The sequence below is a fragment of the Callospermophilus lateralis genome, chromosome 14 (genome assembly GCF_048772815.1).
Source record: "Callospermophilus lateralis isolate mCalLat2 chromosome 14, mCalLat2.hap1, whole genome shotgun sequence".
Classification (NCBI taxonomy): Eukaryota; Metazoa; Chordata; class Mammalia; order Rodentia; family Sciuridae; genus Callospermophilus; species Callospermophilus lateralis.
The window spans coordinates 61,642,181-61,769,665 of NC_135318.1; the positions used below are offsets into that span (position 1 = coordinate 61,642,181).

General features: G+C 39.2%; 3 protein-coding genes across 6 annotated transcripts; all 3 read left to right on the top strand.

The window, feature by feature from the left end:
- Positions 1 to 698: 698 nt before the first annotated feature.
- Stambp (STAM binding protein) lies at positions 699 to 33,092 on the top strand. 2 transcript variants are annotated; one of them, XM_076832937.2, is made up of 10 exons: positions 699 to 746; positions 2,988 to 3,205; positions 14,729 to 14,804; positions 15,088 to 15,183; positions 16,668 to 17,034; positions 20,112 to 20,236; positions 21,138 to 21,275; positions 28,852 to 28,964; positions 29,840 to 29,939; positions 32,455 to 33,092. In XM_076832937.2, exons 2-10 carry the CDS (start codon positions 3,003 to 3,005, stop codon positions 32,509 to 32,511), a joined length of 1,275 nt encoding a protein of 424 aa, XP_076689052.2. In that variant the 5' UTR covers positions 699 to 746; positions 2,988 to 3,002; the 3' UTR covers positions 32,512 to 33,092. The 2 variants fall into 2 exon arrangements, with proteins under 2 accessions (XP_076689052.2, XP_076689053.2); XM_076832938.2 differs by lacking the exon at positions 699 to 746 and adding an exon at positions 753 to 1,057.
- Positions 33,093 to 57,100: 24,008 nt separating this feature from the next.
- On the top strand, positions 57,101 to 78,946 carry Actg2 (actin gamma 2, smooth muscle). Its single transcript, XM_076832649.1, has 9 exons — positions 57,101 to 57,147; positions 64,913 to 65,074; positions 66,258 to 66,386; positions 71,788 to 71,898; positions 72,154 to 72,238; positions 74,150 to 74,311; positions 75,329 to 75,520; positions 76,840 to 77,021; positions 78,723 to 78,946. The coding sequence occupies exons 2-9, from the start codon at positions 64,949 to 64,951 to the stop codon at positions 78,864 to 78,866; spliced, it is 1,131 nt and encodes a 376-aa protein (XP_076688764.1). The 5' UTR covers positions 57,101 to 57,147; positions 64,913 to 64,948; the 3' UTR covers positions 78,867 to 78,946.
- Positions 78,947 to 85,577: 6,631 nt separating this feature from the next.
- On the top strand, positions 85,578 to 121,135 carry Dguok (deoxyguanosine kinase). Of its 3 annotated transcripts, XM_076832650.1 has the most exons (7): positions 85,578 to 85,763; positions 96,181 to 96,293; positions 109,032 to 109,219; positions 112,786 to 112,933; positions 119,320 to 119,435; positions 120,156 to 120,255; positions 120,885 to 121,135. In XM_076832650.1, the coding sequence occupies exons 1-7, from the start codon at positions 85,622 to 85,624 to the stop codon at positions 120,909 to 120,911; spliced, it is 834 nt and encodes a 277-aa protein (XP_076688765.1). In that variant the 5' UTR covers positions 85,578 to 85,621; the 3' UTR covers positions 120,912 to 121,135. The 3 variants fall into 3 exon arrangements, with proteins under 3 accessions (XP_076688765.1, XP_076688766.1, XP_076688767.1); XM_076832652.1 differs by lacking the exon at positions 96,181 to 96,293 and having other exon boundaries at positions 85,684 to 85,763; XM_076832651.1 differs by lacking the exons at positions 112,786 to 112,933; positions 119,320 to 119,435.
- The last annotated feature ends 6,350 nt before the right edge of the window (positions 121,136 to 127,485 follow it).

Genomic DNA, 127,485 nt, shown 5'->3' on the forward strand with positions numbered 1-127,485 from the left:
ATAAAGTCCCGTAAGACAGAATAGGTAGCAAGCCTGCAGAACTTTATTGGAAAGAAGGTGTATATGCATACCTACATGCAGAATTTGCCTCTCTATTTGCACTTGAGTATTTAACCAGCTTGTCCTGTTTTCAGACAGATATTTTATCATACATATCATACAGGTCTTTGCGAACTCATTGCTTTTGCACCATAACTTCTAGAGATTAAACACTTTCAACACATTTTATAGGTATTCTTACGTAGTCCTACTTTCTCTTTCGAGCAACAAAATTTATTTCCTAATATCTCAGGCAACAAATCTTGCGTAGAAAATAACACAAAAAAACTGAGAAATAAATTCAAAAATTTTCCCGTCCTGGGTTTCAATCCCTGGTCAATTCAACAAGTCTGCAGTTTTTCTTGAATCAGCAATCCCTCCTTGAATATGAGGTTTATGTGAGGGTATCGGAAGGACTATCTGTTGGGAAACCCCTATTCAAAACCAAAATGATTTTAAAAACAAGAGTCAGCTTGGCCATAGGTCTCTTTAACTTGGATCCGCTTTCTTCCGGGTTTATTTTCCTTTACCAAGATGGATCTCGCTCCTCATAGGTCAGATTTTACGCAGGAACGTTATAGCCCCACCCACCAACTTCCCACCTCCGGTCCTAAGTCCTTAGGAGTATAATTGCCTGACCGGCCCCTAGTGGGCGTGACGCCGGATGTGACGTTTCCGGAAGCGCCGGGTGTCATCCTGGAGGAAAGGTGGGGAAGGGTCCTGGATGTGGTGGGTAGGCTCTCTGAGCATTGTCGAACTCTGAAAGGAGCGGCCGCCGTGAGTGTGGGCCCTGAAGCCTTCTCCTTCCTCGTGTCCTCTGCCCGGCCCGCGTCGCGCGAGGCCACTGAAGGCTCCGGTCCCCGCGGACTGGAGCCTGACCAGCAAGGCCCAGCGCTTTCCTGTCGACTACATTTGAAAGACCCGTCAACCTTGGATGATTTTGCCTGGGAATGGCAATTGGGCTTGAGTGCCTTCAAGAAGGGCACCCCAAGCAGTTGTGGATGCATCCCTCTCTACTGTAAACGCCCCCTCTGCTCATTCCTGCTATTTCCTTTCGCCGCCTCCGTAATTTCTCCCTCCGGTTCTTCCCGCCACCTCCCCCCTTATTTGTGGATGCTATATTTCCTCTATGAAGTGTTGCTCAACCCTGGCTGGCCAGTGCCGCTTGGTGGCCTCGGCAAGCGGGGGGTCCTTACCTCACCCACAATTACCTCTTCGTAGAGGTACTGAGATGCAGTGAGCATCCTGTTTCGGTTAGCTCTGATAGACTGGATACTGAGTTTACCAGTGAAGCAACTTGGGGAGGTTTTAGATTTGCAAGAGGCTTTGTGGGAGATGCAGTGCCTCGGCATTACTAGCAGTTCCCCAGCGTTTCATGGTCATGAAGGGTTTTAGAGGGGACGTTTAATGAAGGAAATGTGACCTGAATATTAAGGAAACCTCGAAATAGAATTGGCCTGGAGATGATAAACTCTGAGGGAAGGGTTGGCGTAGAAAACAGAAAAACTGCCCAGACAAATGAAGCAGAAATGTGCAGGTTCCTGGATGCATTGCAATCAGGAGGAGTAAGATACAATTATGGAAAAAACAAGGGACAGTTGACACTGGCTGTGAATTACAAGATGAATTGTATAGCTTGAACATTCTAGGGCATGTTGCTTAGGGTATACTACAATTCAATGCATATCAAATACCCAGTTTACTTTTGGAGATTATGGAAAATACTCTCAAGGAAATCTAGAATCTAACAGCAATAATACCTGGAAAGATTGTAGAATTATTGGAGTTTGGGACACAGGGAAGGAAAACTTCCAGACTGGGAACCATGCTTATTCACATTACTAAAATACCTTTGTGCCCTTTTGTTATTAAAAGAGTGCTTAGTTTTTGAAGATGAATAAATTGTTGTCTTAAGATCCAAATATCAAGCTGACAGGATGGCACATGCCTATAATCCCAGCCTCCCCCCACCTTGAAAAAATAGCATTTGATGACTGGGATATGGGGTCATAACAATCAATGGCAGAATAAATAAGAATGGGTTCCACTTATAATTAGAACTAAGGGTGATATTTCTCCAGTTGCGGGGAAAAAAAAGTAAAATTCAGCTAGGCATGTTGCTTGTAATCCCAAGGACCCAGGAGGCTCAGACAGGAGGATCACAAGTTTAAGGCCAGCCTCAACAATTTAGCAAGGTCCAAAGCATCTTAGTGAGACCCTGTCTCAAAACAAAAACTAAAAAGACTGGGGATGTAGCTCAGTGGTAAAGCACCCCTGGGTTCAATCCCCAGTGCAAAAAAAAAAAGTAAATACCTTGCCATGAAAATGAGGCACAATGTTTTAGACTAAAAGGAATAGTGTTTAGTGAGCAGAATTATAATTATGAATATTCATCCTCAAACAAGTTTCCCTAACTAAGTTTGTACACAAATATGAAAAAGTATAGCAGAGAAAATGTCAGATACTCCGTAAATTAAAATGACCATACATGAAGTCACTTAACAATCCTCCTTAAAGTTCACTGAATGTGCTCTTTCAGGTACTGGGGTAAATGCAAGTAGGTAGCTGGAAGGAGAAATGATGGAAGAAATACAAGGTGCTGTACCTACTTTTATGATGCTCTAGGCAGGACTACCTAATAACAGGGAATGACTGATGTGAAAGGTAGAACTGAACCCCCTTGGCCTGTTCTTGTTATATTCATCATAATGCCTAGTTGTGGCACAAGGATTTTTGAATCTGCCAATCTTCTCATCATGATTTGAGCTTCCTGGAGGGTTTCAGCCTTCTTGTAGGAGAGAGACTTTATTTGATTAAAACCACAGTATATTTTTTTCTTTATATGTTTTCTTAAAGTGGAGGTTTGTGAGTAAACACACTTTGTGGACTGTGCTAGCATGATGGGGTCCTTGTTTTTGATGCCATCTGTTTTCACTTTTCTGTTTCAGAATATCTTGATCCTGATGTCTGACCATGGAGATGTGAGCCTCCCACCCGAAGACCGGGTGAGGGCCTTGTCCCAGTTGGGAAGTACTGTGGAAGTGAATGAAGACATTCCACCCCGTCGATACTTCCGCTCTGGAGTTGAGATGATCCGAATGGCATCCATTTACTCTGAGGAAGGCAACATTGAACATGCCTTCATCCTCTATAACAAGTACATCACGTAAGACACCTACAGTTTCCTTTTTCTTTTCTGGTGACTGATGCCTCACTTATTCTGCCCTTGTACTCATTTTTTTTGTTCACAATTGCTAAAATGAGAGAACTTTATAGCATCATCAGTATTAATCATTTTTTGCTAGCAGCTCCTACATATTGCTTGTCTTTGCCATTCAAAGACATGAGTATTGAAGGTGTTGTTTTCATGACTCAGTGATTTCATGAGTAAGAAACTTAGTCCTTCAGGCTATGCCTACATGGCCCAGCTGTTAGACAAAAGATTTGGTAGTTAAACTAGATGTGTTATGTGTTGATAAATGTTTTTACTGTTCTTTTTCTCTTAAAGCAGCTGATAATGGTATTATTGTTAGGGTCTAGCAGACCCAAAATTCTTTGCCTCTACTTATTTTGTAGCAAATTGAGTAATATAGGAAGAAGCTGTTCTTAACCTGATCACAATCCTGAAAATCTTCAAATAATTATCAACCACCTACAATTTGCATGGCTCATCATAATAAGACCTTTCCCTTGAGTTGTTTATCATCTTTGGGTAGGCAGTATGGATAGAAGATTTCTGTACTACTGACAGGGAACAACTTCTAAAGCCCCAGTGACAAAGAAGTGACATGTGGGGGCTGGGGATGTGGCTCAAGCGGTAGCGCGCTCGCCTGGCATGCGTGCGGCCGGCCCGGGTTCGATCCTCAACACCACATACAAACAAAGATGTATCTGCCGATAACTAAAAAATAAATATTAAAAAATTCTCTCTCTCTCTCTCCCCTCTCTCACTCTCTCTTTAAAAAAAAAAAAAAAAGAAGTGACATGTAATTTATAAAGGGGATAATGTTATTGAAGGTCTTATTGATCATTTCAAGTCTTGTTCTTTCATAATAACAGAACCTTTAAAAATAACTATATGAATCTGTACATCTCTCTGTACTTCATAGGTCATTTCACCTACATAATTTCACTTTGGTCTTCATAGTTCAGTGAGCACTGAGTAGAGGACATCATCCTCCCATTTTACATAGGAGGTAATCAGAGTTTAGTGATATATCTGTGTTCCCCAGGTTAGAGTGACAAAACCTATGTTTTGTAATTCCCAATTTAGTATTCACTCTATAACATAAGTTTTTTGTTTTCCATATAGTAATATTCTGTCAGTTGAAGCTACTCTTTTGAGATCATTGTCATGAGCCACTATATTTTTTGGTTATTGTTTTTTGAAAAGATAATATATACCTATGATATAGAACTCAGATGTCAAAAAGAATATATATATATACATATATATACATATATATATATGTGTATATATATATATATATTTATTTATTTATTTTAAAAGTAAATATCCTTAACCATTTCATTTTTCCTTCCAATCTTCAGTTCCTCTCCCCAGAGAAAGTTGCTCTAATTAGTTCCTTATATTTCCTCCCAAAGAGATCTATGTGTATCAATTATGTCACATTAATTTTCTGATTACATACTCATCTGAAGCAAGATTTCTGACCTTGGAAGTGAATAATTCTTTGTTATGGGCTGTCCTGTACTGCTGTCTAGCAGCATCCCTGTTCTCTACCCTTTAGGTGCCAGTAGCAACACGTGCCTCCAAGCTGTGATAGCCAAAAAAGTCTTCTAGACATTACATAATACAAAATTATCCTGGTTGAGAACAAATGCTCTGAAGAAAAGTATGTGGCCAGGGGACTGCCTAGGACTCATAATTTTAGAGTGGAGAAAAGGGATTGCTGTTGTCTAAGTACAAAAGTATTGCCCATTTCCTCAGAGTAATGCTATCATACCCTCTCATGTGGTCTTAGTGTTAATAAAGTTTCATAAAATTATCATTATACTCTGCTTCCCTTTGCTAGTAGGAATTTATCATTCCTAGACACAGTACTTATTTTCCTGAGAAGTTTCGGTGGTGACTCTTCTCTTTACATACTTGACTGCTGGAAGAAATACTATTCTTGTCTATTTCCAGTTATCTTGTAGATTGTTTTCTCAAAATGAAACCCAGGGGCACAATTTCTTTAGAGAATCACTAATTGAAAAAGTTCAGTAGAATCACAGAATTACTCTATCATATATGCCCTGAAAGGTCTTCCAGGTCCTACTGCCCTATATAGAGAGTGCTTTCAGAGCAAGGACCTTACTTATTCTGCAAATATATAGAGTATGCCTATAGTCTACTTGGTACTGCACTATATCCTGGACACCATAAGGGGTAAAATGGCTTTATTGATATTCTTTTATAGGTATGGGAGAAGACAGCAAATAGATAAGCACATATATATAGTTACAAAATAAGATCCTGTGATCTTATTTCTGTCACAGAGTGCTGTGACAGAATAACCATGGTATCTAATTAAATATGTTCAGGGTACGGTCTCTCTGACAAGGTGAGCTTTAAACTGAGACTTGAAGGATGCAATCAAGTTAGTCATTCCAGGAGCATAGGATTCCAGAGCATTTAAAACAGAGGTAATTGTGTTCAGAAAGTCTTAGTAGGAAAGACTTTTGTGTGTTCTGAGGACTGAATGATCATTGTATTTGGAGTGTGGCAAGTGAAGAGGGAGAAAGATTGCAGGTGAGTTGGAGAGACAAGCAGGGCTGTATCCTGCAGGACTTTATAGAAAATAAACAGAAAGCCATTGAAAATTTAAGTGAGATTGTGTCCTAAACTTGTATTTTTAAAATATGAGTTTTAGCTATTGTGTGGTAAATGGTGGAGGGGTACTCAGAGAAGGCAGGAAAACCAGCTAGGATACTCTTTCAGCAATTGAGGAAAAAGCTAGTGGTTTGGAGTATTGTGGCATGTCAGCATGGGAAGAGGCAGATGGATTTGGTAAATGGAGGTAGATTCCAGAGGATTAACTTATACTCAAAAAACAAAACAAAACAAAAAAAGATGGTTACAAGGTTGACCTTAGGTTTATGCCTTGAGCAGCTTGGTAGTCTGTTTCCTGAGTGTATCAAAAAGAGTTGAGGTGCTGTGTCACTTGTAAAACTAGCTACTCAAGGAGGCTGAAACAGGAGGATTCTAAGTTTGAGGCCAGCCTTAACAATTTACTGAGACCCTGTCTTCAAAATATATAAATAAATAGTATTTATAAATAAAATGGAGATGTAGTTCAGTGGTAGTACCCTTGGATCAATCTCTCTGTACCAAGAAGAAAAGAAAAGAAAAGGCAGGGGAAGGGATTAGGTTGGGATGAGATCTAAGAGTTCAGGTATGATTTTTTTTTTTGACATGTTAAATTTGGGATGCCTATGAGATGTTCATGTAGAAATGTCAATAGGAGGTTGAATGTACAGTCTGAGAGATCTGGGCTGGAAATATAAATAAAGGTGACCTCAACATGCAGATGCTTCTGAAGCCATTAGAATGGGTGAGACCTTCCAGTGTAGAGGTTCTTAACCCAGGGTCCAGGAGCCTCTCAGGGATTCATGGATAGAATTCAGGGGATTCATGAAGTTGGATGAGGAAAATGGTTCTTGATTTTTCAGCCATTGACTGAAATTGAGCATTTCTTTCCATTTTGAATGTAGTCATATTGAAAATATTTATAACCTTGTCACCAATAGAAATAAAGATATTTTCATGTCACTTTACAGTTATTCTGATATCATAGAATAGCATCTAAATTTACCTCAATTTCAGAATCATGGTACAGAATTATTAAACCCATGACTTGATCCTGTTATGTAATATAATAACTACATTAATAAAGCAGCACATATCACTTTTCTTTTGTGTTTTGACAATTGTATTCTTTTGTACTTTTTTGCACTTTATACCTTATAAATATCATTCTGTGAAGGGGTCCATAGGTTTTATTAGATGCCAGAAGGATCCATGACACATAGAAGGATCAAAAATTCTTGATAAGAAGAGAAGGAGGGCTGGAGATGTGGCTCAAGCGGTAGCGCGCTTGCCTGGCATGCATGCGGCCTGGATTCGATCCTCAGCACCACATACAAAAAAAAAAAAAAAAAAAACAAAGATATTGTGTCTGCCAAGAACTAAAAAATAAATATTAAAATATCTCTTTCTCTCTCTCTCTCTCTCTCTCTCTCTCTCTCTCTCTCTCTTAAAAAAATAAAAAGGTTTTTAAAAAAAAAAAAAAAGAAAGAGAAGGATCCTAGGACAGAAGCATGAGGTTGGTTGTTGGTGGGAGAGCCAACAGAGGAGATTTTGAAGAAAAGTTTGAGAGGCAGAAAGAAATCCAGAAAGGAGTGGGATCCTATCATGGGATCCTAAAGAGTTCATTATTTGAAGGAGAATATTAGGTGAATGAGTAGAGAAGTATGGCCTTTCTGGTAACATGTCACTGGTGATCTTGGTAAGCACTTTCACTAGAAGGATTAAGGAGACACTAGAGTAGAGTGAGGGGAAAGGTGAATGGAGGATAAGAAAGTGGAGGTAGTGAGTATACACTAGAAGTTAGCAAACTTTTTCTTAAAAGGGTCAGATAGTAGTGCTGGGGTTGTAGCTCAGTTAGTAGAGCACTTTCCTTGCACATCTGAGGAACTGAGTTCAATCCTCAGTGCCACATAAAGATAAAGAAATAAAATAAAGGTATTGTGTCCACATCTATAACTAAAAATATATTTTTCAAAAGGGTCAGATCGTAAAAATTTGGAACTTGGTGAAGCCATTTAATCTCTGTCACAACCTCTGCTTTGTAATATGAAAGCAGCCATAGGTAATAACTTAAACGAATAAGTGTAGCTGCTTCATTGATATTTTATTTACAAAAACAGATGGTTAACTGGATTTGGCCCACTAACTGTACTTAGCCAAGCCCTGGTGCAGACAACTCTTTGGGGAAGTTTGGATAGGAAGGAAAACAGAAAAAGGAGAAGTCTCTGAAAGGAGACAAGGAGTATGTGAATATGTATGTGTGTGTTTTAAGATGGGAGATTCTAGAGTATGTTTGTTTTTTTTCCATCAGTAAAGGGTGCAGTGGTGAAGGAGAGGGTGATTGATGGTCCAGAAGAGAATTTAATGTAGCAGTGAATTCCTCAAAAGGCAAGTTTAAGAGTGGTTTTGAATGTGACCTGGTGTTACTTTGGTAACACAAATTATCAGTGTTAATAGTGAGACTTATGTGGGGAGTTGACCCTACATAAGGGGTTCCACTTATAAGACTATTTAATATAATGAACTAGGTCTGTAGGAGAGCTGGCAGGGTGGAATTTGGTAATTCATTGACTTGATTTGTTGGATTTGGGGTTTAATGTGGGACTTCATTGGGTTGATTTGGTGGAAGCAATAAGTGTAGTAACCTCCATTTTCTTGTAGCTGCTTTCAAGACCCTGATTCTGATTCTGTGAAATGACAAATGCAGAGTTGCAAAGATGTTCTAGCTCGGTGATTCTATTTTTCTTTCTTGATTTACTTAGTATATTCCAGCAACAGCGTCTCACTTTTCTAGTTACTACAACTGAGAAGAGATGAGAGAGTAGGGAAGGAATCTACCTTACCATTCCTCTGCCTCCCCCACTATTGAGAATCATTGTTGTAGACCTTTTGTGGATACTTTCAGGATTTAAAAGGCATTTCTGCCATTTTTCCTGGAGCAGTTCAGGCGTCTTAATGATCTCAGACATATTTTCCTGCTCCGTAGTTTCTCTGTGTAGGAATGCTTTGCCTTTTGCAGACCCCAGCATAGAAGAAAGATCTTCAGCATATTAAATCAGTACATATTTTCATGATGAGCACAGACAATAAACCAGGCTGTGGATTCTTTCACAGCTTTTTATGGTCATCGACTAGGCTACACAGATAGGACTGAGAGTATTCAGGCAGTTCTTGTTTGCTCTGTTCCTTTAATGCAAATCCTCTTTCAGAATATGAACTGTGTTGAAAACGTTTACTGGGATTGGGGTTTATAGACTGAAGAAGGGTTCATCTATGCTACTACTTACTTCACTGAATAACTTTTAAGAATGGAAGAAATGAAAATTTAGAGAAGAAAAAAGGAAAAAACAAGATGAAGGTTCTTAATACATTTATGTTATAGAAGTTCTGTTTGATTTTTTAAAAAATTTTTTGTTTTTAGTTGTAGATAGACACAATACCTTTATTTATTTTTTGTGGGGCTGAGGATCAAACTCAGTGCCTCTCACATTCTAGGTCAGTGCTCTACCACTGAACCACAACCCCAGCTGACTTTTTAAATTAGTTGTTTTCATACAAAATTAACATTTGTTCATGATAAAAATTGTTTTCAAATGCTACAAGTGAGATACTAAAATGAAAAGAGAAGTTCCATTCACCAGAGGTGACCACTGTGATGTCTCTTACACAGGACAATGTTTATGCATGTTCAAGCACAAAGAGGCTCTCGTGTATATCCTTTTTCCTTGGGGCATGAATAGGATCACATTCTGTGTTCTTATCTACAATTTGCTTTTTTAACAGTAGCATTTTTCCTTATGAGGACATACTAAACCATCTAGTTCAGAACTATTTCTTCTTTCATGAGTCTCATTCCAGATCTCTTCATGGCTTATCCTCTTCCAGTCCTTACTCAAATGCCACCTTCTTATTGAGGCCTTCCTTACCTGCTCTATCTAAAATTTCACCTCTCGAGCTGGGGCTGGGACTCAGCAGTAGAGCGCTCACCTCTCACGTGTGAGACCCTGGGTTCAATCCTCAGCACCATATAAAAATAAATAAATAAACAAAATAAAAATATATAAATAAATAAATAAACAAACAAACAAATAAGTAAATAAAATTTCACCTCTCCCTTATTACTCTCTGTTCCCCTTTCCTTTTTTTCAGTACTGGGGGATCCAACCAGAGCTCTACATTGCATGCTAGTCAAGCACTCTATCACTAAGCTACATACCCAGCCCTTCCTCTTTCCTATTAATAATGACCTTTCTAATGCTGATTCTCTAAACTACTTTGTTTATTATATTGACCGTTCCCCTACCGTAATGTACATACTATTCTGGAAAAAAAAATTTTTTTTTGGTACTGGATATTTAACCCAGGCACACTTTACCACTGAGCTGCATCCTCAGTCCTTTTTGCTTTTTTATTTTGAGTCTGGGTCTCACTAAATTGCTTAGGGCCTCACTAAGTTGCTGAGACTGGCCTCAAATTTGCAATCCTCCTGCCTCAGCCTCCCTAGTTGCTGGGATTACAGGCATATGCCACTGTGCCTGGTGGAAAGAAATTTCTTTCTGGGTCATTCACTGCTTTTAGAATAATGTTTGACCCTATAGTTGATGCTCTGTAAATAATTTTTAATGGGTGAGTAAATTATTACATTGTTTTCATATTTGGGTATACTTTAGTTTTTAAACTGCCCCTATTGATGAACATTTTCTTTCAATTTTGTTTTCCCTACTTTTCTGAACAATTCAATTGAATAGTTTTATATGTATATCTTTGTACTACTGTATCATGATCTCTAGAATAAGTTCCTGGGGGTAGAATTGTTTACTCACATTTTAAATTTTGAATAATTGTCTCCCATCTTTTTCCTCCCTTAAGGGAAAAAAATATCAATTTACAATCCTGCTAACAAGGTATTAGAACACCCATTTCCCTACACACCTACCTATACCAGGTATAACCAACTGTTAAGGCTTTGCCAATCTGAAGTATAAAAATGATATCTTAATTTAATTTCTTTCATTATGAGTGAAGCTGGGCACCATTTCACATATTTATTCACCTTCTATATTTACTTTTACATTTGTCTCGTATTTTTCCATGATTCTTTTAGTTTGTTCTGCCTGTGTTTTTTGCTAGTGTACCATTGTTTGCTTTAGTACATTTCCTCTCTCTAGGCTGCAACCAGACATAACCCCAGAGAACAGTATACATCTGGGCCACCACTCTATGCCTGGAAAGTTTCTAACTCTGATGTGCACATCTTCATGCTCATTCTTGTTAATATTTTTGTTTTTTTCCCTAAAAAATAATCATATAATCACATATCCAGTGAGTTTTTATGCTTCATGCTAGGCATTATGCTTGGCAGCACTTTACTTTTATTTTCTCTTTGTTGTCGTTGTTGATTGTTATGTGTTGTATATATAGGTTTTGTTTTGTACTGGGAATTGTACCCAGGGCCTTTCACATGCTAGGCAAATGCTCTACTCCGTGACCTACACCCCCAACCCCTTATTTTTATTATCTCTTTATGTCATAGCAACACTATTAGGGATTTGTAGTTTATCTCCATATCTATAATTTATATGTATAAAGAAACTGAGAGATGATGAGAGTAAGTGACTTACCTAAGTTCATACATCTAGTACATGATGAGGCAAGGATCTGAACCCAGGCAGAGTGGCTCCAGAGCCTGTCCACCTGTCTGTTAAGCTCTGTTACATCAGGTAATTGTAATGGGATATGCTGTCCATTCTATAGGCATTTTTGCCCATATGTCCCCATTCAGAAAGTTGACTACAGTGACTGAAACAAGGGAAAGTTATTCACATGCAAGCCTGGAAGTTTTATCTTATAAAACTTGCTTCCATTTACATGGTTAAAGTCAAACTGATATAAAAAGGGATATGTGAAAAGTTTCACACCCACTCTGATCTCATCTACTCTGTTTCCCCTGCCTTCCAAACATATTTTCTGTTTCTTTACAAACTTACAAAATAAATACCTACATACATAAAATATCTACCACTCTTACACATAAAGTAGCATACTTTGTATACTTCTAATTGTTTTCACTCAATTAATCCAGAGGTTATAAAACACTTTCATTCATCTTTATTGAGTATCCCTTTACCCAAGGCACTGGGCTGGTTTTAGAAGATTTTTATAAAAAAACATGAAAGACAGAAATCTCTGGCCTCAAGAAGTTTACATCTAGTTCTGTAATGGTAGCACAAAGTATGCTATTTCTATGACATGGTGCTTTCATGGCTATTCATGGCCTCAATCTCAAGCAGATTCCCAAGCAGATTCAGCTATCTGAAGGTAGTAAATATGTACCTTGGTCTTTGGGGTCAAGGTGGGAGAGCTACTGAATTATAAATCTCTAGAATATAAGAACTAGTGTTATTTACCAAATCTTTAGCATTTTGCAGTTTGAACAAATGAATCTTCCAGAAACCTGCCGTGTGTGTGTGTGTGTGTGTGTGTGTGTGTGTGTGTGTGTGTATAAGATTTTTAGAGCCATTATGATTTTAGAATTCATCCTTGTGTGAGGAGTCTGGTCAAGTTGTATTAAAATGAAATTTTCATGTGTCTAATGTAGAACTGAAGAGAACTGAAGGAGGAAGACTTTTCTACAAAGGGTTTGTTTAGATGTGGTCTTCTCACTGAGGCTTCTTCCTCCATGTACTCATTCCTTGGGCAGAAGGTTGAAAAAGTTTATCTCAACTGCAGTATAGTATTTAGAGCCATGGACAAGCCACCCTCGAATTATTTGTTTGGTAACTCAGTTTATACATATCACATCCTTATTCTATTATGACATGTTTGTTCCAGATACTCCAAGAGCCTTATGGAGGCAATATGGAATAGTTCAAATTCTGAGTCTGCCACTTTCTTGCTGTGACAAGTTGCTGGACTTCTAATTGTTTTCACTGTCCCAAAGTAGATACCATGAATCTCTGTGAATTGATTCAATTTATGTTCCCCACTGAGCTTTCTAGCCAACAAAATAACTAAAAGAGAACATGTAGAACTGATGTTTATCTAATCAGCTTTAATCAAAGATCACAATGCATGCTATATGTATAGTATATGCATAACACATATATTATCTAAGCATTTTCATGCTTAGTATGATGTAAAGGAATATTCTTTGAAGGAATATGAATTCCAAAGAAAAAATGTCAGAGTTAAATGTCACAACTCACTCTAGTCAGAATGGCAGCTATTATGAAGACAAACAACAATAAGTATTGGCAAGGATGTGGGGGGAAAAGGTACACTCATACATTGCTGGTGGGACTGCAAATTGGTGCAGCCAATATGAAAAGCGGTATGAAGATTCCTTGGAAAACTGGGAATGGAACCACCATTTGACCCAGCTATCCCTCTCTTCTGTCTATACTCAAAGGACTTAAAACAGCATACTACAGGGACACAGCCACATCAATGTTTATAGCAGCACAATTCACAATAACTTAATGTGGAACCAACCTAGATGCCCTTCAGTAGATGAATGGATAAAAAAAAAGTGGCATATATACACAATGGAATATTACTCAGCAATAAAAGAGAAAAAATCATGGCATTTGCAGGTAAATGGATGGCATTGGAGAAGATAGTGCTAAGTGAAGTTAGCCAATCCCAAAAACTCAAATGCCGAATGTTTTCTCTAATATAAGGAGGCTGATTCATAGTGGGATAGAGAAGGGGAGCATGGGAGGAATAGACGAACTCCAGATAGGGCAGAGGTGTTGGAGGGGAAGGGAGGGGGCAGTGGGTTAAAAAGGATGGTGGAATGTGATGGACATCATTATCCAAAGTACATATATGAAGACACAAATTGGTGTGAATATACTTTGTATATAACCAGAAATATGAAAAATTGTGCTGCATATGTGTAATAAGAATTGTAATGCATTCCGCTGTCATTTATTTTTAAAAATCAATTTAAAAAGATGACCAAAAAAGAATAGTAATGAACATGGTTTTCTCTTAACTTTCTGCTCATGACTGCCAAACTTTTGCCCTCTGAAGAATGTTTTGTGACAAAGGTCCTTTGCTTTGAAAGTCTGACATGTCACAACATGAAAAGGATCTCTTTCTTTGGAGGTACTTTTTTGGGTACAGGATAGGCTTTGTTTGGTTTGATTTGAAAACCAAAAATTTTGGGTTTTGTTTCGGTTTTTTTGCCATCCTTTGTATTATAGGAGTCTGATTTAGTTACCTTTTTCATCACTGTGACCAAAAGACTTAACAAGAATTTAGAGGAGAAAAGTTTATTTTGGCTCACAGTTTCAGAGGATCAGTCCATGGTCAGCCAATTCCATAGCTTTGCACCCAAGTTGAGGCAGAACATCATGGCAGAAGGGTGTGATAGAGAAAGCAATTCAGGACATGGCATCAAGAAAGTAGAGATCTCCACTCACCAGGACAAAATATAAACACCAAGACATGCTTCAAGTAACCTATTTCCTCCAGCACACCCTACCTCCTGTAGTTAGCATCCACTTACTTCATATAAGTGAATTAATTCACTGATTAGGTTACAACACTCATAATCATTTCACCACTGAACCTTCTTATATTGACTCACACATGAGCTTTTGGGGGACACCTAATATCTAAATTGTAACAGAATCTGATGCTTGCTGCCCATACCTGGTTTGAAAGAAGAGGGAAAGGCTTTTTGTGCTTTCCAAGCATGGAGATGGGTAGGGCACTTACCCTGTCTGGGTACGTATGCCTGTTCTCTATACCCTGTGCCTTTGGAAACTTCTCATTCAGTGTCTGCAAGTTAGAGGAAATGCATTACTTTGGGGACTTATGGATATTTGGAAATTATTCTTGAATCATGATAATTCTGATCTGTTTCCTTAGGCTCTTTATTGAGAAACTACCTAAGCATCGAGATTATAAATCGGCTGTCATTCCTGAAAAGAAAGATACAGTAAAGGTGGGTCTTCATTTTCATAGTTGCCCATCAAAAAACTTCAAAGCAGCACAGACTAACTTTAAGACAAAAGTAGTAGTCTCTGCATCTTAGCATCAAACCCGGCTGATAGGTGCTAAGGCCATCTCATCACAACAGTTATGAGGTAGAAGGTATGATATATTAGCAGGTATTTAAATCACTTTTTTGAACATTGTTGCCACACAAGTTTGACCTAAATCTTTTTCTCTACTTACTGGCCGGCATTAGAATTGTTCTAATTCTTAGTTTCTGTTTTATATCTCAGAAATTAAAGGAGATTGCATTTCCCAAAGCAGAAGAGCTGAAGGCAGAGCTGTTAAAACGATATACCAAAGAATATACACAGTATAATGAAGAAAAGGTCAGTATATAAAAGTATAGAAAAAGAAAAGAAAATTATTTTGGTTCCTTAGGCTATACCCTGATATTGTGATTTTAATGTGATAGTTCATTTTGGGGGTGCAGAGGTCAGTAACAAAAAAGAAATGATTAGACAGAGTATTCTAGCATAGATTTAGTTTATTTTTCCAAGAGGGTAACTTGAGGGATATTAAAATCTATTGCCTGTCTGCTATATCTCGGGCACAAATATCAAAAACAATGAAAACTCTTACCAAAACAGGTTTTAAAGATCATAGAATTTGGAGGTTTGATTCACCTTTGGTTAAACATAAAGCTGTTTGTAATCATTGATTATTCAAGCTGCCTTCAAATGATTCCTGTTAAGAATTAATCCCAGCTACTCAGGAGGTGAGGCAGGAAGATTTCAAGTTGGAGGCCAACCTTGGCAACCTAGCAGACCCTGTCTCAAAATAAAAAGGGATGGGGATGTAGCTCAGTGGTGGAGTACCCCTGGGTTCCAACCCCAACACAAAAAAGAAAAAAAAAGTTCAACCTCTGGGAAAATGCCAGGGATCTACAGTGATGTCATTTCAGATGTGAATACGAACTGCAAGCGTTTCCATGTTATTGTGTAGTTGTCTGCCAGGCTCTGTTCTGGACTCTAGTGTTGAAAATTAGCAGAGGTTTGAACAGCTATGAGGTACGTATTTCTAAGGCACTGAGTAACTTAAAACTTTAATGAAGGAGGTTATTACTTATTATTTCTTTTTTTTTTTTAATTTGGTACTGGACATTGTACTCAGGGACACTCGACCACTGAGCCACATCCCCAGCCCCCTTTTGTATTTTATTTAGAGACAGGGTCTCACTGAGTTCCTTAGCACCTCACCATTACTGAGGCTGGCTTTGAACTCGCAACCCTCCTGTCTCAGCTTCCTGAGCTGCTGGTATTACAGGCATGCGCCACTGAACCTGGCTTACTTATTATTTCTTAATAGTTTTAATTGTTACTCTACATGGAACTGATCACCAGAAAAACTTCATTTGGGTTGAAATTCAGTGGAGACCCCTGATATAGCAGGTATAAGTTTGGATTTGTTTCTATTTTATAGCCTTTAGGATATTTACATGGTACAGTTAAAGAACAGAACTGTACATGATACAAGTTATTGGGTACAGACAATTAGGAACATCAAAATTTCAGTACAGAAGAAAATAGGTAGAATCATTAAGGGAGGATGAATGTGGAGGTTTGTTTCACATTTGGTTACACCTAAAACTGAAAGGATTGGAACTTTAACTGTATTTGAAAATAGGTATATGGTGTCTGGGTAGAAAGGGGTGGGGACTGTATTCCGTTAATATAGAGGTACCAAGGGAAGCATAGATCTTGTGTTGAAAATCAGATCGGCACAGAAGTACATTTTGGAAATCTCCCTTTCCCTGAGAAGAGTTTCTTCTAAGGTGTGAAGTGTTAGCCTAAGTCTTTTCCTCCCTTTGTAGAAGAAGAAAGCGGAGGAATTTGCCCGGAATATGGCTATCCAGCAAGAATTGGAAAAGGAAAGACAGAGGATAGCACAGCAGAAACAGCAACAGCTGGAACAGGAACAGTTCCATGCCTTTGAGGAAATGATCCGGAACCAGGAGCTAGAAAAAGAGCGACTGAAAATTGTACAGGAATTTGGAAAGGTGGACCCTGGCCTAGGTGGCCCACTGGTGCCTGACTTGAAGAAGCCCTCCTTAGATGGGTTCCCTACCTTGCCTGTGTCATCCACACAGCCTTCAGACTGTAACACAACCGCAAGGCCAGCTAAGCCACCAGTGGTGGACAGGTCCTTGAAACCTGGAGCACTGAGCAACTCTGAAAGTAGTGAGTCTATTTACTGTTGTCTTCTTCCATTTTTTGCTACCCCAGTGTCATTCTGGTGGATTCATCCTAGGAATGCCTCCGTGATCCCACTTACCAAGCTCTAATAACAGAACTTCCTTTAATAAGGACTGCCATACTGTGTTCTGTCACACTGGCTGTCTTGTAAAACAAGTATTTGTTGAAACCATACAGTTTACCTGAAGCCAGGTCAATTTTTTGAAAAACTGGTCCTATCCTTGAAAGTCAAACCCTCAGCTTTTAAGGGATTTAAAATGGTCAGTGAGTTAGAAACTACCATTAGCTTTTTGTAAAAAATAATCTTAAAATATAAGTACCATGTGCAATTCAGTGACTAACTTTAAAAAATAAGAAAAAAACAGGCTACTGAATTGTGCTTGCCCTGAAAGCATTTCTGATTCTTAAAGAGTTTAGTCAAGATAAATATTGTGTATAGTGGTCAGTCTTTCCTCCTGTCACCTTAATGGCAATCAAGAAAATAAAAATGGGGTAAATTGATGAGTATGTCTTGATCATTAGAGGAATCTGTGGAAGGCCAGAATCGACTTTCAAGTAGTCATTTAAAGAAGTCAGCTTTGCTAAAAACCCATTTACAGGTACAATGTAAGAAGGAAAGGAGGGCTGGGCTCTGAGCCCTGACCTTTTGACATCCACCCCCATTTTTCTGGCAGGCTTATCTCCCACTACTGTTCTTTCCTACGTATTCTAAGTTTGGGGAAATTGAACTGTCATGTTCCCAGGACATTCCCTGCACTGCCTTCCTAAAGAGGTTTGTTAACATTTGCCTTCTACCTACTCTCTGTTTCTGCCTTCCTGCTTTTCTTGAAGTCTTTCCAGTTCCTCTCCCTTCAATCAGATTGATTCTGTTCTCTGTAAAACTCCCAGAGCTCTTTTTATCTCTAATACAATTTAGATCATTTACCTGATCATGTAGTCATTTGTCAATAACTAGATTTTCACTTCCTGAAAGTTAGGACCTGAGTCTTGCTTGAGTCTAATTCACATTTGTGTTCCCTGTGTAGGCTGAGCACAGTGTCTACTTGGTATGCATTTAGTAAGTGAATTTATTGAATTGAAGGGAAGGGACTGTGCCAGATCTTAATTCATCATCCTTAGATGTCATCATCAGACTACCAAATGACGGTATCCCCTGGTCTATTGTTGTCACCTCTCTGGCAGTTCAGACCTTGCTGTTCAATGTGCAGAAACAGAATATACTTTTTAACTTTTTTCCTTAATATGAAAATATGGCTATGAAAGTTGCTCCCTAACCTTAACTTGCTGACTTTCTCATGGGGTTTCTCCATGGCTCAGGAACTGGGTCCATTCTTGACATCCTGAAGCAATTTTATGAGCTACTTTGTTCATGTCTTTTTAGAGGGATCAGACTTAAGTTTTTTGTTATTTCATCAGGGTGGGGTTTGGCATTTAAACTTTCTTCTAAAAGACTAAATTCAGAAGTAAATAACTACCTAAGTCAGGTTATATTATCAAGACAATATATACATCATTGTATGCTTCTTTGAAAATCATACTTTGATATTCTTATGAGTACAAAGAGAGATAAAAAATAAAATGTTCAGTTCAATGGGGGGGTTATTTTTTAATCTTTTTCTTAGATTCTGACAGAAAATTCCTAAATATCTTAGAAATGTTTTTGAACGTAGTAGTTTACCCTCATCTTACCTTAAATAATTAAAGCCTACTCTTTTTCCAAAGTATCAAGGGCATCAACTCAAATGTCCAAAGTTTTCTCTAAATCAGATATGGGTGAGACTCAAGGCACAATTCATTGTTTTCCAGCTGTGAGCCTGTGAAGTGAATAAGTTACATGCTTCCAAAATATAAGAGTGGAACAGGTATAGGACAGTCAAGGGAGAAACAAATGAAGAATGGAGTGATTGGAGCAGGCTTGGTAGTGCATGCCTGTAATCCCACTATGTGGGAGGCTGAGGTGAAAGGATTCCCAAGTTCAAGGCCAGCTTGGGCACATACAAACAAAGGAAAAACAACATTAAGTTGAAAAGTTGTAGAACAATCTCTTTTGATTCCCTGACTTGCATCCTGAACACACTAGGACAAGGATTGGACCCCTCAAGACCTCAGACAGCTCATTGCTATATTTTTGCTGGATTCATTTCACCCAGCAGCTCTCATAGGAGTTAGGGTCTTTTGTCCTCATCTTGTACAGACTGGAGTTATGGGCTGATGGCTCTATGGTTCTAGGTGCTTGAGGAGCTGCTCCACTCCTACAAATCTAATAGGCATTGCCCTACAGGGGACTCTTTTTGATGACCCTGCTCCTGTGTAATGTCTCTGTCCAGACCCTCAGGCTATCTGAAACATATTTTGAAATCTAGACAGAGATCACATGGTCTCACAGTTCTTAGGGGACTTGGCTCATATGACTATGGAGGTTGAGAAGTCCCACAAAAGCCTTTTTGTAAGATGGAGACCCTGGAATGCTGATCATGTGGCTTAGTCAACATCCAAAAGCTCAGAATCAGGAAACCTAATGACATATTTCTCAGTCTGGGAATTATGAGAATCTAAGAGCCACTGGTACAAGTCTTGGAGTTCAAAGCCTAGAAAGCCAGTTTTTATTTCCCAGGGGCAGGAAAAGAAGAGTTCCTTACTTCTGCCTTTTTTGTGTTTCTATCTAGGCCCCAAGCTGATTGCAATATGGGTGATGCTCACCCATATTGAAGGCAGATCTTCCCCAGTCTTGTAGAACCTCGCATCAGTTTCCTTCAGAAACCCCATGAAAGTCACACCCATAAATAATTCTTTACCCTATAGGTATTCCTATATTCCTATAATTATAGGTGTCAAGCTGACACCTATAATTAACCATCGCATCTCCTAATGAGCTGTGGCCACAGGGTAGAGATGAGACTTTACAACACTTTTTTTAGCCATTAGAGTGAGATGCCCACTCACTGTCTAAAGTTGCAGGGATTCCAGTGACTTAGCATTGCTCTCCCAATGCTAGCAGCTGTGAGGTTTGCTTGGAATGATTCAGCTTCATGGTCTTAGACATGTTCCCTTCTCGATTACAGTTCCTACAATCGATGGATTGCGCCATGTGGTGGTGCCTGGGAGGCTGTGTCCACAGTTTCTTCAGTTAGCCAGTGCCAACACTGCTCGGGGAGTAGAAACATGTGGAATTCTCTGTGGAAAACTGGTAAAAAAAAAAAAAAAAAAAAAAAAAATCTTTGAACTGAGACTGTTTATTTTTCTTTGACCTCCCATGACTCTCAGAGAAGATATTCAGGGCCAGTGTCTCTTTACATCAAATCCTCCAAGAAAGGAACCATGAACTATATACTATAGTCACTTTGGATCTGTTGACTCTGTATTTGGTTGCTTTTCAGAGTCCTTTGAATTGAACTGATTAGTATTATAGTTAGAAATAGCTAACTAAAGTTAGTAGGAAAATCTAGCCACTACCTATATCACTATGTTTTAAGCACCTACTTTTTGATAGGCCCTAGGAATATAAAATATATGTAAGGCACAGAGTACATGTCCACAAAAAGTGTCCAATCACTCTGGAGAGAAGGGAGATATACAATAAAAGATAAATAGCATTCTGATAATATGTACCATACAATCACTAGGAATTTTGAGGAGGAAAGATCAATGAATAGAGGTGCTTAAAGAACCCATTACTAACTGCTGAATGAATCCATGAAGGAAGTGGAACAAACTTAACCTGAGTCTTAATGAGAAGGATTTAACAGTGGAGAAAAACTTCTTTAGACATAAGCAAAGGAAGAGAATGGTACTCCACCTGGAGCTTTTCAAGAACCACGAGTGCACTTGAACAGGGCTGTGGCAGTTACCCATGCTATGCATCAGAGGGGGACCTGGGGTTGGTCTCAGCATCTCTGGCTTCACAGAGCCCCCCAGAAATGCACATTAGCAGCCAAGGTTGTGAACCACTGAGGTGAGGGATTCAGGGAACATGAAGGAGACTCATGCTGTGGTGGGAAGTACCTTTGCTTGTGTAGAAGTTTGACTTTCCAATGTGTGGGGTTGCAGGAGTGCCCAAGAATTGTGACAAGCTATTTTTGCTTTGGCAGATGAGGAATGAATTTACCATTACCCACGTTCTCATCCCCAAGCAAAGTGCTGGGTCTGATTATTGCAACACGGAGAATGAAGAAGAACTTTTCCTCATACAGGATCAGCAGGGTCTCATCACACTGGGCTGGATTCATGTAAGCAAATCTGAGCTCACTGAGGGTTCTCCTCTTTGTTATAGACACTATTTGTTTCTTTCTTTGAATGGATTGTATCTAGGTTATTTATTCTTTTTCTCTCCTTTGGATACAGTTCTTAGTATACTTGACTGATTGTAGTCTACCATTGATTTTTGAGTACTACTTAGTGATTTTTTAACTTTTTATTTATAGCCTGTAGTCTTTATTATGCACCATGTACCTTCATGTAAACCATATGTGCCTCCAATATAATTTTTCAAGTGTTTGCATATCTTGGGTATACTTCTTGTAACTTTCAGGTAAAATATAATTTCTTGCATAAAGATTATTTCTTAATTTTTCGTTCTATTGTTTTCAATCCCTCACTTTCACATACCAAGCTGCTTTTCATATTGTGTGACATGCATGAGTTATAGACAATTAAATTGGCATATTTCTAGATTTGAGAAGATTGAACATACTTGTAATTCAGAACTAGAGAAATAGTGACCTACAAGGCAGTCCCATGTGCCTTTGATCTTCCTTTAATCCAATTACAGAAGTAAATACTGACTTACCTGTTTATGTGTAGTCTTTCCCCTCATTGTAGTAGATGAGGGATGGAAAACATGTCCCCTGTCTGCCCAGGAATACACATTTATGTAAGATATGATTTTAGTCTCATACAAGAGATGATAGATATAGACAATGAACAACTCTTCACATGAGGTAGAGTGTGCTAAGGGCCTCGAGAGGTACTAACAGGGCAACAGGGCACCATGGAATTCAGAGGCAGGAGGTATCCTACCTCGTATGATTTAAGAGAATTTTGGCAAGATGGGCCAAAGAGAGTTCCATGTGATGGGGACAGCAATAAGAATAGGTAGACTGTGTTCCTAGAGCACTAAGGGTACAGTTTGTTGGGATTTATGGTTCATGTCAGGAAATGGTGGTAGGTATGCTTTAATCTGCTACATTGGAGCTGTGTTCTTGAGGATCTTGGGTAGACAGGAAAAGTAGTTCTGCTTTTAGTAAGTGGAGAACTCTTAAAGGTTTTTGAGCAGAGTAGTGATAGGATCAAAACCATACTTTAGAAAACTTAACATAAAGGTAGTTTTAAAGTAGGTTAAGGTGGGGAGATCATTTAAGAGGTTAGTGCGTTGATAAAATCTAATAAGATGAGAGCTGGGGTGATGGTAGTATGTTTGGGAAGGAGGAGATGAATTCAGAGAATTTGGGAAATGAGTAATAGAGGATAATGAGTAAGAGCCAGTGATGACTCAGAGATTTTGATCCTGGCTCATGGGGGTGGCAGTGATCATCTCATAAACAGACACAGGGGATCCAGAAGGAGGACTAATTTTTGGAAGTGGGTTTCAATTCTGAGCAAGTTGAATTAAGGTACTTGTGAGACACCAGATGGTTGGAGGTAGTCATCATGTAGTTGGAGGCAGGTACTCAGGAGCAAAATCAAAGCAGGAAAGGGATCTGAAAGTCTTCTACATTGAGCTAGCCTTGGAAGTTAAGGAGAATTGAGAGCAAGAAGATTCACAGGCTTCTGAGAGGAGCAGAGAAATTAGTTGATAGTGAAAATGAGACAAAGAGATGTGTGAGAAAGTCAGGTTCCTGTTAGGATACAAGATCCACAGGAAGAGGGATATTATAAAAAGAAATTTCAGGCTACTAACCCTACCACATACTCTAGAAAGCCCCAGCATGGTGAAGATTTGGATCAGCCTTTTGGATTTGGTGAGGTTGTTGAAGACCCACCAGTTTAGTGGATTTCAGACCTTGGTGGGAGTAGACTATAAGGTTTAAGAAGTCATGGGGATTGAGGTTGTAGCAATAGTGAAATGGACATGACCATTCTGAGGAGCTTAGCTCTAGAGGAGGAAGAGAAATGGAATGGAGGCTTATGGCAAAAGTGGACTTAGAGAATGTTTTCTTGATTGTTTAGAATGAAAAGGCTTAAATGTGTTTTGATTTTGTTTTTCAAAAGCTTTATATTTTTAAATATAATACATTTATAAGTGTACCTAAGCTGAATGTACACTATAATGAATCATGAAGAAGTAAACATCTATGTACACATACTACCTAAGATAGGAAATAGGATGCTGCCAGGAGCCTGCTCCTACCCAGTCACACTTCCTCCCTGGAAAAGTTGAGCCTTCTCCTGAGTTTTCTCATCACCCCTTCTTTGCTTTCTTTGTAATTTACCACCTAAATGTGTATCCTGAAACATTATAGTTTAGCTTTGCCTGGTTTTGTCCTTTTTGTAAACAGAATTATATGTGTTTTTTATGTCTTGCTTCTTTTGCCCTACTCTCTGAAGGTTTATTCACATTCTACAATTTATTCTACAATTCTCATTGTAGTTATCTGAATATGTTCTTATGACCAGTGAGCCAAAGGAATAGAGTTAAAAGGACAAGAGAACCAAGGTATTATGACAATAGGAAAATATCAAATCTGAAGTACAAAGGGAGGTTCATCTTCCTGTGAGGTAGAAAGCATCCATTCCTCCAAGACAGACTTGAAGGAAGAGAGATGAATATATGGAGAGATTTTTGAAATGATATTTGGGCCAATCAAGGGAACTTTTTAGGCAGGTAAAAAATTGATTTCCATAAGGTTTGGAGTCTAGGTCTACTGAAGGGCAGGAGGAAGAGAGAGGTAGATTTAGAAACAGGAGTAGATTGGGAAAAGTTTGTGATGATTACTATTTAGACTTCATGAAATTGATAGTAGTTCAGCTCCTCCCACCTCCCATGATATTTCTGCACCATTTCTTCCTAGTTTAGGATTAAAAACAACAAAAAAGCAGACTGTAAATTTTGCTCAGATCTTAAAATTTCAAGAGGGGAATGCAAAAGATCATTTTTTTCTTCTTTACCTTGTCAACTGTAAAACAGCTTCCCTGGTCAAAAACATTTCATAGTCACATGTTGATCTCCAGCTATTGGAGATCCCATATGAAGATGCTCCTTCTCTTCTTGTCTCAGTCCTTCTTAACCCTTACTGGCCCTCCCATGTGGCCACTCTGCTCTCATCCAGGTGCTGAGGCTGCCGTTGGCATTCACTCTCCTTGTTCATTTTGCTCCTTTGGCACATTGTTTCATGAAAAGGCTTTCCTCTCTCCCCAGCAGGGTAGACACCGTGAACATAGCTATTGTTGAGGGAACTTGCTTATAACTAGAGGGAACAGGGGACCAAGGTAGGGTTTTTTATTTTTGTTTTTTAATTTTACAGTTATTTATTAAGCCCCTGCTCTGTCCTTATGTCCCTTTATAATCTTTCAAGCTACCCAACTTTAAATTTGGGAGCTCTATTGTGTAGGCATAGTTTGCTTCCAGTTAGAATCCTGGGCACTAAGCGGGAAATGAATGTTATTGACACAGGCTATTGCTCCCTAGCAGTCTAAAGAATTATATTATCATCAGATAGAAACTTTTTTTTCCCCTTGTAGTCACCAAAGTTTTTCCATGCCCTTTGAGGACCCTGCCCAAAAGACCTCCTCCAACCCCAGTGAGCTCATCATGGTCTTCTGTGGAGTGGTTCTTCTGGTTCAAGAACAGGAGGCTACACATAAGAATCATTTAGTGAGCTTTCAAAAAGTGTTCACTCTCATGATGGATATTTCCAGGGGTGGGGTGTGGGAGTCTATGCTTTTGACAAGCTCTTCAAGAGATTCAATTTTTGCACAGCACATTTGAATATACTAGTTGATTCCACTTATTTTCTGTCAGTGGAGGTTGGTGTCCTTTTTGAGTCATACTTTCTTTTTCCAATTTTGTTACCTAAGACCATACTCCCTCTAAGATGAACATGTCATTATATAGTTGTCTATTTTATATACAAGAAATATGCGTAATAAAACATGAAATAGTTGGTAACAAATGAAATAAAGTGAATGAACATTTAAATATTACTTGAACTCATTACCTCAAATTTCAACATCTTCTCCTAAATAGCACAGGCTCCTTTGCCTAATTTTGCTAGCCCCTGGAATCTGAGTAGCTTCCTACCTCCTATATCTATTTTGGGTGATGCTTTAACCTCAGAACGACTGTCCATTGAACTTCAGATTGACATGTGACCTTTTAACACTTTTCGGGAAGAATCATTCATCTACTTGTGGCTTATTAAGTCCTTGATTTCTATCATTTTGAAATATTGGGCAGCATGTGCCCTCTGTTTTCAGAATGAGTGATTCTCCATGATTAGAGAGAGCTCACCAGAAGCCAAATAGGCCTTGATGGTCAGTTTGAACTTATGAGTCTCTATAACAACTGAAACCTAAGTTGTCCAGGGAGATGCTCACACTTCTTAACGATAAAAAGGAGAAATTCACTCTCCTTCCATTCACAGTTGTAGAAGAACCCACCTACCTTGTCAGTGGATGCCCAAGATGACTTCACCAATGGCTTCAAGCTTCAGTTCTTCAGGTCCCAGGTGAATCCAACATTAGAGTTCTTGAATCCTTCCTGTTTGGTTCAAAAACAGGAGGTCAGAGCAGGAAATATCAGCAAATAGTCTCCTCCCTTGTCTTCAAGCCTGAGGCACAGATGCCTTTTTGGGTCTTCTGTCCTGCTAGGCCTGTGATTATTGCACTACAGGTAGCTTCAGTCATCCCCATTCATCTCATGATAGCCACAGTGGTCTCCCCTCTTGTCTTTATTCCAGAGAGAGGCAGTTATTGGGACACCTGTAATAATCTTCCCATCTGCCATGTCTGAGACACAATATATGCTGGGATCCACACCCCCAACTCCCACAATGCTAGTCTCTTCACCTGCAATTTCCACAATGAGGTCTCTTCTTTCATCTCCATATCCCCAATGCCTATGACCGTGAGTCTGTCTCTTGGTCTCATGTGTAAGATACAGCTCCTGATGCACTAGAGTCCCCAATGCAGGCCTCATGCAGCTCTGTGTCCTAATATCAATGTCCATGCTCTTTCACACACACATACATTAATATCATGTGACTCCACAGCCATGACACCTGCCACACCTATGTTGGAGATCTCCTTCCTGGACTCCATACCTGCTAAATCCAGAGTAAGGGTCTGAATCCTGCTACATGCCTGATGTGGGTCTCTTAGCCAGTTTCCCAGTGTCTTGGACCACAATGGGGCTCCCCACATGGCTCACCACATTAGTCCCCTGGCCTGCCCACACCAACTCCAGGGAAGCCTGGGACCTAGATCTGGATTTCCTTTAGAGAGGTCCGAACTTGTGTAATTAGAACATGGCACAACATTGACTTCTGCCTTATCCATTCTGAACTCAGAATTCAATTCTCCCTCTGTGCAGTGGTCTTTAGAATTTAACAGTGTAGATCAGTATGTTTCCCCTATGATATCCCAGATAGAAATTTTGAGCTCTGCCCTCTGCCCTCTCCATACCCCACTAATTAAGTGATTTCCTATTCCCCCAAGCTCCACAGCTTACAGCCTACAGCTGGCCAGCCACCAGGAATTCCAGAACCCATTGGACCTCATGAACCAGTGGGATAAAAGTTTCCATTATAAATAGTCCAGAGAAAAGTTTTTCCCATTCTTTTCTTCCCTTCTTTTTGTCTGCCTACCACCCCTCCACTCCACAACCCCATCATGAGTGTTCAGGCTGCTTAACACCTTCACTCTCTTCAAACAGGAAATGAGAAAGTTTCAAGTCTCTGTCTTCAGCTTACTATTAACTCCATTCTGCATTACTCTCCCAGACCTCTCTTCCTGCAAAGGTCCTATGGGTGAATTAAATGAAATGTGCTAGCTTATTTCCTATGTTGTTTATATCTGTGAGGTAAGGCAGTGTATGTACTTGCCTGGGTTTAACACTGCATTTCTTTCTGTTGGGTAAAAATCACTCTATCTATCAGACCCTCCAAAGAATTCCAAATTGTGGTTCTGCACAGTCTAATGAGGGCATCTCTGATACAGTAGGATACATGACACTGAAGTGGGATTTTCCCCACAATTGCTCTCAAGAAAAATCCCCACCTATTTAGTTGTCATTATGCAGAGACAGACCAGATCTAATAGTTGTTCTATTTTCTTAGTCACTTTTATCCCCTTCGCCTCTCTCACTGTATTCCTCACTTATAGACAACTCTTCCAAATTCAAAATTTTGCTTATTTCTCTTTTTTCTATAAGCTATTTTATTTTATTTTATTGGTACTGGTGATTAAACCCAGGGGTGCTTAACCATTGAGCCACATCCCCGGCCCTTTTTTATACTTTATTTAGAGACAGGGTCTTGCTGAGTTGCTTAGGGCCTCGCTAAGTTGCTGAGGCTGGCTTTGAACTTGCAATCCTCCTGCCTCAGCCTCTCCAGCTGCTGGGATTACAGGTGTGTGGCACTGCATCCAGCTTATTTTCTTGTTTTCTAAAACCATATAATAGGCTGGGCATGGCAGCACATACCTATAATCCCAGCAGCTCAGGAAGCTGAGACAGGAGGATCATGAGTTCAAAGCTAACCTCAGAAACAGCGAGGCACTAAGCAATTCGGTAAGACCTTGTCTATTAAAAAAAATACAAAATAGGGCTGGGGATGTGGCTCAGGGTCAAGTGCCCCTGAGTTCAATCCCCAGTACCCCCCCCAAAATATAAATAAATAAATAAATAAACAGACAGATAAATAAGTAAATAAATGAAACTGTGTAATAGAAGTATATGTTTCTTTTTATTTTTATTAACAAATAAAATCATATATTTATAAATACGATGTACAACATGATGTTTTAAATATAGAATGTTAAATCAAGCTGATTAACATAGGCATCTTTATCATTTTTCTATGGTAAGAACATGTAAAAATATTTCTTTAGCAGCTGGGCATGGTGGTAGTACACCTGCAATTCCACCTACTCAGGAACTAAGAAAGGAAGATCGCAGGATCAAGGGCAGCATCAACAACTTAGATTCTCAACAACTTAGTGAGATCCTATGTCAAAATGAAAAGGGCTTGGGATGTAGCTCAATGGTAGAGCACCCCTGGGTTCCATCTCAATGGAAAAATAAATCTTTACCAATTTTATAGTATATAATACATTGTTTTTAACTATGTAGTCACCCTAGGTATATGGGTCAGTGGGAGAGTGTTTGCCTAGCTCTAGGTAAGGTCCTGGGTTCAATTCCCAGCACTGTAACAAACAAACAAAAAAAAAAAAAAAAATCAAATTGTTTGGGGTTGGAGATTTAGCCCAGTGCAGAACACTTCTCTGGCATATGCATGGCCCTGGGTTCAATTCTCAGCTCTGAAAAAAAAAAAAAAAAAAAGAAGAAGAAGAAGAAAGTGAACTATGCAGTCACCATATTGTATAAGAAATCTTTTAATAATAACAAAAAAGAAATTATGAGTCTCTTCACATACTCGTATTACATTTATTTGTTTACAAGGCTGGAAGAAGTGTCCTTACTTTGTATGAAATTCAAGTGTACCTCTAATGGTTGTAAACAGCTTTTTACTTGAAAAGGATGTTAGGACCAATTGTTGAGATATCCTGCCTTGGCCATACCTTTCTTCATGGACCAGGCGTGACTGCCCATCCTCACCAAAAGTTCTCTGGCTTGTTTTCTCTTCTCAGACCCATCCCACACAGACCGCCTTTCTCTCCAGTGTCGACCTACACACTCACTGTTCCTACCAGATGATGCTGCCAGAGTCAATAGCTATTGTCTGCTCCCCCAAGTTTCAGGAGTGAGTACACAGGACTTGGTTCTGGGTGTTATAGGGAGGCAGTAGCAAAGAAAGACTCAGCAAAAGGTCTTTATACTGGAGACTTCTTCTTTATAAAATATCTAGATTGTAGCAATAATTGGCTGCTTTCTAAAAGTCTGTGCTGATAAACCTATGATACACATGCTTGTTTTAAAAGATATATAAGCAACAGTTTTGTTGCTTTTATAAGAGAAAATCAGAAGAGCCAGATGCAGTAGCACATGCCTATAATCCCAGCAATTTGGGAGGCTGAGGCAGGAGGATTAACTCTCAGCAACTTAGTGAGATCCTGTCTCAAAATAAAAAATGAAAAGGGCTGGGGATATAGCTCAGTGATAAAGCACTCCTGGGTTCAATCTCCAGTACCAAAAAAAAAAAAAAAGAAGAAGAAGAAAAAGTCCACAAGAAACTTAAGAGTGTTTGACTTGAAGTGATAGGCATTCCAAGAGTTGAGTGAATTGAGATTGAAGAATTTCAAATATATGCTAAGCGGATAGAGCTCAGTGGTTGAGCACTTGCATGGCATGTGTGAGGCCCTGGGTACCATCCCTGGTTCCATACAGATACACAGAAGTTCAACATCAAACTTATTATATCAGAGTGTTACTTCTTTTTCATTCCAAAACCTGTTGTTTACTATGAGTTCTCCCAGCAAAACCAGTGTGGTAGCAGTGATGAATCATTCCCTAAGTATGATTCATTCACCAGAGAAGAGACTTGTAAGCCAGCATACTATGGAACCTGTCTCAAAATGACCTCTGTTCTACTGTGTGTGAGAGTGCATGCCTGGTCCTGTAGTGTGGGGGTGCTGGGGAACACCTTTGCTTGCCTCTAACCTGCCCTTTTTATTTTAGAACTGGATTCTTTAAATTAACTGACCATGGGCTAGAAGAGATTTCTTCATGTCGCCAGAAAGGATTTCATCCCCACAGCAAGGATCCACCTCTGTTTTGTGTATGTATCCTGTTTTAAAAAATTAGAGCTGTACTGCAGGCAAAGAAGGTGCATGGTCCTGTCTGGCCCACCTGGAAGATCTGCTTTGTCACTTATCTTTTCAGATCTCTGTAATAAGGACAGACATGAGAAGCACTGTGGGATCTAAACAGATTTGAATCTTAGCTCTGCCACTTAATGACTGTGTGTCTTTGAGACTACTTACCCTTCCTGGGTCTCATCTTTCTTATCTGTAAAGTGAGGATAATAATAAAACATGCTTTATAAGGTTATTGAGAGAATTAAATAAAGTAGGTACTGGAGGTATAGCTTAGTAGTAGAACATGTATTTATCAGGCATGAAGCCCTGGGTTCAATCCCCACACATACACAAAAGAAGTAATGTACAGAAAGTATCTAAAACAGTACTGGCTAATTAAATGTTAGTTTTGTTCTTCACCAATTGCCAACCCTATACTTTGTGTTTTTTTTTTTTAGTTTTTTTTTTATTGGTTGTTCAAAATATTACAAAGCTCTTGACATCTCATATTACATATATTAGATTCAAGTGGATTATGAACTCCCATTTTTACCCCCAGTACAGATTGCAGAATCACATCGGTTACACATCCACATTTTTACATAATGCCCTATGTAAAGTAACTGTTGTATTCTGCTACCTTTCCTATCCTCCACTATCCTCCCTCCCCTCCCCTCCCCTCCCATCTTCTCTCTCTACCCCATCTACTGTAATTCATTTCCCTCCTTGTTTATTTTCCCCTTCCCCTCACAACCTCTTATATGTAACTTTGTATAACATTGAGGGTCTCCCTCCATTTCCATGCAATTTCCTTTTCTCTCCCTTTCCCTCCCACCTCATGTCTCTGATTAATGTTAATCTTTTCTTCCTGCTCTTCCTCCCTGCTCTGTTCTTAGTTGCTCTCATTATATCAAAGAAGACATTTGGTATTTGTTTTTTAGGGATTGGCTAGCTTCACTAAGCATAATCTGCTCTAATGCCATCCATTTCCCTGCAAATTCCATGATTTTGTCATTTTTTAGTGCTGCGTAATACTCCATGGTGTATAAATGCCACATTTTTTTTATCCATTCATCTATTGAAGGGCATCTGGGTTGGTTCCACAGTCTAGCAATTGTGAATTGTGCTGCTATGAACATCGATGTGGCAGTATCTCTGTAGTATGCTCTTTTAAGGTCTTCAGGGAATAGACCGAGAAGGGCAATGGCTGGGTCAAATGATGGCTCCATTCCCAGCTTTCCCAGGAATCTCCATACTGCTTTCCAAATTGGCAGCACCAGTTTGCAGTCCCACCAGCAATGTACTAGAGTACCCACCCTATACTTTGGTAAGATATTTGAATGCAAAGGAAAAAAGCACCTAAGATAGCTAAATTAACAAATATAGTTATATTTGTTAATATATATCTATATCTATATATAGAGAGAGAGATGGATAGATATAGATATATATTATCTATATCAAATATAGATCTAGAATTTTGCTTAGATAATAGGGATTTTATATCCTTCCTCAGAAGTTGTTTTAATTTCCCCCAAAGTTGTGTCCTGTGAATAACAAGCTTAGATGATGATCTTAAATCAGTTTGTTTCAATTTGCCCCTCATATCTAATGTGATAGTGTTTTTTATTCCACACTGGCCTGGAGTATTACTATTTCTTTTGGGCTCAGAGTAAAAAAAAAAAAGACAATATGAAAAAGGGACTCAGAACCTTGTCACTAAAAGGAACTGGGGATGTTTGGAAGAGAAACCACAGGAAGATCTGCAGTGATAGAAGAGCCAATAAATAAAAAAGGTATAGGGAGTTCTTTATACCACTCCCAGCACTAAGACTAAGACCTCAGGGAATGATAAGTCTTCAACTGAATATGAGGAAGCGCTTTTTCTTTTTTAATTAGAGAGTTAAATATAGTAGTTGGGTTTATCCCAACAAAATCATATATGCATAGAATTTGATTTCAGATCCTTTTCCCATCTCTCCTCCTTCCTCCATTCTCCTTGAGGAAAAACTTTCCGACCAATCTGTTAAAAAATAGATCAATCTGCCTTGGAACATTTATAATAAATATCTAAGTTCTGGGATGTTGAAATAGAAACTGCACCATCAGGAAAAAAAAAAAAAACAAAAACAGGGACCAATGTTCAGGTTTCCAGTTATAAAGACTCATATGTCACAGGTGTGTATTCCCCCATGTAATAATAGGTGTACTTTATTATCTGATTGGCATAATAACCAAAAAATTCACTAATGTTTTTAAATAAATGTTTTTTCTTCAAGTGGATATTTGAAAAATAAACAAGATATATGGACAGACCTTAATTCAGTCTATGAGTAGTGCTGATTCCCAGACCTGTTACCATAACTGCCACTTAAGTGGTAGTCTGATCTCCAGACTAGGAAACCATGGCCTTGAATGAGTATTTTAAATAAAGGATTTTGAAAAGTGACATTTCAGAATTTTCTAGGACTTCACCTTTCTTTTTTCCTGTTGCAGAGCTGTACCCATGTGACTGTTGTGGACAGAGCAGTGACCGTCACAGACCTTCGATGAGAATTTGCTCACACACCGTCTGAGAATTATAAAACCATATCAATGTACTGTAGCCCCTTAATTTAAGCTTCCTGGAAAGCTTGGGAAGTTTTTTAAGACAGAATAGGAAGGTAGCAACACCTGGGGAAGAATTGATTTTTTAATTCTGGTTTAAAAAGAAATAATTGATTTTATTTTTTAGGCAAATCTGGAAAAGAGCATAATCTCAGTAAAGCAACTAACTCAAAAATTAAGTCAAAAGAATGGTTTGAGGAGCACCCATATGTCCTTCTTTCTGGATTCACCAAGTGTTAACCTTTTTTTCTTTTAAGCTATCTTATAATTTATCTGCCAACTTGTTTATAATCTACCTTTGAACTAAATGAGGGCATCTATGCAGAAATTTGGAAGCCATCTAGAAACCTTTTGGGTTTTCCTTTTTATGGGAATATTAATGGAGCTTATTACAAGGGTGGGGGACATCTCACTACATCTGAACAGACAGTGAGACTCACAAACCCTGATGAATGATTTTGTCTGGAATTGTGTTATTTAACAAATATTTTGGGATATATTTCCTCTGCAATAAAATAACAACTTATTTTGTTGTGTTCTAGAGTGATCTGTTTGATCAAGCATCACATAAATAGGCTAAGTAAAATATCTAGTGGTTCTGGGAAAGGGGAGGAGAAAATGGAATTTGAGAGGTTCTGACACTAAAGGTGTGTCCCAATTCACTTTTAATTATTCAGTGTTTTTTTCTCAGCCTACTGCCTTCTTCCAGGAGCATGAAGTCATCTCTGTTCTTTTGGTGCTATCTCAAGTGGGTCATCCCATTCACTTCCTCCTTCTGTACCACAAGCTTTCATCTGGGGATAGTGGAGCCTTTGTTTGGAATACCAGGTACACTCCAAGTAAATGGTTATCTTCCCTAGCCACCTACCCTGCTCATTTTATTGTATTGGCTATTCTTTCCAACTTGGGCAACATCTAGGAAGGTGTGTGAAGCTGTGCTTGATACTACATTTTTTTTTCTATGAGCTGAGCCTAGTGTTGTCCTAAGGTGGCCTAGAAATAATGGTGGTATTTGTGACAACTCATGTGAGGACAGGAGAGTAAACACCTTGGAGAGAATATTTGGTCTATATCAGAATGCATGGGGTGTAGGGAGTCTGAAAATGTATAAAATTTTGCTTCATTTTAGATTTTGTGTTCTGAATTTTGTCCAGTTTTTATTGCTTAGGCTCGTGGTCCTTGAACCTTTCCCCTCAAAGAACCAAGTTTCTATATTCTTTTTCTTCTCTTGGGTTCTTAACTCCCAAGATACCAGAAATTCTTCTGCAGTTTTGGTATAGTTCCAAATGGGGAGCCAAGTGGATTTGGACAAGGGGAAGAGCGACTCCCCTGATGAAACCCAGAGGCAGCCTGGCTCTTCCAACTTGCCCTGAACAGTCCTGAAATTGCCTGGTCCTATGTTTTCTAGGGAACCCATCCCTGTATTCCACTCTCTAGTTTGCCACTTAGTTTAGGGCTATATTTCTTTTTTCGCCCTGGTATTGGATATTGAGGCCAGGGCTTTACACATGCTAAACAAGTGCTCTGCCACTGAATCACTACCCCAGCCCTACTTATTTTTTATTTTGAGACATGGTCTCACTAATTTATTCAAGTTGTCCTGGAATTTGTGATCCTCCTGCCTCCTGCCTCAATCTTCTGAGTTTCTTGTGCCACTGTACCTAGCCTATATTACCTTTTAAATAGACTACTACAATAGGCTTTTACCAAGCCTCTTTGTTTTTAGAATTTCTTCATTCCATATTCTGCATATTATGTCATTTTGTATTTTTTCTTTGGCTCAGAAACCGGCAATGACTTTCATTCACCTGAAAGCCCAAATTTAGCCCTTATTCAGAACTTTCCTCCTGTGACCACTTGAATTTCTTACCTGTGGCTATATATTCAAATACCTGGGGAGCTTTTAAAGTGATACTGATGCTCATGTCCCCCCAAATTTCAAGGATATTGTTCTTATTTATTTTCTTTTTAACAAAAATTTGTTTATAAAGCTGATAGAGTTCTCAGGTGGAGCCAGGGTTGAAAATCACTGCAATGGTTCTTTATACCTAAGAATTAGGAGCTCTCATCAATCTTCGCATATCACTGATATTTGCAAATATCAATTCAAATTAAGTCCAAGTGAACTGAATGTGTCATATATTGATCACCAACTAATCACCAAACTGCTGTATTTTCCTTTTTTCATCTGTTCTTTTTAGGTATATATGACAATAGAGTGTATTTTGACATATTTTATTTATATATATATATATATGTATACACACACACACACACATATACACACACACACACATACATACATACATACATACACACACCCATATACATACACACACACACACACACACACACACGGAGTATAACTTTTTCTAATTAGGATCCTATTCTTACGGTTGTACATGATGAGGAAGTTCACTGGTTGTATATTCATATATGAACATAGGAAAGTTATGTCCAATTAATTCTACTGTCTTTCCTATCCCCATCCCCATTCCCTTCCCTTCATTCCCCGTTGTTTAATCCATATGAACTTCTATTCTTCCCTCCATCCATCTTATTGTGTGTTAGTAGCCACCTATCAGAGACAACATTTGGCCTTTGGTTTGGAGGGATTGGCTTATTTCACTTAGCATAATAAACTTCAGTTCCATTCATTTACCAGCAAATACCATAATTTCATTCTTCTTTATGGCTGAATAATATTCCACTGTGTATATATACCACATTTTCTTTATCCATTCATCTGTTGAAGATTACCTAGATTGGTTCCAAAGCTTAGCTATTGTGAACTGAGCCACTATAAACATGTATATGGCTGCATCACTGTAGTATACCAAGGAGTGGGATAACTGGGTCAGATAGTGGTTCTGTTCCAAGTTTTCTAAGGAATCTCTAAACTGCTTTCCATAGTGGTTGCACCAATTTGAAGTTCCACCTGCAATGTATGAGTGAACCTTTTTCCCTCACAACCTCACCAACATTTATTGTTACTTGTATTCTTGCTATTTTCTTACCATTGCCCCTATACACAAGATACCTTAGTGACTAGATGGGTGCAGAAAATCAGTCTGTAGACATCCTCTTTGCACCTGCTACCATCTAGCCACCCAGAGACACTCTGCCCAGGATTCAGTGTCTCTCTTTATCTATCCTCAAGGGAGAGATATGATATCAAGCCAGCCCATAAGGAAGCAGGGAATTGTGTAGACTGGTGGGAGAAAGATGCTAGAGTTAAAGGGAAAGGAAGAAAGGGATATTGTAAATAAGTGGGATTCAGATCATGAAACCTGAAGACGGAAACCCATATTGATAAATTTAGAATTTAAAAATAAAATTTAAAAAAAAGACAAAGAAAAAAGAAAGGATAATGACTACACAGCTGAAAAAGACCAACACACCTGGACTCTTGAGCCTCAAAGGCCAGGAGCTTGTTCTGCTCTCCCAAGCTGTACAAGCACCATGTTTAGTTATTAGAGCTGAGAGGGGAGAAAGAGGCGACATATGCATGACAGTTGGCCTCAGAAACTCAGACCCTCCAGTGCTGAAAGAACTCTGGAAGGGCTGCTGGGGGTCAAGGTGGGACTGGGCTTTTCATGTGATCATTCACACATACTCCTAGTTAAATGGGACCAAAGAGGAAGAAGAAATCCTTAAGCCTTTACAGTGCTTTGAAGGGTACCAAACATCTTCAGAGGCAATGTGGGAGAAGGATTATTTAGCTGGGCCAGTGTCCTAGTGTTTATTGCCTAAGAGACAAGGGCTTCAGCTTTCTATTGGTACAACAAAATTTTAAATGTGCTATCCCCTTTGCCTATTGATGGATTCTTCTGGGTTTCAGTTTCCCCAGTGAAAGGAGATGTTTTTAAGATGGGGTTGAGAGGATGGAGACTGCTTAGGTCAAATTCCAGTGAATCCTCCAATTTTGGTCTGTTTTGAATGGATTTTGAGAACACAGTTTACAGACCAGACCAGATGTTGTTCCTAGAAAATAGTTTAAAACTCTTGGTATTGTATCATCCACCAACTCAGATCTCAATGCTTTAACCCCTCCTGGGTATGGAGACCCATTTATACAAGGATCTATAAAGCAAGTAAACCCAGAGTGGGGCTTCTTTTTGGGGGTGGGAGGCAGAGTAATAGGAAGTGAGCTCAGGGACACTCAACCACTGAGCCATATCTCCAGCCCTGTTTTGTATTTTATTTAGAGACAGGGTCTCAGTGAGTGTCTCAATGAGTTGCTTAGCACCTCACTGCTGAGGCTAGCTTTGAACTAGCAATCCTCTTGTCTTAGCCGCCTAAGCCAGTAGGATTACAGACATGCACCACTGCATCTGGCGGAGTGGGATTTCTGAGTCAAGGCTTGTTTCTTTTCTTTCTTCCTTTCTTTCTTTCTTCCTTCCTTTCTTTCTTTCTTTCTTTTTTTGATACTTATTTTTAGTTGTAGTTGGACACAAAACCTTTATTTTATTTATTTATTTTTATATGGTGCTAAGGATTGAACCCAAGGCCTCTCGCATGCTGGGCGAACGCTCCACTGCTGAGTCACAACCCCAGACCAAGGCTTGTTTCTTTTTTTTGAGAAGCTTTGTGTGGAGCACTGAGAAGTCCTGTTTGGATCAGAACCACTGGAACATTATAGTCTAGAGAGAAAGCGCCCGATTGAACATTTAAGACTTTGCTTCTAGGCCTATCTATTAATTCCCCAGCAAGTCAATTAATTTCCCATACTTCTCTAAAATCCCTAGAAGAGGGTGTTCTACCACTGAGCTGCATCCTCAGCCCTTAAGGTCTTGCTGAGTTTCTCAGACTGTTCTTGAGCTTACCATCCTCCTGCCTCAGGCTCCTGAATGTCACTGAAGTCTTTACTCCTTCTTCTAGGCTTTGAAGTTTAGTTAGCTTTTGCCTAGTTTAGGTTAGAAATGGAATATTGGGCTTAGACAGTGTGTCTAGCAGCATTCATTGAGTCTGTTAGATCCAGAATCCAGTCTAATAGCCCTGCATGCTGTGTCCTTTGGTGATCAAAACTGTTTCCCTTAAAACTGGGTTTCAAGTCCCACATACTCTGGTGATTTTTCTCACTGGTAAATTCACTCTAATAGCATGTATAGCCTGTTTCTCACAATTTGGTAGATTTTTTTAATGTTTTGTGTTTTTTTATTGTCTTATGTGAGTCATATCTGAACTCTCATGGAATTTCTATTAGGACAAGGATCATGTTTGCTTTATACACCGTGTTAAATGCCTTTTACTCAGTATAGCACTCCTTATTGTTTAGCTGCTCCTTGAAATAGTGTCCCTTGTGTTGAATCATATTTCAGGAAGCCAATTGGACTCATGCCTGAGCCTTGAGAAATTCTGCCCCCACCTTGTGAAAAGCCATCTCAGCTCCTTGACTCAGTCTCATGTCTTGGGCCTGTGCTACAGCAGAGCTCTCCTTCTAGCTCCCAGGACAGGTGGTTGTCCTTCCCAAATGGCCCATTTAATGGGTTGTTAGAATAGGATGTACAAAGGCTGAAAGGGGGAGGAAAAAAGGAAGAAGGAAACAGGAGATCATGACACTGACATCTTGTTTAAGAAAACAAGGAAGGAAATAGTTTAAAGGAGGACATCGGGGGCTGGGCTGCATCCCCAGCACTGCAAAGGAAAAAGGACATCAGTGCTACCAGATGGCTCAGAATAGGCTTTCTGGACTAAAACCCAAACAAGTCCATGGGATCTTGCAGTTTGAGAGGCCTCCCCAGACAACCCCACTTAAAACTCTTCTACCTTCTACTCTGTTACATCACCTTCCTTACTGTCTGCATAGCACTGTCACTACTGGAATTGTCCTCTTTATTTATAGTTTTCATATATAAAATATACCTTTCAAGAATAACAACTTTGTCTTGTTCACCTTGTATTCTCAGCATTCAGAAGAGTACCTGACACACCATAAGGTGTGAATAAACATACAGACTTGTCCAAAGTCAATCAGCTAATAATGGCAAAGCTTTGCTTTTTGGGTAATAGAGCAGTCAATGTGCGCACATTTTCAATGAATATTTTAAAGATCGTACAATTTTTAAAATAACTAGTAACACAGTGACTGGGAAGGTTGAGGCAGGAGGAGTGTAAGATTAAAGTCAACCCCACAATTTAGCAAAACCGTATCTCAAGAAAATAATAATTGGGAATTTAGCTTACTGGTAGAGTACCCCTGGGCTCAATCACCAGTACAAAAAAAATCAACCAGTTAATTACAGAAGGTGTTATGGTTTGAATCTTAAATGTTCCTTAATGACCCATTGCTAAAGAATTGGTCACCAGTCTGTGGTACTGTTGGAAGGTGGTGGAACCTTGAAGAGTCAGAGCCCAGTGAAAGGAAATTAAGTCATTGGGAGCATGCTCTTGAAGGGAATATGGGAATTTGGTCTCTTCCTTCCTTCCTTCCCCTTTTTCTCTCTCTCTCACCACAAGGTAAGCACCCTTGCTCCACCACACATAGCATGACATGATGTTCTACTTCACCACAGGCCAAAAAACAACAACAAAAAAAAAAATGGACTATGGACTGAAACCATGAACAAAAATGCATCTCTTTTTAAGTTGTCTAAGGTATTTTGTCACAGTGACAGAAAGCTGACTAACACAGAAGTTTATCATGTAAAAGAAATAAGTTAGAAAATAAAAACTAATATATAGCCATTCATTTTTTATTTAGAGGTGAATTATTAATGCAGTCTCACAAATTAAAACTTCTGGAATTTCTACAAATTTCACAGAGGAGAAAAGTTAGAACTTTGATTGCTTTAATTAATAAGAAAGTGTTAAAAGAGCTAGGAATGTAGACCAGTGACAGAATTCTTGCCTAGCATATATGAGGTTCAATCCCCAGTGCTGTAAAAATTAATAAATAAATATTCTTTATAAAATACATTGCCAGTGGTAGTAGAGCTTGCCTGCAATCCCAACAACTCAAGAGGTTGAGGCAGGTAGGTTGCAAATTTGAGGCCAGCCTCAGCAACTTAGTGAGATATTGTCTCAAAATAAAAACTAGAGCTGGGGATGTAGCTCAGTGATAAGAGTACCCTTGGGTCCAATCTCTAGTACCAAAAGAAAGAAAGAGTCAAAAGATTGAATCAAACTCTCTAGGCTCAAATTAGAAAAAAGAAAACCAAATATATTAGGAAAGCCAAAGGGGAAAAAGTAAATGGTAAAACAAAAATTTTAAAATAGTGATGAAATCACTATGTCAGTCTTTGAAAAAGCAGTAAAATAGCCAAAGAGAAAAAAGAAAAATATAAACAAAATCGAAAATGAGCAAGGGTTTGCAATGAAAGCACAATATAAGAAAGTTGTGTGTACACCTGGACTGATGAATTTGCTAGTTTTACTTTGGCTCACAGTTTTAGTCCAGATCATTGGCCCATACCTCATGATGGCCTTCTTACTGGCAGAGTCCCAAGGCCTTTCAGAGCATCACATGGCAAGAAATGGGGATTGTGTATGTGTGTGTGTGTGTGTGTGTGTGTGTGTGTGTGTGTCTGTGTGTGTGTCTGTCTGTCTGTCTGTCTTCTGGTCTCTCTCCATCTTATAAAGCCACTAAGTTTCAATCATAGGAACTTCGTTCATGACTTTATGTAATCCTACTCATGTCCAAAGGCCCCACCTGTGAGCCACCAGTCACTAAGTTTCCATCCTCCTAATACCTAATGAGGATTCAGTTTCAACACATGAACCCTTGAGTCACCCTTAAACCATATCCAAACCATAGCACCAACATAATCATTCCTAAGTGCACAGTTCAGTAATATTAAGGATATTTACATTATTGTAAACAGATCTCTACAACATTTCCATCTTTTGAAACTGGACAGTAATTCCCCTTCCCCTCCTCATCCTCAGCTCCTGGTAATCAATGTTCTACTTTTGGTCTCTAAGAATTTGACTTCTTAAAATACCTCATAGAGGGGCTGGGGCTGGGGCTCAGTGGTAGAGCGCTCACCTAGCACATGCGAGGCACTGGGTTCGATCCTCAGCCCCACAATAAAATAAATAAATAAAATAAATATATTGTGTCCAACTGCAATTAAAAAAAATTTAAAAAAAATACTTCCTAGAAGTGGAACCATGCAGTATTTGTTTTTTGTGACTGGCATATTTCACTTCATATAATGTCCTTATATGTTCATCTGATTTATAATATGTGACAAGATATCTTTCCTTTTTAAGGCTAAGTAATATTCCATTGCATGTATATACCTCATTTTATTCATTCACCTCTTGGCTATTGTGAATAATGTCCCTATGAACTTGGGTATACAAAATCTCATGTTTTTAAACTGTTGTAGGCATGGGAAAAATAAGAAAACCAACATAATTCATTTTTAATGAACATAACCTAATAATGTAGATTCACATATATTTCACATCAATATCAATAATGCAGATGCAAAAATCCTAAGTTAAGCATTAATAAATTTATCAATATAGTAAGGAAATAATGGATCATAACTGCTAGCACATTTTGTGTATCCTCATTTAGAACTTGCCCATGATTCCCTAGCTGGTAAGAAATGGGTTGAGCTGGTAGCCTGACCCCAAAGCCCATGATACATTTGGTGATTTTGTCCCTAGAAGAGAATTATGGCCTCATTGAAAGAAATCCACTAGCATAATACATCACGTAAAAAGACCAAACAAGGAACAAGAGTCTGTCCTAAAAAAGTATTTTAAGATAGAAAATCCATATCCATTTATTTACTAATTTTTGGTACTGGATATCAAACCCAGAGCTTCATGCATGCTAGACAATCACTCTACCACTGAGTTATGTTCCCTATTCTTTCTTTTTTAAACTCCTCCAATAAATTAAAAAATAAATAGGTTTCATTAACATGAGAAAATATATCTTCTCCCAGCATCATTCTTAGTAAACAAATAGTGTTGTCACAGACAATATAAACCCATTTCTAACTATTAACAGTGTCCTAAAGGATAATATAGCCAAGAGTGTACTGCTGGAATGGAGACACACAGGTTTGGGGTACAAACTAAGTATCCATTTAGAAATCTGAAGATAATCAATTGCAGGAAGCAGTTAGACCAAATAAAAAAGAGTTGCAAGGTTACCCACCATGAGAAATTGTTTTAAAACTTTGTAAATAGATTTCCAGTACAGGGTAATAGCCAGTTGTAATTGGGGTAAGAGGATTTTCATTCATCCTAAAACTAAAAATATAAAACATCTTGGAATGGAGTTAATAGGAAATGAATAAATCTTATATGAAGAAAACTGCATGAAGAAAATCAGTGGAAAGACCAACACACTACATCCTAAGAGAAGACTCACTGTTTTAAAGGTGTTGATTCACAAATTTAAATGCAAGTCTACTAAAGAAAAAAAAAAACCTTACTTTTGAAATTGAAATGATTATTCTAAAATTAATCTGTAGTACAAGAAATAACCAATAAAAAGTTGAAAAAAGAAGAATGTAAGAGGAAATTTTATTGCCAGATATCTCTTATTATAAACCTAAAAGTTAAAATAACATGATGCTGTCCAAGAGTAAGAATTCGCAAATTTTATTGTTGAAGGGAGTAAGAAAGATCTTAAGTGTTTAAGTTGCCCAAGACAATAAAACTCCAAACAAGTGGTGTTGAACTTCCAAATCAATACTCAACCATACTGCAATACTGCCTCCTACAATATGATAAGATATGTGTATTCAGAAAAACTACAAGAAAGATCATCAGAGCCAGACATAGTGGCACATGTCTGTAATCCCAGTGACTTGAGAGGCTGAGTCAGGAGGATCGCAACATAGCAAGATCCTCAAAATTAAAAAAAAAAGAATAAATAAATAGAAAGGGCTGGGGATGTAACCCAGTAAAATGCCCTTGGGTTCAATCTCCAGTACCAGAAGAAGAAAGAGGGGGAAAGAGGAGGAGGAGTAGTAATCAGTATGTTAATATTAGTTATCAGGAGCATGTATTGCATTTAAAATTAGACAAAAAGGACAATACCTCCTACATTTCAGAAACCACAACACCACTGTCCCATCAATGTGGGAATCCAGCCAAGGACTTATTCTTGGACAGCATCAGTGAAAGGACCTTGGGAAAACTCTTGGGCGTAGAAGCAGAGACATGTCATATATGGAAACTTTCCATGCGGGTGACCTCACCGCTGGAACCCATTCAACATAAACCTTGCCTGCAAGAGCTAGTGGAGATCTTTGGATAAAACCTGGCAGAAAGAGAACCAAGAAAGAACTGACCTAAACAGGGAATTGCTGGTCTGTGGCCTGCAGAAGTCCTGAGATATCCAGGATATTCAGCATATCTTCTCTATAATCAGTTCATGGGGAAGAATCGCTTTTACCATCCTCACCCTCCTCCAGAAAAGAACTCCCACAATGGCTCAGGTTTTATTTCTGTCTTTTTTTCTGGGCCTGAGTGAGAACACAGGATGTTACTTATGTTGGACAAATTGTAATGGGTTATTGGTGGGTGACAGAAGTGGAAATATCTTCTAGGCTGAAGGAAGTAAGTCTATTCTTAGATATTCCTCCACCATTCCCTGTAGTTAGTTTCACCATCGTCAGCAACGCAGTCTCCTATCTTCATTTCACTTTTCTTTAAAAACAGTTAATGGCACCAGGCGTGGTGGCATCCACCTGTAGTGCCAGCCCTCAGGAGACTAAGGCAAGATCACTTGAGCCCAGGAGTTTGAGACTAGACTAGTCAACAAAGTGAGACCCCTATCTTACCAAAAGATCATATCAAAAGCATATACCAAAGCACAGTTTCCATCCCAACACACCCTCCATGTCATCTACAGCTTTGGTCTCTTTGCCACCTTGAACAGCTCTTGTGCCCACCTCACCATATTTAAACACCTGTGTCTAGAATGTTTCCAACCCAGCCTAGTGTGCTACAGCTTTCCCATGACTTAGGAGCTTTAAATTATTTTTAATTAAACCATGGTGGGATCAGAATAAGGTCACACAGATATTTCAGTTCTTGGTCCCAACATTACTTTGAAAGCACAAGGTCTCTGATTATGACCCTTGAGATTTCAACTGGCCCAGGACAAAACCATGAAAAGAGAACAGAATTCCATGTTAGTGCAAATTCTTTTAATTGCACTGACAGAAACCTCAATTCAATCTGGCATTCAGACACAGCTGAATCCAGTGTCCATCGAGGTTCATTTTGTATTCATCTCTTAATGTTTGTTCATTTATTTAGTTTATTCCACTAGAGTAGCTTTGACAACTGTAATTTCAAAGCCCATTATCTTGCTAAATTCAACAGAAAAAGAGAACTTCTGGGAGAAATAGTTCTGAAATTGAGTTGTTGGGTTATGGCTTTAGTCATGAGTTCACTCTTGGGCCAATCATTGTAGTCAGGGGGATTGGATGCTCTGATTGGCCAGGCCTGGGTCTTTAGGTCAGGTACCCCCATCTGAGCCACAGGCACTAAGAGTGCAGAAAATTCACTTCCAAAGAAAATCATTGGCATTAGTATTAGAAAGGGAAGTAGATCCCGGGCAGGCAGAGGTAACCGATATCCATGATAGGACCCTAGAAAAAAGAGCTATGACTTCCCATCACCACTGTGGGCAGTGAGTTAATAAAATGTAAATGGGAAAGAGTTCTATTGTCTTTATATAATAGTACCTGGACTATGGGGTTGTGACCCTCTCCCCAAAACCTGGGTCATACATCCAGGCCATGGGTCATTCACTTCATCTGCATTTACTGAGCACTTACCATAAATAGACCACTGTTTAAAGTATGCAAAAAGTTCTGCTATGCTCCCTGTCCTCAAGAAGCAGTAGTAAACTAAAACAAAGGACCCATACTCTCCTAACAGAGTCCAAGAGCAATTTCTTCATGATTGATGAATGTACACAGGAAGATGAGCACCAGCTTCTCTATAACTGTTGAAAGAACCCAAGTGGGACCTTGGTGTTTTCATTTTAGTTTACTTATTACTCCCCTTTTAATTCATCCAACATATATTTACCATATACCTCGTAGGTGCCAAGTCCCCTCAGATTTAATACATCTAGGCTCTAGAGACCTTGTAAAAAGAATTTCAGACAGTTTCCCAGGACTTGTAAAATATTACAAAAAGAAATTAAATTGAATGAGAGAGGAATAGAAAAATCAAACATGCAACTAATTGGATCTAGTAATAAAGGAAAAACTATAAACCATGATCACTTACATTCTCACAATGAATAGACCTATGATGTATGATGTCATAATTTGTACAATAATCTCAAACATCAGATAGAGGAGCTCAGATTTTCCATATGAATGATGGCATCTCATGAAAGCACAATATAGAATAACAATAATTCCATGGGAACTCGGGTGGGTGCAATAGATAGCCCTGCTGTGACACCTAGTTGTCTGCTATCTGATTTAACCTCGGGATTATTTTGTCATATCTGGGAGCTCAGCTGGACTGCATGGGTTTTAAACAACTCCAAGTTTTTCTTTGTTGACTCTTTAATAATTATTTAGTGACAGTGAGCTTGGAATTGTAATCTTTGGCCAGTGCCTAGTGTGTAGCTGCCATTCTTTATTGGCAACTTAGTAAAATCTGAGGCTCTGGATTTTCAACTGTTTTTGTCCTGTTTGAACAAAATTCAACAATGGGAAGTAACAGAACCTATGGCCCTCTTACACCTTGAATTCCACTTTACAGTGGAAAAGGAACTCAAAGTAACACAAGGGTTTCTGTATAAGCAAATTCCAAGAATCAAGTTTTGGACAACTTGGCTAACATTGGGAATAACAATTACCCCAAATTCAGGAATAATATGGAAATTAATACCTACTTGGGTGCTAACTTTAACACTAGAGGTTTTGATCTTTAGCCTTTCTTTCTGTCCATTATTAGCTAGTGGGCTCTATATATGTTACAGACCATTCCTTGTCCAAAAAAATAAGGCCTTATCATCACAGTGAAAAAGAATCTCTTCCTCCCTCCCTCTCACCGCAAGGGGTGTGCAATGAACTGATCCAAACACAGCACCAGAAAAGTACTTGGTTTCAGTACTCAACCCAGCTCTGCCCTCAGGAAAGCTATTCTACTCCTCTGACCCATCAAGGAGAATAGCAGTACCCGATCCATTTACCTGTGGCCCAGAACTGAGGAAAAGCCAATAAAATTTGCAAATAATTTAATATTATTCTTGTTGCCAAATGGCCCTATTTGCACAATTTGTTGAAGAACTGGTATAGAATCTGGGTAGAATGACCAATGAAACAAACAGATCTTTCATTTGAGTTAGAGGAGGCATAGATTTTCCTTCTTCCAGGAAAGTAAATAGGACTTTGGGTCTAGTCAAAAAGAGTCAAGTCCATACAGTAAAAAAGAAATAATAAGGGCCGGGGTTGTGGCTCAGTGGTAGAGCTCTTTCCTAGCACGTGTGAGGCACTAGGTTCAATCCTCAGCACCACATAAAAATAAATAAAATAAATTTATAAAAAATATGATAACATTATTTTTAAAAAATAAAATAAGTAAATAAATAAAGGTATTAAGAAAAAATGACACCATGTTTTTAAAAAAAAGAAATAATAAACATGACATATAAAACAATAAATAACAGAGGATTTGAGTCCATGATTTAGGACCATTAACAACTCCAGAGGCAAAGTTGCTGGGTGTGTTTTAGGTTGCTCAAGTTTAAAAGCAGGAAGCCTGGGGCAGTAAAATATCATGACCCAGCACTTATCAGTCAGAGGCTGGCCTCATATTTATAAAGTTTGGGGCAGTCACCATGAGATGTTATGAAGTAAAGTATTTTTAAGACAGTAAAATAGGTATTATAAACCTTCTCAGGGAACCACAGTCTCTAACACAAAATGAGGGAAAGGGTTCTGATTTTACTTAAAAGCCACCCTTCAGGGGTGGCAGACCTGTTTGTGAGGTAAAGAGCTTAACCTCCAAGAAAAGCATCCATTGGGGAGGCTAACTGTACTTCTAGAGCCTTCCCTCTAGTGTTCCTTCCCCATACTGTCACCACAACATCTCCTATCTCCAGGGTGAGGATAGGCACCTGAGGAACCCCAAGTGCTTTCCAGGAAGGTTAAGCATGGGAGTTGGGGTAAGGGTACTGCTTAATAAAAGGGAAAAAGATCAAGGCTGGGGTTGTGGCTCAGTGGCAGAGCACTTGCCTAGCATGTATAAGTCCCTGCGTTTGATCCTCAGCACCACATAAAAGTAAATAAATAAAACAAAGGTATTGTGTCCATTTACAACTAAGAAAATATTTTTAAAAAAATACTCCTGTGTATTTACACACATATTAACCCTTTCTGTTGTTTTCTATTTCTTCCTGCATCTCAGTACTTCTTGCTGGGATCATTTTCCTCCTGCCTGAAGAGCTCTCTATGTGGCAAATCTGCTAGTGAGGAATTATCTCAGTGTTTGCTTCTTTGAAAATGTCTTTCTTTTTTCTGGATATTTTTACAGGGTATAGAATTATCAATTGCAGGTATTATCATTCAGCATTTGAAAGACTTCATTTCACCATGAGACATCCTATGGAATCTTATTGTTGTTCTTTCAAAGGCCACATTTTCCTCCTGTTGCTTTTTGGCTTTTCTCTTTTAGTTCCCCTGTTAGATAGGCTAGTTAGTCATACACAGGTGGGTAGGGAAAGTAAAATGAAGGACAGACATTAGGCCTATGCACCAAGAAGAATCTAGAAGCCATAAAACTGAAACTGTGGGGAATCTTATCTCAACAGGCAGACATTAGAAAATGAGATCTGGAATGCCCAACCTTCTAACTGTATCCCTTTAGGGAATTATTACTTAAAATCCTGGGGACTCTAAGATAAGTATCTGAAAAGTGGGGTCTGGTCCATCAAGACCCCCAGCTACAGCTCCTTATAACCCCTCAAGGGGCACTGTGGTTTTCAGATAAGTGCCATCATTATCTTTTGCAACCAACTATGTCACAACCACCCTGTCAACCTGGATATCCAGGCCCTCACAGAGGAAGTTGCTGGGGGCTATCCAAAGGGTAATAAACCAATTTAGGGGAGACAGGGAAATAGAGGCAAGAACAAAGGACTTAGATTCCTTAAAAATTCCAGCCCTGTGGGCACCACACTGTGTCCTCTCTTCCAGGTGGTCCTAGCAGCCCCCAGGCTGTTCTCAACCCTCTCCTTTCCCTCTATGAAACTTTTGCTAACTGCTCTTGTGTTTTGCTTGAGTTCCTTCTGGAGTCACAAGAACCAGCACCTGAGGACTATGGTGGCTGCCTGGGCTCAACCGGGCAGGCCCCAGCTCCGTAATACCCCTATACATTCTGGTTCTCCTCTGATGGGCCTAAGAATGACTTTCATTGTATTTTTCCCACCTGGCATTCAGAGCAATTCTTCAATCTGTAACTGAATGTATTTTCATCAGTTTTAGAAATTTCTTGGCCTTTGTTTTCCCTGATATTCTTTCTGTCCCATTCTCTTTTTATTTCCCTTCAGGGCTTGCAATTGCATGTGTTACCATATTCCAAATATCTCTTTACCATATTTGCCATATTCCAAATCTCTTTTTTATATTTTTTATTTTTTCCTCTCTGTGCCTTGGTCTGGATGTGTTGCACTGAACTACCTTTCATTTCATTCTCATTTCAACTGTGAATTAACATGTTCAGGTTAATATGTGAATTAACATGCAATTAAACTTGTATTTTGTATTTTTTTTTTATTTTGGTCAATGGACATTTATTTATTTATATGCTTGCTGAGAATCAAACCCAGGGCCCTGCACTTGCTAGGCAAGTACTCTACCACTGAGCCACAACCTCAGCCCTGTATTTTTGTATTCTTAATTTCAGAAAAATAACTTAAGTTATTCACAATAGAGTTTTTTAGATTCCATATTTTTACTCAATATTTTCATTTTATCATCTGTTTTTTAAATTTTTTTATTTGCTCTTTTTAGTAATACATGACAGTAGAATATATTTTTGACATATTATACATACATGGAGCATAATTTCCCATTCTTGTGGTTATATATGTTGTGGAGTTGTACAGGTCATGTATTCATATATAAACATAGGAAAGTTATATCCAGTTCTATCTACTGTCTTTCTTTTTTATATCTCCCCTCCCATCTCCTTCTTTCCCCTTTGTCTAATCCAATGAACTTCTATTCTTCCCTCCCACCCCATCCCAATCCCTGCTAATTCTGTGTTAGCATCCATATACCAGATAGAACATTTGGGCCTTTAGTTTTTTGGAGATTGGCTGATTTCATGTAGCATGATAGTCTCCAGTTCCATCCATTTACTGGCAAATGCCATAATTTCATTCTTATTTATAGCTGAGTGATGTTCCATTGTGTATATATACCACATTTTCTTTATCCATTCATCTGTTGAAGAGCACCTAGGTTGGTTCCATAGCTTAGCTATTGCGAATTGAGCTGCTGTAAACATTGATGTAGCCCCATCACTATAGCATACTGATTTTAAGTCCTTTGGGTACATATCAAGGAGTGGGATAACTGGGTCAACTGGTGGTTCCATTCCAAGTTTTCTAAGGAATCTCCATACTGCTTTCCATAGTGGTTGCACCAATTTGCAGTCCCACCAGCAATGTATGAGTGTACCTTTTTCCCCACATCCTCACCAACATTTACTGTTATTTGTATTCTTGATAATTGCCATTCTGACTAGAGTGAGATTTCCCCTGTTTTCTTAACTATATTAATCATGGCTATTTGAAACTAAATTATTTGAAAGTCTATATCCAATTTTTCTAAAATAGAGATTGGCTATAGTCTGTTTCTATTTTTTCTCTCGCAATCCTATTTCCTGATATTCTTGATAATTTTTTTTCTCCAGTACTGGGGACTGAACCCAGGGGTGCTATACCATTGATCTATATCCCCACCTTTTTTATTTTTTATTTTGAGACAGGATCTCACTAAGTTGCCCAGGCTGACCTTGAACTTGGCAGTCCTCCTGTCTCGGCCTCCAAGTAGCTGGGATTACCCGTAACTGCAGTTTTTATAAGGTCTGGTCTCTGTAGAAGAATCTATATGATGAAAACTTTAAGATGTTAACAAAGAACCTAAAGTTTTGGATAAATGGAGACATATCATGTCCAACAGTTTAAAGATCTAAAATTTTTCTGAATTAATATATAAATTCAATGTAATTCCAATTAGAATCTCAAAACTTTTAGAGGATAAAGTAAGAGACTTTCAAAAAAATATTTAAAAGATTTTCTGGGAGAATAAATGAGTAATAATAACCAAAAACAAATTGAAAGAGAGTAAAGATGCAGTATTTACTTCAGCAGATATTAAAATCTAAAGTTCTACTTACAACGATGAAATGAATAAAAAGAAATATAAAGAGAAAGAACCAAGTATAGAAAGAGGGACTGTTTCAAACATGAGGTAGCAATAGTTAATAAATGGTGTTGACTAGTTACTGAGTGATGTTGGGTAGTACCCCTGGGGGACTAGAGGAGCCAAGGGAATTTGAATCTTATCTCATAGTTTACATTAGAATAAAGTTGGGTTAAAGATTTTCATATAATAAAATAAATAATGAACATGACACAATAAAACACTGTAAGCATTTGCAGGATTATGAGTTAGGGAATGCTTTCCCCAAAACAGCCCCAAAATAGAAACCGCAAAGGATAAGACAGTACATCAAGAGTTACAGCATCGTTTATCTAGGGAGGCTGATTGTCTGGAGAGTTTCACGGAAGCCTGATTTGGTTACGATAGTGGTTATCAGGGGTTGGAGGGGCAGGAAGGAGGAGAGAAAAGGGGAAGATGTGTGTCAAAGGACACACCATAGCAGATACACAGGGTCAACAAGTAGGAGATCTAACTACATAATGAGGACCATGGCTAATGCAACTGTATTAGGACTTGTAGATTCGCTGATCTGGTCCATCACAAAAAGTAACTATGTGAAATGATGATACTTCAAAATCCACTGCACTGTAGTAACCATTTTACTATCTACATGTACCACAAAATATCAAGTTGTAAACCTCAAATATATGCCCTGAAATTTATTTTTAACAATTAGACTCACTGAGCACTGAAAATGGGAATATTTTACTGCATGTATGTTTTCCCTTAAGTGAAAAAAAGGTAAACTAAAAGTTTCTTCAAAATTATTCTAAAATAATTCAGTAAGAAATGACAAAAGTAGGAATATTTGCAATATTAGTGCATACAAAAAACTAATTAATATCTTTAACTGAATAGTCATTATAAATCAATTAGAAGGGATTAAGCAACCTAATAAAACTCAAAACACTCAAACAAGAGATTCCAAAAAAAAAGAAGATATACAAATGAACAGCAAATGAGAAAACATGTGTAACTCACTAATAACCAAATAAAGGCAAATTAAAACCTGGAGCAGCATTATTTTTTACCTATCAGGTTGCAAAGATTAAAAGCTTTGATGCTTTCTAGCTAGGTTGTAGAAAATGGAAATGAGCACTCTCATACCTGAAGGTCTGGCTTAGTAAAATGATTTACAATTAAAATGTGCATTCTGTTTAACAAGAGACTTTCTTTTTCCCCCAAATGTTGCTGGGGATTGAACCCAGGACCTCATGCATGTTAGGTAAATGCTCTACCACTGAGCTATCTCCCCAACCCTGAGCCCTGAGACTTCCTTTTTAAAAATAAATAAATAAATAAAATAAAGGTATTGTGTCCAACTACAAATATATATATATGTATATATATATATATTTTTTTTAAGTGCATCATTATACTGTTGTTTATAGTAGTGACAATTTAGAAACCACTTAGCCAATTGGTAAAAGACTGACTCAAAAAATATATGAAACTAATGAAACAGATGGGGGTGAAAATCTTTATTTATGGACACAGAAAAGAGAGATTATGAGACATTCTGTTATGTGATAAAAGTAGGATTTGTTTATTTCTTCATTTAACTGGTATTTACTGAGTGCCTACATATGTCACACTCTCTTTAGTCACAGGGATATAGCCGTGAGTGAGAAAGCAAAGAAATCCCTGTCTTCCTGGAGCTGGCATTCTAGTGGCAAGTGAAAGATAATAAAAGCAAAATAAATGATGTGGCATATTAAGCAGTGTTTAGGATACGGTATCATTTTTCTCAATGTGTGCATGTATTGAAAATGTCAAGGAAGATTTCAGTTCATAGTGGTTATCTGGATGGTGGGGATTTTTCTTTTGTATTTCACACTCAACATTTCATTGCTGAAATGTTCTGACTATTTACTCATTTTGAATCATAAGAAATAATGCATTTTTACCTTGACAAAGATAAAATGATAAAAAAATTATTTTAAAGCAGATTGAAATAAATATTAGCTATTTTCTTCCCTTAAAGATATTGGAAGATTAAGTAGAAGAAACCTTTTCATGTTAAAAAGAAAACTTAGAGCAACAGAAATTCTTGCTCCTCACTGGTGGAAATGTCAAATGGGACAGCCACTTTGGAAGACAAATTTGGACGTTTCTTATAAAACTAGCCATATTCTTACCAATAGATCTAGAAATTGCACTTCTTGGTGTTGAGAACTAGAAACCAGAAACCTGCACGGGGATATTTACTGCAGCTTTAGTCATAATTATCAAACCTTGGAAGCACCAAGATGTACTCCGGTGGGTGAACTGACAAACCACAGTACATCCAGTCAATGGAATATTATTCAGCATTAAAAAAAAAAAAATGAGCTATCAAAGGCAACATAATGCCTATTGCTAAAATAGAGAAATTAACCTGAAAAGACTACATAATGTGTGTAAAACTATTTGACAATCTGGAAAAGGCAGTACTATGGCTGCTGGGGGTCGGGGGTCAGGGATCAAGAAGGAAAAAATAGGCAGAGGATTTTTAGGGCAGTGAAACTACCCTAAAAATTATTATACCATAAGGGTGGATGCATATCATTACTCATTTGTCAAAAACAATAGAATGTACACCACCTTAATGTAAACTAAGGACTCTGGGGAATAATGGGCCAGTGTAAATTCATTGATTGTTAACAAATGTGCCGCTCTGATGTGGGATGTTGTGTGGATACCTGTGTGGGGTAGGACTATATGGAAAACCTTTGTAGTTTCTTCTCACTGTTTCTGTGAACATGTAGCTACTCTAAAAAAAATCAGTCCATTTAAATTGCCTATGAATGTGGGCAAATTGGAACACTTGTTCTCTGTTAGGGGAATGTAAAATGGTGTGATGGCTATTTAAAAAAAAAACAGTACAGCAGTTCTTCAAAAAAATTAAAAATAGAATGACCATATGATGCAGCAACTCTGCATCTGGGTATAAAATCAAAGGTAGGGTGAAAGCAAGGTTCAAAGGCTTTTTGGATGCCCACCTTCAGAACAGCATTATTCACAATACCCAAGAGGGAAGGAACCCCAGTGTCCTCCAATAGATGAATGCATAAAAAAATATGGTATATACTGTGAAGGTTTTTAGATTCAAAATGGAGTCTCCTTTGTCAACTAGAGCCAGGGAAGGCCATTGAGGGGGTGGGTGAGGGCTCTCACACATGTTTGCCTGATAACATATATATATATATATATATATATATATATATATATATATATATATATATATAACTAGGACAGCTATCTGTCTATTCAAGAACACTTGCTTAACATGCTGTCTGTCTCACAAGCCCACAAAACAGCCTCCTAGGACTGTTTAAGACTGTAAGTTTTACTTAGTGACCACCTGCACCAATGAACTTTCAAAACAATTTACATAGTTTTTCTCTTTCCCAGTAAAGCCCCAACCTTCCTTTGTTCTCTGAGAATACTTGAGGCTATCCAGGACAGTGTGTGTATCTCAAATTGAAATTTCATTTTCATGTTTGATTCCCAAATAAAAGTTTCCTTATTGTAGATTACCCCCCCACCGTTTTTTGAATGTTGATCATACATACAATGACATATGATTCAACCTTAAAAAGGAAAGAAATTCTCATTTATGCTATGGCATGGGTAAAGCTTAAGGACATTTTGATACATGAAATAACCCATTTGCCAAAAAAAAAAAAAAATACTGTATGATTCCATAGATAGGAGGTACTCAGAGTTGTCAGATTTATAGAGATCAAAAATACAATGGTGATGCCAGGGACTGGTGGGAAGGGAGCAGTATTGTTCAAAAGATCTAGAGTTCACTTTTTGGAAAATGACAATGTTCTGGTGATTGATTCAACAACAATATGAAAATACTTAACACAATGGAACTGTGCATGTAAAAATGGTTAAGATGATACATTTTTGTTTTCTTATGTGTGTTTTACCACAATTAAAGTTTTTTATTTAAAAAAAATGAAAGAAGTATTTAACCTTCTTAAGGATGTTATGATGTCAAAAAGGAAAGACATTTGATTAAACTTCAGTGAGACAAATTTCAGTGGACAATATCAAAAGGCAAATGTCAGCCAGGCACGGTGGTGTACTCCTGTAATCCCAGCAACTCGGGAGGCTGAGGCAGGAGGATAGCAAGTTTAAGGCCTGGGCAATTAGCAAGGCCCTGTCTCAAAATAAAAATTTTAAAAAGACCTGAGGATGGAGCTCAGTACGTAGAAAGCCTCTGCCACCTAGTTTGCCCTCCCCCCTCCTTTCTCTTATCCAATTCCTGGCATACCCCAGCTTCCCTAAGCACTTCCTGAGAGCTTCAGTTTCTTCAGCTCATCCCCCTTTCTGGTCTCCAGGCTGTTTAAACCCTGGGTCAACAGACTTCCCTGTTTTGTTTTGTTTTGGTTTTCTCTTTAATGTGTTGTCTCCTTTTTTATTTTATTTTATTTTTTATTTTGTTAATTAATATTTTTAAATTGACATATGCTTTTTATTGTTTATTAGCAGATTGTGCCAACATAGGTGTGAATATCCACAAAAACAGGTGTCCCTATCTGAACCCTGACCACGGTGCTGAATGATTTGAAGGAAACTGAGCCAATCTTGACACTGTGAAAAGAAATGACACCCCTCTAGATCCCTGATCAGGTCAAGGGAGACTCGTGTCTTGTCCCTGCCTTGTCCTGATCCTTGCCCAGGTAGGGAGACTCAGGAGAAGGGGGAGTTTATGGCCCTAGCACTTAGTGTCAAGCTGCCTGCCTCCAGCAGTCAGAAGCGAAGGCACCCTGTCCCTGCTTAGACTGCTCACATCTCACTCAGCCTCTGCTATGCAATAGGCTCTAGGAAGCCCTCTTCCTCCAGGATTCATTCCCTGGGGAAAGCTTCCACAGGTCCTGGAATTTAGACTTAGGCCATTAAGCACTGAGACCAGTGATCAAAAAATGAGTTAAATGGGGCTGGGGTTGTGGCTCAGTGGTAGAGTGCTCACCTAACACATGTGAGGCACTGGGTTTGATTCTCAGCACCATATAAAAATAAATAAATAAAATAAAGTTATTGTGTTCATCTAAAACTAAAAGAAAAATATTAAAAAAAATGAGTGAAGTATTCCTAATGATGACCAGTGTCCCTAATGATGACCAAAGGCCATCAGGTAAAGCCTCCCCTAATCCTCCTCTGGTCTTTTAGCAGAGGACACTCCTTTTCCACATCACCCTTGCCTGAGTTCTCAGCTAATGGGAAAGCTAGACCTGCACTAGGCCACTACCTAGAACTCCCTGCACAGGGCCTCCAGTATGTGCCTCTATTGAAGGGTAGTTTTCCTGGACACCTGGGTTTGGGGATGAGGCTTATAAAACACAGATGACTGAGCTTCCCACACTTCTGATTTAATAGGTCTGGGTAAAGCCTGAGGAATGGCAGTTTAGACAAATGCCAATGTCATGCTGGTGCTACAACTGGGTTTAAAAATGGAGCAGGGTCAGGAAAGCCAACCAAGAAGCTATGGCCTGGGGCTGGGGTAGTAGCACAGTGGTGGAGCACTTGCCCAGCATGTGTGAGGTACTGGGTTTGATTCTCGGCATCGCATATAAATAAAATGGCCTGCTGGGTGTGATGGCACATGCCTGTAATCCCAGTGCTCAGGAGGCTGAGGCATTAGGATCAAACGTTCAAAGCCAGCCTCAACAATTTAGCAGGACCCAAAACAACTCATTGAGACCCTGTAGAAAGAAAGGAAGGAAGGAAGGAAGGAAGAAAGAAAGAAAGAAGATGATGTGGGTATCAGGGATTGAACCCACTGAGGCACATCCCCAGTATTTGGTATTTTATTTAGAAACAGGGTCTCACTGAGCTGCAAGTGCCTCGCTAAATTTCTGAGGCTGGCTTTGAACTCACGATCCTCTTGCCTCAGCCTTCTTAGCCACTGGGATTACAGGCATGCGCCACTGCGACTGGCTGAATAAATTTAAAAGGGGCTGGGAATGTGGCTCAGTGATAAGCACCCCTGAGTTCAGTCCCCCATACGGAGAAAAAAAAAAAAAGTTATGGCCCACTTCAGGCCAGTCAGGTGCAGAGCCTAAAGCAGGGAGAAAAGGAGGACACGATAGAAACACACTTCAGGACCACCAAGAAAAGTACCCAGGTGATTGTGGGGCATGAGGGAGAAAGAGGCTTCTAGATTGAAGGACAGCGAGGAAGAACTCAGAAGGAGGTCACTCCGGGAGACACAGTGGCTTTGTGGGTATGGGAAACTCAGTCAGTGTTGGATAGCTGAGCTTGAAGAGTAGAGTCACTAGGATGGAGCTCTCCAATAGGCAATTGGTGGCTTCCTTCTGGATCAGATGTGAGGTGTTGGGACTGTGGCATCATGGAGTTGGAATTGCTACAGAACTGATAGCTGATGTTGAGGGACATGAAACAACTCCCCAGGGAGAGTACACAAGTTTTTTGTTTTGTTTTTTTTTTTAAAAAGAGGAGGAAGAACCACAGAATTTTGGAAGTTTCTGAGGCTTAAGAGTCTTGTTAGGTATGCCTCAACCCTGAAGCAGGTTCCTTGGCCTGCAATTCTCAGTATTTGGGGGACAAGTAGAGGTAATCCAGCAAGGAACAAGAGAGAATGAAAGTCCAGGGCAGCAAGCAAGTAGGGCACATGAGATCCCTTGCCCAGTAAAGATGGTATTTCCTTTTAGCTTTCTGGGCTTGCATCAGATAAGGCACAACAGTGCCCATTTTGGGGACACTGAAAGAGTGTCCTAGGCAGACCCCAGGGCAGTGGGTAGCAGGCTTGAGGAGGGAGGTGTGGACAGAGGAGGCCCACTGCCATTCTTGGTATGGTTCTCTCTCCGGGAGCAGAGCGGCATCTGGCCTTGCTCTGGGCAGCTTATAAGGCCTGGTGTGAGTTTTGTTTATGCAAGTGCAGCCTAAAAGGAACAAATCCACCAGCACTGGGGCTGTTGCCACTCGAATCCTTTTGCATACATTTTTCAAATGATAATTCACTCTACCAACCCCCCCTCTACACCCCCCAAGGCCAATTTATTGAAAAAACCACCTTATATGGTAATATTGCTAACACACCGTCAGCTGGCCTTTTTAGGGACTCTGTTTAAAGAAGATCCGCCTCTGGGGTTTTATATTGCTCTGGTATTTCTGCCAAAGACACAGCAGCCCTCAGTCACTGGGAGAAGGACCTCTCATACCCTTGGTGAGTACCACACAGCTTCTGCAGCCTCTTCCTTTCTGGGGCTGCCTGGCCTCCTAGGTGCAGGAGGAGCCTCCAGATTGGCCTGGCTTCCATGACGCTGGCCCAGGTCACAAACGTCAAGGCTCTTGGTGGCAGCGAAGCCTGCATGCACATTGCTGCCTGCCAGGAAAAGCCATTTCTGGCCAGGGAGCATCCTGGGGCAGGGGCAGCTTGGAACCATGTTCCCTGCTCTTAGGCCAGGAGGCTGCTGGGATGTGGCGCCTGCAGTCTGTACTTGCCCGGCTCACTCAGATGTCCTTTGTCATGGGTCAGAATGTCTGGGAGGGTGTTTTAGGAAAGCAGATATTTTGCAGAAAAACAGTATCTTCTCAGGGTATTTGATGATCCTGGTGTCCATGAGATGTCTATGTTGGGATAGAAAGTTATTTTCTTTCATTCTCCAAGTAAGTCTTTCTGTTCTCTGGTTTGTGCTTGCTTGGCTGATGTAAAGAATTTTCTCAATCTCTGAAGGTTCTAGGTTTATTGTAGATGAGGAAAAGTCAAGGGTAAGGTAGGGACAAGTGTCCTGTGTCCTTGGTTTTAGGGCTGGAAGGCACTTTGAAGCCAATTAATTCATTCTCCTCTGATGAGAACACTGAGGTCCAGAGAGGCTAAGCAACTCATCTGAAAGACTCACACACACGCATCTGCAAAATAACCTGGGAAGGCCGTGGTGCCCCAAACACACACACACACACACACACACATGCACAAAGAATCAAAAGGAAGTGAGATAGAGAGGCCAGTTCCATTTCTGTGGTCTGAATCCACTAACATCTTTTTTAACAGCTGAGGCAGGTTGGTGTCATGGTACAGGGCCTTGGAGGCAGACTGGTAGCCAAAGTTAGTGAGTAACCTCAGTTTTCTTACCTATGAAATGGGGTAATGGTAACAATATACTAATTAGCTCTGTAGTAAGGACTAAATGTATAAAGTGCAGCACTCATACTAACATGGCCAGGGCCTGGTTGTAAGTCTTCAGACTATAAGAATCCCCTAGAAGACTTATTAAAACAGATCATCCCACAGTTACCCCAGATTCTGATTTAGTAGGCTAGGGGTGGGACTGATGATTTGTATGCCCAAGCAGCTCCTAGATAATGCTAAGACTGCTGGTCTGGGACCATACTTTGCATGGGGAGGCTCTGAGCACCCACTTTTACTATCTAAATGTGGGTTTCACTTTCAGACTAGACCTTGGGCTGGAAAGAGGCAGAGCCTCCAGTAATGGAGATGGTTAGGTGCTGGAGAATGTGCCATGAGCAGTACAATTCTATACAAGGCCTGGGAAACTGAGAAAAAAAGGCTGGAGTCCCACAGTCCCATTCAAGGGCATGACCCAATGACCCAATGACCTTCCACTAGGCCCCACCTTCTGAAGGTTCTATCATCTCCCAATATGCCACTCTGGGGAACAAATGTTTAGCACATAGGCCTTTAGGGGATATTCAACATCCAAACTATTGGCCAAATTATATTGTTTCATTGTGTACATGTATGAATATGTAACAACAAATTTCACCACTCTGTACAACTATAATGCACCAATAAAAAATGTGTGGGTGGCGGGGGAGAAATTAGCAAGCTATTTAAAAAAAATCCAAACTATTGCAGTATTTATATATGTTAGGGGAGGGGCAGATAATAATCATTTGAAGACCTCACTCCAAATATACCCAACTACAGTGTGAAATTTCACCATCAAGAGACCTTCCTTTGGGGGCCAAAATTGTCCACTAAAATGAAAATGTATTTTGAAACTGGCTTAAATTCAAATCTTAATCTTTTCCAATATGACAAGCTCCATCCTAGAAATTCTTTTTTTATTGGAGCATTATAATTAGACAATATTTGGGTTCATTTGACAAAATAATACATGCAGGGAATTTGCCAGGAGTAAATTTTGATGGAGAAGAATAAGAGAAATTAATAAGAATTATTATTTTGGGTGCCCTTTACAATGGGGGTTTATATGCTTTTTATGTAGTATTCCAGATAGTGAATATTTTTAGGCTTTGTGAAGTTCTGTCTTAACTACTATCAACTCTGCCATTGTAACAAAAGCAGTCACAGATAATATGGAAATAAGTGGGCATTTCTGTGTCCCAATAAAACTTTATTTGTAGACATTGAAATTGAATATTATGTAAAATGGAACAGTACTCTATTGATCTTTTCCCAGCTGTTCAAAAATATGGGAAAAAAAATTCTTAGCTTGTGGGCTGTACAAAAACAGGCCTGAGTTTGCCTACCTTGGTTTACAATTTATACAGCACTTTCATTTGTGTTAGTTCATTGGATTCATCATCTTGTGAGACAGATGTTAACTGGAGGCCAGGAGGGACACGTGGACAAGGGTGTTGGGAGGGTGTCCCAGGAGGGAGGATAAGGGCAAAGAAAGAAAATGTGAGAGGAGTTTTGAGGTCAAACTTGTTCCTTCAGAGGGGTAGGGAGGGAGGATTTTCACACCTCTGAGTCAGGGTTGACCAGGGAGATGGGTGAGTGAGCAGATTATTTGCACTCATTAAGTTTGGGTTTTTGGCCACCTTTGGGGGAAAATAATAAATTAAAGCTGCATTTCTAACTCCATGCAAGCCTCAATGAAGTCCAGATGTATCGTGTGCTGAAAGAGCCAGAACAATCCGCTCAGCTTCCCTCGAGCACAAAGTGGTTGTGACCCCAGGAAACCACAGTGACTTTGGCTCTGATTCAGCTGACATGCTTGAGACTAGCCACAGATTACCAGAAAGCAGCTGAGGAAGGGTTAGAATTTCCCTGGCAGAGACATTCCAGGAGTCTGACTCCAGGGTAGAACCTTTCTTCCCGGGGTGCTGTGGGGCCCCACAGAGGCTCCGCTCTAGGCCGCCAGCCCTCACCCTGCCGTCACCACCCTCACTTCTTCTTTGGTTTAGCAGAAACAGATTTAAAGCACCTGAAGTGCTGCAGAATGGTCCTGTTGACAGTTTTAAGTTGCTTTGTAGTTTGTCTCAGCAGCCACACTGCCTGGAAACAAAGTCGGAGGCTCTGATTCTGTCTGTGTATGTGGAACATCAGGAGGGAGGCAAAGGGTTAACTGAAAAGCCAGAGGGACTGGAACTATAAATCACACCTGAGAGAAGGACTGAGGGGGCTCTGGAGCAAGACAGTCATAGAGCTACAGCTTTACCTCCCTACCACCCTTTGGTTTTGGACGCTGTCTTTCCTTCAAGGTGGACCACCGGTTGGAATTGGTCAGCTGGTGAAGAGAAAACTGTGTCCATGTGGTTTCAAATCAAGTACCTGAGGATCCAAGGGGCAGAGCAGATTAGGTCTGGAATGGGTCCACCAAGTGATGGGATTGTCATCTGACATTTATTGAGCACCTACTCTGCACTAAACTGTGAATTAGGTGCTGGGCTATAAATGTCAACTCAGATATGGTGCTGGCAGAGGAGGAGCTCAGAGGTTCACAGAGCGGAAAGAACACAGACCCTTTTGTTTTACTGCTTTTGCTGCCAACAGCCCTAGAGAAACAGGCAGGCAGAAGCAAAACACCAAACATGGAGAAGTTAGGACAATTTCACCAAAGTGGTGGGGACAACACACCCTCAGGCTTCAGACCTGTCCTTGGGTGATGCCAGGCCTGGGAGATCCTGGACAAGTTCTTTAACTTCTGTGCAACGTGGTTTCCAAGTCTGTGAGATGGGATTTAAAATTGCTTCTTTCAGGGGCATTGTGTGGGTTAAATAGATGATGCTGTGTACATGAAGAATACTACATTTCGTAAATTTAAAACACATTTCACCAAACTTGGAAACACCGAGTACACTGTGGTGTTTCTTCTAATAAAGCAATTTGCACCTTTTTCATTGCATTAAATAAATTGCTATTGTACGTAGATTCCTGTTAATTAGTTAATAATCCCACTTATTCAATAACTTTTGAACATCAGGGTTGTATCCAATTTTGACCATTTCAAAAAAAGCTGTGGGCTCGGGTTGGGGCTCAGCGGTTAAGTGCTTGCCTAGCACGTGCGAAGCCCTGGGTTCGATCCTCAGCACCACGTAAAAATAAATAAATAAAATAAAGGTGTTGTGTTCAACTACAACTAAAAAAATAAATATTAAAAAAAAGCTGTGATAGGAGACATGTGATGGTTCATAAGAACGGATTTTTAGAAGTGTTTTTTGTCCAACCAAAATTTATGTATGTTTTTAAGGATTTTCATAAGTATTTTAAAATTCCCCTTCAGAAAAACAGGACAATAGGAGCCTCGATAGTAGTGATTATAAACCCACTTCTCCATACCCTGACCAGTAAAAGTGGGCCCGAAAAATGGACACAGAGTAGAGAAATATAGCTCCGTGGTAGAGTGCTTGCCCAAGCTTGTGCAAGGCCCAAGGTTCCTCAGCAATGTAAAATCAATCAATTAATCCTGGTCATAGCATTGCTGGCACTCCATAAGACACCAGGTCTTACTCACAGGTGCTAAACAAGAGCTTTCATAGTTTGGTCATTGAGACTCACATGTAGAACCTCTTACTTACCCCACTGCATTTCATCTTCTTTGATTCAACTCATTTTCTCTGCTTTTTTGGATCTTCTTGGATTTTGATTCTTCCATCCAAACTATTTAATATTACTCTCTCCCCTAGTTCTGTTTTATCCGGAAATTCAATCAGCCTGTACTCTCTGTTTTCATTCAACTCATTTATAAAAATGTCACCTGGGGAAAGACTTAGAGTAAAGCCCTGAGGCATGTTGCCACCTCCAGGTTGATATCCACCATTAACTAACACCTTTCAGTGCCAGAAACTCAGCCAGCTGTAAATTTGCCTAATGGTCTTATTGCTTAGCCACATGGCTTTATCAATAGGGCTATTCTCTTCTGGGCCCCATAGGGCTAGAAAGATGAGACTGAGCTCCACTGCCATTGCGGGATTCTGAGGACCAACAGAGAGAGAAGCAAAGCAGATTTTAAAAGGCCTCTCCTATTGGGAGTCCTACCTCAAACAGAATTTTCATCTTAAAATTGCTCTAATAAGCTTCTGCTCCATCCCTCCATATCCTTTCTGACCTTGAGGAGACTCCATCTCCTCTTTGTTTTAGCCATGGTCTTCACCGTCCACTTTCAGGCAAAAGGCCATTTGGGGCCCCCCTCTCTCCCTCTCCCTGTCAGAGCCACCTGTGGTCACACATTCTGCAGCCCTCTCTGCTGGGGTCTTTCCCAGTCCACTGCACCCTACCCCTGTGTCTCAGCTAGAGGGCCATCTGCTCACTGCTCCCTGAGGTCCTGTTGCTTCTTGTTAATCACAAGTACCAAGAATTTGTTAGATGCTGTCTTTAATCAAAAAAGGAAGGAAGGCGCTGGGGCATGTGGTGCATGCCCGTAATCCCAGCAGCTCAGGAGGCTGAGACAGAAGGATCAAAGCCAGCCTCAGCAAAAGTGAGGCATTAAGCAACTCAGTGAGACCCTGTCTCTAAATAAAATACAAAAATAGGGCTGGGGATATGGCTTGGTGATCTAGGGCCCCTGAGTTTAATCCCTGCGCGCGCGCACACACACACACATACACACACAAAAGAAAAAAAAAGGAAGGAAGGGAGGGAGGATAAAGGAAAGAAGGAAGAGAGGCAGGAAGGAAGAAAGACTGTCTCCGATGTTGGAAAAATTAATTCCTTCATCAATTCACATCGTACTGATTTAGTCCTCATCATGGAGGAGGGAATTCTGTTTCCTCCATCTGTCGAGGCAGCAGACGGCAAGTCCCATCATAAAGTTCCTTCCCTTCCTCTCTCTCCCCATCCTCTTCGAGGTCCTTCTACCTTTAGAACTGTAGTCTTCACAGATAACTACTGCCTCTTTTTTCTTTAATATATTATTGATTTTTGTTTATATAAGCTATATGTGAATGCAGTCTCCTTAAAAAGTTAAATCATTGCAGATATAACCCAGCATCTCCTTTCCCCGTCCCCTTCCCCACCCCCAGAGGCAATCACAATGACCTGTTAGGTAGCCTTTCAGAATTTTTGCTATATATTTATATCCACAAGTAGGAAATCATGGAAAATACATAATGCTTTTATGCTTTAAAAAAAAAAGTCATATAAGCCAGGTGCAGTGGTGCACACCTGTAATCCCAGCAGCTCAGAAGGCTGAGGCAGGAGGATCGCAAGTTCAAAGGCAGCCTCAGCAATTTAGTGAGGCCCTAAGCAACTCAATGAGACCCTGTTCCTAAATAAAATACAAAAATAGGGCTGGGGATGTGGCTCAGTAGTTAAGTGCCCTTGAGTTCAATCCCTGGAATAAATAAATAAATAGATAGATAGATAGATAGATAGATAGATAGATAGATAGATAGTTAGATAAATAAATAAATAAATAAGAAGGAAAGAAAGAAATCACATAGCCAGGTGCAGTAGCACATGCCTGTAATCCCAGCAGCTCCAGAGGCTGAGGCAGGAGAGGATCACAAGTTCAAAGCCAGCCTCAGCAACTTGGGAGACCCTAAGCAACTTATCAAGACCCTGTCTCAAAATAAAATATATAAAAGGGCTGAGGAAGTTGCTCAGTGGTTATGGACCCCTGGGTTCAATTCCTGATACAAAAAGAAAAGAAAAGAAAAGAAAGAAATCACATAAACAGTTTCAGCTTCATGTTCTATTTTATAATTTGCTTTTCAGCAAGAATGGTTTTTAAATCTACCCATGTTAGCCCATATAGATATGCCTTGTTCTTCTGTTAACTACAATACAGTACAGTGATGTATCCCATTATTTGGATATTTGGGTCTTTTCAAATTGTGCATCCTGTATTTCCCTAATTAAAAAGTACCAGTTTTCCTACACTTTTGCCAACACTTGTCATAAAACTTTGAACCTTAACAATATGAGTCGAAGATGTTCTTCTGTAATTTGCATTTTTTCTGGTAAGTAGAGAGGCTAATGCATCTTTTGTTGGGTATTTGCATTTCCTTTTCTGTCAATTATCTATTCAGTCTTTATCTTTTGTTTTCAGCTATTTACTTTCTTATTGGTTTGTAGGAGTTCTTTGTATATCATAAATAATAACCCTTTGTTAGGTATATTGCAATTTTTTTCAACTCTTTTCCTAAACTTCAAGTCTTTTAGTGATTTACTCCATGAGATGAAAGCTGATTTTGGCAGGATGACCATAACAAAGTACCACAGACTGAGTACTTGAACAATAGAAATTAATTTTTTCATGTTTCTGGAGACTAGATGTCTGAGGTCAAGATCAAGGTGTCGGCAGGGTGGTTTCTTCTGAGGCCTGTCTCCTTGGCTCGTAGATGGCTGTCTTCTCACCATCTTCTCACCCTTACCTTCATGTAGTCCACCCTTTACATGAATCCATGTCCTAATTTTCTCTTCTTATAAGGATATACTTTCTGTGGGAGTAGTCATATTGAACACCAGCCATATTAGATTAGTGACCTCATTTCCATTTAATGACCTTTTTAAAGACCCTATCTCCAAATACAGTCACATTCTGAGGTACTGGGGATCAGGACTTTAATATAGGAATTTGAGAAGGGACATAAATCAGTCCATAACAGCAGGGTAGAGGGGAAAAGCCCAACTGGCAGAGAATGGGAGGCCAGGTCCACACCTGCGCTTTCTGGAACTGGACCCTGATTGCAGGTGAAGCAAGATCCCCAAACCAAGAAGATATTTATAATATGATTTGACACGCAGTTGATGGGTTCTCTTCTCCTACAACCCCAAGGTGCTCCAGGCCTCAGTTCACTCAGCTACACTCATCATGTGTGAAGAAGAGACTACAGCACTTGTGTGTGACAATGGTTCTGGCCTGTGCAAGGCAGGCTTTGCAGGAGATGATGCTCCCCGGGCTGTCTTCCCCTCCATCGTGGGCCGCCCTCGCCACCAGGTTTGTGCTCATTTGGATCCAAAACTTTGAACCACTACGAGCCACATTGTGGAAACTATGCTGAGTGTGTGTGTGTGTGTGTGTGTACACGCATATATGCTGGGGTGGGGTGGGAGGCTGTTTGCTGACCAAATGATAGAGCACTCTTTAAATAGAATTATCCCATGCACTCTTTAAATAGAATTATCCCATGCCAAAACCAATATCTGTCAGTCATACCAGATGTGTTATGTCTGGGCTTAAGTTTTGGGAGTTGCTAGATTTGGAGGAATGAAGATACATGAGATTAAATAAGGCTCTTGCTTTTTTAAATTTTTTATTTGTTCTTTTTAGTTATACATGACAGTAGAGTGTATTTTGACATATTACACATATATGGAGTACAACTTCCCATATTTGTGGTTGTACGTGACGTGGAGTTTCACTGGTCATGTATTCACATAAGAACAGAGAAAAGTTAGGTCCAGTTCCTACTACTGTCTTTCTTATTCCCATCCCACTCCCTTCCCTTCATTCCCCTTTGTCTGATCCAATGTACTTCTATCCTCCCCCACCCCTGCTTATTGTGAGTTAGCATATCAGAGAGAACATTTGGCCTTTGGTTTTTTGGGATTGGCTTATTAAGCCTCTTGCTTTTAAGAAATTTGCATTTTGTGAAGATGACACACAACTAACTTGAGATCATGGGTTGTGAAAGAGGCAAAAATATTTCACCAAAGGGGAATAATAGGCAGAGAGGAATCTGGGAAAGGGAAAGCTTCATAGAAAAAGAGATACCAGAGGCTCAGGAGGATTCCAGCTAGTGGAAAGGAGAGCACAAGCAAGATGTGGAGGTGTGGCGCACAAGCACAGAGCACTTAAGGAGAGCAAGTACATGTCCAGGGCGGGTGTGAGGGGGCCGGGGGAGAAGAGGGAGGAAAAGTGTATGAATGGGCATTGTTTTATCTATAAAAAAAATGACACTGTCTTAGGAGAGAGAAGAAAAACCAGCCCACAGGAAATCACTTACCTCCTCCTCTTGTCACCTCCACACTCACATGTGTCTGCCCACCCTTACCTTCTGTTGTCCTGTATCTGGGGGGCTCTTTTTCTCATTCTCTTCCTTCTCCAGAGTTAACCTAATGCCTAAATCCCTCTGTGGGAAGCCTTCAGCAGCTTCACTCTCTTTCCTTGTCTCTTGCAGGGTGTGATGGTGGGAATGGGCCAGAAAGACAGCTACGTGGGAGATGAGGCTCAGAGCAAGCGAGGGATCCTGACTCTCAAATACCCCATTGAACACGGCATCATCACCAACTGGGATGACATGGAGAAGGTATCTGGACTGCCCCACAATCCTCCTGTGTTTATTTTAACAATGATCCATCATCATAACCCTAGAATCCCTCAACCCACTGTGTGCCCTGTCAACTCTTCCTTGAAAATGTTCTCACCTCTTTCTTTCTTTTCTTTCCATCCCCCAAGATAACTTCTCCAACCTACACTGCCTCTCTCCCTGGACTGTTGCAATGTCTTCCCACTACTTTCTTTATCTCTGGCCCTCACTCACCCTATTCTCCACCCTGCTGCAAAGCTCCTCTTTCTAGAAACATCGGCTCAGGTCATTCACATCTTCTAGAAACATCAGTAGCTCCTCATTAACAACAGTAAGTTCCTAACTTCCTGTCATGGCATCTGAGGACCTGGCCACATCTAATTCCCAGCTTCTTCCTTTCCCTACCTTCACTCCAGTCAATATTCACCCTTGTTAAAATGCTAGCGCTGCTGGGTGCAAAGGTGCGCACCTGTAATCTCAGTGACTGGGGCTGGGGGCAGGGGCGGTGAGGCAGGAGGATCATAGGTTCAAGGCCAGCCTTAGCAACTTACTGAGACCCTGTCTCAAATTTGAAAATAGAAAGGTCTAGGGATGTGGCTCAATTCTTGGTACCTAAAATAAAATGCTGGTGCTGCTTCCAAAGATGCAAATAACCCTCTCTCCCTTTTTATTTTCTCTGTTTTGATTTCAGATAGGTGAATTGATGTTATATTATTATCATGATTCTTTAATGAAAATCTTAAGTAGGACTCTGGGGGTTTCAAGAAGTTCTTTTGTGTAAGAAAATGTAAAGAGAGAGCATTTTTAAAATGCTAACATTTGTGACAAACAAACTCATGTGTGCAAAATGCTTACAGAGCCTTTCTAATATTCTCTCTTTGGGGGAGGGGTAACTACAGATTTAACCCAGGGGCAATTTACCACTGAGTCACATCCCCAGCCCTTTTTTATTATTTTTTTAAAATATTTTTAGTTGTCAATAGACCTATATTTTATTTATTTATATGCAGTGCTGAGGATTGAACCCAGTGCCTCACATACACTAGGCAAGTGCTCTACCATTAAGCCACAACCCCAGCCTCCTTTTTATTTTTTATTCTAAGACAGTCTCATTAAGTTGCTTAGGACCTCATTAAGTTACTGAGGCTGACCTTTAACTTTGGATTCTCCTGCCTCAGCCTCTAAACTGCTGAGATTATAGGTATGCACCACTGTGCCTGACTCTAATATTCCTTCAATCAATTCCACTGACAGTTGTGTGACAGTCTAAAATGTCTAAGATGATCGTCTTTTAAAAGGTAACAGAGAGCTTATTGAGCAGACTGCTATTAGGAATGAAGAATATTGAGATGAAATCTATAATTCTCTAAATCCTGGATTTGGTTGCTCTGGATATGAGATAAGCACATAAAATGCAATAGCTTTCACATTACAGTCTAGTGGGGGAGATCATGGACACCAGCATCATTGGAGAGATTAGCTTGGGTGCAAATCCCACTCTCTTAGGTTTAGTTTCCTCATTGGTAAGTAAAGATAAAAATATTTCCTTCATTAGGTTGCTTTGTAGACTGAATTAGGTGAATATTTAATATAATCCTAGAACATGGATTAGTGCTAAAGAGAAAGTGACATTTGTTATTTATGTATATTTCACGATCTCTAACTTGAAAACATAAGAAATAAAATATTTTTTTCAGTAGTGATAATGTATGAACCCTTCAAAGAAGCCTCTAGGATAATAATAATTCATGCCTTAAAAAGAAAAACTAAATAGGGTAAGGCTGCCAAATTTCCCCCAAATAATTTATACACTCATTGCCAGTACAAGAAAAATTATGCAAAATAGTCATAAAGTATGGTTAGAGAAATAAATGGGCAAAGATTATGAGAACAAAAGGAGTAAGAAAAATTATTAGTGAGACTGGCAAAATTCTAAAATATAAATATGAGTTATAAAAATTAAAACAATTTGATGCCAGCACAAAGGTAAAAAGGGATTATATGATACATGAAACTTCCAACACTAGAGGAGAAAAAAAGATCATTCAGTGAATTACTCTGGGACAACTGATTAGTTTGAGGGGCTGAAGAATCTTATCTCATACCATTTAACCAAATATATATCAACTGAAGAGAAAATTAAATATAAAAATTCAAAGAATAGCCAGGCACGGGGCTGGGGATGTGGCTCAAGCGGTAGCGCGCTCGCCTGGCATGCGTGCGGCCCGGGTTCGATCCTCAGCACCACATACAAACAAAGATGTTGTGTCCGCCAATAACTAAAAAATAAATATTAAAAATTCTCTCTCTCTCTCTCTCTCTCTCTCTCTCTCTCTCTCTCTCTCTTTTTAAAAAAAAAAAAAAAAAAAAAGAATAGCCAGGCACAATGGCATATACCTGTAATCCCAGAGGCTGGGGAGGCTAAAGCAGGAGGATCACAAGTTCAAGACCAGCCTCAGCAATTTATGAAGGCCAAAAGCAACTTAGCAAGACTCTCTCTAAAAATTTTAAAAAGGGCTGGGGATGTGGCTCAGAGGTTAAGCACCCCTGGGTTCAATCCCTGGTACCAAATAAATAAATAAATAAATAAAATAAAAAGTAAATGTGCATGTTTAATCAGTTTTCTGATGAAAGTATTCGTGGAGAAAAGAAATTTGACTTCTTAAAAAAATCATAATTTCTAGCATATCAAGAAAATCAAAAGTCAAATGTCAAATTGTAAAAAATACTAAAGTGCATTAAAGGATTAATATAAATAGCAAAGGCAAATTGGTAATTAAAACCACAAAATGTCCCTTAGACAAATAAAGGACATGAACAGGCAATTTGTCAAATGGAAATCATAAAAAGTTGCAAATTTGAAAAGATTTAAAACTCATTTTGAAATACCTGAAATTAAAGCAACCAGATATTATTTTTTACCTATCAAATTATTTCATATTTTAAGAGTGAAAACATTGAATTTAAGCAAAATAGCCACTTTCTTATTTATTTATTTTTTTGTTACTGGGAATTGAACCAGGAGTGCTCTACATGTGAGCTCCATCCCCTGACCTTTCCATTTTTTATTTTAAGAAAGGGTCTTGCTAAGTTGCTGAGGCTCAAACTTGAGACCCTCCTGTCTCAGTTTCCCATGTCACTGGGGTTACAGGTTTATACTGCTATGCTCAGCTACTTTCTTATTCTATTGGTTTTTTTTTAGCTTTAGGTGGATACAATATCTTTATTTTTTTTAATTTTTATTTTTTTATGTGGTGCTGAGGATCGAACCCAGTGCCTCACACATGCCAGGCAAGCACGCTATTACTTAAGCCATATCCCCAGCCCTTTCTTATTCTATTTTTTAAAATTTTTTTAGATGTTGATAGACTTCTATTTTATTCATTTATTTATATGCAGTGCTGAGAATCAAACCCAGTGCCTCACACATGCTAAGCAAGCACACTACCACTGAGCCACAACCCCAGCCCCTACTTATTCTTAAGGAGTAGTTTAACTTTTGTCGGTCACAGAAAATAGTCTCCCAGTTGCCACATCTTTTAGTCTCCTAACTCCACATTTAGGATTCTTCTCTGTAAAACATCTTGAATTCAAAACAGAAAATATAAAGTGCACAAAGATAATTTTTACAGGATCATTTATAAACAAAAATCAGACACTCTAATAGTAATGATTAAATATTTGACATATATGATAAACTATTGAAGCACTAAAAATATTTCCTTACTTTACTAAAAATGAATATTTACTATGAAAGAGAAAGTTATTTATGCTATGAAAACAAATTTGAACATAGTATAATAATAATATGAAATAAGTAAATAATAATAACAAATTTTAAAATACATAAAGAAAAGATTCAGAACAAAAACCAAAATGTTAACTGTTATTAGTTGATGGAAATTTGGGATATTTTAATAATTTTTTTCTTTTTTTTTTGAATTATAAATATTTTCAACTTTTAGGATACAATACTTTGTTAATAAAATAGAATGAAGTGCAGGTGCTTGGACCCACATGTAAAGATACTGATTTGGTTGGTCTGGAATAGAGCCTAGGAACCTGCACCTGGGACAATGGTCCCAGGTTATGCTGAGAGAGCATCCAGGGGCACATTGTAAGAAACATCACCTTTTTAAGACCAATTGCTATTTTTCATGATCCTGCTAAACCTTCAAGTCAGGGCCTCTGCTTGTGCCATTTCCTCTGCCTCAGATGCTCTTCCCCACCTCTGGAGACCTTCTTTGCTTTCAGACCCATTCAAATCTCCCAGATTTTGATAATCCTGCCTCTTTCTTAACCTAACAATTTGGTATGTCTTTGCAGTTTGTGTTTTTGACTGTCTTTCATCCCTTCAGATTTCAAAAGAACTGGGCACCATGTCTGATTCACATCTACCTTCATTACACTTAGCATCCTCCTACCAAATTTCACAAATATACGGGTTCAAGGGGACCAAGTGACCCTATGTCCTACCTCTGAAAGCAACCAAAGCCCCATGTCCCTGTCACTAGTACCAAATTTCTCTGAAATAAAGACTATTATTGTATCATCTTTTGCCTCTCAGAGGACATTTGGTAATATCTGGAGATATTTTTAATTGTCACAATTGGAAAGGTGCTACTAGCATCTAATGAATGGAGACCAAGGATGCTGCTGAACATCCTATAATGTACAGGTCTGTCCACTCAACAAAGAATTATCCAACCTCGAATGTCACAGTGCTGGGTGAGAAATCCTGCTCTAAGCACCAATTAGCCTAGTCAGATATCAGTTAGGTTCCCAGCAGGAGACAGTATACTCTTTATTTTAATTGATAAGAAAAAAAAAAAAAGATGTGAGCAGGGTTAAGGAACCAGAAAGGGATGTTAAAGCACCCAAGTGCCAGAAACAGTGAGAGCTCTTACACCCCTAAGTCTGAAAAGACAAGGTGGGGGAGGGCAGTGTCATTGGAGCCCAGTGAGAGCTGAAGTCCTGAAAAAGGAGCTACCCATCAGTTCATGGAGGACCACACCATTGCCAGGAGAAATGCCCTGACCACTTTCTCTCCTCCTACTCTCTAATTCTCTTGCTAGAATCTTCCACTGGCCAAACACAGAATTCAGAAAGTGAAGAACAATATGCCCATCTCCTTTGAGGCACAAAGCAAAGGAGATAAAGGAGAAATAGGAAGAAGGAAAGTCCAGTGGAAATAATCAACACACACAGTATATTGGCCCCAGGGCTGGCCTGCCTGGGGCCCTGTTGAGAAAGAATACGTTCTTTAAGTGTCAATTAGAAATCCCAAAGCTGACCTTTCTCCTCTCCAGATCCAACCCATCCACTCCTCTTACAGGGGCTTGTTAGAATTTTCCAGCCTGCTGGGAGTCTGCTGGGCTAATCTGGCTTTTGTCTCAACCAGATCTGGCATCACTCCTTCTACAATGAGCTACGGGTAGCACCAGAAGAGCACCCCACCCTGCTCACAGAGGCCCCACTAAATCCCAAGGCCAACAGGGAGAAGATGACTCAGGTAAGAGTTGGCAAGACTTGAGGTCTGGCACAAGAGTGCAACATGGATGCTCAAATCAGATACTTTCTCCCCTTCATACATCAGTGCCACAGACTACTTCTATATAGCCCAGGGCAAGGCCTATAGGAAGTGGGAATAGTATAAAGTACCAAATTGGCTTAGTTCCTACCCTTAATAAGATTACAAACTGTTCTATAGCCCAAAAGGTGCTGCGATTTTTGACAGATAGTTCTTTATTCTTCACTGTCCTTTCAGATCATGTTTGAAACCTTCAATGTCCCTGCCATGTACGTCGCCATTCAAGCTGTGCTCTCCCTCTATGCCTCTGGACGCACCACAGGTAAGTAGCCCTGTAATTTCTTTCTTTCTGATTTCAGGGGAAGTAAGGTCAAGCTGACCTCCTGCAGAGGATCCTGCATGGAACAATTAAAGGGAGAGCCAAAGTCCAGGAGAAAATTATGCTTAGAGTTAACAGATAGGAATGCCTATGGGAAATGCTGGGGCTGAGCTTACTTCATAGAGTTGGAAAGAATTTACATGAACAAAGCATAACCAGCACACACATTCAGTGAGGGCTGTTCCTTATGGTAGCATTCCAGGAACTTATACACACATCCCATGACCCTGGAATGTTCTACCTCATAAAGTTAGCAAAGGTAGAACCTGTGATGATAGATGTTATATGTATGTGACCTTGCTGTGGAAGGATATTCAGGAAACAGAACCTCAACACAAAATGACCCTTAATAGGGACTTGACAGCTTTTATCAATATCATTCATACATTCAGTCATCAGGAACTCATTCATTTATCCATTCACTCCTCTATCAAATATTTCCCATTACTCTCTAGAATGTGCCAAATTCTGTATCAGGCCATGGACATACACAACAAATAAAACAGATCCTGCCATTGTGGAGCGAACAGTTTAATGGGGGAGAAATAAAAGTAAAAGATCGTTTCACTGCATGTGATAAGGACAACAAGGAGGAAATACATAGCACACACAGTTTTGTTATCTGGGCTTTGCACTTGATTTTATGATATAAATATCATGTTTATTGGACACATGGTAGTCATGGAATGATAGCTTCATTGTTTATTTATTTAACCACTTCTCTTTTGCTAGACCTTTTGGTTTTCTCTAGTTTTTATTCTAAAATTTTTCGTAATAAACTTTTGTGTACAAGAGCAGATTACCAGTTTCTGAATATTTATTTTGCATCCGGCCCTTGTCAAACCATCTTATTATGGTCTAATGGTTTCTTAGTTGGTACATTTAGTCTCCTAAACATAAAACCATGTCATATGTAAATAATGACAATTCTGTTTATTTTTGGTAATAATATTTTGTATTTACATTTTCTGTCTTACTACATTGACTAGAACATCCAGGACAATATTAAAAAATAATGGTGACCAATCAGGTGCCGTGGCGCATGCCTATAACCCCAGCAGCTCTGGAGGCTGAGACAGGAGAATCATGAGTTCAAAGCCAGCCTCAGCAAAAAGTGGAGCACTAAGCAACTTAGTGAGACCCTGTCTCTAAATAAAATACAAAAAATAGTACTGGGGATGTGACTCAGTGGTTGAGTCCCCTGAATTAAATCCCTAGCATCCCCCAAAATAATAATAATGATAATGATGACCAACAAAAAATATGAAAAGAAAAGAAATAAAATATCATGCTATGTAAAAAATAAAATAAAATGTTTTTTAAAATGTTGATCTAGCAGTGTTTCTCCATCAATTAGAATATTGCTGTTGGATCAAGAGGGATTTCTTTTAGAGAAATTTTATTTCCTTTCATGGTTTACTAAAAGTTTCATTAGTAGAGAATGTTAATTTAATCCCTTTCAAATTGATTGGTTTTCATAGTTCCTTCCAGATTTAACATTCTGATTGTAGATACATATGTATTAGTTTGATTCCTGAAGGATTTCCACTCTTACTTCAAGAACATGTAGCCTAGATTGAATGCAAATCAACAAGTGTGCATTACCATGAATGTATTTCAAAGAATCCAAGAAAAGGAGAGATTTCACTTGCCTTCCAGAGGCCTATAGTCTCATTTGGGAGAAAAAAACTGATATACACACACACAAATATGAATGATGATTCTCATGGTGGGTGAGTTTTCTTAATTACTAAAGGGATATATGGTAGCTTGAGATCATTTGGTAACAGATCTCAGGAAAAATAGATGAAAGACGGAATGAGATTTTCATTTGCCCATCCTCTCTCTCCACAGGCATTGTCCTAGATTCAGGGGATGGAGTCACCCACAATGTTCCCATCTATGAGGGCTATGCCCTACCCCACGCCATCATGCGCCTTGACCTGGCTGGCCGCGACCTCACGGACTACCTCATGAAGATTCTCACAGAGAGAGGCTATTCCTTTGTGACCACAGGTATCAAGCCCCTTTCCTGATTTTGACTTGAACTCAGAACAAATCTGATGTAGGACTGCAAGTTCTTAGGACTAAGAAGAATTCTGTGGTCCAGTGTCCTCTAATTCTCTTGGGGGCAGACTAACCCAAAACTGGGGCTGTGCCTCTGGTCAAGACAGGCTTATTGAAGGAGGAAGATTCCTAATAAAGACACCCTGGGGATGGGGACAAGGCTTGGGTGCTCTAAGAGTCACTCAGCTAACCCCTCCATTACAGTTTTTCCAGCATCCTCTCCCTCATTAGGGACCTGCTGCTTCTGTTTGTGTCACACTGGGACCTGTGGTTTTGACAGGGCTGAATGGTAGTAAAGATATGGTGGTGCATTTCATTACCTAGGGGTGCTAGGGTTTGTCTGAAGAAAATTGTAAACTAAAGAGTTTTGAATTTCTAAGAAGAGGGGCATCACACAGCCCTACTGGGCAAATGAGTTTTTAGGTAGAGGCCTTAATATTCTGTGGGATAACAAAGTGTAAGTTTGAGTCTAGGTTGGAAGTGTGTCCTGTAGGACCCTCAGGAAGGCCATGGCATTATCAGGACAGTGATAAGAACAAGGGGGAAATCCCATGTGAACTTTTGCTTGGGAATAAAGCTTTTGTACTCCCGTTTTAGAAAAAAGTGGACAATTTTACATGGGATGAAGAGGCCATTGACCTTCTTTTTTTTTTTTTTTAGATTTATTTTTTTATTTTTTATATTTTTAGAGAATTTCAATATTTATTTTTTACTTCTTGGCGGACACAACATCTTTGTTTGTATGTGGTGCTGAGGATCGAACCTGGGCCGCACGCATGCCAGGCGAGCGCGCTACCGCTTGAGCCACATTCCCAGCCCCGCCATTGACCTTCTTTGGGGGTAATCCAGGTATCATCCTAAGACTGAATTCAAAATAGTTATAAGGAGGTTTTCCAGGTGATCACAGTGGCACAAACAAGCTAGCAGAACAGAATACCCACTATTTGTCATTTCTGTTCTTCCCAGCTGAGCGAGAAATCGTGAGAGACATCAAGGAGAAACTGTGCTATGTGGCCCTGGATTTTGAGAATGAGATGGCCACAGCAGCCTCATCTTCCTCCCTGGAGAAGAGTTATGAGCTGCCAGATGGGCAGGTCATCACCATTGGCAATGAGCGCTTCCGCTGCCCTGAGACCCTCTTTCAGCCTTCCTTCATTGGTGAGGTGCTATTTGCAGTCCCTGCTCACTGATCTAGAGGGCACAGTGGAGGGGTTCAAGGTGAAGGGTGGGCGAGGTATGCAAAGAGAAATACCAGGAAATCATGGACATTTTGTTTATTATTTATACATATTTTTCCAGGAAGGATCAAAACTATATAAACAAACAACTGGATAAAATCTAATTTTAAATAAAAGGGCCAGGAAATCAAGACAAAGGAAAAGCAGGGCTAGGGTTATCGATCAGTGGTGGAGCACTTGCATTGTACATGTGAGGCACTGGGTTTGATCCTCAGCACCACATAAAAATAAATAAATAAAGGTATTGTATCTATCTACAACTAAAGAAAAAAAATTAAAAAGATAAAGGAGGGCCAGGGGTGTGGCTCAGGGGTAGAGCACTTGCCTAGCATGCATGAGGCTCTGAGTTCCGTCCCCAGCACCACATTAAAATAAACATATAAAATAAAGGTATTGTATCCATCTACAACTTAGAAAAAGTTAAAAAAAAAGATAAAGGAAAAACATGCTAGAGAATATAAAATGAAACTAAGAATGAGATTAATAACTACACATATCAGGACATTTTCCAATCATTGGGACATATCTACAGTAGGAAAGAGATCAGACTTGATTTTAAGTCCCAACTCTGCCCCTCCAAATCCTGTCACCTTGGACTTAACTCCCTTCTTCAAGTTCCAATTTTCTCATCTATAAATTGGAAATAACGATGAACCTACCAGATGGTATTAAGACAAGGATTATAATGTAATATTTAACACAAGGACAATTACTTTCCTTAGGGGTGTATAAGAGGATGATAAGTGTAGAGGGTTTCTTTAGGGGGCATTAAAAATGTGTCCCCCAAGAGAATATTAAATTTGATTTAATTTTAATCAATTAAAATTGTATTGTGATGGTTTCACAGCTCTGTAGATACACTAAAAACTGTTGAACAATATATTCTTCCACATTGTTATTGGTGCACTATAGTTGTACAAATTGATGGGTTTTATTGTGAACAATATACTATAATAGGGAATTTTTATGCTATGTGAATTTATCACATTAGAGCTGTAATGTAAGCTGGTATGTAAGAGGAATTGTCCCTTTAGAAATATGCAGTGGTCAACAGTGTGAAAGATCAGTTAGAACGGGGGAAGCTAAAAGCAGGGTCAAGACCAGCTGGGGGTCCACTCTTGTAATCCAGATGGGACGTTGATTAAGGGTCTGAACTAGGGCAGTTGTAATAGCAGCAGAAGGATCATATGAGGAGCTGGAACTGAGTTTATGAAACAATGGGTTTGTAATCGCCACTAGGCATGGAGTCTGCCGGAATTCATGAGACAACCTACAATTCCATCATGAAGTGTGACATTGACATCCGTAAGGATTTATATGCCAACAATGTCCTCTCTGGGGGCACTACCATGTACCCTGGCATTGCTGACAGGATGCAGAAGGAGATCACAGCCCTGGCCCCCAGTACCATGAAGATCAAGGTGAGTCTTGCCCTAGATACCTTTTCCTATTCTTTGCACAAAGACCTGCCTACCTGGGAGGTGCTGACAGGCACAGGAGCCTGGTGTTCTCTTGAGTTCAGCAGCAGCCTGGTTTGGAGCAAATTTCATCTTGGCAGATTATGTTTCTTGAGACCTGATAGGCTAGAGACATGTTTAGCATGAATGAACTCTTGTCATATGGATGTCATACAAGAATAAATCGAAAGAACTTGAGATAAAGAGAATATTGAGCTGGGTATGGTGGTACATACCTGTAATCCCAGCAACTCAGGACACTGATGTAAGAGGATCACAAATTTAAGGCCAGCCTCAGAAAATTAGTGAGACCCTGTCTCAAATAAAGAATAAGAAAGAACTGAGAATGTAGCTCAGTGGTAAAGTACCCCTGTGTTTGGACCCCAGTACCAAGAAAAAAACAAACAAAAAAGAATATTGGGTCAGTGTAGGAGGAAGTTGGGAGGAGGGAAATAGAAGGAGAGAAGAAGAAAGTAGGCAAAGTTAAAATGTCTTTAAAGTTTTACAAGAATTTGGATGTTACCCTAGAGGAGGTCAAAATTTAAAAAGGGAATGTTTGCTCATGGGGCTAGCTGCCACTAAAAACTCTAGGGACATTCCTGAATTTTTTTTTTTTTTTTTTTTTGGAGACTGAACTCAGGGGCACTCAACCACTGAGCCACATCCCCAGCACTATTTTGTATTTTATTTAGAGACAGAATCTCACTGAGTTGCTAAGCGCCCCACCATTGCTGAGGCTGGCTTTGAACTCATGTCTCAGCCTCCCAAGCCACTGGGATTACTGGCATGCGCCACTGTGCCCAGCTGACATTCCTGATTTCTTGGCTAAGCTGCTCTGATCCACTGTTCATCCTGCCTCTGGACTTCCACACTGCTTCTCCCCAGGGTGTATTTCTAAGTCCTGAGCCTCAGCAGGATGGAAGCCCACCTGTTTACCACTTCTCCCTAGCCTCTGGTCTCCAAGCAATCATACCTACCTTCCCGGGGCTTCTGGGAACTTTCCTGCTAACAGTTTTAGAGAAAGAGTTGGGAATAGGAAGAAACTGCTGGAAAGATACTCTCACAATAAAGGTGGTCTTGGGGGAATAGGCCTGATGGAGATGTGTTCTCTGTCACAATTCTAAGAATTTCCCTCAGAAAGGAAGGCTGCTGGGGCCTTCCCTGGCCTGGTGGAGGTGCTCATCACAGGGTAGCAGAGCAGGTCACCAGAAAACTGCCAAGAACCTACAGGCTCTTCCCACCCAGAACTTCAGGAGAAATGTACTTACTTTGCCTGCCACATGGAGGGCACCATGCCAGGATGCCACACCCAGCCTCACCCCAGATTCTGGTTCAACAGGTCTGACGTGCCCGCTTCATCTACATTGAGAAACAGCCACCAGGGTACAGCAAGCATTTTTACCATGAGGATGGGAGGAGGGGTGGGGAAGTAGACATATCTAGTCTACCACAATGTCTATCCTGTTCATTTCTGATCATGGAGGCCGCCCTTTCCCAGGGCAGTCTAGAAGCATGGTGAGAAGATTTCTGGTCCTCCTTTCCAGTTCTTTTCTTTTGTTGCCTAAGGTCTGGGGCAGGGGAACTACAGGTTTGTGCTACCGTGCTCAACTTCCTTGCCTGTTGCTCTTGGGGGCTGATCATGATTCAAACATTTACTCTTTGCAGATTATTGCTCCCCCTGAACGGAAGTACTCAGTCTGGATCGGAGGCTCCATCCTGGCCTCTCTTTCCACCTTCCAGCAGATGTGGATCAGCAAGCCTGAGTACGATGAGGCAGGACCCTCCATTGTCCACAGGAAGTGCTTCTAAAGTCACAACAGGTTCTCAGGATTCTCTTGAGACTGTTGATACGAGTTATTGAAACATTAAACCTGCAAGCCTTACTTCTCTATGTGGACTCTTTTTTTCCCGGGCTGTGTCTCATACACAATGCTAAGGGTTTTTCTCAAATTATTTCTAGTCTACACAGTCCTTCTTTGGTACTTTAGATACTATTCTTATCCCTGTGCTATAGAAGACAAAAATGAGACTCAGAGAAGTGAAGTCTTGCTGGGGGTTACACAGAACCAAGATTAAAATTCAAGTATATCTGACTCCAAAGCTGTACCATCTTTTCTCCTCTTCCTTGAACATAAGTAAGAATATGAGCTAGATGTCTTTGGGGCATTAAGAAACCTGGGCTTTCAGAGGTGTAAATTCTCATACGCAAGGGCAATACACTAGAGCACACAAACCCAAGTCATACAGGATGTGACATAAGTGGCTCAAACACATGGTTATTTGTACTTAGAAAAGGAAACTCACAATGGGCCTAAGATCTCTCAGGTCCTTTGTCATTGAAGATTGGGTTGCATTTGGCTCCAAAATTAATCAAGAAAGGAACAGCACCCTTGGGAAGAACTTTTATTTTCCTTCATTCGATCTCTTTGTCCCTTCTCTTTTTTCTCTCCCATCTGCTTCATATTATATTTCTCTCTGTCCCCTGCCCTTGGTCAATTCTCTACTTTTATAAGTAGTTGCTGAATTTTGGGCATGTAGAGCTCCTGGGTAAGACCATATGTGATTTATGTTTCTCACAAAGACAGTTCCTTCCTATCAATATATCACTGCATAAAAGGGGAGACAAATATGTGAACATGTATCACAATGACATGAGGGCAAACAGAAGCATCCAGAAAGTGCTATGAGAGGGGCTGAGGCTGTAGCTCAGTAGTAGAGCACTTGCCTTGCACATATGAGGCACTGGGTTTGAGCCTCAGCACCACATTAAAAATAAATAAACAAATATTTTTTAAAAGGCCACGTATTAGATTTTTTAAAGAGAGTGCTTTGAGAAAATAAAGCTAAATGTTAAAGTACTCATTAAATGTTAGTTGTACTTACAACATGATAGGCACTGTGTCGAGAGCCTCACATGATTGCTTCCTTTTTTTTAATGTATACAATTCCTTTATTCAATTTAATTCTTATGTGGTTCTGAGGATCGAACCCAATGCCTCATACATACCAGGCAAGCACTCTACCACTGAGCCACAACCCCAGCTCCATGATTGCCTCCTTTAATCTTCAACATAACCATATAAAGCAAGTACTGGTGTTATCATCCTTTTACAGCTATTTACTAGTTACTAGGCCACCCAGCTACTCAGTAGCAGGACAAGGTCCTCAGCTCTGCCTGGTGCCTCTTCCTTCTCTCCCTGTAGCCAAGTCCCATGTTCCTGATCACTTCCTATCTAAGCCATCCCAGACACTCCCACTTGGAAACAGTGGGGCTCCGTAGTTAAACGCAGGGACCTCATTGTAAGATGCTCTTCTATCGCCATCCTTTCCCTTGCCTTCTGAAGGTAGGTGGGGTCGAGGAGCATGTTTTCAAAAACTCTTAGAGGACTTCAGCCTTAGGATGGGTTTCCCAGAAGCAGATCCTGAAATGAAGATTCAAATGCAAGTGACTTACTAAGGAAGCGCTCTCAGGGGAACTTGGTAGGTAGACCAGGAGAGGCAGAAGAGGAAAGAGGAAGCCTAGCAAGGGGATGATCTCAGGCAAAGTGCCCCAGCAGGCAGCTTCAGCCTGATCTCCACACTGCAACTCTGGAGTCTAAGCTGAGCCTGACTGGAGGCAGGGAGGCTGGGTTTCACAGTCCCATACCCGCCAGCAATTAGTGAGGACATACTCCAGGAGGATGTGAAGAAAAAGCTGGCTGTTGGAAGAGAAAGCACAAGGAAGAGGCTAGAGGACAGACACACACACACACCTTGGGGCTTCCAGGACAGATAGCACTAAAACCACCTGCTTTAGAGAGATGAGTTGGAATCACAGCATGGGGGAAAGATAGGTAGGCTTACCATCTGATCCCCCATACCCATCTTACTTCCTTCACCACTTCCTCCTCCTGCTCCTCCCTCTTTTCCCCTACTTTCCCCTTCTCCTACCCCACTCTTTTTTCAAGAAAAAAAGCACTGCTGGGCATGTTGGTACAAGCCTGTAATGCCAGCATTCGGGAGGCTGAGGCAGAAGGATAGATAGCAAATTCAAGGCCAGACTCAGCAATATAGTGAGACTCTAAACAACTTAGTGAGATCCTGTCTCAAATAAATAAAATTTTAAAAATTAAATAAATAAAAAATTAAAAGGGCCGGGGATATAGCTCAGTGGTAAAGTACGCTGCATTCAATCCCTAGTACTCAAAAAAAGAAAATGCTCATTAAAAAAAAAAAAAGTGCTGTCTTAAATTCTTCAGGGGATATTGAGTTATCTAGAAGAACAGTGTCTTGAGGAACATGAAAGACAGATGCTGCTAGTGGATTCTCCCTCCTAATCCTCACCAAGGTCATTTATTTTATTTTACTTTATTTTATTTCGTGGTGCTGGGGATGGAGATCAGGCCCCTGAGCATGCTTGACAAGCACTGAGCTATACTTCCAGCCCGAGGCCACATTCTTAAACATCTCCCTATAGGCCTCCCTTTATGATTAAGTGTAGCTGTTGGAGTGCCTTCAGGGGAGCAGAGCCACCAGTGAGTATTTTGGGAGTACGGAATTTATTACAGGAATGAGGCTTTATCCAAAGGTAGAAGGAGTTAGGGAAGTGAAGGTCTGCAAAAGAATTGTAGGATAATTAGAGAGGGCTCACTACTGCATGGGGAGGTAGCTGAGATCCATCTACTGGGCATGTTTGTCTGTCATAGTATCTGACAGTGATGATCTCCCCAGAGAAGTGGCTGGTGATCTCATTCTGCCTTCCAAATCTCACATCAGGTCTTCATATGGCTAGCTCAAGTAAGAGTCCTGTTGGCAGGGCATTCCGGAAACATGCTTTTCAACAAGGACAAATGAGTTTAGCACATAAGAAAATTATTGATGCAGATGAGATGTAGCAAATTCAGGCAGCAAAAGAAAGTCACATTTTTGTATGCTTATCTACAATTTTTAATGACTGCATAACATTTTCTGTTCAAGATAGAAGCATTTTATTTATCACAGTAGCATTTACAATCATTTGGAAAATAGTACATCTTTCAGAGCTATACTCCAAGACCAAGCAATGTGTCTGACATCTAGTAGATGCTCAGCAAATATTGGATTCAATGAATGGAAGCTACATGACTAGAGTCCCCTGAAGTACCACCACATTAACTCTTGTTCATAAACTCCAGCAGATCTCTGACAATCACCCAGGAGAAGAAAGTGCCTCATTTTTCCAGGAAAGTGGGAGGTAATTCTGTTCACCAATATGCCACTACTTTCTCAAAACACTCTGTTTGCCACTGCCAGTAGGAAGTAATCACCACCCTTTTGGGGTCTTCTTTTCTCATGCACAGAGATGGGATCCCAACACCTATGTTTATTGCGTGAGCTCCTATTCCTTGGCCACAGATAATTGGACCAATACAGCTTTAGGAATTCCTGCCTGGAACTCAGATGTCTTCTAAGCTTCCAAATGCACCTTCCTTTTGGTCTGATGACAGTTGGGCTGATCTAATTCTCTCTCCTAGGAATTTATAATTAGAACCAAGAAAGATACTGACTTTTATGAATGGTATAATAATCAAACAAGCATAAATAAATAAAGGGGGATAGGAAGATCATTACTAATGACAGTATTGGGTAACTAAATATTCTATTATGTATAAGATATTTTGGTTTATTAATTTATACTAAACACCAAACATAAAAAATAAGAACCCTTTTAGAAACAAACCACAGAGTGGGAGAGAAAAATGTTTGCAAAGGACTCATACCCAGATTATATAAAGAACAAGACAAATAAAAGACAACCAATAGAAAAATGAGCACAATACTTGAACAGATCCTTCACAACAAAAGATATTCAAACAGTCAATAAACATTTGAAAAGCTATTCAACTTCATTAATCAGCAGGAAAATGCAAACTAAAACTATAGCAAGGCACCATCACACATAGAATAGATAAAGTGAAAAAAAGGTGGTCATATCAGTTGTTGATAAGAATGTGGAACAACCAGAACTATCTCTCATTGACCGTGGCCGGTGGCCATGTCAACTAGGATAATCAGTCATTATGGAATTATTTGATATTTAGGAATATCTACTAAGGCTGAGTATACACATAACTTATAACCTAATAGTTCCACACCCAAGAGAAATACATACTTTTGTTTACCAAAAGACATGTACAAGAATATTCATAGCAATGTTATTTGTTATGGCTCCAATCTAGCAACTCTCAAATGTTCATCAATGGTAGAATGGCTAAAATACATCGTATAGTGACATGGTGGAATACTATGTAGCAGTGAAAATGAATGAACTACAACTACTGCACATGACATGAATAACTCTCACAGATATTATGTCAAATGAAAGAAGTACTTTTAAAATGATCTCATTTATATAAAGAACAGGCAAAACTAATTTCTGCTGTTAAAAGTCAATCTATTGGTTACCCTTGAGGGATAGTAACTGGCAGCGGACATGGGGGCATTCTGAGGATGCTGGTAATGCCTTTCTTCATCTGAATCCAGGTAATATGGGAGTATACAGTTTGTGAACATTTAACTGAACTGTAAACTTACAATATATGCTCTTTTCCTCATACATATTGTGCTTCATTATAAAGTTTTTTTTTAATTTTTTTAGTGTAGATGGACACAATACTTTTATTTTATTTATTTATTTTTATGTGGCTCTGAGGATTCAACCCAGTGCCTCACACATGCTAGGCGAGCTCTCTACCACTGAGTCACAACCCCAGCCCAAATTTTTTTAAAATAACTTTTAGGGGCAGATTAGTTGCCTGCATGAATATAAACCTGAATAAGGCTTCATTTAACTTTCTCATGGGCCCAGATTCTAAGGATGCAGACAGTCTGTCAAACTTTTTTGGATAAATATTTTCTGAGTTTACACAGCCAAAGAAATTTTTGTTTGTTTGTTTGATTTGAGTACTGGGAATTGACTCCAGGGGAATTCTACCACTGAGCTACATCTTCAGTCTTTTTTATGTTTGTTTGTTTGTTTTTTTTGGGGAGATACAGTGAGTTAAGTTGCTCAGGCTGGCCTTGACTTGAGATTCTTCTGCCTCAGCCTCCCCCTAAACCCCTCCAGTTGCTGGGATAACAGGCAGGTGCCACCATGCCCCACTTAATCAAAGAAAAGTAAAAAGGGTCTGGGTTGTGGCTCAGTGGTAGTACCCTTCCCACACATGTGTGAGGTACTGGGTTTGATTCTCAGCGCTGCAAATAAATAAATAAAGTTCCATCAACAACTAAAAAAACAAATGTAAACAGTATTTTTACAGAGAGGTTGCAGAAGTGGGGAAGGAAAAGGACAGACTTTACTCAGAACTCCATTAGCGCCACCCAGGTTGTCCTAAACAAATCTTCAACCTGTTTTTTAAAATAACAGTGCTTAAAATACAAACATGATTTCAGTCATCCCGTATAAACATCAACATAAGAAAAAGGGCCTGTAATTTCTGTGCCAACAGCTTCAAACCAGTTGTCCCATTCACCACTCTGAGACAATCCCCATTCACATTGTAATCAGTCAGATCCTCCTAAAACCTCCCACATCAAGTCCTGCCATAATGAATGCCAGCTTGGCCTGTCTACTCCAGGTTTGACTCGTGTTTTAAGCGATAGGGCCTGGGAGCGTCCTCTGACAATTACTTTGGAGGTTCTGGTGACCACGGGGTGTGGCAGGACAAAACCAGTCAGACCTCACTGGTGGCAGCAGCTCAGAACTCCGCAGGGCACTTTCTCCACTGACTGCAGAACTTGGGTTTAGTGCACCAGCAAGTCTCTACCGTGTCTCTTGTCAGCCTTTTACAAACCTGAATCCTCTTACCACTTGCCCGCACCTCACCTCTGCCCCCGCCTAGTTCACACAGCTATCAGGTTCACATCCTTGGGCCTCCGCCTCTTTATCCTGATGAGGTTCTTTGGTTATTAATCAAATTGATTGAGCGAACATTTATTTATCTATTCAAGAGGCAAAATAAGAGATGGAGTGTAACGAATGAACTAATTTGTTCATTTATTCAATAATGTTCCAGCATTGTTCTGGGAGTTCCTGGGAACAGGAAAAATTAATTCGTGTAAGACTGTCATTTTCTTACTTAAAATCGTCCAGTTATTTCCCATATTAAGTAAAAAATAGACAACAAACACCTGGGGTGGGGGGAGACCTCTTAAAATTACCATTATTTCGAAGTCTATAAAAATGCAAAAATGACAGGATTGTACACTTGTGTCTTTTTTTAAATGCTTTTTTTTTTCATTTTTTTTCATTTTCAAATGTTACTTGTCCATTACACAAAAACGTAGGGGCTCTTCGCACCGTCGCAACCCCAGGGATCGGCAAACTCTACAGCACCACTACGCAAGACTTTTCCAGCTTTCAACACTTTACCAATAGCGCGAAAACAGAGGGGTCCCTTGGGCCCCGCCCTCTCAGCCAGCTTAACCCCACCCACTTCCTGCCTGGAGTTTGTCTGACGTCAGTAACGCGCCGAGGCGCGTAAACAGCGGTACCTTGGGCGGAAGTGCTCTCTGCGGAAGTGAGCACCGCTCTGAGCGTGGGTGGGATGGCTGTGGGCCGTCTCTTTTTAAGTGGGCTTCGCACACTCTTCGGTACCATGGCCCAGAACCTTCTCGAGGGTGCGCCCTCCTCCAGGGGCCTGCACGCGGGGCACGGACCCCGAAGGCTCTCCATCGAAGGCAACATTGGTAAGGGCCAGAAAGTGGCTGCTAAGCCGTGGCCTCCGCCAAGCAGGTGACTGAGGCTGGGAAAGGAAGCTGGGCCCAGAACCCCACCCCCAGTCCGCCCCCGTCTAATGCGACTTACCGACCTGCTTGTTCTGTGTTGCCTTGGCCTTTCTTCTCTCAAAGTGCACTGTGGGTGTTTCCCTCTTAGGTTTTTAAGATTTGGGGCCTCAGTAACCGCCCACAAGGACACATTTGTTGGGGCGCAAAAGCTACGCAGACTGTAGATAGGACAAGAATTCTACTAGATTGCTATCTTAGATCGAAATGGAAGCAACAAACAGGGTGCAGTTTGTTTGCCTTAGATGGGTTGCCAGATTTAGCAAAAAAAAAAAAAAAAAAAGCACAGTTCATAGAGAATTTAAGATGAGCCAGGAATAAATTTTAGTGTGTCACTTGCAGTATTCAGAATACTAAAAAAAAAAAAAAAAAAGGATTATTCATTTTTGTCTAAGACTCAAATTTAACTGGTTGTTTTGTTTTTATCTGACAACCCTACTCCAAGAAAGTTGCTAAACTTCAGGCATTCAAATACCACTTTCACTCTTTTTGCCATGTCCCTGTGCTAGTTGCACTATAAATTTCCTAAGGTTTTCTTGGAAGAACCTCACTTCTTAAATTTAAAAATAGGTATCAAGTTTAAAATATTTTTTTTAAAAGAATAGTAACCCAGTATGTTAAGTAAAAAGTAATGAAAAAGTAAAATGAAAGCAATTTAAAAATTTGACTTGCTTCCTTGACCAGCAAAGGCACTTAGCCATGAAAAGGGGATTAGCAAGTGTTGAGTTCTGAAGACATTAATTATAGCAGCAAACTGAGAATTTCTCATATAATTATTCAGCAAATCACCTTTTGTGCTACTTCCATATGTTACTACTGGTCTTCGCTATAGAACTCTTTTGAACTCTAATAGAGTAGACAATAAACAACATAAACACAGTAAAGTGTGTTAAAGTAACTAATGTCATGGCAGAAAAACCAGGGAAAGGTCTCACTTTAGTGTCATTTATCCAAATACGTTAAAAATGTGAGAGAATCAACCATCTGGATAAGTGGGAGAAGAATCTTCCAGGCTGAGTGAGGTGCATGTAGAAAAACTGTGAGGTTGGATAGCATGTTGAAGGAATAAAAGGGAACCTATTGTGGCTGGAGTTGAATGAGCAAGGGTGAGAATGGAACAAGATGAGATCAGATGGGTAAGGGATGGATGGACATTATAAACTTCATAGTCCATTATGGTTTTTTAATCTGAGATGGGAAGCCATTAGATGGTTTGAGGTCTCAGGTGACAAAAGATCACCTCCCTAATATGTTGAAAGTAGGTGTTAGGAGGCCATTGCAATAATAGTTACAATGAAAGTTACATTTTAGGGTAGGGCCAGTTGAAGTTGATGACAGATTGAATGTGTAGTGTGAGATAAAGAGAGGGTTCAGTGGTGGTCCCAATTATTTTGGCTTGAACAATGTGAAAAATAGACTTTGGATTTTCTTAAATAGAAAAGACTGGAAAGAACAGGTTGAAAGAATAGTTTCAAGATTTTGGTTTTTAGTCAGCTGTGGTGGCACACACCTATAATCCTAGAAACTCTGGAGGTTGAGGCAGGACTGTGTCCAGTAGGCTGCCTCCGGCCTCTGTAACTTAGCAATATCCTGTCTCAAAAACAAAAAAAAAAAGGAATGGGAATATATGTAGCACCCCAGGTGGTAAAGCACCCTGGGTCCAGTCCCCAGGTACTTAAAAATATATATATATATGTGTGTGTGTGTGTGTGTGTGTGTGTGTGTGTGTGTGTGAGATTTGAGCATATCTGGTTTTTATGTGCCTATTAGATATCCAAGAGGACGTGTTAGGCAGTTGGATATATGAGTCTAGAATTCAGAGACTCTCTGGACTGGAACTATCAATGTAGATGGTATTTAAAGCCAGGAGATCTTATTGATGGAGAGGATTAAGCCCTAGGGTAGGCAGATGGAAGAAATGGGAAAGAACAAACAGAGGAGACTGAGAAGTAAGGACCTCTAAGATAAGAGAACAAGCAGGGGCTGGGGTTGTGGCTCAGCGGTAGAGCACTTGCCTACTGTGTGGGAGGCCCTGGGTTCCATCCTCAGCACTACATAAAAATAAATAAATAAAAGCAGAGGCATAAAAAAAAGGATTTATTAAAAAAAAAAAAAAAAAAAAAACAAGCAAAAGAGAATGATATCCTAGAAGCCAAGTTAGGAAACTCTACAGAGGGTAGGAATGTGTTTTACTATTTAAGTAAATGAAGGTCTTAGGTGAACTTGAAAGGAATAGTGTTAGGAATGGTAGGAGCAAAAATCTTATTGGCATAGATGAAAAGAGAATGGGAGGTAAGGAATTAGAGACAGTTGGTTAAGACAGCTGTTTGGAACAGTTTCTAGAAAGAGGAGCCATGGCGTGGGAGCTGAAATTAGAAGGGGATTTGAGAGTTTTTAAATTCTATTTTTATTTTTAGGAGGGAGTAGAGAATGTTTGTAAGTTGATGGAAATGGCTAGTGAAGGTGGGGGGTTGGACTGATGAATCAGGAAAAGTTAGAATTAACTGGAGTGCTTAAGTAAACAAGAAAGAATGGGATCTGTTGCCCAAGTGGAAAGTGTTTACCTTAGCTCAAAGCATAGTTTTCCCTAGTCACAAGAAGGACGCAAAATATATGAGGTGTGGTGGGAACTTGGGGAAGGTCTTTTGATTGTATCCTCTTTCTTAGTGAAACAGGAAAGATTATGAGAGACTTTTGGGGGAGAGAAAACATGAAACAATTTAGTGAGTGAGAGAAGTGTCCGATTGCAGGGCTGCAGTAAGGATCCACCTGGAGTTAGTGCTTTTGAAGGGAAAGTGAGACCAGTTACCACAGCTGTACCACAGTTGTTTTTCCCCAACCAAATCAGAAACTTGGAAGAAAAACGAGAATGGAAGGTCCTGCTACCTACATGCTGTTTTAAAGGTAGTCTTTCTGTATTTGAGAAACACACCCCTAAAGGGAACACTGTCCTTGGACACCAGAGTATTTGTTCACAAATAAGTTCTTTGAACAGGTCATTAGGTGAAGATTGAGCTCCTAACTCTCCTGACCTTTGCTTCCTCACCTAGCCAGATTCTGTGCTGCTTCCTTGCTTTCTCCTGCAAGAAAGAGTGAGTGACTGCTATTATAAGTTCACCCACACACAGAGCACAGCAGTGAATGTGGTACTGCTCCTCTTCTTCAACAGGCTCACAATCAAGTGGGAGAAGCACACTTCTGAACATAATTTCCACGCTGAGTGATGTGATCCATGATTGAGCATAGAAACTCAAAATCTCTACAATAGGAATTCCCAGTATTCCTACAAAGAGGAAGAAGTGTTACAAACATAGGAAGTAACTTTGCCAAAGTGGTAAAGGCTGAAAATGTGCATGCCATTTAAATAGAAGGAAAGTTGCTGGCTGTTTCTGGAGTTTAAAGGACCTGTGAGAGGGTGGCAAAACAAGAGGTGGGACCATGCTAGGAATTTATCCTGTTGATAGTGGAAGGCTATTAAGACTTGAAGTTAGTGTGTGCAATGAGCAGATTAACTTAAAAAAGGAATTTGGGCCAGACCTTCTGGTGCACACCTGTAATCCTGGCCACTTGGGAGGCTGAGGCAAGAGGGTTGCAAGTTTGAGGCCAGCCTGTCTCAAAATAAAAAATAAAAAGCTGGGGATATAGCTCAGAAGTAGAGTGCTCCTGGTTCAATCCCCAGTACTGCCCAAAGAAAACAATTGACTATGAGTGAATAGAAAGTTTCATTAAAAAGATAATTTTGTTTGTAAGTCTTATCTGCTGCAGTATTCATGGTGCCTTGCATTCAGTTGAATGAAAGAATGGATAAATTGGAATAGCTTGGAGTAGAGAGACTAGTTTGTGAATTTGGAAGGAAAACTGATGCAAGCCAGAACAGAAGGAATGAAGAGACAATGAAATGATGGTTTGAAACATTTTGAGAGTTAAATTGACAGGTCTTAGTGGCTACTTAAAGTTGAGGGAAAGAGAGAAATAAAAGAAGATGACACTGAGTTTCATAATTTGGATACTGACTCAATGCAGAAGATGAAATAAAGGAAGAGGTGGTCTGGGGGAGGTAAGAGTGTTACATTTTGTGTGAGGTACCTGGACATAGAAGAGACTGGAGATGGAAGCTAGAATTTCAGATCTGGAAGTTATTGACTGATGGGGGTAGTTGTTAAGCCTTGGGAGTAGACTGGGGGACTTAATCTGACTCTTTTTACTTTCATCTTCCATTACTCTCCATTACTCCACATGCCCAGATGACTCTCCCAGACAGAATTAGTCACTCCTCCTCTGTGGGCTGTCATAACATTTTATACCCACAACTGTGTCAGCACTTGAGTTCTGTTGAAGTTGTTTACATATTTAACACCTTCCCTTGGTCACAGCCACCTAGTGTCCTGTATCACCATCATATAAACCCCCTAATTGATCCATTGTACTCATTTATTGTAGATTCTTGAATCCTTTTCTGTGATATCCCTATGGAAGTTGGTCATTGGTACTTAAAGAGGGAATATATAGAACTCTTTTTTTTTTGGATTGGAGGTTTTGTTTGGGGGGTTTTGTTTGGTTGGGTTTTGTTTGTTTTTATGCAGGGTCGTGCTGTGTTGCCAAACTGGTCTTGAACTCCTGGGATCAAGTGATCCTTCTCCTCAGCTTCTTGAGTATCTGGGACTATAGGTACACACCACCATACTCAGCTCTTGAATGCTCAACTCTTTTTGAATCAAGAGTTACATTTTTCTCTGATTACAGGTGGCATTCTGAAACAAATCAGAATGAGAATACCCATTTGGGAAACTTGATCAGGGGTGAACCCTGGTTCCAAATGAAATTAGATATATTTAAAGGGACTTTTCTTAGAGTTCTGCCATTCTAACTCCTATTCATCTGATCCTGAAATTACGGACAGCACCATGCAAGGAAAATGGATCAGTGAAGTAGCAACAAATGGCATTTAGCACGACTTATGAGTTCATATGCAGTGAATAATTGAAAGTCAAAAGGTTGGTACCTACAATCCCTGAACATCTAAAAAATGTAATACCTAACCTGTCTTTTAATACTCATCATCACTGAAGTGTATTATCTTCAAAGTCAGTTATTTTATGAACACAAACCTAAACTGAAGTAAGGATTGCTGTCTGAAATATAATTATCAATGAGTCATCTGAGACCATTCTTACTTTTTATTTTCAAAGATCTCAAGAGAAGGAAACTTTTTTTTTTTTAATTTTCAGTGTAGACATTTGTACAGAAAGCAGCAGAAGCCTTCTCTAATAGCATTTCCTCCACATTCAAAATTAGACATTATCATCACTACTTTGTCTTTTACTTTTATTGAATATAAAAATTGAGCAAAGAATCCTGGCAGGGAAAGCACCTATTTATTTCAGATATTGAGTATTGATTCTCTGTTTCTGTGATTCACTTAATTCCTTCTATCCATCTCTATTCTTAGTACCTAACTGGATGCAGAGGGAGGAAGGTACAGTCTGTGTCTTTAAAAAGTGAGTTCCTAGGCTAGCCGGAGAGAGTGATGAGTGAACAAATAATTACAGTGTAATACCTTGGTAAGCTAAGGCAGGCAGTAATTAACTCTTCCTAGGGATGAAGTAGAGCTGGAGAGAGTTCAAGGAGGCTTCACAGACAAAGTGACAGTGGAAGAATGAATCATTGGGTAGGCAGAGTGGGGGAGGAGGATATGCCAGATCAGTGAGGCTCTTTTATGCTCAACAGGATGAGTTCACATCATAGTCTGGAAGCTGTGAGGAACCTCCCCCCTACCACCTCCTGGTTAATGGTTTCCCATGAAAATAAAATAAAGGAATCAAGGTAAAAGTGTATTAAGTTTCTGTTAAGACTGCTGACTGATTATTAATTTTGCCCAGAATGCTTTAATTTATATGATCCTGGGTACCTGGTCTTAGGATTGGAATAGAATAAGTTCTTTAAGGGCAAAATCTCAGTCTTTTCATCATTTTAGCACTACTTACTACTTGGTAATGCTTCCATAAACATCTGTTGATTGAATGAATGCAGTATCAAATGTGGTTCCTAACATAAAGACTACCAACTGTATTTGGGAGAAAATGTTTAAGTTATTAGATGATTTTATCTTTACTGCCTTTGACTTTTGTAATGGTCTTAGAATTGTATGGGGCTGGGTAGAGCGCTCGCCTAGCATGTGCCAGGCCCTGGGTTCGGTCCTCAGTACCACGAAAATAAATAAATAAAATAAAGATATTGTGTCCAACTACAGCTAAAAAATAAATATTCTAAAAATTTTTCAGAATTTTTTTTCATGTTTTCATCTTGTTTCAAGAAAATAAAATACCTTAAGTATATTAAGTAGGGCTGAGGTTTTACTTAAGTATATTAAGTAGGGCTGAGGTTGTGGCTCAATGGTAGAGTGCTCACCCAGCGCACTTGCAAGGCCCTGGGTTCGATCCTCAGCACCACATAAAAATAAATAAAAACAAAAAAATAAATAAATAAAATTTTTAAAGTATATTAGGTAAAATATACTTTTTAAGTATATTATTTGGGATATTATAATAGATACTGTTATAAAATACTAGATTTTAGCATAATTAGCTGTAGCTGTAGCATTATAGTTCTTAGAAAAATTTGTGGAGAAAGAAAGTCATGTTTTAGGAAAAGATAAACATTAACAACAGAACACTCTGGTCTAGCTTGTGAAATGACAATCCTGGAGCCAATAAAAAATCAATATGTTGAAGTAATATATTCTGAGAAAGTACTTCCCACCTTTTTTTAGAGTCATGGCATATATAAAGTACAGTGATAGCAAAGACCCTAAATGGAGGTTTGATGCTGCTTGTAGGCTCAAATGCCTCCCAAATGTTAAGGTAGTAATAGTATATTGAAAGATAACAATCTGGAGCTAAATTGTGCTAAGTCTGAGGTAATGGTATAAAAGGCCAATATTGCTGGGAGAAGTGGGGCTTTCTTTAGATGGTTATTCTGATCACTAGGAGGCTTCTGTGACAGTGCAGAACCAAACTACCTCTCTTATGAAGCCCTTGGGAACACTTTATAAGACATTTAAGAATGCCCAAGCCAAAAACAAAAAACACTATCATCAGATATCACCATGCCAGCAAAGTTATGCTATCTTTTTAAAAATATAGTTTTTATATAACTTTGAATTTTTAAAGTAATTATTACACATCTGTGGGTGGAGCTTGGCACAGCTTAGTTCCAGCGCAATTAGTTTAGTAAATATTGCCTTGTGGTGAATTACCTAGGGTGGCACAACTCTTAGGACTTTCCACCACCATTTATTGTCATTCTGTGCTAAGGCTGACTTATGATTACTAAACTGGCTTTCCAGAAACCTTAGAAGGGGGAGTGGCATGCAGGGTGCCCTGGATATCAGAAGTGATTATTCCAGTAATTGGAACCGTATATTTCCCATTGTATCTAATTTGATGTTCTGGGTTTTGTATGTTTAAATGGCATGAATTGGATTCTTAGTTCATATTGCCTTTAGATGAACTAATAGGGTCTGATGTCAAAGGTAAAGTTGGTTCTCCCTAACCCTCAGAGCTCTTCCCTTCTGTCTCCAACAGTTTTTTAGGTAAATGTTTTTTAACTTTTAAAAAATGCTAGTAATTCAACTGGACACAGAAGCATATACCTATAATCCCAGCTACTTGGGAGGCTGAGGCAGAACAGTCTCAAGTTTGAGGCCAGCCTAGTCAATTAATACCCTGTCTCAAAATAAAAAAATAAAAAGGGCTAAAGATGTAGCTAAGTGGTAAATGCCCCAGTACTTCAAATATATATATGTGTATGTATGTGTGTGTATAGGTGTGTGTGTGTGGGTATGTGTATATGTACACACACATATATGTATATATTATTATTACCTTAAAAATAATAAACATGTCAGTAATACTAATACTCATTCAATCCTAACAAACAAGTCAGCTACCTTTATCTTTCCATATTATTTAAAGTAGCTTTTCAGCCTATAACTTTTCAACTGAACAAGGACCATGTTTTAAATGTATTGAACAACTTGCAATCTAAATATTGACCACTGGGCTTGTATTTTAAGGTAAGGCTGACTCAGGGCAGGCAGATATCTGAAAATACATAGACACAACCAATTAGTAGCTGATCAGTGTAGTAGGAATTTGGTGTGAGCTAGAGAAGTCCTGAACTTCATGAAGGAAGTGGGACCTTAGGCTTGGTAGGGGAAAGGATTTTGACACAGGCCTGGAAGAGCAGAGGAAAGCATTTATTCACTGATGTGTGGGAAGAGCAGAGCTGAACAAAATGAAAAGACAAACATTGAGTGGAGGTGGGGACTGAGAAGAGCGTGACTGTACAGAATTCACAAATTCATGTTGTTTGTTCTTATCCTGTGTTTTCAGAAAGGAGTTGGAGTGGTGTGTAATAAATGTCACATATTGGATGTGTGGGCTCTTGTGCTGAGACATAGCACTCCTGATAAGTAATCACAATGGCTGATAGAATTGACTGGAATGGTGCCCCCTTCTTTCCCTTGGCTCCCTTTGGTGGAACTCACTTGAGAAAGACCATTTCCAATAGAGGAGATGAAGCTCTAAATACATTCTGAAGTTTATATGTTTTGAGTTCAAATGCAGGTATCAGAGGGAACCACAGTTATTATTTTGTGTGTTTTATTCATTAGTCAAGACATTAGGTGGACTTTGCTTTCTACCCTGGAAGAACCCCATCTTTAACTTGAAGCACAATTTTAATTGCAGTGATGGAGTCTCACCTAGAATATACAGCCAAGCACAGAGGAGGATTAACTAATCCATTTTAGAGGTGTCAGGGCCCTGAAGAGTCTTCACAGAAGGTATATCTGAGCAGAACCTTATAGATGGAGTAGGAGTTGGCCATGTAAAGAGAGGGGGTGCTCCAGAAAATGAGAAAGCAATGCAAAATTGCATTTGCTGGAGAGAATATGGCGTGATTGGAATTGTAAGGAGTATGGTCCAGCACGAGTGCAGGAAAGCTGAGACTAGGGAATATATGCAGGGGCCAAACCCTGTTGTTTCTCATAGACTAGGTTAACGGGTTTGATTTTATTCTGAGGACAACAGGAATCTGTTGCATGTGCAGTATGACTGCAGCATAGAAATTGGGTTGAAAAGAACAGGGCTGGAGGTGGAGAGGCAAGTGATAATGAGAACCCGATCTTGTGCATGAAAGTACAAATGGACAGAAAAAGCATGGGGGAAAGTTAGGAGCAAATGAAGAAGGATTCAGTGGCCACTTGAAGTTTGGCAGAAGAAGCAGTTTTTACAGTGAGTGGATGATGTTGTTACATCCTGAGTTATGGGATACAAAAGGAAGTTCAGTTTAGTGGGAAAGGTGATGACTTCATTTGGGGAATATATTGACTTTGAGGTTTTCCTAGGATGTCCAAATGAAGATGTCTGGAAGGCTTTGCCTCTCTGGAGCTCAGGAGAAGTATGGGCCAGATATGGATGTAAATGGAAAAGATCACTTGGGTATTGTGGTACTAGATTGGATTTATCTTCAAATATTTCTCAAAGCAACCGATACCTTTCCATATCCTTGCTATTACTCTGATCAGGCTACTATCGTCATCTGATTGATCTGCCTACTTTCACTTCAGCCCATTTTAACACACCTGATGGAGTAGATTTTTAGAAGAAATGTAATTTTACTGCTTAAAACCCATTGTCACTGACTTCCCTTTGCCTTTAGAATAGAAGTCAAATTTCTTACCATGGCTTCAAGTTCCTGGTTGACTTTGGCCCTGGACTGCCTGCTCAGCCATCTGCATCTTGAGCCAGTTTTCTCCTTCATTTGCCCATACTGTAGCCATGCTGACTTTAGAGCCTCGTCCTTCTCTTTTCCTGTGTCATGTGCCAAGTTTTTTTTTTTTTTTTTCTCTCTCTCTTCTAGGCTTTCATTCATACTCTCCCTCTGCATGAGTTATCCTTCCCCCACCCTTGGCCTGTCATAGAGCAAATAAGACTGTGACTGAAGCTTTTCAATTTGTGTAGCTGATTTCATCTATTTATGATGGATCTGTTAAATTTTCAGCTATTACTAAATAGTCATTACCTCTGGGAGATTGAGACATTAAAATTACAGATCAAACCTTGAGGGGATTTTTTCCTTCCTGTTATTTGTGTTCATTATGATGACTCTGGCCTTGCCCATTATCAATTCAAAGACAAGGGTATGGCTGCCGACTTTTGAAATTGATAAAACTTGAGGTGGGCATTTGTGATAGAACATAGCAGCCTTCTTCAGCCTGATTTAAAAAGCATCCCAATACATGCTGTTTGCATTGCAGCTGTGGGAAAGTCCACCTTTGTGAAGTTACTCACGAAAACATACCCAGAGTGGCACGTAGCTACAGAACCTGTAGCAACATGGCAGGATATCCAGGCTGCTGGCACCCAAAAAGTAAGTTTTCAGTTGTGGGTAGTTGGCAGGCATGGGTGAGTAATTTAATTGTAATAATTTAATTTGCTCTGAGGGGCTAAAATAGCCCAGTTTGAGTCTCCTTTTTTAAAATAGTTTCATTCCAGAAAGCAGACCACATACACCAAGAGGATATGACTTGTTTAAATATGTTTAGTTTTGATTTTTGTGGCTTTTATATGTCTGTATCAATGCCTGCCTCTGTTCTTTGTGGTTTCCCAAAGCATGTCCAACCATCTTGGCTTTGAAGATGAATTTTGACATTCCTACCCTTAAGTATTTATATTATTATTACTGAAACTGACCATCAGAATTAATAGTTGATGATAGTGGCTTTAACTTTTTAATTTTAATTAAGTTTTAAAAGTTGGACTTTTTAAAAAAGAACTTAACAGAGCATCCTATCACGGTGTTTTGTTTGTTTTGTTTTGGAAACAGGAATTGAAACCAGGGGCACTTAACCACTGAACCACATCCCCAGCCCTATTCATATTTTTAAATTTTGAGACAGGGTCTCACTAAGTTGCTGAGGGCCTTGCTAAGTTGTTGAGGCTGGCTTTGAACTTGTGATCCTCCTGCCTCATCTTCACAAGCTCCTTGAGATTACAGGTATATACCACCATGTTCAGCTCCTGTTACTCTTTAAGTCAACCCAGAGTTTATAGCTAACATTTATGTATGCCAGGCACTGTACCATGCCAACCACCATGTATTTCACTTACATCTCATAGCTTAAGTTAGGTATGCTGCATTGGCAAAGGCTGTAGGGTTGCTTTCAACACCAGCCACTTCAGTGTGAATAAGGGAGGGACTTGTTTGGATATGAACTTTAGAGTGGTTCAGGGAGTGGCAGCACAGTGCTCCCTCGGGCTCCATGAACAACTCCTATAGCCACCTGAGTGTCTCATGTAGGTTTCTACCAACTCTTGTTAGATAGTTCTCCTTATATTGAACCACATTGAATCCGTATGACTCTGACTCGTTGGTTTAGTTTTGACTCTTAAGTCTTTTCCATGTGACAACCCTGTATACAGTTGAAAGTTATGATGTGCCTACTTTCTTTCAAGCTATTCCTCATTCTGAAGTAATTTTTTCTAAGTTGTAAGCTCCAGTGTGCATTCATTTTCTACTTAGAAACAACTAAGTGTGGTACTCAGAGCTGAACAGGACATGACAGATGTTGTCTTGGTGGTACAGAGTATCTCAGAACTTGTTCCAGGTGCCATTTTTCTGTTATTCCAGCTTAGAATTTGTTACAGTTTGTGGTAAGCACATAATGTTTAATGAAGATTTTTATTTTTTCTAAGTTGTCTCTTTATGTCCGTATGTATGTGTTTACATATGTATTTGTGAAATTAACATTTCTATTTATTTGCATATGTATTTGGAAATTAACGTTTGTATTTGCATATGCCACAGGTTACCTGTTGGGATTTCAAAATAGTTCACAAATTGATACTCCTTTCTTCATGAAATAGAGCTTAATTCTCCTCCCCTTGATTGGACTTAGTGACTTGTGTTTAAAATGTAGAACTTACCAGATAACAGTGTAGCTTTCTAAGGTAGGTCCTAAAAGATATTGTATCTTGCTCTGGGGGAAGCCAGCTGCTGTCTCATGAAGTAGCCCTGTCAGGAGGCCCATACAGCAAGGAACTCAGGCCTCTTGTCCACAGATATGTGAGGGGCTCCTTGGAAACAGGTCCTTCAGCTCGGTGTAGCCTGCCAACAATGGAAACCTTAGCCAAATCTTGATGGACACTTGAGGCAAAACCACCAGCTTATCTGCTTCCCAAATTCCTGCCTCATAGAATGGAGATAGTGAATATTTTTTTAATGCCAAATAATGTTGGCGTTATTTGTTAGGTAATATATCCAATGCTATAATCCCATTTTCCAGAGATAAAATGATTAACATTTTTGTTCTTTTACACTTTTTTCTACAGAGGAGAAAAATGTATATATTTACATGTAAAATATATATAATTTGCCTTTTTAAGACAAAAATTGTGATTGCCACCTCCATGTCACTTAATAGACAAGGTCTTCCTTTCATAGTAATGTAATTTTAATGGCTACAGTATACTACATAGTAAGAAATTATCATTTAGTTGGGCAATCCTTCATTTTGAATAGTTTCTCAAATCTCCCTATTACAAACAATGTTTCGATGATAAATATCCTTGTAGTGAAATTGACCTCTACTTCAGTACTGAGGATTGAACCCAGGAGTGCTCTATCAATGAGCTATATCACCAGCCCTTTTTATTTTCTATTTTGAAATAGGGTCTTATTAAGTTGCTGAGGTTGACCTCAAACTTGTGTTTCCCCTCTTTCAGCCTCCTGAGTCTCTGGGGTTATAGGCATGTGCCACCACACTTGACCAAAGTCTTTTTCTAATAACCAAATTTTATGTGTCTCTGTATTTTAAGATAATCAAATTCAAATTTTGATGTCCAAAAAATGATCTATATTTTTGATATTTTTGTTGTGTTTTACACAATTTCCCTTCAGAAAAGGGAAGTATTCTCATACTCTCAGCAGTACTACTCCTTTTTATCCTTGCCATTGTGGCAGGTAAGAAAATGTTATGTTTTATGTCTTTGATGGCCAGTGAGTTGATGATATTTTTTCCTCTTATCCTTTTATAATTGTTCTTTTTAGTGTCACTCCTTGCTTTTGAGCTCTTCATCTTTTTATTTAATATTTATTTTTTAGTTTTGGGTGGACACAATATCTTTATTTGTTTATGTGGTGATGAGGATCAAACCCAGTGCCTCACACACGCTAGGTGAGCGCTCTACCTCTGAAAGGCAACCCCAGCCCCCTCTTCATCTTTTTGTAATGGCTTCACAAAGGCTCCAAGTTCTTTTTTGTTCTTTCTTTCTTTTTTTTTTTGGGGGGGGGGGTGGTGGTGGTGGGGATTGAACCCAGGGCCTCACACATGCTAGAAAAGTTTTGCCACTGAGCCACATCCTCAGCTCCATCATAAAAGCAATTTGTATGCAAAGTATATTAACTCTGTCATGTATTACTGATATCTTCTTCTCCTGTTTGTCATTTTTCCTTTATATGTGATATATTTTGCAATTCTTTTTTTAAATATTTATTTATTTTTAGTTTTTTAGGTGGATACAATATCTTTATTTTTATGTGGTGCTGAGGATCGAACTCAGTGCCTCATGCATGCCAGGCGAGCGTGCTTCCACTTGAGCCATATCCCCAACCCCTGCAATTCTTAATACAGTTCAGTTTTTATGTAGTCACATCTATCTTTTTATTCATAGTTACTGCCTTTGATGTTAAAGTTTTAGAAACCTCCTTATAGCCCAAGATTTAAAAAATATCCACATCTATTTCTTTTTGTTGCTTTTTTTGCTTATATGTTTTAAGTTATATGACTCAGATTTTATGTTTTCACAAGTGGGTATCTACTTGTCCCAGTAATATTTTTGTTTAGTTTATTCCCAGTTAGCATATTAATTTTATTGTTATTGTGAGTAGTATCTTTTTCCCAGTCTTTTCAAACTGGTTATTGCTGTTTTGAAGGAAAGTAGTTGGTTGGATTTGACTTGTATAACTCATGATGATGATGATGATTTGCTTTATTTGCTTGGGGTTATAGAAAATAATAGTTTTCTATAAGAGTTTCTAATATCCATATCTCATTTCTATTTTCTTTTTTTAAATATTTTTTTAGTTGTAGTTGGACACAATACCTTTTATTTATTTATTTTTATGCGGTACTAAGGATCGAATCCAGTGCCTTGCACATGCTAGGTGAGCACTCTACCACTGAGCCACCACCCCAGCCCCTCATTTCTATTTTCTTTCTTTGAATAGAACTTCAAGAACAATATTAAATAATAGCAATAAAGAGAATCACCTTTATCTTTTTCTCTCCTTAATGAACTTCCTCTAATATGTCAGTTTTAAGTTCTATTACTCATTTCAGTAGATGTGGAGGAGGTACCCTTCCATTACTAGGATATTAACTTTTTATCAGGATCAAATGTTGAATTTCCATCAAAAGAATTTTTAGTATCTAGTGAGGTAACCATGGTTTTTTTTTAATCTCTTAGTATTAGTCATAGATTGATTATGATACCATTCTGACATTTCCAGAAGAACTTATTTTTGGTAATAGTGTAGTATTCTCCATTAATTTACTAATATGTTATTTGGAATTTTATGTGCATGTTGGTGAAGTTAATTGGTATTACTATTTGTATAGACAGCTTTGGACAGATACCACCTGAGTTATGAAAATAAACTGAGAAACTGTGCGTCTTTCTTACCATAAAAAAGTCTATTCCTCAAAGGTATAATATCATCTTTAAAATGATACATATTTGGTGCTGTTTGAGGGGAATAGTTATTAGACAACTGTTTTCTTCCTTAGTTATTATTCAGGATTTTTAATTTTTTTTAACACCTAGATTCAATTTTGATAATTTCATTTTCCTGAAACATTATCCTTTTGATATTTTCAAATTTAGTAGTGTACAATTAGTGCTTTTTGAAATATTTTAAATTTGGGCTGGGAGTGTGGCTCAGTTGATTTAATCCCCAGCACTGCTTAAAAACTACACACACACACAACCTGCACCTCAAAGCGTTAATCTCTGAGATATACAAAGAACTCAAAAACTTAACAACAACAATAAAAACAAATAACCCAATCAATAAATGGGCAAAGGAACTGAACAGGCACTTCACAGAAGAAGAAATATAGTCAAACATATGAAAAAATGTTCAAAATCTGTAGCTATGAGAGAAATGCAAATTAAAACTACACTGAGATTCCATCTCACTCCAATCAGAATGGCAATTATTAAAAATACAAATAACAATAAATACTGGCAAGGATTTTGGGGAAAAGGTACACTCATACATTGCTGGTGGGACTGCAAAGCGGCGCAATCACTCTGGAAAGCAATGTGGAGATTCCTTGGAAAACCGGAATGGAACCACCATTTGACCCAGTTATCCCACTCCTTGTTATATACCCAAAGGACTTAAAATCATCGTATTACAGTGACACAGCCATATCATTTTCTTATAGCAGCTCAGTTCACAATAGCTAAATTATGGAACCAACCTCGGTGCCCTTCAACAGATGAATGGATAAAGAATATGTCATATATATATACACATACATATATATGTATGTGTGTGTATATGTATATACATATACACACACAATGGAATATTACTCAGCCATTAAGAAGAGTAAAATTATGGCATTTGCTGGTAAATGGATGGAACTGGAGACTATCAAGCTAAGTGAAATAAGCCAACCCAAAAACCAAAGGCTGAATGTTCTCTCTGATATATGAATGCTAACACACAACAAGGGAAGAAGAGGGGAAGAATAAAAGTTCATGGATTAGACAAAGGGGCGTGAAGGGAAGGGAGAAAAGATGGGAATAGGAAAGACTGTAGAATGATTCAGACATAATTTTCCTATGTTCACATAGGAATACATGACCAGTGAAATTCCCCATCATGTACAACCACAAGAATGGGATGCTAATTAGAATAAGTTATACTCTGCATATGTATAATATGTTAAAATATACTCTACTTTCATGTGTATCTAAAAAGAACAGTAAAAAAATGCACATATATGAGATTATATAATATATATGTATGAAAAGATTCAATTAGTGAATTTTTTTTTACATTCTATGGTGACTTACATTCTAATTTATTAATTTTGTCCTGAATTTATTCATTTCTTTTGCAGACTTTCTTTGCATTTTATAAAGCTCTTGAGATCAAGTGATTCATTTGTAATTTTCTTTTTTTCCTGTCTTAATAAAAATATCACAATTGGAAATTTTCTTGATCAGATAATCTTTGTCAAAGTTTTGAGATTGTGATATACAAAGTTTTTACTGAAATTTCCAAAAAGTTTATACTTGCAGTTTTTATTTATTCGATGCCTGAGTGCTAAATTACTTAACATTTTATTAAATTTTTTTGTATGCAGAATTATTCAGTTTTTAATTTCTAGTTTGATTTTGTTATAGTCAGACAATGTAGCTTATATGGTTTCTAACTTGGCAAAATTTAGATTTTTTTTCATAGTTAATGTATGATTACTTTTTGGTAAATGTGTTGTGAACTTTTAAGTAGAATACCATGTGAATTGTGAAGTTTGATGTGATTTTTTCAGAGTTAATATGTTGTTTATATGACACAGAATGAATTTATTAACCCTTCTAAGAATAAGATGTGTGTTAAGTTTAATAATCATTGAAGGTATATTCTGGTTTCAGATGTGTAGAAAAGTAATGAATTTAGTTCTGTTAAGTTCTCAGGGGGGGGGGGGTTGTGGTGGGGAGGGTACCAGGGATTGAACTCAGGGGCACTCAATCACTGAGCCACATCCCCAGCCCAATTTTGTATGTTATTAGAGAGAGGGTCTCACCTATTCCTTATCACCTCGCCGTTGCTGAGGCTGGCTTTGAACTGGCAATCCTCCTGTCTCAGCCTCCTGAGCTCCCAGGATTATAGGCGTGCACCACTGTGCCTGGCTAAATTCTCATTTTTGGCGTTTACTTTTTCTTTTAATACTGAGATTGTGAATACCTGTAATCACAGCAACTCTGGAGGCAAAAGTAGGAGGATCCCAAGTTCAAGTCCAGCCTCAGCAATTTAGTGAACCCTTAGCAGTTTAGATACTATCTTAAAGGAAAAAGGATGGGGTTGTAACTCAGTGGTGGAGCACTCCTAGTTTAATCCTCGGTGCCAAAAATAAATAAATAAATTCTAAGAGAAGTATGCTAAAATGTGTACTCATATTTTGTCTGTCTGTTTATATTTTTCAATTTAAATTTTTAATTCTTTCCCTTATTCTCAATTGGCTTTGCATTGTATTTATGTATTTCAGTGCTCTTTTATTCCCTTTGAAAAGGTTCAGGACTTCCTTGTTGGGTCTTTAATTTTAGTTTATTGGTAGTTATTAGAAGTGTTCTTACAGCACTTAATGCTTTTTCTTGATACAATATAGCCACATTCACTTTCTTTTTATATGTATCAGTAGGTTTTGCTTTTCCCTATTTTTCAGTCAGTTTCCTTAGTTTTCAGCCAGACTGTTGTTTTAGATGTTACTCTTAGGAACAGGAATTTTTAGTTTTTTTTCCAATCTGATGGTGTGCCTTTCTTGGGAATTTTTTTCTTTATTATGATCATGTCTATCACCTTACTTTGTGTTTTCATCTTTATTTCTGTTCTATTTAATTTTTTTCTTTCACTTTCCTTTATTTATTCAGACAATTTATTATTTTTATTCTGCCAGTGGTACAGAGAAATTAAAATATACATATTGAAACCTATCTATCAATGTTAATGGAGTCTGTGAATGGAGAAAAATTAGTGCTTTTTTTATTATCTCTTTTCACAGACTCCATCCCAGGTTTGGTTTTGGTTTTTGTTGTTTTGTTTTTGGTTCCTGGTATTGAACCCAGGAATACTTAACCACTGATCTCTATCCCCAACCTTTTTTGTTTTTTGAGACAGAGCCTTGCTAAATTGCTTAGGGCCTCTCTAAATTGCTGAGGCTGGCTTTGAAGTTGGATCCTCCTGCCTCAGCCTCCCTAGTCACTGGGATTACAGATGTGCATCATCATACCCAGCCAACCCAAGTATATTGAAATCATGAAATTTTGTAGATACAGATGTTTTTTAAATATTTATTTTTTAGTTTTAGGTGGACACAATATCTTTATTTTATTTTTATGTAGTGCTGAGAATTGAACCCAGTGCCTCACTATGCTAGGTGAGCACACTACCACTTGAGTCACATCCCCAATCCTACAGAATGTTTTTTGAAGTATGAAACTTCTCTCTTAATAGTGATTCTTAAATTTTCAATGTCACACAACCACATTAATAATAGTCATTTTATACTAAACTCTTTTCTGGTTTATTACCACTATTTTCTCTTTACAGCATCTTCCCATTTCTTAATTCTTTATTTTGATTCATTTTCCAGTTAACTGAATTACATTCTAGATAAATTTTTTTAGAAAGAATAAGGGGGTGGCATAATTTCTGAGTGGTTGCTTGTCTGAAACCATCTTTCTTTTGCCCTGGAATATAAAAGGTATTCTATTATAGGAAAGTGTTATATGCTTTGGACCATTTGTCTTTCCAAATAATTGTGTCATTTCCCTCTTCATGGGGTATTTTTGTAGTTGCTTTTGTTACATTTTTAAAGAACCGTTGGCATTTTGCCAGGATAGGTCCAGTTCCACAATTCCTTTTGTTGTGTCTGTGTGTGCACGCACACATAAATGACTATATAAGTAAATTCACACACACACACAACCTTAGTTCTGATACTCAGTGAATTTCTCTGCTGGAGTCTTTTATTTTATTTTATTCTCCACTTGATTCTAGCTTGTTTTTCATTTGATCACTTTAAACTCCTAGTAGTATCATGAAATTTTTTTCTACCCCAAAATACCTAGAGCTATCATATTTCTATTAGATCTTCTTCAGTGATGAAGAAGATGTATACCTCATGAATGTCTTCCTCTGCTCCTTTTTCATTGGGAACTCTGAATTCTTGTTTCCTTCGAGTAAAAATGTTTCTTTGATTGGGAAGCTTTATCTTAGCTAAGGATCCAGTTGTTCCTTGGTATCTGCAGTGGATTGGTTCCAGGACATCCTCTGTTATTATACTCTTCAGTCATCTCTAGCTTATTTGTAATACATAATACAATGTAAATACTATGTAACTACTTTTATACAGTATTGTTTAAGGAAAAAGGACTAGAAAAGAGTCTGTGTGTTCTGTGTAGATGTAATTTTTTGTGTTTGGAATATTTTCAATCCACAATTGGTTGAATCCGTAGTTGTGGAACCCACAGATATGGAGGACTTAGCTGTACATTGAAGTTGCTGGAGATCATATTGGCTCCTGTGTGTAAAGTTGTTTGATACAAAATTGTCTTAGTTGTTGGGAAGTGGAACCCAGGTGACATTACATCTTGGTGTACCTTTTTATAGGTAAGAAAAGAAAAAGCAAAAATACCCTACAACTACATTACCATGTATATCAAATCTCCTCCTAACATGTCTTTTTATTTATTTTTTTTAATAATTTTCTCCTTTTTATCTTAGTTTAGGGGAAATTTCTTAAGCTGACACTCAGTATGGATTTTCTGATTCACTAATTGAGTTTGTCTCAGTACACAGTCTGCTAGTTGCTGTCTTTATATTTCTTTTGGAAATTGCTTTTTTTTTTTTTTTTTTTTTCCTCCTTTAAGAATGTTCTTTTTTGGGCTGGGGTTGTAGCTCAATGGAAGAGCATTCACCTAGCACGTGTGAGGCCCTGTGTTCAATCCTTAGTACCACATAAAAATAAATAAATAAATAAAATAAAGGTATTGTATCCATCTACAACTACAAAAAGATTTTTTTAAGAAAACAAATGTTCTTTTTCTTTTTTAATGAATGTTCTTTTCCTAGCCAGGTGTGGTGGCATATGCCTGCAGTCCTAGCAAGGAGGCTAAAGCAGGAGGATCACAAGTGTGAGGCCAGCAACTTAACAAGGTTCTAAGCAATTTAGTGAGGTCCTTAGCAAGATCCTATCTCAAAATAAAAAATAAAAAGGGCTGGGGATGTGGATCAGTGGTTAAGCACCCCAAGTTCAGCTCTGGGGACCCCTCCCCCTAACAAAGAAAAGAATGTTCTTTTCACTTTCTTTAATTTCTCTTTCTCTTTCTTTCTTTCTTTTTTTTTTTTTGTATCGGGGATTGAACTCAGAGGCACTGGATCACTGAGCCATGTCCCCAGACCTATTTTGTGTTTTATTTAGAGACAGGGTCTCACTGAGTTGCTTAGCACCTCACTTTTGCTGAAGCTGGTTTTGAACTCCTGCCTCAGATTCCAGATCCTTTCAGCTTTTATTATGACAGCCTCTTCTTTAAAAATTTCTTTTTTGTAGATGGACTTTATTTTATTTGTTATATGGTGCTATGGATTGAACCCAGTGCCTCATACATGCTAGGCAAGCATTCTGCCACTGATCCACACCATAGCCCCCCGACAACCTCTTTTTATTTTATCAATGATATAATCTCAGATCTCATTGAGATATTTCTGTTTTCTCCTGTTTTGTACAACAGCTCTATCTGAGCACACAAGTTGATCCTCTCTCCTTTTGGGTTGCAGAATATTTTTATATCCAATTATTGTCTCTTTATTCGTTTATACAACTTAGAAGGATGTTTCTATTTGTTCTTTAACAAAGGTGGCTCTTTCACAAATCATATAGGCCCTTGTATAGTGTTTGTTCCAGAACAGTCTCCCTTTGGTAGTCCAGAGCTTACTGGTGCAGTAGCCCACACTTAGTCCACCTGCTACGTCTGCCTGCCTAGTGCCCTACTCCATCATGTAGTCTCCAAACTGTGCAGCAGACCATGGCTGCTCCTACAGTCTCTAATGATTTTTTTTTTTTTTTAGGTGTAGATGGACACAACACAATGCCTTTATTTTTATGGTGCTGAGGATGGAACCCAGGTCCCGCCCATGCTAGGCAAGCGCTCTACCGCTGAGCCATAATCCCAGCCCTCTAATGATATTATCAGAGACTCAAGGAGATTCAAATTTGTGCCCTTGCTGCTCCTATTAGGGGCCATTTGTGAGGCTAATGTGTGTTTGTGCATTGGGGGATTATTAGAAGGAGAGAATTCCTGAACACATCTCTGAGTGAATGACTTTCTGATCCATTCAGTTCAGTATACATTGCTTCTTTTAAAGTCTTTCAAAGAACTGTGATCCTTTTTTATAATCTAAGAGTACTGCCCCCTCCCCCAACTTCTGTCTTTGTTTCTACCTGAAATGCTTTCTTCTTCCTTTTCCTTTTTTTTTTTTTTTTTTTTGACTGGGGGAGACTGGGGATTGAACCCAGGAGTGCTCTACCACTGAGCCACACATCCCCAGTCTTTTTTTTTTTTTTAGAGAGAAAATTTTTTAATATTTATTTTTTAGTTTTTGGCGGACACAACATCTTTGTTTGTATGTGGTCCAGAGGATCGAACCCGGGCCGCACGCATGCCAGGCGAGCACGCTACTGCTTGAGCCACATCCCCAGCCCCCAGCCCCAGTCTTTTATTTTTATTTTGGGACAGGTCTCATTGAGTTGCTGAGGCTGGCCTCAAACTTGGAATCCTCCTGCCTCAGTTCCCCAAGTTTCTGAGGTTATAGAAATGCTTTCTTCTTAATCCCATTTCCATGTCTAAAAATTCCATCTTTCACTCACTTCCAAGCTTAATGTCACTTTTTCCCAGAAACTTACTAATGTGATTGACCATCACATTTTGCCTATATTCTAGCTCTGTGTATCCTAGTATTCTTCTTCCGTTTGCATTGTGAGTTCCTTGAGTTCTGGTTCACCTTCATAAGAGGCATTAGAATGAAGAGGTTAGAGGAGGCCAGGTTTTACTCCTCACTCAATTCTTATTCCCCATGAGACCTCAAACAAATAAATTACTTTAACCTCAGACTAGAAAGTGGACATAACATTACCTACCTCACAAAACTATTTTGAAAATAAAATGAGATAACATCATAGTAAACATTGAAATATTATTTCCTTTTTCTTTATCATTGTAGCACCTCATCCATGCTACATGCCTTCAATTAATGGTGATTGAATGAATGAATCCAGATCCAAAGTGGTTTCCACAAAACTCACCTTTGATTTAAATAAATGGCAGAACCCAGAATAGAATCCAGGGCTCCCAAGTATCCCACACTTGTTCCCACCTACACATGTCAAATTAATGAAACTCCTCAAATTGCTTTTCATAAAGTCTCTAGAAAGGAAGAGGGTTTTGTTTAATAAATTGTAACCCTTCTGTAAAATATATAGAATTCTGTTTGTTTGCTTGAACTTACAAATAAGCAATTGCTTTCTTACCTGCCTTGACATTTTAGAAAGAGCCGCAGATGGAATCTTTAAAAAGAGTCAACATAGTGTTACAATGGAAAGATTTGATTTCAGATTAGAATTTTAGAAAGCTGTTGGTTGTTAACTCTTAATACTCCACAAATCCTTCAATTAGTGAAATGTGTTTTGTTTTGTTTATTTGTTTTGGGGTTATTGGAGATTGAACCCAGGCATGCTCAACCATTGAGCTACATCCTCAATCCTTTAAAAAAATTTTTTTTGAGACAGGGTCTTGCTAAGTAGCCCAGGCTGGCCTCAAACTTGCAAACCTCCTGCCTCAGACTTTTCAATCACTAGGTATGCACCACTGTACCCAACTGTGAATGTGTTAATTCTGTATGGTTTTTCTCCACTCTTTTTTAAAAATGTTTATTTTTTAGTTGTAGTTGGACACAAAGATATTATACCTTTATTTTTTTATTTATTTTTATGTGGTGCTGAGGGTCGAACCCAGGGCCTCGCACGTGCTAGGCTAGCACTGTACCTCTGAACCATGACCCCAGCCCCTCCACTCTTTATTTATATTGAAGGTGGCATGTCATCTCCTGTATTCTTGTTTAATAAAGATAGGAAAATCTCTTTACTGATTATGTCATTTCAACTAAGCTGGAGGATCTGATTGTACTTTTTAGTGAAAGGAAACTTGTAATTTCTTGGATTGAGTGTTAAACCTTCTTGGGGAAGGGTGAGGAGGTATCGTATTACAGAATAAATACACCTTCTAGGAAATTCTCCTCTTTTGTATTTCCCTTTAGGACAGTACTACTCAAAGTCTGGGAAACTTGCTAGACATGATGTACCAGGAGCCAGCACGATGGTCCTATACATTTCAAACATTTTCATTTCTGAGCCGCCTGAAAGTACAGCTGGAGCCCTTCCCTGAGAAACACGTACAGGCCAAGAAGCCCATGCAGATCTTTGAGAGGTCTGTGTACAGTGACAGGTAAAATACCAATCCCTTTGCCAGTTATAAGCCCCATGCTCAGTTCTGTGTGTTTGTTCTTCTTGCATGGACTCTGCACTGGTCTAATCAATGAAAATGGTACTTAAAAAAAAAAAAGCTTCCTTTTAAAGACAATTTTACAGATTTATCCATAGTTGTAATTCTGCTGAATTACATGTCAGAAAAGGAAGTTGTGTTTTTCATAAACTGTATGCATTGAATTTCCCACAGTGCTCTTGACTACCTTATGTTTCCTTACTTTATGGCATAGAGGCAAACTTGTACTTATCTGGTATAACTTAAATACTTAAAGTACAGGATAGACACTTAGATAGCAGTATATGTTCCAGGGAACCAAATAAATCCGTGATTGATTATCACCTAATTGAAAACTATAGACAGTTAAAATTTATGTTGCCTAAATGACTATAGGAGCTCTATTCACTCTTTTTACTCTCAGAAAAGGATGTCTAGGCAGAAATAGCACATTTGCAAAATTGGCACCTGTGTTCTATTTATCCTTATTGCTGGCCAGAGTCTAGAGTAAACACAAAATACTTATGTACTTCAGGGGCAGGTCTTCATCATGAAGGAAAGAGATGTATGGTTACTTTAAGTATAGGCTAACAGACAGCCTGGGAGGTGAGCCCATCTATTCCAAAAGAATTACCCCATCCAGGCACCAGATTTCCTGCATCTGTTTTGCCACAGAGACGAGGCTATAAACTTGGGGTTCGGCCACCTAGAGATGAAGTTAGGGTGGCTTGATCTGAATACTGCTGAGGTTTTTCGTTTGTGAACTTTGTTGGTGAAATGGTGCTTTTAAGCAGACTTATTTATTAAGCCCTTTTGATCTATCAAAATGGAACTTTTTCATTGTCCACTCACTGCTAAAGATATTCATGATTCCAAATTAGATAAACTAGTTCTTAAGTGCTCACATAAAGCCTCCTGAAAGAAAAAAAATAAGGATTTATTTGTAAATGGCATGTGATTATCTGACTTTACCTCCAACTCATGCAAGACATGTGAAACAAACCCTGCAAGCTATACATTCCTTCTTTCTAGGCCCCAAGAGAGGTGTATTCTAAAAAAACCAAATGGGTGGATTACAAATGGTTGGGCTCTGAGTTTTAGTTCTTTTTCTACTATGTACTGGACTTCTCTCTGTTTATCTCTCTTCTTTCAAGGCATGCCTCTTGAGACTAGGAAGTTGAGTTACATATAATCTTCTGGATTGCTTGGAAACATTCACAATTGGTCTTTTGACTTCTGGCCCCTTAGTGAGAGACCTCCCAGAGGAAAACAGAAAAATAGAAATACTACATTTATTAGAAATGCTTTGTTAAGCTACCTGGATCTTAACATTTACTTGTAAAGGAAGAGATAAAAATTGATCCCACTATGGGAGCTACATCATTCCAGGTACCTTCATCAGAAGGAGTTTTTTTTAAAGGATAACTAATTACAAATTCTAATCCTGAGTATAATTTTATACCTTTTTAAAAATTCATTCCAGGGCTGGGGGTCTGGCTAGCTCAGTGGTAGAATATGATGTTTAGCTTGCACAGGGCCCTGAGTTTCATTCTCAGTTTACACACGTGCATGTGCATGCACACACACACATACAAAAAAAAAAAAATCATTCCTTTATTTGTTGGCTCAATACAGATTTATTGAATGGCTCTTCTGTTGAGGCCTCAGGCGTGCTCCTGGGGCTGTATCAGAGAAGGCAGTCCCAGTCACTGCCTGTATGAGAGAATTCTAGTCTAATAGGGACTGTACACATGCGTGTTCTGAAAGAGGAATATGGGTTTTCTGGGAGAAAGAAATTTAAGTCTATTCTGATTGAGTTAAAGGAAACACTAGCATGTGGTTTTAGAACAGAGACCCTGACTGCTAGGCCTTAAGCCCCTGTTCTTCTCCACAGCCCCTACATTCAGTCTGCAGTAGAGGTCTCCTCTTAGTGCCCAAAACCTTATCTTCTACTCCCTCTCACCTGTCACTACTAGCTTTGGAAAAATAAGGAATGTGCTCATCCTCAGGGCCCATTTTATAGAACTTCTAAATTTTTCTTTATAGCATCTGAATTTCTTCTTCTAGTTATCTGTGGAAAAGCTAACAACCTTTTTCAGAACTTGATTTATAAAAGGTATATAAAAGACACCTTTTTCCTTTTGCCTTCAGCTAAACTATAGCAAAATCATTCTAGACTAAGAAAGTTTGCTTTTGGTATTTTCACGTTAGCTTCTTTATAGCTAGCAAAAAGCAGTGCAGTAATAACAAAGATATTTTAAATAATCCACCAGTCACTTTTCTAAGCACTTTATGAGTATTATGTGCAATCATCACAATAATGGGTTGAGAGAGTTCAGGTGACTTTCCAATGTGTCATGGCTAGTGAGCATTACAGCCAGGATCAGACCCTGCAGAGTTACTCTGGAAACTATTCTCTTAAAGGCACACTCACTGCCTTCCCCAAGTCATTCATACACAAGGATTCTGAATTTCATTTTCCCAGAAGTAGCCAGTTGCTGAGCGTTGCCTTAGAAACTGGAATTCATTGTTGAGGATGTAAATTGTGTTTTATATCAAAATGCCTGTGACTTAAAAACGGACTTGACCCTTCCAAAGCCATGATTTCTGTTTAGCTCTGACTTCCTATTTACCAGAGCCTCCTTTTGTTGTGGAAGTAAGCAAGAAGCAAAGCTAGTTTGATTTGCAGCTTTAGAGTCTTTAATCTGACTTAGAAGTTTAGCAGCAGAGGAAGCAAGCCAGTAGGAGCTCATACGTACTTTGGCGGAGAGTCTACTTTCTTGTTAATACTGAAGTTAGTAAGAAATGTATTTCCTGCTTCATAGATGACACCACATAAAGGTAGTTCCCTCTTCATTTCTCAGCTAGACAAAAGGGTAGCTTAGCAGCAGAGGACTCAGAGGCCTTCAGTCCTTAAAAATAATATGCAGAGTGGCTTTATGCTGGATTCACTTGTTTTTGTCTTTTGGGGGGTAGGTACCAGGCATTGAACTTGGATACTCAACCACTGAGCCACATTCCCAGCCTTATTTTGTATTTTACTTAGAGACAGGGTCTCACTGACCTCATTGGGTCTCACTGACTCTCTGTTGCTAAGGCCAGCTTTGAATTCATGATCCTCCTTTCTCAGCCTCCCAAGCCACTGGGATTATAGTTTTTGTTTGGGGCCTTGCTATCCCAGGAAATCTCAAAAGTTGCACCCTTTGCTATGTGTCTCAGCTGGTTGAAAAATTGTCCTGGACCAATGAGTTACTCCTCTGGTATCCCTTTTCTTGCAGTGACTTATTGCATCTGGAAAGCTGCATTAAGTTGAGGTACTGTTTTCCACCATAGTGTTGAGCAGGGAGGGAGCTGTGGGTTAAGAATTCAGATTTCTTAAGGATTGATGAGGAGCTAGAAAGGTTAAGTGCTTTGAACAGACATGGAACAAGTTGGTTATTGATTTTTGTGCTTGTCTCTCTCTTGTGCTTTTCATTCCATTTCCCATTCTTCCTCCATCCCCACCCCATCCCACTTCCATTTCTAACCAGGTATATCTTTGCGAAGAATCTTTTTGAAAATGGTTCCCTCAGTGACATCGAATGGCACATCTATCAGGACTGGCATACTTTTCTCCTGCAGGAGTTTGCCAGTCGACTGTCATTACATGGCTTCATCTACCTCCAGGCTACTCCCCAGGTAACTCTGAACCTAAAACCTTCGTCTTCAGGGCTTTATGAAACTAAGAGGGTGACTTTCAGATTTTCTTGTTGGAGAAGTTAGAACACAGGCATTATCCAGGGCAGAGAGAGCAATAGGTGGATACCTCCTAATCTAGTGTTGAGCAACCCATTTCCCACAGGTTTTGTGCAGCAGTGTGCTCAAGCAATTAAGTATGCATTAAAGGGTCCTGCTTAATGAAGCCACAAAGCAAGAATAAATTGGGCACTATCCCTGTCACTCTAGGTTTATGGCATGGACACTCAACTGTAGCCAGTGGCCTCAGTGCTTCCTTCCAGTGGCAGGGTCATATGAGGTTGTAATGATCTCATTGGTTTTCTGAATAGGATGTGGAGAGAGAGAGAAAGAGGATTTTTCTCACCTCATCCTAATATTGCCCTAATTTATTGCCTCTTTTGGAATGTTGAGGAGGCCATGGGTATGGTAGGATGGACTATAGAAGTTCATTCTGTGGCTTTCTGACTTGCACTTTGAAGCCAGCCAACATACAGGATGACATCATGGCAGGAGACTGAAGTCTGTGGAGACAGCATGGTCTTTGGTTTCTGCTGACTGGCAGTGAGAGTAGACAGCCCCAGGGAAAGCTTGCACTGGAGGGGTCCTTGTCTATAAAATCCATGACTGAGACAAGATATCTCTAAAGACTTCTGGAGTGGGATTTCAAGTCAAGGTGAGAGGAACTTGCTGAGAGATGCATTGCTCTCAGCTTTTGAGAAATACTTAAATGCCAACTATACCATGTAATCGTAGAAGAAAGGAAAGCTGTCTGCATGCTAAAGGCCGTGTTTTTCAGAGCTAGGGATAAGCCTCATGGCAAAAGTGAGCCTGAGAGCAGATTGAATAGGGTCAGAAAACAAGTAGGAAAGTCCCTGTCTCAGAGACTCACACAGGCCGTGGAGCAGAGGACTGGAAAGAAGGATCTTACCTTGGGAAAGGAGCAACCAAACAAGAAATCTTTGAAAATGCGAGATCCAGATACTGGGGATCTTTGTTTTGAGGGTTTCTAGAAATTATAAGACAGAAGCTAAATTAGGAGGGAATAAAGAGAGTACACAGAAATAAAGAGTCTAAGGTTTAAAATGAAAATGAACTAGAGGTTCTTGAGGCCAGAGGGCTGAGAACCTTTTATGAAGCTGCTGCTTCTTTTTTGTTTTAAATATATTTATTTTTTAGTTGTAGTTGGACACAATAATCTTTATTTTATTTTTATGTGGTGCTGAGGATTGAACCTAGGGCCTTGCACATGTTAGGCAAGCGCTCTACTGCTGAGCCACAATCCCAGTCCTGTGAAGCTTCTTTTTATGACAAGAACCACTCTAGCCTGTGCAGTGGTACAGATCTATAATCCCAGCAGTTTGGAAGGTTGAGGCAGGAGCATCGCAAATTCTAAGCCAGTTTCAGCAATTTAGCAAGACCCTGTCTCAGATAAAAAGGGCTAGAAATATGGCTCGATGATTAAGCACCCCTGGGTTTAATCCCTGACACCACAAAAAAGAGAACTAGGCTAAAGTTAGGTGCATTAATGCCATTTGACATTTCCGAGACTTCTTTTAGTGGTTTTCATTGCTTGGGAGCAGGTATATAAGAGGCAAATTAATGAAAGTGATTATTTTAGAGGTAGGTATCAGTGAATAGGGAAAGAGAAATCCCTTGCCAAAGAGGATAGCTTGAAGTAGCTGAGGGTCAGGTTTAAAGTGAGAGAAGGCTTGCTCCCAGGAGGGCTCACTAGTGATAGTACTGTGTTGTTGGGTTGAATGAAGATTGTGGTTGGCATTTAAAAACGTGACAAGTTTTCCATGGGAGTCATGGGATGACTGGATTCAAGGAAGCAGAAGCTTGAGAGGTTGGGCATTAGAAGGGAGAGTTCTGACCCAGCTTGTTCCAAGGGAGACAGAAGTTCAGCACAGTAGCTTAGTATCATGAAGACAGTGTTGGGAAGAGCAAAGGAGGAGGTGGGCTGATCTGTTCCTAAGAGTAAAACAGTGCTGCCTGGCCAACTCACAGGCCCCTTTTTCTGGGGAGTGGAGGTTGGACTCAGATACTGGGACCCACAGGAAAGCAAGCAAGTCTCTTTCACTTTTTTGTATGTACTCTGAGGGAATGACCTATGAGAGGGATAGGGGCAGTGATGGTGATGATGATTATCTCTGGAGGGTCTTGATATATTCTTTTGAGGAGATTAATTATAAAGTACTTTAGCTGGTATAGGATGAAGTGAGTCAAAGGATTATTGCAACTTAATGGCAGAGAAGGAAAAAAGCTTGTTGGGGATTAGATGGTGTTGTTTTTTTGTTTGTTTGTTTTTGTTTTTGTTTTTAATTCTAGGGGGTTTTTTTGTTTGTTTGTTTGTTTTTTAGTTGTAGATGGACACAGTACCTTTATTTTATTTATTTATTTTTATTGTGGTGCTTAGGATCAAACCCAGTGCCTCACATGTACTAGGCAAGTACTCTCTCTACCACTGAGCTACAACCCTCGCCTGTAGATGGGAATTTTAGTTCTTTTTGATGGCATTAGACCCAGGGATTCAGGAATGCCCACATCCTTCCTTGTTGCCCAAGAGAACAGCAGAACAGAAGTTAAAATATCTTTGTGTAAAAACTGTACCAGTGCTCAATACTCAGCACAGAGTGCTGACAATTCTGTTTAGAGCATGTGAGATGGATCGACCTCAGTAGGGCCTTCAGCTCCTTTTCACCTGTTTTCCCTTAAATTCTAAAAAACAAACAAGCTTGTAATTTTAAAAAATCAGAAGAGAAATAGCTGGATCTTGGTGTTTCCTCGGTACCTTGGAATTAGAGTGTACAGACAGCCAGGGTGCCTCAAAGCCTTGCCTGGGACAGTAAAGCATGGATACTGGCATGCAGTAGATGTGTGGAGAACAAATGGTACCTGGGTTTGGGGATTGGGAGGCACAGTGAACAGACCCAGCAGTGGTCACCATCCAGTTCCTGTCTCTGACCCAGAGCGGTCATACTAGCTCTTCTCCCTGTTGTCTAGGAGGTTAGCTAAAGGATCCCTCCCTGCAGTGTACACCTACATTGTCTTTCCTGTTCTCATTCAAGTGTATATTCCCTAGGAGGACTGTGATGAGTGGAGCCAGGCAAAAGCACTATTTGAACTTTTTTTAAAAAAAAGAATTTGTTATAACCATGTCAGTAAAGCAAGAATTATGCCACATGTTCAAAATAGGAGTTTACCTAGACTTCTGGGGTGGGGGGGGGGGGTGGGGGGAATGTTTGCTTTGTTTAGTAAATTAATAGTAAAAAGGACAATATTAGCCTATTTTAATAAATCAGTGTTCACATCAGCGTCTGCAAGCAATGAATTCTAAGTAGCTTTTGTAAGAATTGCAGTGTTCTAATATTTAAAAAATATTCACTAATTCAGATAATATTTTTCTCTCAGAGAAGTAGAGAATCGGCAGTAGTTTAGGAAATCCCAAACTACTTGCTGATGGGAATATAAATTGGTTGACTTCCAAGGAGATAGTTTGGCAGTAAGCTCATACTTTTTGGCCTATTAATCAGTTGCTTGGAATTTACTCCGTAGATATGCTCACTCATGGGCAGAGTGGCCTGTGTATCAGGCAGCATTGTTTGCCGTAGCAAATTATTGGAAATGACCCAGTGGTCATCAATAGAGACTGTTAGAATTTATTGTGCTCTGGCTATACATTAGAAAACTTCAAGGCCATAAAAAAGAATAAGGAAGTTCTTTATGTACTAATGTGTTCTTTAAGATTTATGCTTAGTGAAGTAAAACAGGTACCAAGTATATGGTGGAACACCTTTTATATGCTTTAAAAAAATGAAAGTATGTATATAAATTATTTCTAAAAGTACACAGAAAGTTAATAACATAGGTTGTGGGTAAAGAAAACTAGGTAGCTGGACGTCAGGGATACACTGAAAAGCTGGGATTGGAGAAGGAGAGGAAGGGGAGGTCTTAGAGCTGTCACCATTGAGGGTAGAAAAGTAGAAGGAAAGAAAAAGAGGCAGGTTCCAAGTGACGGAAAGTAAAATAGAAAGTAAGCCAGGCATGGTGGCACACACTGGTAATTCCAGCAACTCAGGAGGCTGAGGCAGGAGGATCACAAGTTCAAAGCCAGCCTCAGCAATTTAGTGAGACCCCTGCCTCAAAATAAAATAAAAATAGCTGGGGGTATAGCTCAGAGGTAGAGTGCCCCTGAGTTCAATCCCCAGTATCCCCACCACCACCCTACACTCAAAGCAAATCAAAGTAGGAGAAAAAGATAGATGGAAAAACTAGAGTAGAAAGTAATTTTTTTTCCCCGAGTACTGAATATTGAACCTAGGGCACATTACCACTTAGCTACATCCCTTGCCCTTTGTATTTTTTATTTTGAGACAGGATCTAAGTTGCCCATGCTGGCCTCGAACTTGGCATGCTCCTCTCTCTGCTTCCCAAATCAATAGGATTATAAGTGTGTGCCACTGTGCCCAGCTGAAAACAGTAAATGGATACATGCAATGAATATTTTTTGGCCACCTACTCAGCCATATCCCGTGCTTAGCCCTAAGCAGGACAGAGTCTAACCCTGCCTCCTGGGTGTCCCCCCCATCACTGTGTGCCCTCCTAAGTGTCCTGTGCAGACCTCACTCTAAACTCTGATTCATCTGAAAAACAGTAGTCTGTGTTTGCCCAGAGCCTTGCCAGCATTCAGTTCTCAGAGTGGAGCTCTGAGGGTGGGTCACAGGTAAAGGGGGACCTCCATAGAAAGTAGGAATTTGAGGCACCCTGCCTTTCCATGAGTCCATGCTGCCTCCTCTCTTATGTCCAAATTGCTAACAGCAAATCAAATTCCAAGGACAGTGCTATATCTAAGTTAGGGGCAATTATTATTAATTGATTAGGGAAAAAGCATAGAAGAGATAACAACTAAAAGTGTTAATCTTTGAGACCTGTGTCTTCTCATTAGTTTGGAAAACTGGACATAAAGTCCTAAGTGAAATTTGCTTAGTAGAAAGATAAGAGGGAAACAGCAAAGACTCCAAGTTTTTGAGAATATTGTCTACTACATTTGCGGATAATGCTCACATTTTTTAAGTATTTGAGAGAGATGGTCCTAAATTAGTGGGTTAATCTGTCTACTTCTAGTTTACTTCCAGGACAGATGACATTCAATAATAAAACATTTTCCTGGCAGACAGAAAAACAGGGGCAGTTAAGGCAAAACAAACATTTGGAGCAAAAGTTTTGAGAAATAAAGGAGCTTGACCTGTCTCAGAGGAAGAAGGTCAAATCTGGCTGAAGCAACAAGGCCAGGGGAGGAGCTAAGGAAGTTGAGGAGAAATAAGAGTTGTAAGAAGTATTTGTGTGACAAGTAACGAAGGAGACATCTGCTTTCTCTGAGCCAGTGTGCTTCAGACTTTCTACCAGATGCAGAATAAATATTGTTCAACACACAGTTAATGTGGGGAGGTAGGTTGGTGTCGAGCCTCCCGTTTTTGTTTTGTTTTGTTTTGTTTTTTCTTTTCATTTCCTTGTTTTATCTTTGACCTATGCAGATTTTGCATCCTACTCTAGAGAGAGTGTTTGGTATAACATGAAAGAGATGTTTCAAATTACTTACATTTTACAAATAAAAGGCCATTCATACTTCCTTGAACCTTGTGGTTATGGCTATAGGCAGTAAGAAGCGTGTAAACTGTTTTAAGCAAAGAAAGTAATGTCATTATCCATTGCAGAGCTATGGAAGGCTGGACTAAGGGGACAGACTTTCAGGGGAGAACAGCTTTTGCCAGGGGCTTGATATGCCTTAACATCAGTGAATTCTGGGGGATATGTGGGGTGGGTGGAAGATGGGGAAATGCACCAAGGTGACACCATTGTGCATGATGGAGACAGATTAACTCCAGACTTTATGGCCTTTGCTCTTTTCAAATACTTCTTTAGAAGGCAGAGAGGCAAAAGACTTGCTATAGTCCAGGTAAGAGTCAGTGAGCACCTGATTAAGGCAGCAAGAGATAACCAATTAGAGATATTACAGAGAATTTTCTGACTTCCTCATTGATTGGCAGGTGGAGAAAGAAAGGTACTACCAGGTTCCTGGCTTAGCTGACTGGGTGAATGATGTTTGCCGTTAACTAGCTAAGTATACTCCAGAGGAGGAGCAGGTCTAAGGTTCAGGTGGAGGTAGAAAGGATGGTATAGATCATCTGATGGAATAAAATTCCATAACAAGGCAACAGAAGCAAGACTATGATTTGTGTTGCCCAAGATGGACTCATAGATATTATATTGGTCTCAGTGCTCCCAAGTTAGCATTGCAACAGACACAACAGCAGATGAACTCAATAGACCTGGGGATTGTCTTTTAGGTTTGTTTGAAGAGACTGCACCAGAGGGCCAGGGAGGAAGAGAAAGGAATTGAGCTGGCTTATCTCGAGCAGCTTCATGGTCAGCACGAAGCCTGGCTTATTCACAAGACAACCAAGTGAGTTGGAGAAAAGAGCAATATCAGACAGAAATCTATTTTTCTACAGTTGATTGTTCAAAACAAGAGTTCAACCAGACATGTGATGGCTCACACCTATAATCCCAATGGCTCTGAAGGCTGAGGCAGGAGAATCTCAAGTTTGAAGCCAGCCTCAGCAACTTTGCAAGACCTTATCTCAAAATTAAAAATAAAAAGGTCTGGGAATGTAGCTCAATGGTAAAATGTCCCTGGGTTCCATCCCCAGTACACTGCCTCACCCCCCCCCCCAAAAAAAAGTTGTTGATCCACTTTTTATTAGATACTATTGCTTCAGCTTTTTGTTTCTTTTCTCTCTTGTACATTTCTCTAGATTAAACATTGTAATTGATAGTGGTGACACTTGGCTCAGGATGGAGAATTTAAAAATTTGGAAAATTGTCAGTTTTACTAAAGTGATATTCTTAGTTTCTGGACTATCCCCCCTTTAGGTTTAATATGTTGTCCACTTAAAATGTTTAAGAGCTCTGACCTTCAGAATCAGTCTCAGGAATAAAAAGAAATCTTAGTCATTTTCTTTCGAGTCAGCTTTATTGAGGTTTCTGTTGTTATTTTAATGCTGTTTATGTGCTATTTCATTGAGAAGCCATGTGAATTGAGATCTGATCTCTGAACTATTAAAATTTGATGAGTATATGAAGCTTGGTTCAGATTTCTTTTTTGTGTTCATGCTTCCTATAGGCTCCACTTTGAAGCTCTGTCAAACATTCCAGTTCTGGTATTGGATGTCAATGATGATTTCTCTGAAGAAGTAACCAGACAAGAAGAACTCATGAAGAAGGTGGGAAGGACTTTTTTTTTTTTTTTTTTTTTTTTAAACTTTTAAGTTGTAGATGGACACAATCCCCTTATTTTATTTATTTATTTTTATGTGGTACTGAGGATCAAACCCAGTGCCTCACCCATGCTAGGCAAGCATTATACCACTGAGCCACAATTCCAGCCTATGAAAAGGATCTTAACTTCTAATTTCTAGTAGTTTTCTTCTTGTTGTATTCTTATATCTTCTGGTCTTTGCTTCAAAGTTTAATACATTGGGCTTTGGGGTTTGCATCTCAAATTGCCGTTCACACTCTGAAAGCCAATGGGATCTTGTACACGCTATAAATATAATTCCTATTCTCTGAAGTATGTAGGGTAATAATTATTGAATAATTGACTTGTAATATATGCTTGCCAGCTGACTTCCTCCTGTAAGGTATTCTAAAACTGGGGAAATGAGACTTCTGGATTTTATTCCCAGCTCTGCCACTTGCTGCTATACAACCCTGGGTAGCTCACATTTCTTCTTCAGGCCTATTTTCTCTTTCTCACAAAAACTCATGGGACTGCATACATACGCATTGTGGATAACCATTGAATAGTCTGCTGAAAATGTGAAATTTAACTCGGATTTTCTCTTTCCCACAGGTAAACACCTTTGTAAAGAATCTGTAACCCATACTAAGATGTTTTGGCTGTGATCTGGGCTCTCTGACTTTCGGAAGCTAGAAAATATTAAACCTCCCACCCACCTTTTCATCCCCTTTCCCTTTTGCCCCTCAAGCACTCTTGACAACAGGGGTGTGGTTTGTGCTATCTTTAGATTTTGCCATTATCTTTCTTTATATGTATGTATGTATCAAGGACTTTGAAAATAAAGTTGATTGACATTTCTTTATTTTTCTAATCAATTTATTCATTTTATTTCAGGATGTCTCTATTGGTGCCTGCTCTGAACTCCCCCATATCAGTTTTCTTTTTCTTTCTTTCTTTCTCACCCCCCACCCTCCCAACCTTTCTATGTTGAGGATTTAACCCAGGGCCTGTATCACTGAGTTATATCTCCAGACCTGGTCAAAAGAAAGAAAAGGAGAGAACAACAAGAGCCCAAAGTTCGGCATCTAACATTTAGGGGTAGGCCATCCAGGATGGCACTCTGGCTTACTCAGAATACCGTGCCAGGTCAATTTCAGATACCCTGAATGGAGTGTCACTCTCTGTACAGAAAGAAGTTTTTGTGCTGCTCTTCAAGCTTCAAGGACAATTTATTGTTAAGGAGGAAAAATACATGGCTATATAGAATTGAAATGTTCTATTGCAAGAAGCTTATAGGCCCGTGATTCACCAGTATTGAATTTCCTACACTGAACCTTGAAAAGTTCTGCAGACACACAGGAAAATGAACTTGAGACTTGGAGTATCCTGGAAAACAAAAATATGTGTTTCTGTTCTTCATACTTTGGGAAAATGAGTGAGAGACTGGCTTCTAACAAATGTGTCATGTTTGGGGAAAATTTCAACAATTTCTTTATACCACTTCAAAACTTAACAGCATTATTAATATATTATTCATAATCATTAATTCATTTAAAGGGTACAACTCAATGGTTTTTAGTATAATCTTAGGGTTGTACAACCAGTAGCAATTTCCAGAACATATGCATCACTCCAGATAAAGCCCATATCTTGTTTTTCCCCCAAGATGCTCCCCTGCCATTTAATCCTATATAACCAACAATTTACTTTCTGTCTGTCTAGATTTGCCTAATATGGACATTTCATAAATGGAAATACATAGTCTTTTTTTACTTAGCATAATGTCTTCAAGGTTCTTCCAGATTGTAGCATGTCTAATGTTTCATTTTATGGATATGCCATATTTCATTTATCCATTCATTGATATCTATCATTTTGATATAGCTGTCCTAGGGGTGTGGAATGATATCTCATTGTAGTTTTAATATATATTCCTCTGATGGTTGATGATGTTGAAATATTGTAGGCACTTTCTGATCATTTGTATGTCTTACTTGGGTAACTGAATTCAAATCCTGAGAGTTCTTGATGCTGATCAGATAGATATAATGATTTACAAATATTTCCCCCATTCTATTAGTTGTCTTTGTTTTCCTGATAGCATCCTTTGAAGCACAAACAAATATTTTTTTCATTTTAATGAAGTCCATTTTATTTATTTTAGTCATTTATGCCTTTTGTAGCAAATAACCAAAATTAACCCACAATCACAAATATTCTGTTTTCTTTCTTTTATTTATTTATTTTTTATTTTGAGACAGGTTCTCACTAAATTGTCTTGTCTGCCTTGAACTTACTGTTTTCCTGCTTTGAGGTCCTGCGTACCTTGGATTGCAGATGTGTGCCACCATACCCAGCTCCTATATTTTCTTCTAAGAGTCTTACTATTTTAACTCTTATCTCTAGATTTATGATCCACTTTGAGTTAATTTTTTTGTATAAAGAAAATAATCCAGGGCTGGAGTTGTGGCTCAGTGGTAGAATGCTTCCTAACATGTGAGGCCCTGGGTTCGATTCTCAGCACCACATATAAATAAATAAAGTAAAAGTTCCATTGATAACTAAAAAAATATTGAAAAAAGAAAATAATCCAGGAGTTATCGAGTTATGGCTCGGTGGTAGAGTACTTGCCTGGCATGTGTGAGACCCTGGGTTCCATCCTCAGCACTGCATATAAATAAATAAAATAAAAGATCCATTGACAACCAAAAATGAAAAAAGAAGAAAGAAAAGAATCCTTCATTCCTTTGCATGTGAGTATCCAGTTGTCCCAGTGAACACCATGTGATGAAAAGACTGTTCTCTCTCCTATTGAAGTGTCCTGACATCTGTGTTGAAAGTATATCCCACTTATTCTCATGCTTGGTTGCTGCTTCAGATTCTGGACAAGACCAGAGATGAAGATAGGATATTTGATGTGTTTTGGAAACAGTGATTTTAGCCATTTAGCTTTGAAGGGCCCAATTATTTAATTCCCATCTGTATTTCCAGGAACCAGTAATGTAGAAATCACCAGTAGACCTAGACTAATAGCAGTAGGCCCTCACTCTTCACTCAACGGCAAATATTTTTTAGTATCTGCATATTCTAGATACCAAGGAGATAATGGTGAACATGACAAAAGGCAGACTTTGTCCTATGAGAACTTGTCATATATTGAACAAGTGATATAAATAAATTGCAGACGTGATCACATTTCAAAAGAAGTACAGATGTACTATGAGGGTCTGTAAATCCAAGGAGCCAACATTATCTGAAATAGGGCCCCTAAGAAAGTGACAACTGTTCTGAAGAATAAATGGGGTAAAATGTTGATGTAGAGAAAACAGTCATGGCCACAGCCTTCATGTAAGAGTGTAGCAACAGGTTCAGTTGTCAAAGCAAAAGACTGAGATAACTGTAGTTTGGGAATACTCTCCCCTTTCAAATTTTGAGTCTTGAATCAAGCATTTATCTATCTATCTATCTATCTATCTATTTATCTATTTTTCTACTGGGGATTTAACCCAAGGCCACTTAACCATTGAGCTCCGTCCCCAGCCCTTTTGTTTTTTATTTTGAGACCGGGTTTTGCTAAGTTGCTTAGGGCTTCACTAATTTGCTGAGGCTGGTTTTGAACTTGCAAACCTCCTGCCTGGGCCTCTTGAGTTTCCTAGTGCTAGGATTGCAGACAGGTGCCACCATGCTCAGCCAAATTCAGTATTTCCTTCTGTAAGCATTACCTTTTAGAATGTCAGTGTCCTCTAGGGTAGTCAGCATCAACAGTCTCACTTGGGTGAAATAATTTGTTATTTCCAAATTGGTAGTAGATCATTTGGAGATAAGCAGTAATTTTGAATTATAAGCATGGGGAAGAGGGGAAGATCTGAGTGGAACCCTAAAATATGGGGAGAACTGCATAGAGAAAGGCTAAAACCTTCAAGCACCTCAAAGATTAACAGGCGTTCCTGGGGATTGTAAATAGCACTGAAATAGAATCTGCTAGCATTTTGCCGAATGGTCTCTACACTGTCAGGTCAGCCTGAGTGGCTGTTCTCACTCTTGATTTGGACTATCCCCCAGAGTCAAGTAACTTGGATTAACACATAAAAATAGCTGCATTTTTTTTTTTTTTTTCTGGCTTATAATGTGGCAAAACCTGCTGTTCTGGAACCTGTGGTTTATAAGGTGGATCAAGGTTGTGAAAGTTCTAAGTGAGGCAGAAGGTGATAGTTTCTGGTGAAAGAGACTGTTTGTTAAATGCAAATGCTAGAATCACGGGGAGTGGGGGTGGGGACTTAAAATGCACTTTAAAATGTAAAGACTGTTCAACCTCCTTCAGCCTTCTCTTTAAATAGTAAGCAGTTTAAATACTCTGGCCCACTTTCTCCTTGCAACCTTTTCTGTTTGTTGATATCTTTGACTCTTCTACCTCCCTTTCTGTCTCCTGGGCTGACATCTTTTTCTCTCCTTTGAAGTGTTGTGTCCCCAAGGCACCCTTGGTCATTTCTGACTTTACTCACTCCCTTCTGTGATTATATTAGCTTTCCATGACTCTGACAAAATACATGGGAGAAACAATGTAAAGGAGGGGGGCGGGAGGAGGGTGCTGGTGCATATTTTGGCTCATGTTTTTAGGTTTCCATGGTCATTTAACTGTTATTTCTAAGCCTGTGGTGAGACAGAGCATAAGGGCAGAGTGCATGGAGGAGGAAAGCTGCACATATCTTAGCAGCTTGGAAGTAAAGAAGCAGAGAGGGGCCCAGGGACAAGATATAACCTTCAAAAGCATGCTACTAAGGACTTAACTTCCTCCAACTAGACACTGCCTCCTCTAAGTTTCCACTACTTCCTAATAGCCCATTAAATTATAAACCCATCAATGGATTAATCCATTGATGAGGTTAGAGCCCTCATGACCCAATTACCTTCCAAATGCCCCACCTCTGAACATAGCTGCCTTGGGGACAAGCCTATAACACATGAGCTTTTGGGGGATATTTTAGTTTTTGTTGTTGCCACATCAAATGCATAGATACAGAAGCATAAAGCAGCACAAATTTATAACCTTTCAGTTCTCTAGATCGAAACTCTGGCATGGGTCTCAGTGGTCAAAAATCAAAAGTTATCAGTAGGGCTGCTTTCTTCCTGGATGATCATTTCCTTACCTTTTCTGTACTCTACAGGCTGCCTGCATCCTTGGCCGTTCCTTCATTCTCAAAGCCGATAACATTGCATCTCTGACCATAGTCAGGAAAGTTTCTCTGTAAGGACCCATGTGACTACATTGGGCCCACCCCAGTAATCCAGCCTAATCTCCCCTCTTCAAGGTCTTAACCTTCACTACATCTGTGAAGTAACTTTTGCTTTATAAAGCAATGTATTCACAGGTTCCAGGGATTAGGATTTTGGTTTGGGTGTAGGGATTGCTATTCTACCTTTTACAGATCTCAAACACTCCCATGGCTTCTACCGTTAGCATGGAGTAGGCCTTTTTAAAAACTTGAAAATGTTATGGGAAATGTATAAATGACTAAGGAATTAGCATAAAACATTCTGTATCCCTAATACCCTAGCCTGTGAGCACCAGGAAGAAACTTAAACTTTGACAAAGGAAGATTTATTAACTTGAAGGAGGAAAAGCTTTTCATCCCACCTACACTGAGACACCTCACCAATCAGAGTTGTAGGGTTTTGAGGTAGGGGAGATTGTAGGTGAAATTTAAACAGCAGTGTTTTGATAGGTACAGAGCAAAGCAGGACTGTATAAAAAGAATCAACAGCTTGTTCCTACGTGCCAAGCAGACCCATGTCTTTTAGAAAACAAAGTTAAGAAAAATGTGGAATATTATGTCCAGAACCCCTTCTCTGGACCTCTGAAACTGGGTTGGAAATCAAGACAATTTCTTTATGTCAAAGTGACTTAGATCCTCCTGTGATGCTTTATTTTTACTGATAAAACTTCAGTCAGTGATAGTCTCCCATTTTATTTTATTTTTTTACATTCTGGGAATTGAACTCAGAGAGCTCTACCACTGAACAACATCCCCCATCCTTTATTTTGACACAAGGTCTGTCTAAGTTGCCCAGTCTGGCCTTGAACTTGTGATCTCCTGCCTCAGCCTCCCAAATCACTGGGATTATAAGCGTGTTCCACCACAGCCAGGTCTTGTTATGACATTTCACCCCCTACTGCATGTCCTGAGGAGAACTACTATTTCATAGTAACTCTGTAGCTGGTTCTACCTCTGTCTCTCCCCATAGCCTGATGAGTGGCAGGGCAGCTTTTGACTTAGTATGAGCTAATTAATTTCCTACCCACTTCAATTATTTACTCAACCAACTTTGATTCACCTATAGCCTGTCTTCCACGCTCAGCTTATTTTGAAGCAAATCCCAGACAGGAAGATGACTTTTACAACTAGAGCCTCACAGAACTCTAGATGCCATAACCCAAATCCTTTGTGCTCAATGAGCACAAAACAAGTTTCCATAAATCAGGCGACGTGGCGCCTGTAATCCCAGCAATTTGGGAGGCTGGGACAGGAGGATTGAAAATTCAAAGTCAGCTTCAGCAATTTAGCAAGGCCATAAGCAACCTAACGAGACCCTGTCTCTAAATAAAAAAATTTAAAAAGGGCTGAGGATGTGGCTCAGTGGTTAAGCTCCCCTGGGTTCAATCCCCAGTTTAAAAAAAAAAAAAAATGTATAGAAATAGCAGAATGACGATTACAAGGAGATGAGGGAGGGAGAAGAGTTCTTGTTCAGTGAGCGTAAAGTCACAGTGAGATGAGTATGTTCCAGAGATCCACTGTACAACAGAGTATCTTTAGTTAACTATGAAGTATTATGCACTTAAACATTGTTTAAAAAGTAGACCATGTTATGTTCTTAGCACCAAAAAGCATAGGAGGAGACACAAGAAACTTGGAGGTGATTGATGTATTTGTTTCTTGAGTTGTAGTAAAACAGGTACATATATATGTTCAAACTCAGCCATTTATTTGCAATAGCCATGCACAGTCTTATATACCACTTACACTTTAATAAAGCTCTTTTTTTAAAGAGAGAGAAAGAGAGAGAGAATTTTAATATTTATTTTTTAGTTTTCGGCGGACACAACATCTTTGTATGTGGTGCTGAGGATCGAACCCAGGCCACACGCATGCCAGGCAAGCGAGCTACCGCTTGAGCCACATCCTCAGCCCTAAAAAAAGTTTTCATCTCCACCCAC

What these genes read in the sequence shown, in the direction of transcription:
- Stambp (XM_076832937.2), top strand. Translation starts at nt 3,003, where the DNA reads ATGTCTGACCATGGAGATGTGAGCCTCCCACCCGAAGACCGGGTGAGG. An exon ending in AAAAGAAAGATACAGTAAAG is followed by an intron (nt 14,805 to 15,087) that starts GTGGGTCTTCAT and finishes TTTATATCTCAG; the next exon opens with AAATTAAAGGAGATTGCATT. An exon ending in AGGATCCACCTCTGTTTTGT is followed by an intron (nt 29,940 to 32,454) that starts GTATGTATCCTG and finishes TTCCTGTTGCAG; the next exon opens with AGCTGTACCCATGTGACTGT.
- Actg2 (XM_076832649.1), top strand. Translation starts at nt 64,949, where the DNA reads ATGTGTGAAGAAGAGACTACAGCACTTGTGTGTGACAATGGTTCTGGC. An exon ending in ACTGGGATGACATGGAGAAG is followed by an intron (nt 66,387 to 71,787) that starts GTATCTGGACTG and finishes TGTCTCAACCAG; the next exon opens with ATCTGGCATCACTCCTTCTA. An exon ending in CTTTCAGCCTTCCTTCATTG is followed by an intron (nt 75,521 to 76,839) that starts GTGAGGTGCTAT and finishes AATCGCCACTAG; the next exon opens with GCATGGAGTCTGCCGGAATT.
- Dguok (XM_076832650.1), top strand. Translation starts at nt 85,622, where the DNA reads ATGGCTGTGGGCCGTCTCTTTTTAAGTGGGCTTCGCACACTCTTCGGT. An exon ending in AGGCTGCTGGCACCCAAAAA is followed by an intron (nt 96,294 to 109,031) that starts GTAAGTTTTCAG and finishes ATTTCCCTTTAG; the next exon opens with GACAGTACTACTCAAAGTCT. An exon ending in AAGAAGAACTCATGAAGAAG is followed by an intron (nt 120,256 to 120,884) that starts GTGGGAAGGACT and finishes TCTTTCCCACAG; the next exon opens with GTAAACACCTTTGTAAAGAA.